The sequence below is a fragment of the Canis lupus genome, chromosome 13 (assembly GCF_048164855.1).
Source record: "Canis lupus baileyi chromosome 13, mCanLup2.hap1, whole genome shotgun sequence".
In the NCBI taxonomy this organism is placed as follows: domain Eukaryota; kingdom Metazoa; phylum Chordata; class Mammalia; order Carnivora; family Canidae; genus Canis; species Canis lupus.
In genome coordinates, this window is record NC_132850.1 from 5,121,338 (window position 1) to 5,264,141 (window position 142,804).

Consider the following 142,804-nt stretch of genomic DNA (forward strand, 5'->3'; position numbering starts at 1 on the left):
TATTTGTTTATTTTGAGAGAAAGAGAGAGGGCAGAAGCACAAGTGGAGGGAGGGGCAGAGGCAGAGGGAGAATCTGACCCAGACTCCCTGCTGAGCACAAGCTCAATCTCAGGACCCTGAGATCATGACCTGAGCTGAAGTCAAGAGTTAGATGCTTAACTAACTAAGCCACCCAGGTGCCCCTCATCTTATACATTTAAAAAATTGTGTCGTATAACCTAAATATACAAATTTTTTTTTTGCCAGCCACGTACATCAATAAAACTGAGGAAAAAAAAAAGATATCTTCCCTGGCAAAGTATCTGTATACAGTGCAGATGCTCAAAACATTTTAGTAAAATTTGGATATGTCACATAATTTAAAGAGAAAAACATTTTTTAAAAAGCAACTATTTTAACTTTGCACATATTTTATTTTTGAATTTCTTTTAAAGAGGGAGAAAGAGACAGAGAATCTTAAGCAGGCCCCATGCCCAGCGTGGAGCCCAATGCAGGGGTCAATCTCACCACCCTGAGATCATGACCTGAGCTGAAATCCAGAGTCAGACGCTTAACCAACTGAGCCATGTAGGCACCCCTTTTCTGTATATATTATTTATTTATTTATTTTTATTTTTTATTTTTTAAAGATTTTATTTATTCATGAGAGACACGCAGAGAGAGAGAGAGGCAGAGACACAGGCAGTGGGAGAAGCAGGCTCCATGCAGGGAGCCCAATGTGGGACTCGATCCCAGGTCTCCAGGACCACACCCCGGGCTGAAGACAGCACTAAACCGTTGAGCCACCCAGGTGTCCCTAATGCAAAATGCATTAAAAGAAAGAAAGAAAGAAAATGCAAGAGACCATATGTACAGTCTAGGTATGAGGTAGACCAAGGCAGCAAACTCAGCTGTTAGAAAAGAAAGGTAGGAGATGCCAGGCTGTTTCAGTGTGCAAATCATGCAACACTTGATCTCTGGTCATGAGTTCAAGCCCCATGTTGGGTATAGAGCTTACTTTTAAAAAAAGGTAGTAACTACTTGACTAAATGATGTCTTTTTTTTTTTTTTTTTTTTTTGGTGGGCAGAAAAACAAAGTTTATTGAGCACTAGTAAGTTTTATTGAGTGATAGTACAAAGCTCCCAAAGAAGGAGGGGACCTGAGAGGGTTGCTCCTAAATAAAGTTTTTTTTAAAAAAAATATTATATTTATTTATTCATGAGAGACACAGGCAGAGACATAAGCAGAGGGAGAAGCAGGCTCCTTGCAAAGAGCCTGATGTGGGACTGGATCCCAGGACCCCGGGATCAGGACCTGAGCCAAAGGCAGACATTCAATCACCGAGCCACCCAGGTGTCCCTAAATAAAGCCTTTTATTTTATTTTTAAAAATATTTTATTTATTTATTCATGAGAGACAGAGAGAGAGAGAGAGAGAGGCAGAGACACAGGCAGAGGGAGAAGCAGGCTCCACGCAGAGAGCCTGATGTGGGACTCAATCCTGGGACTCCACGGTCGCACCCTGAGCCAAAGGCAGATGCTCAACCACTGAGCCACCCAGGTGTCCCTAAATAAAGACTTTTAAACGAATAATGAAAAAATTTGGGGTGGGGGACATGCTACAGAGTGAAAAGAGGGTTAACATTTATGTATTTTAAAATAAAGATTTAGGGGATCCCTGGGTGGCTCAGCGGTTTAGTGCCTGCCTTTGGCCCAGGGCACGATCCTGGAGTACCAGGCGCTCCTGGTATAGCCTTATGGAAAGCACTCCAGCAACACCTATTAAAAATAAAAACATGCCTTTTTATCTACAAATCTCACTTCTGGGTAGACATCCTATAAAAGAAAAGCACAGGACTCTATCTACAAGGATGTTTATTGCCTCATTGTTCACAGTGGCCAAACAACTGAGATTAAAGTGCATGTTCATCATTCAAGCAGAGGTTGAAGAAAGCATGGTACCTTTAATGCAGCTATTAAAAAGAATGGATCGGAAGTATGCAAATTTACATGGTAGGATTTTAAGAAGGAAATCAAGATATGGAGAATTTATGTAATTCCTCGAAGATCACACATCTAGTAAAGAATAGGACCAGGATCCAAAAAGTTTGGGTTCAGAGACCATGAACTTAGCCCCTGTATTGGGTTATTTCTGAGGGGAAGTAAATAGAAAGTTGGTAGAGGATGACAAATAACAGGGAGAAAGAAAGAGATACAGCTAAATACCACAAGTGTCAAAGGAGCGTGGAACAAAGGGGGATTAATCATCTGGTAGCAACTGTTTGCTCCCACCCCCCAAGACAGGACAGGACAGCAGAGGCCACCCTTCCTAACTCGCAATGTGACATGAGTAGTGACTTTTCTTAGAGCACCAGAGGACACCCCGGCTTCTTCGCTGAGATGCAGAGCCTGTATCAGCAATGCTTTGGGTCTCCTTGCCATCCCTCTCTAGGATGACCCTGAGTCTCCTCTCTGCTGGGTGGCTCTGCCTACCCCTGCCGCTGGCTGCTGCTTGTAGAGCTGAGATGTAGCAGAGGCCTCTTCTCTCTGGCAAATAGCAGAATGAGGTGGTTAAAACACAGATCTGGGAAAAAAAAAAAAAAAACTAAACTAAACTAAAGAAAAGAAAAAAAAAAAAAAAACCCACACAGATCTGGGGACTGGGGAGACATGGGTTCAAATTCGAGCCCAGTTATTGCCCTCCGTGTGGAAGCCTAGGCCTGTCACTATCTCTGTGAACCCGGCTTGCTCACCTGTGAAATGAACCTAATCACAGGTGAATTACCAGAATTAGCTGAGAGAATGCATATCCAGTGCTAAGTGCAGCTCCTGTTACTAAAGTCAGAAAGTAAAAAAAAAAAAATAAATAAATAAATAAATAAATAAATAAATAAATAAACAAAGTCAGAAAGTATCTTTCGATGGGGGCACTTGTACTCAGCTACCTTGCCTTTATTTTTCAACCCACGAACTTTCTTCCCATCATTTGCTGTGAGACTCCGATAAGGAGCCTGGGCATTGAACCACCATGTTTTGCTTACATATCCTCTAAAACAATTTTGAAAAATTGTGTGTGCTCTTGTGCATAAGATTTAGTTGTTATTTAAATTTTTTCATTCTTGGGTGCCTGGGTGGCTCAGTCAGTTAAGTGTCTGGCTTTGGATTAGGTTGTGATCTCAGGGTTCTGGGATCGAGGCTCTGGACTCAGCGGGGAGTCTGCTTGTCTCTATCCCTCTGCCCCTAACCCTGCTTGTGCTCTCTCTGTCTCTCTCTCAAATAAAGAAATAACATCTTTAAAAAAAATAATAATTTTTTTCATTCTAAGCTAAGTATTGCAAAGGATAGGATTTCCAGCATATTGCAAATATCAACACTTAAAAATTAAAAACCATTACATAATTGTTTTTGAATATATTGAATATTAAGAAGTCAGATGTCAGAAATCAGCTTCACTGGGCCAAAAATCAAGAATCATTATAAATATAGTAAATATATTGAATCATTAAAAAGTGACCTGGAAAGAGCTCTGACCAATAAGGACACTAGATCAGATAGTCCTTGACCAACCTCACCATATCCCTTTTCGAGGCATCTGACTATGCATGAAACGGTAGTTGAGACACAGAAGGAAAAAGCTCTAAGCAGAAGCAATAAGGTAGCAGCAGCATCTAGAATAAAGAAGAAACCAAGCAGGAAACAGGAGAACAGGGACAGGAGCCATCAGTAGAAGCAGCAGGAAGTAGCAGGGGCAAGGACTGAGATGAACTGTGTCCAGAGAATGGAGGAGCAACTCGGGTAGGAAGCAATAGATGGCCTCCTGTGGATGGGGGGGAGGGGGTGACCCCTGGAGTTGGGTCTGTGCACTAGAGCTGGCACAGTATTCTAAATGGCAAAGAGCCAGGGTTCAGTTGCACAAAGCCTGAATATACAGCCCAGGATGCTTTCATGTGCCTTTTTTTTTTTTTTTTTTTTTTTTTTTTTAAGTAGGCTCCATGCCCAGTGTGAAGCCCAACACGGGACTTGAACTCATGACCGTGAAATCAAGACCTGAGCTGATATCAAGAGTTGGACACTCAACTGACTGAGCCACCGGGTGCCCCTGTTCTTGTGCCTCTTATCTGTAGTTCTGAACACCAAATTCCTATTTCCTGTGGTAAGTTGGGGATGCTTTTGTTTCCTTTGGCCTAAAAGATGAAGGCACCAACACCAGGAGGGGGGTGGCAAGGAGCAGACCTCTGGAGTAGTGAAGAAGTGAATGTGGCAACCACAGCAAGGTGGTGACCGGTGAGAACCTTCTTCCTTTTGGTTGCAGGACAGCCTAGCGACTGGGAGTATATGCTGTGGAGCCAGATAGCCTGCATGTGAATTTGTCTTTGTTGCAGGATTTGGGGCAAATTTCTAGGCCTCAAATTTTTTTTTTTAAAGGTTTTACTTAGGGATCCCTGGGTGGCTCAGTGGTTTAGTGCCTGCCTTTGGCCCAGGGCCTGATCCTGGAGACCCAGGATCAAGTCCCACGTCAGGCTCCCTGCATGGAGCCTGCTTCTCCCTCTGCCTGTGTCTCTGCATCTCATGAATAAATAAAATTAAAAAAAAAAGGTTTTATTTATTTATTTGAGAGTGAGCGAGTGAGCAGGAGTAGGGCTGAGAGGGGCAGAGCGAGAGGGAGAAGCAGACCCTACGCTGAACAGGGAGCTCCGGGATCATGACCTGAGCCCAAGGCAGACACCTAACCGACTTAGCCACCCACGTGCCCCACTAGGCCTCGACTCTATCTGTATGTGAGATACATTGGCTTCCTATGGCTGTTGTAACAAATTGCCACAAACTTGGTGGCTTAAGACAACAGGAATTCACTCTCACATAAATCTAGAGCTCAGATGTCTGAAATCAGTTTCACTGGGCCAAAATCCGGAATCAAGATATTGGCCGGGCTCTTCTCTTTCCAAATACCCCAGGATAGAATCTGTTCATCGCCTCGTCCAGCTGCTGGTGTTTGCCAGTATTTCTCAGCTGTGGCTACATCATCCTACTCTCTGCTTCTCTGGCCACGTTCCCTTTCCTTCTTCTGCCTGTGGCAAATCTCCCTCTGCCTCCCTCTTACAAGGATACATGTGATTGAATTTAGGGTTCACCTGGATAATACAGGTGGCTCAGATAACCTTAATTTAGTTACATCTTGTGCCGAATAAGGTGATACTCTGACACCGACTAGTGCACTAGAATAAAACTCTGGGGCTGACCACCAGGAGTTAGCACAAACTCACAGTTAAAAGGCATGATCCCCAACAAAACTGCCTTGACTTCAGAAGCCACCCAAACTTCAGCCATCCCCAGGCCACTCCCACTTATGCCAACTGGCTACAAAGTTGAGGGTTCCCACACCCCCATCTGGTTTGAAATTTTGGTAGAATGACTCACATAATTCAGGAAAGTTCTATACTTACAATTATAGTTTTATCATAGATAATACCAGTCGGGACAAGCCAAAGAGCCACAGAAGTTGGGAGGGCCTCAAATGCAGAGTTTCCATGCCCTCTACCTGCAAAATCAAGGCATATCAGCTCCTGGCACATCAATGTTTGCTAGCCAGGAAGCTCTACCAAGCTTCAGAGTCCAGAGTTTTTCCTGGAGCTTTGTTATATAAGCACGATTGATTAAATCATGGGCCATTGGTTGACCACCAATCATTGATTGAACTCAATGTCCTTCCCATGTCCTTTCCTCTTTTCCCTCCCTAGAGGTCAGGATAACATCATGTGGGTATGTCATTGTGGTTTTGATTTGTATTTCTCTAATGACCAATGATGCATGATGTTGAACATATTTTCATGTGCTTATCGGTCATTTGTGTATATTCTTGGGAGAAATACCCATTCAAATTCTTTGCTCAACTTTTGATTGAGCTTTATGTCTTTTTATTTTTGTATTTTTTAATGATTTTATTTTATTTATTCATGAGAGACACAGAGCGAGAGAGAGAGGCAGAGACACAGGCAGAGGGAGGAGCAAGCTCCATGCAGGGAGCCCAATGTGGGACTCGATCCCGGGTCTCCAGGATCACACCCTGGGCTGCAGGCAGTGCTAAACTGCTGTGCCACCAGGGCTGCCCGCTTTAAGTCTTTTTAATTATTGAGTTCTAAGAGTTCTTTATGTATTCTGGACAAGTCCCTTATCAGATATGTGATTTTGCAAATATTTTCCTCCCCTTTTATAAGTATTTTCTCTCGGACAGCCTGGGTGGCACAGCGGTTTAGTGTCGCCTTTGGCCCAGGGCGTGATCCTGGGGACTCAGGATTGAGTCCTGTATCAGGCTCCCTGCTTCTCCCTATGCCTGTGTCTCTGCCTCTCTCTCTGTTTCATGAATAAATAAATAAAATCTTAAAAAAAAAGAAAGATTTTCTCTCATTTTGCTTTTTTGGTGGTATTGTGTACAACACAAACACTTAAATTTTGAGGTAGCCCAACTTACCTGTTTTTTTTCTTTCGTCAGTTGTACTTTCGATATCACATCTAGGAAATCACTGCTTACCCCGAGGTCACAAAGATTTTACTCCTATTTTTCTTCAAGGAGTTTTATAATTTTAGTTCTTATACTTAAGTCTATGATCTATTTTGAGTTCATTTTTGTGGATAGTGTGAACTACAGGTCCAACTTCATTTTTTTGCATGTGGGTATCCAGTTGTGTTTGGAGCACTTATTAAAAATTAGTATGTTTTGGGGGTGCCTGGTTGGCTCAGTTGGTTAAGTGTCTGCCTTCAGCTTGAATCTTAATCCCAGGATCCTGGAATTGAGCCCTACAATGTTGCTGGGGCTCCCTGCTCAGCAGGAAGCCTACTTCTCCCATTAGCTGTAGAGCTCCCCCTGCTTGTCCTCTCTCTGTCAAACAAACAAACAAAAATAAATAAATAAAATCTTTTTGAAAAATTAGTATGTTTTTGAACCAGGTGTTGAACAGTTCCAGAGTGCTGGATACAAGCAGAAGGTTTTCCTGCCACGTTTCATGATGATTCTGAATTTTAAAATTTGCTCTGATCTCTTAAAAAAAAAAAAAGTTGGGGGGACGCCTGGGTGGCTCAGCAGTCTGCCTTCGCTCAGAGCGTGATCCCAGACTCCCAGACTGATCCCAGATCCCAGACTGATCCCACATTAGGCTCCCAGCATGGAGCCTGCTTCTCCCTCTGCCTGTGTCTCTGCCTCTCTCCGTGTGTCTCTCATGAATACATAAATAAAATCTTTAGAAAAAAAAATTGCTCTGATCTGGGAAATGTAAACCAAAATTTTCCTTGTCTTGCTGTAGGTAAAATAATCAATGATCTCTTACATTTTTTGACTTCATGAAATTGTTCTAGTCAAATCTTCAGTGTCTCACCTTCACAGGGTGTATTGTCAGGAAGTCTAATAACCGTGGTTAATTGTCACAAACAGCAGAACGCGAGAATTCCACTAGATATTAATCAGGGTTGTCCATTGCAACAGTAGGTGCCAAAAATGGCTAACTCAGGAAGAAAATGAATTTATCAGAAGGATATTATATAGCTTATAGATAAGAAGGGAAAACTGGAGAAGCAGCCTGGGAAAAGGAACAGAAAGCCAATAGTCTAGCTTTAAAAAGGCTGGACAGCATTGACCATTTCTCTCACCACTGGACATTGGTTGCTTCCAGAATCTTGACATCATTGCTGCAGTCTTTAATAATCTCAAATTGAGGGCACCTGGGTGGCTCAGTGGTTGAGTGTCTGCCTTCGGCTCATGTCCTGGTCCTGTGGTCCTGGGATCGAGTCCCATATCAGGCTCCCCACAGGGAGCCTGCTTCTCCCTCCGCCTGTGTCTCTGCCTCTGTGTCTCTCCTGAATAAATAAATAAAATCTTAAAAAAAAAAATCTCAAATTGAGTCTTTACAAGACTCCATTGTCCCAGGCATGAGCATCTATTGGCCAAACCTTGGCTATTGCCCATGACCTATATGGTAGAAGATACGGAAGGTGAATACTTGTCTTCCCTCATATTTTTATAACACAAGTTACTCTTCTCTCTCCCACTGAGACCAACAAATGGAACCACTCCTCAAAATAAGAAGGTATGAGATGGCTAGAAAAACAATAAGGTATATTACAGAAATAAATAATAATAAAAACAACAGTCAATATTAATTGAGAGCTATGTATGTACAAGTTTTATGTGAATTAATGCAGTTAATCCTTACAACACCCCTACAAGGCATGTCCCATTATTAACCTATGTGGTAGGCTAAGTAATGCCCCCCAAAGATACCCATTTCCTAATCCCCAGAACCTTTGAGTATGGAAAAAAAGTGAATATTACTTGTTGTATAATGAATAATTTGACTGGGGTTTCCCAGCTGGTTCAAACAGTAGACCATGTACCTCAGGGCTGTAAGTTTAAGCCTCATGTTGGGCGTAGAGCTTACATTAAAAAAAAAAAAAAAAAAAAAAATTAGGGGATCCCTGGGTGGCGCAGCGGTTTGGCGCCTGCCTTTGGCCCAGGGCGCGATCCTGGAGATCCGGGATCGAATCCCACGTCAGGCTCCCGGGCATGGAGCCTGCTTCTCCCTCTGTCTATGTCTCTGCCTCTCTCTGTGTGTGTGACTATCATAAATAAATAAAAAAATTAAAAAAAAAAATTAGGAGAGCCTGGCTGGTCAGTTGGTTAAGCGGCTGCCTTCAACTCAGGTCACTATCCTAGGGTCCTGGGATAGAGCCCCACATTGTTGTCGGGTCCCTGCTTAGTGGGGAGTCTGCTTCTGCCTCTCCCTCTGCTGCTCCCTCTGCTTGTGCTCTCTCTCTCTCTCTCAAATAAATAAATAAAATATTTAAAAAATGGAGTGGGCTTTCTTATGTCAATTGTATATCAACAAGCTGTCAGAAAATTTTATTAATACATGATAAAATTGCTATGGAAGATAAATCTGACTTCACCATGAAGGTAGTAGATCTGTGGCTGCCAGCCATTCCAGACTCACATGGTCACATTTTTTTTCCTCCAGAAAGGAAAAGAGCATTTTCCTCCCAAATTTGCTTTGAAAAATCTTAGGGAAAACATTGACTAACCTGTCTTGCGTTATACTCTCATCCTGTTTCCCTGGAAGACCACATGTCTATGATCAGGAGAGAGGAGTCTACAGGGAGTCTGAAAACAAGATTATGCTGCCTTAAAGAATATAGGCAGAGTAAATTGCAGAAATTGCTTAGAGAATTTTGGCAGAATCCAAGAGGAAATCTAGGAGCTTGAATTTCAAGAGTCTACCACCAAGAAGCAGCAAGTACACAGTTTGATCAGACTTCTTTGTTTGCTTTGAGGAGTTTCAGTAGAGATACAAGATTTAGGGGATTAATTAAGGCAATAACTGTATGGGCGTCTGGGTGGCTCAATGGGTCAAGCATCTGACTTTTGTTTTCAGCAGAGATCATGATCTCAGGATCCTGGGATGGAGCCCCACCATGGGCTCTGTACTCAGGATGGAGCCTGCTTTACTTTCTCCCTCTGTTCCTCCCTCTCTCCCTTTCTCTGTCTCTCTCTCAAATCAGTCAACCAATGAATCAATCAAATCTTTTTTTAAATGATTTTATTTATTTATTCATAGAGACACACACAGAGAGAGAGAGGCAGAGGCACAGGCAGAGGGAGAAGCAGGCTCCATGCAGAGAGCCCGACGATGTGGGACTCGATCCAGGGTCCCCAGGATCAAACCCTGGGCTGCAGGCGGCACTAAACCGCTGCGCCACCGGGGCTGCCCGAATCAATCAAATCTTAAAAAAAAAAAAAAAAAAAAAAAAAAAAAAAGGAAGGCAGTAACTGTGGACTTAATAGCTAATAGAACTGTGAGGCAAATTCAGACCCAACATGCTGGCCAATGAAGAGCTTGGAAAAACATAGAGGAAGGAATTCAAAGCTATAGACACTATATACATATATGCACACAGGGACAGATAGAGATAGACACATAGATATGCAAACTATTTACATTAATTACTTTTTGGAAATTCCCTCTTTAGGGAGAGACTTTCAGTTTTTACTATTTTTATTTTTGTGGCATTTAAATATTTTGCAATATTTTATAAGAAATAAACAAAAGAAAGATTTTTAAAAAGATTTTATTTATTTATTTATTTATTTATTTATTTTAGAGAGAGAGAATGTTCTAGCAGGGGGAGAGGCAGAGGGAGAGGCAGAGAATCTCAAGCAGACTCCATGCTGAGGTGCCGAGCCTGATGTGGGACTCCACCCTGAGACCCTGAGATCATGACATGAGCAGAAATCAAGAGTTAGATGCTCAACCAACTGAGCCAACCAGGCTCCCCAAAAGAAATATTTTTTAAAAAACAAAATCTGTGTGAAAAAGAAATGGGGTTCTCATTGTCATCAGACTGTCCTTATCTGGTGTTGGGTTCCCCAGGACTTTTTCTCTCTCACCAGCTATTAAAAGTAGACTGGAGGAGAAATAAGTATTAGAAAAAGAAAAAGAAAGCTTCATGCACTGTGGGTGGGAATGCAAACTGGTGCAGGTACTATAGAGAACAGTATGGAGGTTCCTCAAAAAATTAAATATAGAAATACCATACATGGCAGCCCGGTGGGTCAGCGGTTTAGTACTACCTTCGGCCCAGGGTGTTATCCTGGAGACCCGGGATCCAGTCCCACGTCGGGATCCCTGCATGGAGCCTGCTTCTCCCTCTGCCTGTGTCTCTGCCTCTCTCTGTGTGTCTCTCATGAAAAAATAAATAAAATATTTAAAAAAAAGAAGTGCCATATAATCCAGCAACTCGACTATTGGGTATTTACCCAAATCACTAATTCGAAAAGATATATATATCCCTATGTTTATGACAGCATCATTTACAATGGCCCAGATAGGCAAGCAACTCAAGCGTCCATCCACAGATGAATGGGTAAAGAAGATGGGACATATATATAGATACAATGGAATCTTACTCAGCTATAAAAAAAATAATGAAATCTTGCCACTTGTGAGAACACAAATGGCCCTAGAGGGTATGTTGCTAAAGAAAATAAGTCAAAGACAAACACCATATGATTTCACCTACATGTGGAAACTAAAAGAACAAAGCAAATGAACACACACACACACACACACACAAAACAAACAGAAAGAGACTCATAAATACAGAGAAGAAACTGGTGGTTACCAGAGTGGGGGAAGGTTGGGGGAAGTAGATAAAGGGGATAAAGAGGTACAAACTTCCAGGTATGAAATAAGTAAGTCACAGGGATATGAAGTATGGCATAGGGAATGTAATCAAGAACAGTGTAATAGTTGTGCATGGCAACAGGAGGTAACTATACTTATTGTGGTAAACATCCCATAACTATACAAGTTGAATCACTATATTGTACACTTGAAACTAATAAAGCCATTATGTGTCAAGTATGTTTCACTTAAAAAATGAAATTTAAAAAAGTAGACCGGAGAAAAACAGTGTGCACTTTCTGCCCCAAGTATGTGAAACAAAAAGGGAGGGTTATACAGGCACAGACACACGGATTATCATTGGAATGATAAACAGGAAGCTGGTGAAAATCAATGATTCTTGGGAGGAAAAGGAAGGTGAGATTTGGAAGATAAAGGCAGGTAAGAGACTTGCATTTCTCTTTTCTTTCTTTCTTTTTAAAAAGATTTTATTTATTTATTTATGAGAGACACAGACACAGGCAGAGGGAGAAGCAGGCTCCATGCAGGGAGCCCAATGTGAGACTTGATCCTGGGTCTCCAGGATCAGGCCCTGGGCTGAAGGGGGTGCTAAACCACTGAGCCACCCGGGCTGCCCGGGATTTGCTTTTCATTGTCTACCGGTGATGGTGTTTGAATTTTTTTTTTTTACCATGCAAATGAATTACCTATTAAAATTATTTTTTATTTTTTAAAATAAATTTTTAAAAAAGCATTCAGGGACTCCTGGGTGGCTCAGCAGTTGAGTACCTGCCTTTGGCTCAGGACATGATCCCAGGGTCCTGGGATCGAGTCCTGCATTGGGCTCCCTGCCTGCTTCTCCCTCTGCCTATGTCTCTGCCTCTCTCTCTCTGTGTCTCATGAATAAATAAATAAAATCTAAAAAAAAAAAAAAAAAAAGCATTCAGAGTTTGAATAAAAGGGAAGGGGTAGTAATCTGAAGCTAGGGGGGTAGATAGCATGCTCGACATCTGCACCAAGCCCACTATCCAACCTGCCTACACTGCAGAGGCTAGGAAGTTAAAACTACAGTTCCAAGATCTTCTTGGAGCTTAGTCTCCGGATGCGTTTTAAGTTCCCCAGTCAGATACATGGGAGGGGGCTTGAATCTGAAACTGAATTTCTCTCTGGGAGAAATGAGGCAGCATGTGAGCATTTAGGATGTCACGGTTCTGGAACCAACAGCTCTGACACTGGTTTCTTTTCTCCCAGATCGTGTCTAAAGGGGTGCGTTCTTGGAGCCAACAGTTGGGACAGTGGCTTCCTAATTTCCTAATTTTCCCATGAGGAAGAAGTAACAATTTTCTTGGCGATAATATGTACCTGACTTAAATAGACCCTCATTCAATCACTGGCTCTAAGTACAGGTCATGACAATTTGTGAGCTTTGTTGGCAGCAGGCTCTGTGGGGGAACTAGAACCAGTCCAAAGTTAATTTTAATCCTTCGTTTAATTCAGAAGTCTTAATTTCATTAACTTAATTCTTAAATTGATCTTAATTCCCTGACAGGGGTGGTCTTGAAGTGGGTAAATAGTGGACATTTGACATTTCCTTTGGGGACTTGGCATTGGAACTCCTGTCCTGCATTTAGGAAATTAATTCAGGTTATTAATCTGAGATATAGGGCCTATCATCCTCTACAAAAGGTAAAAGTGCTAGGTGTTCCCGTTGCCACATCCCTTGGCACGTGGATAGTGCTGTGCCGGTCACGTACCCCCACCTCGAAGCTAGCTGGAGAAACTGGCTTCAGGAAGATTGTTTCCTGGACACGCAGTGGCCATAGGGGTGGTGGCCAGCCAGTACTTAGCCCAGCTGCGTGTCCAGAGCTCCGCAGCAACAGCAGTGGTGTCCTTACCACCAGATCCGTCCTAGAACTTGATTTTGGCTGCTTTCGTTGCATAACCCAGAATGTGATTCTTCTCCTCAGCCCTCTCTTAATTCTACTAGCTACTGAATCTCCTTCAAATAAATTGCTTTTCTGCTTTAAAAGACCCAGAGTTGGTTTTTGTTGCTTGCAATTTGGAATTCTGATGGTTCTCCAGGCACCTGGGTGGCTCAGTGGTTGAGCGTCTGCCTTTGGCTCAGGTCATGATGCCAGGTTCCAGGATGGCAGGGAGCCTACTTCTCCCTCTGCCTGTGTCTCTACCTCTCTCTCTCTCTGGGTCTCTCATGAATAAATAAATGAAATCTTAAAAAAAAAAAAAAAAAAAAAAGAAGAAGAAGAAGACTAATTCTCTCTCTTGGGTAGGACTTTTGCAGCAAGATTTTCAGTTTAAGGAACTCACTTTGTATTGACAGAAGTATGGCAATAAGTGACAAATGGATACACTTGTGCTATCAGATTAGGACATTTCAAAAAAAAGATTAGGACATTTCAGATGTATACGACACAAAATATGACACATTATTTATTTACTTAAAAAAATTTAAAAATATTTTAAAGTGGAGTTGACACAATGTTATATTAGTTTCTTTTTTATTTTTTATTTATTTTTGTTATATTAGTTTCAATGTTACACTAGTTACATAGTGATTTGACAAGTTTATTGGTTATGCTGTGTTTATTCCTTTTGCTGTGCTCACTACAAGTCTCCTTACCATCTGCTGCCACACGCTATTACAATACCATTGACTATATTCTCTATGCTATATTAGGTTTTACTTTTATAAGATCCTTATAAGGACACCTGGGTGGTTCAGTCGGTTAAGTATCTGCCTTTGGTTCGGGTCATGATCCTGGAGTCCCAGAATCCAGCCTCTGTGAACTGAGCTCCTGGATGGAACCCCTGGACTAAGCCCCTTGTCCTTGCTCAGGAGGGAGTCTGCTTCTCCCTCAACCCCTCCCCCCCACTTATGAGCTCTCTCTCTCTCAAATAAATAAATTTTAAAATCTTTAAAAAAAGAGAGATCCCAATAAAAAAGCTTTTAAAAAATAGATTTATGTATTCATTTGAGGGGGTTGAGAAGGGGCAGAGGGAGAGAATCTTCAAGCAGATTCCTCAGGGAGCTCCGAGCCCATTGCAGGGCCAATCCCACAACCCTGAGATTGTGACCTGAGCTGAAGCCAAGAGTCAGAGGCTTAACCAACTGAGCCACCCAGGTGCCCCTAAAAAATGCCTTTTTTTTTTTTGTAAGATTTTATTTATTTATTCATGAGAGACAGAAAGAGAGAGAGGCAGAGACACAGGCAGAGGGAGAGGCAGGCTCCATGCAGGGACCCCGATGTGGGACTTGATCCTGGGACTCTAGGATCACGCCCTGGGCCGAAGGCAGGTGCTAAACTGCCGAGCCACTCAGGGATCCCCCCAAAATGCTTTTTTGTATGTGTTTCTATGTATGTAGGCATCCATCTATCAATCATACATTTAGAATCATAGTAGATTCCTGGTAAATCAAAGCTCTTTTAAAAAATATATGTAGGGACCCCTGGGTGGCTCAGTGGTTGAGCACCTGCCTTCGGCTTAGGACTTGATCCTAGAGTTCCAGGATCGAGTCCCACATTGGGCTCCCTGCATGGAGCCTGCTTCTCCCTCTGCCTGTGTCTCTGCCTCTCCATCTCTCATGAATAAATAAATAAAATCTTTTAAAAAAGTATATTTTATTATTTTTTTCATTTTATTTTTTTATTTTTATTTTTTTTTTATTTATTTTTATTTTTTTCATTTTAAATAAGCTCCACACCCAGCATAGGACTTGAACTTACAACCCCAAGATCAAGAGTCCTGTGTTCTATCCACTGAGCCAGCCAGCCACCTCAAAGCTCTTTTCAACTCATAGTAACCCTCTTTTATCTCTGATAACTTTGTTAACTTAAATTCTATTTTCTGTGATACTGCTATATCAACTTTCTTTTGCTTAGTTTGACCATGTGTTTTTACACGCTTTAACAAAAATCTTGTGGAGGCGCTGGGCTGGCTCAGTTCGTGGAGCATGTGACTCTTGATCTTGAAGTTGTGATTTCGAGCCCCATGTTGAGTGTAGAATTATGTAAAAACAAAATCTTTAAAAAAACTTAAGAAAAACTTTTATATACTTTAAACTTATATAATATTATATGTCAATTATATTTCAATAATAAAACCCCCCAACCTTTCCTACTTTCTTAATTTGGAGGTATGTCTTCTTTAAATAGATTTGTCCATTTAGCCTTAGTTTCCTCCTGTTTCCTCCTAGGGATCTCTTAGATATCAGCCAAAGTTAGTCATGCACTAAAAATATATATATATATATTTTTACATTTTATCTATTTTTTGGGTTCTGCTGTACTGGGCTTTCTACGAACAGTTACTACGTCTTTTTTCATAAACAGAATACCTTTTCAAAAATTCATATTTTACATATTTTAGACATATAATGCTAAATCCCAGAAGGAAAGCTACTTTATTGGGATACTCACATTTGCAGTTTAGCACATTTCAGGAGAGATTTCAGCATTTGGGAAACATATTCCAGGGAATCGGGAAAAATATAATGAGTAAGTTTATGCAGTCTAGATTATATTGCTTCCTGTTGAGTGGCCTGACACTCCGGTGCCTCGAGCTATGCCACAGACTGCACACCTCTGGGGACTCATCAGTAGTTGTACTACCGACTATGGATCACAATCCAGACAAGAAGCTTGGTGGCCCGAAGCTACAGAGATATGTCCTGACACCTGCTGGTGGCTGAGGGAGCCTTCACCTGCTACAGGTGGGAATTGTTGCTGCTTCTGAGTTCAAAAGTTCAATAAACACTTACTATTTCATACTTCTGTGCAAATTTTGGCATCATTGCAGGGATACAAAGATGACACAGTAGGTTACTGCTCTTGAAGAATTCATAATCTCAGGGCATGCCCTTTAGAGGGGCAAGAGAAAGACACATATGCCGATAATTTAAATACTTTGTGGTAGGTGTTAGGATGTGTGTGAGATAGTAAAAAATATATACTGGGCTCTCCCAAGTTCCTGGCACAGAGCTCCTAAAACCCTTGTAAATTCCTAAGGGATAAGAGCACTAGAATCATCTTTTGTTCTACTGAGGTGGCTCTGGGTGGGCTTCTGGGTGTCTCCTGGGTGGAGCTGGTCATCAGAAAGACCAAGCCTCTATCTGAAGCTTGGAATTTTCAGCCCTGCCCCTTCCCATATTTTCAGAGAGGGGAAGGGATTAGAAATGGAGTTGGTAATTGATCATGCCTATGTGAGGAAGCCTCCATAAAATCCCAATAGTATGGGGTTCAGAGAACATCCAGGTCTGTAAACCATCCATGAATTGGGAGGGTAACGCAACCCTTCTGTTTCCATGGGTACAGAGCTCCTGTGCTCAAGACTCTCCCAGACTTTACCCAATGTATCTCTTCATCTGGGTATTGATTTGTCTCCTTTATCATACCCTTAACTAACCTAGTAATGATATTTCCCTGAGTGAGCCACTCTACTAAATCAATCAAACCAGAGGAGAGGGATGTGGGAACGTCTTAGCCATGGCAGAGAGCTGTTGTGGATAACCTGGGTACTTACTACTGGCGATGGGCATCTCAAGTGGGTGACAGTCTTGTGGGACTGAGCCCTTAATCTGTGGGATCCCATGCTATCTCCACGTAGGCAGCGTCATATTTGAGTTAAGGTGTACGACACCCAGCTGATCATATCACAGAGAATTGCTTGATGGGTAAAAACCTCCACACATTTGGTGACCAGAAGTGTCAGAAGTGAAGAGTTGTATGTGAGGGAAAGACTGCCCCCCCCCCCCCCCATGTGGTAGGCTCACAGTGCAGGAAGGTTAGTTTACTTTGCATCTCCATCCAAGGAACTCTCTGTAGCTCCCAGATTTGCTGCTTTTTATTTCAACTATAGGCCGAGACACAGTAGTCTTTCTGCCCCCAATGCAAATTTTTAGGAAGGGGAAACGAATTGCTTCCTCCTCCCCTTTAGTCAAATGTGTTTTCTGGTCCAATTGCTAGGACCAATGTTGGTCACTGAGTATGTATATATGACAGCCAAAGTTCCAAGGAATGGTGTGGGTACAAGCAGTTCTCAGAGAAATGGTATTGTGATGGGCCGGCAGGCTACTTGGCCCTTGGCCCTTGTCTTTCTGAAACACTCAAACATAAATCAGTCCTGCCACCGTCTTTGAGCAGCTAAAGCTGTTGGAGGAAAAAAAAAACCAAAAAACCCAAAAAACCCCACACAAACATTCGTGGGAATTTCAAATGGAACATCCAAATGGGAAGAAGTCCCCTGGGCTTCCTGAGGGTGGTTGGGCAGGGAGGGATGGTGCTAGGTGGGGTAGCCTTGCAAAGACTGATCAGATGGCCCCAAAGAGTTAACATGAGCTTCGTGAAGTCACCAAGTTCAGGGGCAGGCTCTGAATTTTGCAAGCTGAGAAACGTGCGCTTAATATCTCAGAACTGAGGGGCAACGGGCTGGCTCAGTCCGTAGAGCATAGGACCCTTGATCTCAAGGTTGTGGGTTTGAGCCCCACATCAGGTGCAGAGGTTACTTTAAAATCTTAAAAAAAAAAAAAAAAAAAAAAAAAAGAGATTCTCAGAAGTGCGATTTTGTAGGTACCGATTCACATTAACAAGGGTCACAAGCCACTGGCGTACAAATCCTAAATGCAAATGTATAATGTATAACAATTATTTAAGGGCATGTGGGCCCCTCCGGGGCCTAGTGCAATGGGAATTACTTCCAAAACGCATTGCATGAATAATCAGAAACTGGTAAACCTGTTTCACCAGGGACCAAGGTAGGAGCAGTTTGGTAGAGAGAACCCAGGGGGCTTGTGACGAAATCTGAGGGTCACCAAATCACTCCACTCTGGTGGCCAGTGCCAGGCCTGGCGGGGTGACAGAGAGACCACCCTGCAGGGGGGCGGGGTGGGGGCTATCCCCAGGGGGCTGGGCCCGGAGGGACCTGGCAGGAAGGTAGGACTGGGAGGAGGGGCCACAGAGGACGACCTGCGACTGTCCCAGGTCCCCGGCTCAGACCCAGGCAGGACTCCTTCATCCAGGGCAGCCCCGCACCGGGCCTGGGCCTGCCGGGCGGGGTGCGGGCGGGGTGCGGGGGGAGGGGACTCCAGCAGGCTCCCTCCCCGTGGGCCGGGCGCCGGGACCTGCCGGGACGATTTCAGCCTGGGGAGGGGCCGGAGGAGCGGCGGGAGCGCAGGGCGCCGGCGGCCAGGAAGGCGGGGGCCCGGGCGCGGGGCCTCTGCAGGTGAGCGGGGGACCCGCCGAGGGGCGCCCTGGGGCGGGGGGGCGGGCAGCCGGCCTGCCGAGGGACACTCTTCCGGAACAACCCCCGGGAGGGCGGCTGGGGATCCCGCAACTTTCATTTTACAAGTAGCAGGCGGACGGGACGGGCGTGGGGCCGGCGCAGCCCCAGGGGCACGGGGCTCCTGATCTGGGGGTCCTGAGTTCGAGCCCCAGGGTGGGCATAGAGGTCACTGAAATAAATAGACAATTAAACGGTAAAAATAAATAAAAGTTGCATGTTGAGTCAGGAGTGGGGGGCTATCTGGCTTCTCTCCTCCCCCCACCCCCCAGCTCCCCAGGACAGGGTGTGTGTGTGTGGGGGACGACCAGGTGATGCCATCCTCCTTCCCAGCCCTGGTCAATCACTGGCCTTCTGTCTCTACATCACACTTGCCACAATAACCAACCCCCCTCCCCACCTTTGTCCCCCAACTCCTGTCCCTCCAGCCTGAGCCAGTTCTGCGCCCCTGTGTCGAGGCACCGGCCCTGGAGACCTCAGCCCGGGAAGACAGTCTCTGGGCCCCTCCCCCCGGGGTTTCGTTTCCTCCTTCCTGCTGTGGGTGTCTGAGGGATTTCTATTATTCACTTGCTTATTCATCACTCTCAGAGCATATACCTGCCCTCCCGGGGAGGGGGGCACACAGGCTCCTCCTGGGAATAGGAAAACTGACATTTATTTCACACACATTTAATAATGATAGGCTGGTGGGCAGGGGGGGCCTAGGGTGAGATTATCTTGGAGACACTTGGATTCGGGTCCCATCTCTTTTCTGTTCACTTCCCGAGGCCTGGTAAAGTGGTATTGTTAGGAAGATGCCATGAGCCAAGGCCCCAAGCCCTCCCCCCACCCCCCCCCGGGGTGGGGCCTCAACAAACACCAGGCTCTTCCCTTCTTGGGCCCGCTTCCTGCCATGCCACCTCCCCCTCCCTATGGGCCGGTAAAGATCTATAAGACAGCCCCTGGTCTTGAAAGCATTTAGGCAAGCTTGGAAATCCAGAATGGGTAGTGAAGGGAGAGGTGGAGAAGGGAGAGGGAGGCTCAGTAGGCGTGGGGGTGGCACTGGATGGGGAAGGTGACTCCTGTGGGTCTCAGATAAGAACCTGGGACCAGGGCTGGGACCCCAGTGGAGGGAGATGCAGTTCTCAGCAGGCTCTGAATTTGCACTCACACTGAGCAAGTGATGGCAATTACCAATTTCTAAAACCAAGTCTGCCTGGCCCCAGGCTAAGGGCTTTTAAACCCCTTATCTCCTTGAATCTCAACCTGTTATGGTATTATTGTTAGCCCCAATTTACAGATGAGGAAATGAAGATCCAGACAGGCTAGGGGATTGCCTGAGGTCACTGGGCTAGTAAGTCCTGGATCCAGAGTTCAAGCCTAGATCAGACTCCAGGCTCTATGCTCTCGGTTCAACTTCTTGCTGTCTTTCCAGCTCCTGTTGATCAGAAAGATCAAAAGGACGGCATCATTCTCCCAGCTTCCTAGACACGGGCTTCTCTCTTCTCCTACATCTACTCTGGGCCCCTTCATCCCAGTGGGGAGGAGCACACGCCTTCCCAATTCATTAATCCATTCATTCATTCATCCATCATTTATTCAATCAAGTGCTCTATTGGTCGCAAGAGGGCAGGGGCCATGTCTGTTCACAATTGTGTAACCAGCACCTTGTAGACCCGTGTAGCTGTGGAGGAGATGCTGATCATACAAAGAAGACATGGTACCTTAGGAGCAGAGGCTGCAGAGGGAACTAGGAGAAGCATTTAATTCCACCATGGCTCCTTCGTTCCCTACTGTATGCAGGGCCCAGCCAATGGCAGGCTCATGGTAGATGCTTATAAGGCTTTGCTGAGGAAGTGCTTAGGACAGTCTTGAAGCAGGTATTAGAAGTTCACCGGGAGAGGGGCCCCTGGGTGGCTCGATTGGTGAAGCGTCCAACTCTTGTTTCTGCTCAGGTCATGATCTGAGGGTTGTGGGATCGGGCCCCTCATTGGGCTCTGTGCTCAGTATGGAATCTGCTGGAGAGTCTCTCCCTTTGCTCCTACCTCCAGCTTGCTCTCTCTCTCTCTCAAACAAATTAATAAAATCTTAAAACAAACAAACAAACAAACAAACAAACAGAAGGGGCCCCTGGGTGGCTCAGTCGGTTAAACATTTGCCTTCGGCTCAGGTCGTGAATCCTGGGATCGAGCCCCATGTCAGGCTCCCTGCTCAGTGGAGAGCCTACTTCTCCTTTTCCCTCTGCCCCTCCCCTTGCTTGTGCTTGCTCCTTCTATCTCAAATAAATAAATAAAATCTTAAAAAATAATAATTAGAAAAGAAATTCACCAGGAGAACAAATTGAGGAGGGAAGATATTCTAGCAGAGAGAGATGCTCCTGGAAAGGCCTAGCGGAGGGTGGGAGCTGGAATTGCTAGGGGCTCAATATGGCTTAAGTGTAGAATGTCTATGGAAGAATGATGGATAAATAGGCAGGGCTCAGGCCATGGGCCTTGTTAAGGAACCTAGATTTTACACCAAGGGTATTGGGTAACTATTGAAGGGATTTAGCAAAAGGAGGACTGGTATTTCAGAAGTGTGGCTGATGCATGGGGGTCAGGGAAATGGCACTCAGGTCTCTAGGCCTGACAGGATTCCTCTCTGCTTAAGGAAATGAGCCTTCTTTAGGACCTGGGTTAGGACTTCCTTTTAAGGACATAATAATGGTTCCCAAAGGGCTTCCTAGGTTGTCTTGAGTCCTGATCCACTGTGTTTTGTCCTCAGCTGTGTGCTGGGTTGCAGCCAATCTCTTCTTTCTAGAAGTACTGATATTTACAAATGATTTACATTTGTATAATCTGGGGCAAATTCTGGGGTTTACCGCTTGCTGATCTGTGCTTTGTATGTAAAGGAGAGAGTGGGTGGGGCACCAGGAATTATGTTGGGCTGTGAATGTGTCCTGGGAGTTTGTGTTGAATATGGAACTAGGGGTACGTGGACGTGGATAGCTTTCAGAGAATCAGTTTCCAGACCCTCAGATTCTACAGGTATTCTTTCCTGAAAGGAAACTGCTTTATTGGATTTTTTTTTTTTTTTTTTAGATTTTGGTGTTTTGTTATTATATATATATATATTTTTTAATGATTTTATTTATTTATTCATGAGAAACACAGAGAGAGAGGCAGAGAGAGAAGCAGGCTCCATGCAGGGAGCCCGATGTGGGACTCGATCCCAGATCCTGGGGTCATGCCCTGAGCCAAAGGCAGACGCTCAATCGCTGAGCCACCCAGGCGTCCCGTGTTTTGTTATTATTACTATTTTTTAAGTAGGCTCCATGGCCAACATGGAGCCCAATGTGGGACTTGAACTCACAACCCTGACATCAAGACCTGAGCTGAAATCAAGAGTCAGACACTTAACCTCTTTTTTTTTTTTTTTTTTGACACTTAACCTCTTAAGCCACCCAGGTCCCCCAGGCTGGATTCTTTTAAGCTCTCCTTGTGAACTCTTTCTTTCTTGCTTTCTTACTTTCTGGCTTTCTTGCTTGCTTTTTCCCTTGCTTTCTTTCAGTGGGCTTCATGCCCAATGTGGGGCTTGAACTCAAGACCTTGAGACTGAGGGTTGCATGTTCCACTGCTGAGCCTGCCTGGAGACCCTAACTCGGCTTTGTTTCCCTTCTCGAGCTTTACTAGATTTGTCCTGAATCTTTTTTTTTTTTTTTATAAATTTCAGGATTTATTTATTTATTTAATTTTTTTTTTTTTTAAGATTTTATTTATTTATTCGTAGAGATGCAGAGAGAGAGAGAGAGAGAGAGGCAGAGACACAGGCAGAGGGAGAAGCAGGCTCCACGCAGAGAGCCTGACGCGGGACTCGATCCAGGGTCTCCAGATCACGCCCCGGGCTGCAGGCGGCACTAAACCGCTGCGCCACCGGGGCTGCCCTGTCCTGAATCTTTTTATGGTGCATTGCTCGGGGCTATAAAACCAGAATGACATTTGGAGAATGCTTTGTTCCTTAGGGATTAGATAAAATAAACTGAAAGGGTGGTACCTCAATGTAGGCTCTTAGAATTTACTTTTCATTTTATTTTATTGTTATTTTTAAAGTAAGCTCTACACCCAATGTGGGGCTTGAACTCATGACACTGACATTGAGAGTCACATGCTCCCAACTGAGCCAACTAGGTGCCCCAGTAACCAGAGGTTTAATAGGTTGCCCAAGGCCACAGAGCTATTAAGTGGTAGAATCAGGACTTTAATTCCAGAGCCTCCTTTCTAGAATTTGTACCCTTAACCGTTATGCTACTCTACTTTGAATTGAAGTGCCTTAGCTCTTTTATCTGTGTATTGTAGAATTAATTGGGACTTCAGTTGATTGTTGTGTGGATACAGATAAATTCATTTATAGAAATTTTTTTATTTTTTATTTTATTTATTTATTTTTTTAATAGAAATTTTTAAAAATGAAGATAGATTTTCTTACAGACAGAAAATTATTCTGGTTTGGCTAATTGGTTTGACGGTGAGGATTGGCTTTGACAATTGGATTACATGGCAGACATATTCCAAACACTGAACAAGCTACATCTGGAGCTCCAAGGTTTAGATGAAAACCTATCTGAAAGCATGTTTCTAATAAGACAACACCAGAAAGTTCTGTCTTGGAACCTATTTTAACTTTTGAAAAATTTTAGTCATTATCGTAAAACGTGTGAGAGGGCCATGGCTTTTTCAAAATCTAATGGGGATTTGTGAGCAAAACCATGTGAAGACTTCTGGCATGTGGCTCGTGTACACATCACTGGCCATGTGCCTCAGGTGGGGATGAGCCCCCCCCCTCCCCCCCCCCCCCATCAGGTGAGCTGAAGTGACTTGTCCACGGGTTAGCAGAAGCCCAAGTGAAGCAAGATTAGGCATTTCTGACTGCTGTGATTTCTATCACTCCATACTTCCTTCTTCATTCCTTGATGGTTTATTCGGCAAACATTTCCTGAGCACCTACAGATAGAGTAAAAAAATACACATTTTCTACTTTTGCTGGAATTTATATTCTGGTAGAAAAGACAATGAATAAACACATCCGATTTTTTTTAGATAGTGACAAATGCTGGGAGCAAATGAGCAGGAGAATGTGCTAGAATATAAGGGGCGGGCAGAGGGGTGGGTCAGGGAAGACTTCTCAGGGAGGTACTCTGTTATAAAGGAGCCTTGTGTATATATATGCTAAAGTGTGTGGGAGGGGTGGAGGAGAGATATTTAGGTCAAGGGAACAGCAAATGCAAAGACCCTGAGGCTGGAGAGAGCTTGGGGTGTTCTTGGGATAGAGAGAACTCATGGATAACAACACGGAGATTTCTTTAAAAATTAAAAAATGGAAATAGCGTACAATCCAGTAATTCTACTTCTGGGTATTTACTTGAGAAAACAAAGACACATTCAAAAAGAGGCATGCATCCCTATGTTTATTGTAGCATTATTTACAATAGCCATGATACGGAAGCTACCTAAGTGTCCATCAGCAGATGAATGGGTAAAGATGTGATATATATATATATATATATATATATATATATAATAAATGGACCACTACTCAGCCATAAAAAAGAGAAGGAAATCTTGCCATCTGTAACAACGTGGACGGACCTAGAGGGTATTATGCTAGTGAAATAAGTCAGACAGAAAGACAACTACCATATGACTTCACGTATATGTGGAATCTAAAAAGCAAAGCAAATGCATAAATAAAAATAGAAACAGACTCATAGGTGAAGTGAGTGAAGGGGGATAAGGGGTATCAACTTCCACTTATAAAATAAATAAGTCACAGGGATAAAAAGTACGACATAGGGAATATAGTCAATAGTACTATTATAATGTTGTATGGTGATAGATGGTCCCTACACCTATTATGGTGAGCATTTTGTAATGTAAATAATTGTTGAATCATTATATTGTATGCCTGAAACTAATGTAGTACTGTATGTCAACTATACTTCAACTAAGAAATACATGTATTTGTATATAAAAGCAAGAACAGAGATATTGGGAGGGAGTGGTAAAATTCCACCAAGAAAGCAAGAACTAGGTCATATAGGACCTTACCAGCCCCAGTAAGGATCCTGTGTTCATCTCGAAGACAGTGAGAAACCATTGAGAGGTTTTAAGCTGAGTTGCTATACTCTGATTTATGGTTGTATTTGTTCGTTGTGGAGGGAGACAGGAGTGGAAACCAAGATGGAAAAGATTTCAGGTAGGACACCGGGGGTCTCCTCTATGGAGGGGTACTGAGATGAATAATGTTAATGGGAATGCAGAATGGTGTGGGATGCCGTCTGTCTTCTGGTTCTGATGAGGTATGTTGGTAACTCTTGCTGTATTAACAAATCACTCTAAAATGTGGCAGCTTAAAACAACAATCGTTTTATTTTATAGTGATTCTGTGGGTCTGGCATTTGGGCAGAGTTCAGCTGAGCGGTTCTTCTGCTCTGTGAGCTGTCAGCTGGGGTCAGCGGCTTGGCTGTCTACAGTTAATGGATGAGCTGGGCTGTACAGTCTAAGAAGGCTTCATTTAGGGGCACCTGGGTGGCTCAGTGAGTTGAGCGTTGGACTCTTGGTTTCCTTTTTTTTTTTTTTTTAATTTATTTTTTTTAAATTAATTTATTTATTATAGTCAGAGAGAGAGAGGCAGAGAGAGAAGCAGGCTCCATGCACCGGGAGCCTGATGTGGGATTCGATCCCGGGTCTCCAGGATCGCGCCCTGGGCCAAAGGCAGGCGCTAAACCGCTGCGCCACCCAGGGATCCCATGGACTCTTGGTTTCCACTCAGGTCATGATCTCAGGGTCATGAGAGCCCACCCCGACAGTGGTGGGGTCGGCTTGGAGAGTCTCTTCCTCTCCTTCTGCCCCTCTCCCTACTCACACGTGCACATGTTGGCTCTCGCTCAAATAAATCTTAAAAAAAAAAAAAAGGGAAAAGAAGCCTCCACTTACATACAGGTCTGGCACTTCCGTGCTCCTCTACGTGGCCTCTCTCTCCATATGAATAGATTGGGGCTTCATCATAGCATGCTAGCTTCAGGGTAATAAACTTTCTTTTAAAATTTATTATTTATTTATTTAATTTATTTATTTCACGACTTTTCTTTTTTTTTGTCTTTCACAAGAACTTTATTTTTATTTATTTATTTATTTATTTATTTATTTATTTAAGATTTTATTTATGTATTCATGATACACACATAGAGAGAGAGAGAGAGGCAGAGACACAGGCAGAGGGAGAAGCAGGCTCCATGCCAGGAGTCCGACACAGGACTCGATCCCAGGACTCCAGGATCGCACCCTGGGTCAAAGGCAGGCGCTAAACCGCTGAGCCACCCAGGGATCCCCTATTTTTTATTTAAACTCAATTAATTAGCATATAATATATTATTAGTTTCAGAGATAGAGTTCAGTGATGAATCAGTCTTTTATAATACCTGTGCCCATTACATCACAGGCCCTCCAACTTTCTTATTTATTTATTTAAATTAATTAATCAATCAATCAATTAATTAATTATTTAAAGATTTTATTTATTTATTCATGAGAGACACAGAGAGAGAGGCAGAGACAGGCAGAGAGAGGAGCTGGCTCCCTGCGGGGAGCCCGATGTGGGACTCAATCCCAGGACCCCAGGATCATGACCTGAGCTGAAGGCAGACGCTCAACCGCTGAACCACCCAGGAGTCCCCCCTATTTATTTATTTTAAAAGCAAGCTCTGTGCCCAGGGTGAGGCTTGCACTTATGACCTCAAGATCAAGAGTTGCATGCTCTACTGACTGAGCCAGCGAGGTGCCCCAGTCTTCAACCTTCTTATGGTCTTAGGTGCCCAAGAAGAACAAGAGTGGGGTTGCTAATCTTTCAAGGCCTGGCCTTGGAATGTACTACTTCTGCTAGGTATTATTGGTCAGAACCTGTCACAGGGCTAGCCCAGATCCAAGGGCAGGAGAAACAAACCCCACCTGTTAGTGGGAGGAATGGCAAATAATATACTTATACTCCATCATTAATCTGTCACACTAGGCTTCTGGGAACTGATTAACCACAATCATCCTGATGGTGCTGACTCACTTATAAATCTAAATCGCAATATACCATGTTGGCACTATTTATAGATCTTTATTCCTCACTGGATAGGGAGGACCTGGGAACAGGAGGTGTTTCGGTTTTGTTTTGTTTTTTCCTTATGTTTCCAGAACCCAACATATATAAGGCATTCAGGGAATGCTTTTGCAGCGAATGCACACATCACATAAGAATTCATTGCTTATCAAGCCACAGTATACCTTAAGGGGCCCCCGAGGACTGTCAAAAAGGCATGCAGATTCCTGGGCAAGACCCCAGTCCAGACCCTCTGAATCTAAATCTCCAGGGTAGAGGTTTTTAGTCTAGGCTGCACATTAAAATATACCAGTACTCAGGCCCCAGCTCCAGAGGCTCTGATGCCACTGATGAGCTGGACTCCTAAGCCCAGACAGTCGTATTTGTATACAATCTCAGATAATTCTGACGTGTAGTCCAGGTTAGGAACTACTGCCAGAGGACTAGAATCGGCCATCTTCACCTGACGTCCCCAGATGTTTCTGATGTAGGTGGTCCAGGAGAGGTGACTGTCCTCAGTTTGCCCAGGACTATCCTGATTTTAGCACCCCAAGTCTCACATCCCAGGAAATCCCTACTCCCACACAAATTGGCTCAGTTGGTCACTATCAATGGGCCACTATTCAAGAAACATTGTAGATGAGGCAGTGAAAGCCCTCTTAAAGAATAACTACAGATGTCTAATGAAAGCAATGATTTTCCCTCCTTACTTAAGGGACCCACATGGTCGTACCATGCTATCAAGCAGAGTCAGCTCCTCGAATGAAGGCGGAGATGGCTCAGGGTCAATGTTTTCCTTCAGCCCCGTACCCTGATGTACTTGGTTAACGTGGCTTATTTTATTTTATTTTATTTTATTTTATTTTATTTTTTTTATTTCATTTCATTTCATTTCTTTTTTAAAAAATTTTTTTAATTTATTTATTTATGATAGTCACACAGAGAGAGAGAGAGAGAGGCAGAGACATAGGCAGAGGGAGAGGGAGAAGCAGGCTCCATGCACTGGGAGCCCGACGTGGGATTTGATCCCGGGTCTCCAGGATCGCCCCCTGGGCCAAAGGCAGGCGCTAAACCGCTGCGCCACCCAGGGATCCCTCATTTCATTTCATTTCATTTCATTTCATTTCATTTCATTTCATTTCATTTCATTTCATTTTTTTAACCTGGTTTAATAGGGTGTCCATCCCTGGTGATTTTTCCAGACTGTATTCCTTAGTGTACATGAGGCAGCTTTGAAAGCCTGACCACAATCAGCAAGGATGTTGTGTTGAGGACAGTATGAGATGCAGGATGAAGTTCTTGTGTCTCTACACCAGTGTGTATTATTACTACTGTTACTTAAATTGTAATAAGGTACAAAGACATGTGTCCTATCTTAGCTCTGGGGGAAGCAGTGTGGTTAGTGGAGAGCCCAGGATCTCCAGATGCCTCAGAAAAATGGGTTTGGGTCTCAGCTTCGGTGTGGCTAGGTAGGCACATGAGCACGGGGGCCTCTTTTGCTTTAGTTGTTCATCTGTAAAATGGGCATAGTAATGACATCATTCTTCCCAGGGCAGCCAGGAAGACCCATTGAAATAGTAGAGGTAAAAGTGGCTGTTGACTGAGAAGGGGAGGCATTGTGATTTTGTGGACTGGGGGAGACACAAACAAATTATTCTGCTGAGAGAGGCCTTGCTGAGGACCAAGGCCCTGGCTCCCCCACCCTGAACCACAGCCACAGTTGTGTGGGATTCCAAGGAAGAAGTTTCACACATAGTGGGCATGCACAGACCTCAGGAAGCACAGTGTCTCTACCTTAGTTGCCCTCACAGTGAGTGCAAGTTTGCTTTGCTTTAGGAATAAGAAAAACTTTTGGAAAAGGGGGTTTGTGAGGGCATTTCTGTTTTGTTTTGTGTTTAAATCGCTTGCGTATTTGTTCCTAGTGTATCCTCAGAGAGGTAGCAAAAAGAAAACAACCACAGCCACAAACCCATAATATTGAAAAGCCGGTTCTTAATTTCTGTAGCTAAAAAAGCACTCTTTCAGGCTATAACCGCAGAGATGGCTGCAGGCCTCTGGAACTGGGCATAATGATGGTCTGCAGTGTGATGAAGGAGGCTGTTAATCTCCGTGGCCCAGAAGCCCAATCTGTGGCCTCTCCAATTACCAAGGTTGCCTGGCAACACCACCAAAAGCCTCCCCACCAGGCCCGGCTGGGCAAAAGTTGGGTACACCCAGCCCAGCCTGCCGCCCAGCCTCCTGGGCTCCCAGGCCACATCAAGGCTGGACTCAGCCTTGGCAGGGGCCCCGCCTGGTACCAATGAATGGGTGGGGCCAGCGGTTTAAAGAAACAATTCAGATATTTAAAAACCTACTCATTTGAATGCAAGTAGGAAAGCGGCACAAACTAATGATCAAAAGTCTCTTCTGCCAGAGAGGAGTTGTCCTAAGGTGGGTGGCCTTGCCTGTGCTCTCCTGGGGGAGGTGAAGAAGGTGAAGGTGAGCCGGACTTAGACATTTGGGTTTTCAGAGAGGCAAATCCTTTTCCTTTCCTGGGTGCCTGTTTCTCTCTTGACTCCCGTGGGCAGCAGTGGGAATGGTGGGGATTCCCAGCCCCAGACTCGGGCCCATGACCTGCCCCTTCTACAGCTGTCATTTGGAAACTCCCAGGCTCTGGTCTGGGTCTGTGTGTGGGGGAGTTGGAGGAAGATGAAGGAGATTAGGGGAGAGGGAAGGATGGATGCGAATAGTCAACATGAAGGTGTGCACTTCTTTAACACTTGGTGTGCAGAAACCAGAGGGCAGAGGCTCACACCGTGTCTGGAGTCAGACGCCCGGGGCTCCTGGCCCAGCCCTCCCATCACTGGTGGGATTACCTTGATTAAGGTACTTGGAAGCCTGCGTTTCCTTAACTACCCAATGAGGATGTTATAATCTTTTTTTAATTTAATTTTATTTTTAAAAATATTTTATTCGTGAGAGGCACCCAGAGAGAGGCAGAGACCCAGGCAGAGGGAGAAGCAGGCTCCCCATGGGGAAATCCTGATGCAGGACTCGATCTTGGGACCCCGGTGTCATAACCTGAGCCGAAGTCAGGTGCTCAACCACTGAGCCACCCAGACGCCCCTCTTATTTTATTTTTTTATTTTCATTTCTGGTTATTATCCTATTTTATGAGGTTGTGAAAATTAATGAGGAGATTGCTCCTCAAAGGCTTAGCATAGAATCTGGCAGGTAGGAAGTACTCACCATTACGGTAAATCTTATTATTTCATTTGTTTCTTACAATAATTCTATAGGATACTGAAGGGAGAAGGGGGGGGGGTCTGCTTTATAGCCGAGGAAACTGAGACACAGGGAAATTAAGGGGTGTGCTGGGAGCAGAACTCGGGTCTTCACGGTGCCCAGCAAAAAGGCAGGTGACAAGCCCTGTTGTAACCATTGCAGAGTGATGGCCTTGGGGGTCTCCTCTGAGGGCTCCGTGACAGCAGAGGATGGGGTGGGGAGGGGGGTGCAGAGGAACAGAGCGGTGGAGGGTACTTTTCAACACAAATTGTTATAAGGCTCTTGGTTAATGTGGTCTTCGTAGAATTCCCCTCTCCTTCCTTCCAGTATTCTTTTAAATAAACTCTATTTTGGAATAATTTTAGATTTACAGAAAAGTCGCAGAGAGTTTATTTACCTTTTACCCAGACGCTAGGATTTTCCGAACACCTCCTGTGTGCCAGGAACTTTCTGGGCACAAGGAATCCAGCAATAAAAGTGCCTCTGGTTTCCACTGGAAGATCACAGAGTCTGTGAGAGGAGTGGGCCCCCGGAGCCCCTAGTTTATGGTTCTCCATGTCACTTGTCAGAGACCTGCTACATCTATTAAATTAGTTTTTTCAGGGGTACTCGGGTGGCTCAGCAGTTGAGCGTCTGCCTTCAGCTCAGGTCATGATCCCCGGGTCCTGGGATCGAGTCCCACGTCGGGCTCTCTGCATGGGGCCTGCTTCTCCCTCTGCCTGTGTCTCTGCCTCTCTGTGTCTCTCAGGAATAGATAATTAAATCTTTAAATATTTTATTTATTTATTCATGAGAGAGAGAGGCAGAGACACAGGCAGAGGGAGAAGCAGGCCCCATGCAGGGAGCCCGACGTGGGACTCGATCCCGGGTCTCCAGGATCAGGCCCTGGGCCAAAGGCAGCCTGAAACTGCTGAACCACCGGGGCTGCCCTAAATAAAATCTTAAAAAAAAAAAAAGAGTTTTTTCAGGAGTGGGGCCCAGGAGGCTGTATACAAACATGTCGAAAAACAAATGTTCGAGGGGATTCTAAGGCAGAACTAGTTTGGGGGAACTACTGGTCTAGTGCAGACCATCCATTTGACCCCACAGGTGAGAGCCAGGGCTCAGAGCAGGGGAGCGACTGGCTCCAGCCTGCACAGCCGGGGAGTGGCAGGGTCTAGGCCAGAGAGCAGGTCCCCTGGTTCCATGTCTCTGTGTCTCCCCAACGCAGAACAAGACAGGAGTTTAACTTGCCAACAGGAAGACCCCACATAGAGCTTAGAAGAGTTTCTTGGCTACTCGGGTGTTAGCAGGTTCTTGGTGCCAAGGGACAGAAAACTGATTCTGGCTGATGGACACCAGTGAATGAATCTGATGGAAGGCACATTGGGTAGGAAGAGAAAAACTATTTCTTGACTCGTACTCACATTTCTGACACCAAATATGTGGGTTTTTTCACACGGGGCAATTCTGACACCAGCTACCCCTCCGGGTAAGGACTCAGTGCCCATGACTGCTCCCTGCTTCAGATGCCAGTTGCAAGTCTGGGCTTCCAGTACTTTTGATCAACTGGCTATAAATTGGGGTTCCTATGACCCCCTCCTTGGCTTAATAATTTGCTAGAACAGCTCACAGACCTTAGGAGAGGACTTTACTTATTATTACTGATTTTTTTTTCTTTGAAATATATAAAGGAGACAACTCAAGAACAGCCAAATGGAAGAGATGCGTGGGGCAGGGCGGATGGGAAAGGATGCAGAGCTTCCATGAGATCTCTGGGTGTTTCATTCTCCCGGTGCCTTACTGTGCTTACCAACCTGGAAGCTCTCTGAGTCTTCTGTGTTTTTTTGTTTGTTTGTTTGTTTGTTTGTTTTAAATATTCTATTTATTAATTCATGAGAGACACACAGAGAGAGGCAGAGACACAGGCAGAGGGAGAAGCAGGCTCCCTGCGAGGACCCTGATGGGGGGGATCAAATCATGCCCTGAACCAAAGGCAGATGCTCAACCACTGAGCCACCCAGGCGTCCCCAAATCTTCTGTTTAGAATTTTCATATTAGAGGTTCCATTACATAGGCGTGATTGGCTATAGACCATTGCTGATTCAACTCAATCTCTAGCCCTTCTTCCCTTCCCAGAGGTGGAAAATTCCAACCCTCTAAACACAGGGTTATTTCCTCAGGCAACCAGCCCCCATCCTCCAAGAGTCACTTCATTAGCATGGGCTTATTATGAATAACAGAAGATGCTCCTCCCACCCCTGTCACTCAGGAAATTCCAAGGGTTTTCCAGCTCTGTGGCAGGAACTGGGGATGAAGATCAAATATATGTATCTTTGTACAGCACAATATCACTGGTAGGTTACAAAATCCCTAGAAGGCTGCAGAAACAAGGTTTGGGAAATAAGCTGAGACAAAAGGAGACCAGGCACGTAGAACTACACCCAGATCACATTGCAGGCCCTGGTAGGTGAAGGCGGCCCCCCTGCTACTGCTGCTGCATGCTCATTGCTACCACCTACATCAATGATGCCACTGTGACCCCAAGGGCATGGACACTGGATCCTGCCGCCACTGCTTTTGAGTGCACCAGTGTAAAGAACTTACCCAGTTTTGAAGCTCCAGCCTCAAAAATCCTAAGCAAGTGCGGCTAATGGGTGAAGCTTAAGTCACTACCTGAGCCTAGGGACCTGGCCGAGCAAGGAGGACTGGGAGTTTTTACCCTCTGTAGTTGGAAGTGGTCCCTGCTGCCCATCATTCATGAGATGAAGGATTCCCCAAGAACCCTGACAAGTGACCTTTATCTAAGTGTTATCAAAAGAAGACACTGGGAGCCCTTGACGTGTGCAGATTCAACACTTTCAGTTTTGCATTTCATTATCTACCCTCAAAGGCCCCTTGTAAGTGGATGTGAATTGGATGACTTTGCTGCAGCCAGTCATTCAGGAGCTAGTGATCCAGGCCTACTGTTCCTCTTGGGCTCTCCTGTCTTCACTCTTCTCTACTAGTTACAGCCTTTGGGTAACCTGCATGCAGTGACGAAGATCTTTCTTTTGTGTTGGAGGAGTAGAAGAGACTCCTAAAAATAAATCACATGATAGTGCTAGAAATAGAAATGAGAAGAAAGTGAGGAAGCTTGAGAAAGTGACTTCTTTGTGTATGTGTGTGGCCAAAAATAGAAGTGGAGGATAAAATTGGCATGGAATGTTGGGTTCAGCGGTGCCTAGGATTTCTGGGGGAGCTACTATGTGTGTCACATAGCTACAAGGAAAGGTGCTTTGGGAAATTGTCTTAATGGGTGTTTCAGCCAGTGCAGAAATTGCCCTTCGAGAGACAGGTTAAACTTGGCTTAAAGACGAAGAGGCACAGTGAACTAACCAAGGTTCTATTTTCTTTTCTTCTTTGGGACCTTGGGTCCAAAGGGTTGAACCTGGTCAATTAATACTCCTCACATAACAAACCTTATAAATAACCCTACATCTACATTTATGGAATTATTTAGGGTCTGAAATGCAATTGCTTAAAATTTTCTGGCTATAATTTATGACTTGATCTTGGGAGACACTATGTGGTATATTCAGTTTCCTGAAAGAGCTTTGGAAAAATCTTGTGCCATTGTACAGGATCTCCTGTGTAAATCTCCTTATGGAAATATTTTTCTACGTTTTTTTTTTTTTTTTTTTTTTTTAAGGCAGAAGAGTGTTCTGGGTAAATGAGTAGGACCCCACCCTTTCCAGTCCTTGGCCAAGACAATGGCTCTATGATTCATCACATGAGCAATGCTTATTCCAGATAAAGTCGGGATGTAGGGAAGTTCTTTCCACTTTTCCTCTTAAGAATACTTGCCGGGGCTCCTGGCTGGCTCAGTTGGTAGAGCATGTGACTCTTGATCTCAGGGTTGTGAGTTTGAGTGCCATGCTGGGTGTGGAGCCTACCGAAAAAAATTAGAATACCTGCCAGTCATTAAGGGAAGGTCTTTAGCTTTTGGTGCACAGGGGGACATCTTCGCTTTTAACTCGGAGGCTATGAGTCTTTTCTACTCCTGTAATTTTTTTAAATATTTTATTTATTTATGAGAGACATAGAGAGAGAGGCAGAGACACAGGCAGAGGGAGAATCAGGCTCCATGCAGGGAGCCTGATGTGGGACTCGATCCTGAGACCCCAGGGTCATGCCCTGAGCTGAAGGCAAAGCCACTGGTGAGCCACCCAGGCGTCCCACCTCTAACGTTCTTTTTAACAATCGACCTTTATTGCTCCACACTGGTAGGATGAGAACTTTTCACAGCAGTGCCACCCAGTTTTGATCTCTGTGTGAGTGTGTGTGTGTGAGAGAGAGAGAGATTTCAACAAGAGTTGACAGCCACCTGATAAAGATAAAAGGTAGGAGGTGAGGCATCACATCAAGCCAATATTAAAGAAAGGTCATGAAACTTGGAAGATCTTTGCTTAGTGAGTAAGAAAGCACAGTCAGTGCAATAATAATTCCACTCCATACGCAACACCATGATGAGAGTGACCAAGTGAATAATTTGACAGCTGCAATGCTTTTATATCTCTCCAAGAGTATGATGTGTTATCATCATTGCTGCCTTGTTTTGAGGCTCCTGCTTTATTTAATTGGGCCTTCAAAAATTCTAAATCTAAAGTATATTTCTGGAGACTCTCGCTCCCAACTTTGACCTGTAGAGCCCATGGAGTATCCGGACCACGCCTATGCAAGGACAAAATTAATGGCCTAACTTTAGATTAGCCTAGGGAGGAAAACCTTGGACCTAGGAGCAGAGGTCCTGCTGAGCAGACTTCAGCAGAGTATAAGGAAGAGCTACCTAAGAATTAGAACTGCCAGAAAACTGAAGTTCTTTGTAATTTTTCGCTACGATAAATAGTTCTGCACTGAACATTTTGAAATATAGTTTCTTGCACTTGCTCAGATACATTTGGAGGATAGATTTCTACCAGTAGAGTGCTTCTGTTGAAAGGTATATGCTTTTCATATTTTGTAGCTACTGCCCAATTGCCTTCCCAGAAGGCTGCACCCGTTTCTCATAGCCTCATAAATACGAATAATCTTTTCTTTTCTTTTCTTTTCTTTCCTTTTCTTTTCTTTTCTTTTCTTTTCTTTTCTTTTCTTTTTTCTTTTCTTTTTTTCTTCTTTTTTCTTTTCTTTTCTTTCTTTTTTTCTTTTCCTTTTTCTTTTCTCTCTCTTTTCTTTTCCTTTCCTTTCAGAAATCTTTTTCATTGTTTGATCGGTAATTTCTTCAAGGTGGTGAACTGGGCTCTCAGGAACTTAGGTGTGGGAGCAGAAGATAAACAAGAGTGGGAGGGACAGGGAATGCCAGAGACTGGAAGCACACCTGTGAGCATCCAGCAGCAGATGGTGGAGAGCTGCTTTGCCAGGGGGAGGCCCCTGTCTCCAAGGAACAGGGCACACAAACAGAGCTGGAAGTCAGAGTGTGAGTGTCATTGAGAAGAGAGGTATAAACCAAATTGCTGCAGTTGCTACCAACATGTTCATCTATTGCTGGAGCCAGAAGGAGCTAGAACTGGTTGTCAGATCTCGTTACTGGACGTGCCAAGGAAGAGAGCAGACCCACAGTGAGTCCTGGCCAAGCTGAATGGGTTGTATATCTTTGTAGCACAGGGAATACATTTTTCTAAAATACCTGAAATGCTGGGCTTGACTTTCTAAAATTTCTAGAAATTTTGAAATCGAGAGAAGACAAAATTTTGAGGAAATATGATCCTTAGTTTTTAAAGCTCCTTTTAAGCTTTAAAGTTGTATTAACAATGTAGAATTAAAATTGTTTTTAAAGATTTTATTTACTTGGGAGAGAGAGCGTGAGAGTGAGCATGAGCAAGAGAAAGAGCAGAGGGAGAGGAGAAGCAGACTCCCCGCTGAGCGGGGAGCCTGACCTTGTGGGACTCCATCCAGGACTCTGGGATCATGAGCTGACCCGAAGGCAGACACTTAACCGACTGAGCCACCCAGGCGCCCTTAACAACGTAGAATTTAATTTCCTTATAAAATGATCATGTATTGTATCTGTATTTAGAGTAGAGCTTATTAATACAATGTTAGCCATCCCTAACCAAACTTATTTAATTAGTTAATTTTAAGATTTTACTTTACTTTTTATTTTCTAAAATTTTTTCTAATGATTTTATTAATTTATTCATGAGAGACACAGGGAGAGGCAGAGATACAGACAGAGGGAAGAGAAGCAGGCTCCATGCAGGAGCCCGATGCAGAACTCGATCCTGGAACTCCAGGATGACAACCCGAGCCAAAGACAGATGCTCAACCACTTGAGCCACCCAGGTGTCCCTACTTCACTTTTTAAAGAGTAATCTCTATACCCAACATGGGGCTCAAACCTACAACCTTGACATCAAGAGTCTCATGTTTTACTGACTGAGCTAACCAGGGGTCCTTGAACTTTTATTATTGATTTTTTAATAAGATTATTTATTTATTTATTTGACAGAGAAAGGGAGAGCACAAGCAGGGGGAGTGGCAGGCAGAGGGAGAGGGAGAAGCAGGAGCAAGGAGCCCGATATGATACCGGACTCAATCCCAGGACCTTGGGATCATGACCTGAACTGAAGGCACTCAACCAACTGAGCCACCCAGATGCCCCCCCCTTTTAGGATTTTATTTATTTATTCATGAGAGACAGAGAGAGAGAGAGAGAGGCAGAGACACAGGCAGAGGGAGAAGCAGGCTCCATGCGGGGAGCCCGGTGTGGGACTTGATCCCGGGTCTCCAGGATCATGCCTTGGGCCAAAGGCAGGTGCCCAACTGCTGAGCCACCCAGGCTTCCCCAGATGCCCCATTTTTAAAAGATTTTGCTTATTTATTTTAGAGAGAGTGAGTGGCAGGGGGTGGGAGGAGGAGCAGCTGAGGGAGAAAGACAAGCAGATTCCTTGATGGGTGCAGAGCCTAACATGAGGTTTCATCCCACAACACAGATCATGACCTGAGCCAAAAACAAGAGTCCAACACTCAACCGACTGAGCCACCCAGGTGCCCCGAACTTATTTTTAAAATGCTTTAATATTTGCTGTTAAAAGCTGCAGATCTTAAATCCGCACTGTGTTTTGCCAATTATGAGAAGTTGTGAAACTAGAAACAATCACCAACATTCAAGGAAAATTCATGAAACAGTGAGGTCTATAGACTTAGTGTCTGACCCTGGGGAGGGTGGGTGAGTGGGGAGGGTAGAAGATGTAGAGGAGGGAACTTTCTTCTCAGAAAAGTTGCTGGGGAAAAGTAACATAAAAGGGGAATTCTCTTCTTCTCTAAATTTACTGAATATAATCTATTGTAATGTGGAAACTGCCTAATGAACTATTTTAAACAATAAATTCAGTATGAGTTGATTCCAGTAACTTGCAGTCTGAAAATAGGCCCTAGACTCAGCCCTATCCCTTTCATCTTTCCATCCATCCATCCATCCATCCATCCATCCATCCACACACCCACTCATCTATACATAGCTAATAATAACTAATAATTGTGGAGTGTTTATGTGCCAGATACTATTCCAAGTGCTTTACATGCATTACCTTGAATGATCTTTCCAACAATGCTACAAGGTAAGGGCTATCATTATCCCCACTTTATTTTTATTTTTTTGAATTATCTCCACTTTAAAGTGTAATCTGAGAGTTTTCCAGTAAGTTTTTTTTTTTTTTTTTTAAGATTTTATTTATTCATGACAGACACAGACAGAGAGAGAGGCAGAGACACAGGAGGAGGGAGTAGCAGGCTCCACGCAGGGAGCCCGATGTGGGACTCGATCCTGGGACTCCAGGATCACACCCCAGGCCAAAGGCAGTGGTAAACCGCTGAGCCACCAGGGCTGCCCTCCAGTAAGTTAAATATAGAATTACTATACAGCTTAGCAAGTCCACTCCTAGGTGTATACCTCAAATAACTGAAAGCAGTTATTCAAACAATGCACAGGGATGTTCATAGCAACTCTATTCACAATATCCAAAGACAGAAACAATCTAAAATGTCCTTCAACAATCCAACAGATAAACAAAATATGTTTATATATCTGTACAATGCAGTGTTATTCAGCCATAAAAAGGAATGAAGTACTGGGTTGCCTGGCTGGCTCAGTCAGTAGAGCACGTGACTCCGTTTTGTTTTGTTTTGTTTTTAAGTTTTTATTAAATTCCAGTTAGTAAACATACAGGGTAGTATTAGTTTCAGGTGTAGGTTTAGTGATTCATCACTTACATGCAACACCCAGTGGTCATCACAACAAGTGACCTCCTTAATCCCCATCACCTATTTCATACATCCCTCCACCCTCCCACGTCCTCTTTCTCCCACCTGTGACTATTGATCTCAGGGTTGTGAGTTCAAGCCCCACACTGGGTGTGGCACCTACTTAAAAAAAAAAAAGGAACAAAGTACTGGTACAGGGCACACAACCTGGATCAACCTTGCAAACTTACTACTGAGAGAAGCCAGACTCAAAAGGCCTCATGTTGTATGATTCCATTTTCTTTTCTTTTAAAGATGTTATTTTTTTATTTATTTGACAGAGAGTGAGAGGGAGAGAGAGGGAGAGAGGCGCAAGCAGGGGGGAGTGGCAGAGGGAGAGGAAGAAGCAGGCTCCCTGCTTCTTAAAAACATCTTAAAAATAAAATAAAATAAAATGGCTAAAGTGGTACACTTTAGGTTATGTGTATTTTACCACAATTTAAAAAAATGCAATCTGAGGCTCAGAGAATTTAAGTGATGTACCTAAGTTTACAGTTGACATGTAGTAGAGCTGTGTCCTAATCCCAGTCTTCCGGCTCCATGGATCATGTTTTTTTAAAAAAGTTACTGTGAAAAACCTTATTTGGGGTCATTTAGGAAATTTAGATGCATGAACCTAAGCTGAAAATATCAGTATTATAACATTGGTGAAGCACATATTGGTGACACAAACACTGTATCTAATCTTCACAAGGACTTTGAAAGTTTCACATTATTTGTGTGTGTGTGTATGTGTGTGTGTGTGAAATATACATAACTTAAAATTTGCCTTTTTAACCATTTTTTAAATGCTTTTTTTAAAAAAAGATTTTATTTATTCATGAGAGACACACACAGAGAGAGAGGTAGAGACACAGGCAGAGGGAGAAGCAGGCTCCATGCAGGGAGCCCGATGTGGGACTCGATCCCGGGTCTCCAGGAGCACGCCCTGGGCTGAAGGTGGCACTAAACCGCTGAGCCACCCGGGCTGCTCCCATTTTAACCATTTTTAATTTTAACCATTTTTAAGTGTACAATTCAGTGGCATTAACTATCTTAAATTGTTGTGCAAGTCTCATTACCATCCATCTCCAGGACTTTTTTGTCTTCCCAAACTGAATCTTTTTACTCATAAAACATACAGCCCCCTATCACCCACCCCCCCACCCCACAACTACTAATCTTTTTTTTTTTTTTCCAACTACTATTCTATTGTTTATGGTATCAGGCCCTAGGCCATTGTCTATGGTTGCTAAGAAAAATAAGACAAGGTCATTTCTCTGGTCTGTCTGGTGTTAGAACCCCATCCTCTAGGGACCTTGCCACTAGCTCCTCTTCAGCGGGTTAGAGAGGTCCAGTTGCAGGATGAGCATGTTGCTGAAGCCCCCAGAGGGGATGCCCATGGCTGGAGAGGAGGAGAAGGCAGTCAGTGGAGGCAGTGAATGAATTATGGTTGAGATGAAAGACGGAGGGAGAGATTTCAATGGGAAAATCTGTTAGGAAGGTTGAAGACGAAGAGAATTGGGAACAGAATCATTGCCTTTTTACTTCAGGTAATTCTGAGGAGTACGTGAGATTTTGCAGTGAGGCTGTGCTTTGAAATGCCAAGGGGGCTCTGCATACGTGGTTGGGACTCACATCACTCTGGAAGTGGATTTGTTTGAAGGGCATAACTCAGGAGATTAATTTCAGTGGGGCATGCAGATGACCAGCTGGTTAGGGTATAGATTCCTCCTTCAAGACACTGGGCCCCAAAGGGAAGGGGAGAAATAGTATAGGAGTTGAGACTCTAGGATCAGGTAAAGTTGTCTTAGATATGTCTTTCTTAGTTTTTTTTTTTATTTTTTTATTAAAATAGTAATACATGGATAGCCCGGGTGGCTCAGCGGTTTAGCACCGCCTTCAGCCCAGGGCGTGATCCTGGGGTCCCAGGATCGAGTCCTGCATCGGGCTCCCTGCATGGAGCCTGCTTCTCCCTCTGCCTGTCTCTGCCTCTCTCTCTGTGTGTGCCTCTCATGAATAAATAAAATCATAAAAACAAATAGTGAGACATACTTTAAAAAATCAAATAGGGGCACCTGGCTGGCTCAGTCGGTAGAGTGTGCGACTCTCGATCTCGGGGTTGTGAGTTCAAGGCCTATGTTGGATGTAGAGATTACTTAAAAATAAAATTTAAAAAACTCTTCAAATATAAACAGAGGTGGATTTTCTCTGAGACTAATAGAGCTTAAATGTCAGGTCTCTCATTTGCATGGGCTCCTTCAAAGGCCGTGTATCCACTTTTGCAATTTTTATATTTTGTAATTTTTTAAAATAAATTTTAATTAATTAATTAATTTATTTATTTATTTATGATAGTCAGAGAGAGAGAGGCAGAGACATAGGCAGAGGGAGAAGCAGGCTCCATGCACCAGGAGCCTGATGTGGGACTCGATCCTGGGTCTCCAGGATCGCGCCCTGGGCCAAAGGCAGGCGCTAAACCGCTGCGCCACCCAGGGATCCCCTATATTTTGTAATTTTAATTTTATATTATTTTTTCCAAGATGAAACTCAGAAGGGAAAGGAGATCGTTTAGCTGGTCAAGACTTGGTTCAGTTATGCAGTGTGCATGGTTTAAGCTCTGAGATGCATCACCTCACAACAAACACCTCATCTCTTACGCTGAAGGTTGACTTGACAGTCCGTGGCAGAGGGGAATGAAGGGGTATACAAGGTAGAGTTTCTATTCCAAGGCCCTAGTCCATCCTTTTAGGTGGCGGCAATAGAGGAAACCAGAAGCGATCCCTGGGAGTTCTTTCCCTCATCTGGGGAGACCCAACTGAATACTGATGATGAGGGTATGGATATTATAAGTATTTGGAAACCAGATCTTTAATTGCCTTCTAGTAATATACAGGAAAGCCTTGGAAACCAATAGTTATGCTAGAGAGCCCAGGAAAGAGTCATGGCCCAAGGACTATGGGGTCATCTGTTTTTCACTGACATTCATGGCCCTTTCAGGTGGAGGGAGGACTCAGGACAATGGCTGCTGATGGTGATTTGGAGATGGAGGATGTGAATCTGAATATGGGTAGAGACACAAAAGGAGAGCTGGAAGAGGAGAAGGAAATGCAAGAGGACTGGAGAAGCAAAGATCGCTTCAAGAATAAAAAGGTCCACAGGGTTGTCTCAAAATGGATGCTTCCTGAAAAGGTCCGAAGAACATACTTGGAGAGAGCCAACTGCTTCCCACCCCCTATATTCATCATCTCCATCAGCCTTGCCGAGGTGAGCATGTTGGGGGGGGGGGGTGCTAGAGCAAGTAGCACTGGGTGGGGGAGGGAGGAGGAGGAGGCTTTGACCTCATCTGGTCAAAGTGGATAACACGTGGGAAAAGAGCTTGGTAGTGGCCAGTACAGCACACATGGAGCTCAACAGCACCCTCTCTGGAGCCCCCTTAGGTCCGTCTTCCCTATGATTGCAGCCACTTTCAGCCAAGGGTTGAGGTTTATTTTTCAAGCAACTGCCCCACCCAGCAGTGACTATGATTTTCAGTGGCTTCGTTTCATTTTAGTTGTTGGGGCTTTAGAAGCCAAATCATCTTGGAGTCGCAAATTGGTCTCATGAACCGACTTGGATTGGTAAGGTCTTTCTGTGGAGCTATTATAGGAGCCTCACCAGAAGAGCTGTGGGCTGCCTCCAGATTTCAGTAGGGGGAAAAAATGGGATCCCCTACAGATGTCTACTGTGGGCAGCCTGTAGTGTGTTTTGACTCTGATCTAGTCAGCCCTTTGGTTTTCCAGAAAAGAGTACAACACCCAGAGAAGTGGAATGACTTGCCCAAGGTCACATACTTAGTGACTGGGCCAGGACTGGGCTTCTCCAGAGCCTCATTGTGCCTACCTTTTCCTCCTTCACCACGATGCCTCATAAAGGAATTGGCAGGGCATGGATGTGTGTGGGGTGTGACTTTGGGTCATTAGGAAGTCTCTAACGTAATCCTCTTAATTCCCATCGATGTCATCCCTGGTGACATGAGGCTTCATCACTTGGTTAAGGCTTCTGTTCTGTAAGGTTATTACTGTTCCCTTTCCCCTCATCTACTCCTTGCAAGCCAGCAGCGACTTAATTTCACATTAACTTGTAAGTGAAAGACTAAATGGTGGGAAGGGGCAGTGAGAGCAGAGGGTATTTAAGGGGGTCGAGGGGTTCTTTATATTTGGTCTCGGGCTGCTCCTAATCACTGGAGGAAGTAGGATGTGACTGCAGTTACATTGTCAGATATATGGCAAGGGGGTTTCATTCCTGTCATCCTCTGAGCACACGCTGTGGAGAGGCCCACTTGAGAGCTAATTGTTTGGAAGCAAGGTAGGGCCCACGGGGCTTATGTAATAGGACCACTCTGGCAGAGAAAGTGGTTGACATTCGTGTCTGCCCCTCCCTGGCAGCTGGCAGTGTTTATTTACTATGCTGTGTGGAAGCCTCAGGAACAGTGGATCACCCTGGACACAGGCATCCTGGAGAGCCCCTTTATCTACAGCCCTGAGAAGAGGGAGCAAGCCTGGAGGTTTATCTCATACATGCTGGTACATGCTGGGTAAGGAATGACAGTAAGTCGTGGATGTCGGAGGTGACTGCAAGTACTCGTAACCCCCAGCATTTGGTTGGCGCTCTTATTGATAAGGCAATCACATGGCCATAATCTTTGATCCTCAGCGACCCTAGGAGGCAGGTACTAGTCCTGCCCTACTGTGTCCGAGGCTTGGGGGATGTTACTCGCTCCACGTCACTTGGCTAAGTTGCAGAGCTGGAACCTCAACCCATTAGTGCTAACTCCGTGTCCAGTGTACTTTCTATTGCATGATCATTGCCCAATATTGGTATTTATATAGGAATATTCATGAGAAGAGACCAAATCATTCTAAACGATATGTATGTTCCCCTAATTGCTTTGATGTTGTTAAAATGTTCCCTTTAGGATATGAATCATCAATCCCTCCCTCCCTACGCCTGCCACACACTTAAAAAAAAGAATTCGTGAGCACTTTGTTGAGTGTGTAACACGGACTAACACAAGCCATGGGCAATGCCCTGCCTGCCATTTGGCTTCTTATATGCTCATCATCTTTTGTGACCTTGCTCAGAACCCATGATTCACTGTGCCCATGGCAGGCAGTGAGCAAGTCGCCTGCTGCTGGGTTCCCCCTCCAGTGGACGCCTCGGGGTTCAGATGGGGCCAACTTCATTTTTGTGACCTACCCAGCCCTGGACCTTGAAGGAAGATGCTGGCCAGCATCCACGGCAGGACACAGGGCTCAGAGGCTTGACAAATCAAGGACAAAATTGCTTATTGCCCAGTTTCTTTCTTTTTTTTTTTTAATTTTTATTTATTTATGATAGTCACAGAGAGAGAGAGAGAGAGGCAGAGGCAGAGACACAGGCAGAGGGAGAAGCAGGCTCCATGCACTGGGAGCCCGATGTGGGATTCGATCCCGGGTCTCCAGGATCGCGCCCTGGGCCAAAGGCAGGCGCCAAACCGCTGCGCCACCCAGGGATCCCTTATTGCCCAGTTTCTACGGATCCTTTCGGTTTGGTTTTTCATTTAACATGTTCTGAACAAAGGTGGCTCCTGCACTCAAGGGATTTATATGGGCGAGCAGTCGGTTAGATAGTAACTCAGGGCCATATGGCATTATAGTCATAGTAGTGACTTGGTAAAATGGGGCAATAGTATCTGTCCCATGAAGATGCTGTGATTAAATGACACCGTGGTTATCATGTAATTTCTGCAGTGTCCGACACATAGCAAGGCACTCAAAAAGAGGTCTCAAGGCTGTGTAGGACAGGTCATAGATGGGGCTGTAGAGGTTTGGAATGCTTTCGAATGAAAGTAACCAAAAGAATCTAATGGGGGCCTAAATAAATGGAGGTAATTCTTTAACATACAAGAAGCCCAGAGGTTTGTGGTTAGTTCATGAGTCTTTTTTTTTTTTTTTTTTTTTTTTCTTAATTCATGAGTCTAATGAAGCCAAGACTCCTGGTTCTGTGCTGGTGTCTCTGGTTTTCCCTTGACCTTTCTCTCATGGCTGCAAGTCGGCAGCTATAGCTGGGCGTTAAAAGCAGGAAGGGGAAGTGTAGGACCGGGTACTGGTGAAATCCATCCCGTTTGCCTGGAAAGCAGCTCTCTTACTAGTCTCATCAGCCCATCAGTGCTGCGCTGACCTGTATTTTGTTGGCCAGAACCATGGACACGACTACCCCTAGCTGAGAGAGGCTGGCCAAATGATAAGGAGATGGATGTGGGCTTAGCTATTGTAGATATAAACAGAAAGAAAGGAAGGTCAGAATGGGGGTGGTTTCACAGATGACATGGGTTCCAGCTGGACTTGGAAGGGTAGATAAAATTTGGATGAAAAAGTTAGTATTTCTGTTCCGAAGTTATGATAGGATCTCATCCTTATGCCATTTCTACTCATGTTATTGAGTAGCAGAAAGAACACCGAGGGTGATTCCTTGGGGTTTTTGTGCTACTGGTCACTTTGTCCTCAAGCTGTTGCCAGAGGACAGGCGGGTGGCTTCCTTTGACTTTGTTCAAATTCACTAAGGACACAGATTTCCAAATACTCTTTATGTCTGATGTCTCTCTGTAAGGCCAGTGTCACTGTCCTTGCTGGACTATTGTGTGCTGAATTACATGTTACTTCTTGTATGTCTTTGAAGATGACTTGGGCAGTGATAGTTGTGGCTGGGTGCACACATGGCCATGAAGGTAAGTAATCCGTTCTGCAGTCTATGCCCGGAGAACCTCTGCTGGGTATTTGTTGAGCAATTTATAATGCAAAAACACAATCCTAAAGCTAGTATGAAAGCCGCTACACTTTGTGGAAGATCCAACGCCTATTTTGTTTTTTAACTTTTTCGTTTAACTTTGAAATCTCTTACGTAATAACTAAATTGAGGATTACTGTAATGTGGGAATGTACCAAGATACATCCAGAAATCCTCCAGAGATAACCTGTGGGGTTTGGCAGGCAACATAATGTGAATTTTATTTAAAAATATTTTTACCTCTGTAAAAACTAGAATAAAAGCAATGGGTGCTCAAATATGTCATATGCCAATACTACAGTTTGGCAGATGCTAACTTTAGCTGGTGTTACTGGGTAAACTTTCTTTTTCATCCTGGTAAACTGTTTTTTCAGCTTTTTAAGGTAGAACCGGGGATGAGGTTTCTCTTGCCGTCTCTGTTTTATTAAAGAATATCCTAAGACGGCAAAAGCAGTTGTTTAAAAACCTATTGAAACTTGGGGGCATCTAGCTGGCTCAGTCGGTAGCGTGTGCGACTCTTGATCTTGGTGTCTCCACATTGGGTGTGGAGATTACTTTAAAAAAACAAAACAAAACTATTGAAACTTAAACTCTCAGTCCTAAAATTAGGACTTTCTCAATACCATGCGAACAAAACAAAATCAGATGCCAGGGGCTGATGTAAGATGGTAATTGTCATCTAAACCTAATATCAAGTTTCTGTTCCTTAAGCCATCCTTATTGCTCCCTGATATTGTCAGTCACTGTTTTTTGTTTGTTTGTTTGGTTTTTTAAGATTCTATTTATTTATTCATGAGAGACACAGGCAGAGGGAGAAGCAGGCTCCCCACTGGGAGCCTGATGCGGGACTCGATCCCAGGATCGCGTTGTCAGTCACTGTTATAAAACAGAACTTATAATACGAATGTACACTTCCAAAATGTCCTTTGTCTGTTTTACATACTGAGATTTTATTTAAAAGAAAAAAAAGTCACCTAAAAATACTAGAAAATGACATTTGAGTGAAGCAAGTCTGTCGTCAGGAACAAGACACCAACGCCTGTTAATGTCCCAAAGAAATAATTATGTGCGTTGGTCATAATTTTTGACTACTGTGTTTGTCTCTGCAGAGTTCAGCACATCTTGGGGAATCTTGTTATGCAGCTCGTTTTGGGTATTCCCTTGGAAATGGTCCACAAAGGTCTCCGAGTAGGGCTGGTGTACCTGGCAGGAGTGATCGCAGGTTAGTGTCCTCAGGGTCAACACAGAATCGATGCCTCTGCACTCTGAGGAGGCAATGCACAAAGCAAAAGTAATCTACGTTTTAAAAAAATATTTTATTTATTTGTTCATGAGAGACACAGAGAGAGGCAGAGACACAGGCAGAGGGAGAAGCAGGCTCCCTACAGGGATCCCGATGCGGGACTTGATCCCGGGACCCTGGGATCAAGACCTGAGCTGAAGGCAGACACTCAACCGCTGAGCCACCCAGGTGCCCTCAAAATCCAGGTTTTGAATTAGATCCGCTGAGCCACCCAGGTTTCCCAGTAATCAACATTTAAGTCAAGATTTACTGCACTCCTAATATGGGCTGGGGAACCTGATGAGCATTAGAAATTAATTAGGGGCAGCTGGCTGGCTCTGTCAGAAAAGCATGTGACTCTTGATCTCGGGGTCATGAGTTTGAGCCCCATGTCAAGTATAGAGATTTCTTAAATAAAGCTTAAACAAAAAAGAAGTTAGAAGGGTGCCTGGATGGCTCAGTTGGAAGAGCATGCTACTCTTTATTTTAGGATGGCGAGTTTGAGCCCCACATTGGGTGTGGAGATTACTAAACGAAAAATAAACAAAAAAAAAGTTAAAAATATCTGAGAGAAGATAAGCAGATGGGGAGAGGTCATGGTGCCTGTCCTCAGATATCTCAGAGTCGGACTGGGTTTTGCACAATTGGGAGTTGTGTGTAGTCTGGTGTCCAGGTGCACAGATTGGGTAGAGACTTAATAGCTAGATCACGAAGGCCGATGTCTCAGACTGGTGATCTTGGGAAGTAACACGAATTTGTGTTTAAGAAAACACAAATTTGCGTTTAAGAAAGACAGTTTGAAGAGAATGCAGAGAAGAGCTAGAGGGTCCCCGAAAGCTCAAGAGAGACTAGCAGCATGCCAGTGATCTCTGAAGTTGGGTGTGCCTTAAGATGATCCACTTTGGTCAGAGCAGAAAAATCTTAGAATTCCCATCTACCCTTTTATTGGAGACTTTTATTTTTTTATTTATTTTTTATTTTTTTTATTTTTATTTTTTATTTATTTATTTTTTAATTAAAATTTTTTACATTGCAGTTGTATGAAATCAATACGTAGTGGTCCCATGTGTCCTTTAACCAGTTACCCCCAATGGTAACAGCTTGCAAAATGACAGTACACGGTATCACAACCAGGATATCCACCTGGATACTGTCAAGGTGCAAAACAAGGATCCCTCACGTTGTATTTTTACAGTCACACCCGCTTCTTCTTCCCCCCACACCCTCCTTCACCTTGACAACCACTAATCTGTTCTCTATTTCTATAATTTTCTCACTTCAAGAATGTCATATAAATGGAATAACACAGCATATCACTTTTGGGATTGGCGGTCTTCGCACGGCATAATTCTTTGGAGATCAGTGTAGGTTGTTGCATGTATCAACACTTCTTCATTTTTATCGCTGAGTAGTATTCCAATGGCTAGACCACTGTTTGTTTAACTCTTTTTGTTTGTTTGTTTGTTTTTTTGTTTAACTCTTGACTCATTGGAGACTCTCTGGGTTGTTTCCAGTTTGGGGCTATCACAAATAAAGCCGTTATAGTGTGTACAGGTTTTTGTGAACAAAAGTACAGAGTTTTGTGAACATACATTTTCATTTCTCTGGGATAAATGTCCACGAGCACAGTTCTTTGGTTGTATAGTAGTTGCATATTTCGTTTTTTAAGAATCAGACAAAAGGTTTTCCAGAATGGCTGTTCCATTTTACATTCCCTCCAATATTGTATAAGTGATTCCATTTTCCACATCCTCACCACCATTTTTTTTTTCCTCACCACCATTTGTGTTGTCACCATTATTTCAGCTGTGCTCATAAGTGTGCAGTGATATCTCATCATGGCCTTAACCTGCTTTACTCAAATGGCTAATGATGCTGAACACCTTTTTTTTTTCCTAAGATTTATTTATTTATTCATGATAGACAGAGAGAGAGAGAGAGAGAGAGAGAGGCAGAGACACAGGCAGAGGGAGAAGCAGGCTCCATGCTGGGAGCCCGATGCGGGATTCTTTTTTTTTTTTTTTTTTAATTTTTTATTTATTTATGATAGTCACAGAGAGAGAGAGAGGCAGAGACACAGGCAGAGGGAGAAGCAGGCTCCATGCACTGGGAAACCGATGTGGGATTCAATCCCGGGTCTCCAGGATCATGCCCTGGGTCAAAGGCAGACGCCAAACCACTGCGCCACCCAGGGATCCCCCGATGCGGGATTCGATCCCAGGACCCCAGGATCGCACCCTGGGCCAAAGGCAGATGCTCAACCACGGAGCCACCCAGGGATCCCCATGAACACCTTTTGATGTGCATAACCTCTTTTGTGAAATACCTGCTCATGTCTTTTGCTTACTTCCTAATTAGATTTTTTCATTAAGTTTTTATAAACCATTAAATTTTGAGAGTTCTTTTCGTTCTTCTTTTCTTTTCTAGTCATTTATCGAATATGTAGTTGACAGGTATATTTTTCTCAGTGTGTAGTTGTCTTTGTGTCGCTTTAATCGAGTCTTTCACAGAGCAAAAGTTTTTAATTTCGATGAAGTCTGATTTATTAATTTTTCCATTATAAATCGTGCTCTTGGTCATGTCTCAACTCTTCACTGCACTCCGGGTCCTAAAGATTTTTTCTGATGTTATCTTCTAAAGTTATAGTTTTATGCTTTATGTTGAAATATGATCTATTTTCAGTTGGCTCATTTTTGTGTAAGGTATGAGGTTTAGACTGAGGTTCTTTTTGGGGTTTTTTTGGATATCCAATGATTTTGCAACAATCTATTAGAAATTCTATCTCCTTCATTGAAAAAAAATTTTTTTTGCACCTTTGTCAAAAATCACTTGGCTTATTTGTAGGGCACTATTTCTGGGTTCTCCTGTTTGTTTTGTTGACCGATGTGTTACCCCTCCACCAATACCATGTAGTCAATACCACTGTAGCTATACAATAAAAGTCTTGAAATCAGTTAGAGAGATTCAGTTAGAGAGTTAGAGATTTTGCTCATTTTAAAGACTAAGCATTTTTCTTTTACAAAAAGATGAGTGTCTAATTTGCTGACTTTTCCCCCTGTGGTAAACACAAGGCTTTCAGTAGGATGCTACCTAACAGATGTTGAAAAAGCAAATGCAAAATATGTTTCTTTGGTGACATAAGCCTTTTTCATACAAGGAGAAAGAACATTACTGCTCTTCCAAAAACACTAATGCTCTGAAAGGGCATTTTAAAAACTAATAATTGGAAATCGTTCTCTTGTTCTTTGATTTTGCTGCTGGGAATGATGCAATGAGTCTTAGAAATTCACACTTAAAATGTGGGGAGACAATTTCCTTTTTTTTTTTTTGGAAACAATTTCTTAATCGGTTTTAAGATTTCTCAGTTAAGAGTTTTAGTGGGTTCAGGGATCCCTGAGTGGCGCAGCGGTTTGGCGCCTGCCTTTGGCCCAGGGCGCGATCCTGGAGACCCGGGATCGAATCCCACGTCGGGCTCCCTGCATGGAGCCTGCTTCTCCCTCTGCCTGTGTCTCTGCCTCTCTTCCTCTCTCTGTGACTATCATAAATAAATAAAAATAAAAAAAAAAGAGTTTTAGTGGGTTTTAAACATATTTTATAATACTTTCTGATTAAGAACAAGTGACTGATGCTAAGAAAGGTGGGGATTAACAGTTAAATTACAACACATTTTTTTTTTTCATAATTGAAGCACAGTCAATGATATAATTGTCCCATTGGAAACTACATGTCCTTTTTATTTTTATTTTTATTTTTATTTTTTTTACATGTCGTTTTTAAGTTGTACATTTTGGCTATGATAGTAAGAGAAAATTTCTATAGAAAATAACCAAATTTAGAAGTATATATTTATAATTTCAGGGTTATGATTTTCAATGAGGGTTTTTAAAAAGCAATGAAGCTTATTTTATAAATCTGCTCATTGAAAACATTTTTTAAAATTAAAGACTATTTTTTTTAGAGGAGTTTTAGGTTTACAGGAAAATGAAGAGGAAGGCACAGAGATTTCCCATAAACTCCCTGCTCCCCCCATATAATATGTCCCCCCCCCCCCCCCCCGCCCCGAACAGATGGGCCTTTGTTAGAATTGATGAATCCTCCACTGGCACATCATAATCACCCAATAGAGAAGTTCACTCTTGGCATTGTATCTCCTGCAGTTTGGGACAAATGCGTGATGACATGTATCCATCATTAGAGTAGCATGCGGAGTATTTTCACTGTCCTAAAATCCCTCTATTCATCCCTACAGCACCCCCCCCCGCACCCCCTCCCCCAGCAACCATTGATCCTTTTACCATCTCTGTAATTTGGCCTTTTCCATTATGTCATATAGTTGGAATCATACATCATGTAGCCTCTTCAGATTGGCTTCTTTCACTTAGTAACATGCATTTAAATGTCTCCCTTGTCTTTTCATGGTTTGATAAACATTTTTTGTACCAGGGGTGCCTGGGTGCTCAGTCAGTTATACGGCTAACTCTTGATTTCCACTCAGGTCATGATCTCATTTCACGGTTGTGAGATCTGGCCCCAGGTTAGGTTCCACACTTAGCAGCGAGTCTGCTTGAGGATTCTCTCTCTCCCTGCTCACTCTCTCTTTCTCTAAATCTTTAAGAAAAAACATTTTTTGTACCATTAATAAAGTAAAAATGATTTAAAAATATTGTGTAATCAATGTTTCATCCTTTGAAAATTCTATTTTTATACTTAAAAAAATATTAGTATATGAAAGAAAACCAGTAAATGTACCTGCCATCAAAAACCCTACATTAGTACAGTGGTACTTCTATACGCAACCTACAAATAAGTTCATATGCCTATATTGCAGTGGGTGGTTGTATCGGTTTCCTGGGGCTCTTATAACAAAGAACCACAAATTGGGTGGTTTAAACAATAGCACTGTACTATCTCACAGTTCTGGAGGCTGCAAGTCTGAAGTCAAAGTGTCAATAGGGCCATGCTCCCTCCTCTGCTCCTGTTGTCCGGGAGAGTCTGGGGTGGCCATCAGTCCTTGGCATTCCCTGGCTTGTAGCTGCAGCCTCTCGAGCTCTGCCTCCATCATCGTGTGGAGTTCGGCTCTCATATGTCCCCTTCTCCTCTAAAAAGGACACAGTCATATTGGTTAGAGCCCCACTATACTCCACTGTGACCTCATCTTAATGAATCATATCTGCAACAACCCTATTCCCACATAATATCACATTCTGCAGTGCTAGGGGGTTAGAACGTCAATATGTCTTTTTGGGGGGACACAATCCAAACTTTTGCAGTGCTCAGATTTTTTTTTTAACTGATGAAAACCTTACTGGCCTCCTGGGGCAGTGGGGCCAGAGAACAGGAAGCACTCCTGAGACATGTTAAAGGGATAGAATTGGCAATGCTCAGTGACATAGCTCCCCATTCTGCTTGCCTTCTACTTTTGTAGAACCTGTTCTTCTGCCTTCTACCTTCGTTCCTGCACACACCTGTATTTCCTGCCCTTGAAAGCCTTTGCACTGATGAGGCCCTTCCTGGCTCTGGCATTTGCACGGGGGTTTCCCCCGCAGCTTGATTTCAACCTATGGAATCAGCCCTGCCCCAGTTTCAGAGGAGAGAGGGGAGGGAATGTGATTAACCTGTTCACATCCCCTGCTAATTTTTGCAATAGCTTCTTGGCAGGTGTCTCTTTGCTATTCCAGTCCTCACACTGTTGCCTGGGTCACCTTCCTCAAGCACAGATTAGATCATATTATAATATCCTTCCTAGAACATTGACAATGCCCAGAAGAAAGTCAAAACATCCAAGATTGCTCATTACCCTCCACTGCGTGGCCCCATTGCCTTTCTTTTCTTTCCTTACCTTGGAAGAATAATCTTTACTAATGTTCAAAAAAGAAAATTATACATAAGAGGTTAAGGGGATCTTGATGTAAAATGTTTTTTAATAACTTGGGACGCCTGGGTGGCTCAGTGGTTGAACATCTGCCTTCAGCTCAGGGAGTGATCCTGGATCATTAATCCATTCCGGGATCAAATCCTGCATCGGGCTCCCCACAGGGAACCTGCTTCTCCCTCTGCCTATGTCTCTGCTTCTCTCTCTGTGTCTCTCATGAATAAATAAATAAAATCTTTTAAAAAATAACTTTTTTGAGGTCTTATTGACAGACACAAATCTGTATATATTTAATGTATGTGCCTTGATGGGCTTGGAGATAAGTATACACCTGTGAAATTGTCCCTATGTCATAAACATATCCATCACCTCTAAAAGTTTCTGCTTGCCTGCTGTCTTCTTGCTTTGCTTTTTTTCCAGATTCCTTAATACATCAAATAACTTTAGTGTCCCCATCCTTGCTCCTGGCAAAGCAGGAGCTTCGGATTAACAGCATTAGTATCACTCGTCATAAAGGCATAATAGTGCCCCCCCACCAGACCTACTTATCAGAATCTGCATTTGAATGAACCCAGAAGTGATTTGCATGCACATTAAAGACTGAAGAGTGCTGGTGTGCAATCCCACCCGGGCTCCCCAAGGTTGACTGATCATCATAGTCACCTGGAAAGTTTGTCATAGCTACAGCTATCCAGAGCCTATCCAGATCTACTGGATCAGAATCTCAGAGGATATGGCCCTGGCATCTGGTTTTGTTTTCTTCTCTGTTTGGTGAGGTATGATTGACATATAATAGGCTGCACGTATTTAAAATGTATAATATGAGAATTTTGCTATGTGTATACAATCATGAAACTATCACCACCGTCAAGGCAATAAACATATCCATCGCTCCCCAAAAAAGTATCTTTGTGACTCTTGAAAATTGCTCTCTACTGTCCCTCCCTGTCTTTTCCCTGCCAACTACTGATCATTATAGATTAATTTGTATTTTCTAGAATTTTATAGAAGTGCAATCATAGAGTATGTACTCTATCTTTGGTTCTGTCGGTCAGCATAATTATTTTGAGATTTATTCATGCTCTATGTCTATCAATGGTTGATTCTTTTTTATTGCAAGTGGTATTTGATTGCAGGGGCATACCACAAATTGTCCATTCTCTTGTTGATGGACATTTGAGTTGTTTGCAGTTTGGGGTTATTGCAAATGAAGCTTCTATGAACACTTGAGTGTAAGTACTTGTGTAATCAAATGTTTTCAGCTTTCTCGGGTCAATACCTAGGAATGGAATGGCCAGATCCTATCAGAGGGTACGTTTAACTTTTTAAGAAACTGCCAACTGCTTTCCTGAGATATAAGCTATATAATATACAACTCACTCATTTAAGTATTTAATTCAATTTTTTTTTCTTTTTTTGTTTTTGTTTTTTACTTAATTCACAGATTGTATACTCATCATCACAACTGAATTTTATGTTTTTGTTCCCCCAAAGAAACCCTGGACCCCTCTCCACTCCTCACCCCATTCTCCCTTTTCCAGCCTTAGGCAACCACTACTACTACTGTCTTTTTAGATTTGCCCATTTTGGACATTTCATACAAATGGAATCATATAATATATGATCTTTTGTGATTGGCATTTTTCACTTAGCATAATGTTTCTATTCTTCATTGATGTTGTAGCATATATCAGTGCTTAACTCCTTTTTATTTTTTAGACTATAGTCCATTGTGTATAGTCCATACATGTTTTCTCTACACATTCATCAATTGATGGATATTTGGGTTATTTTCACTTTTTGGATATTATGAATAACACTACTATGAATATCTGTGTAGAACTTTTTGTATTGATCTCTTGGATTTATATCTATAAATGGGATTGTTAGGTTATATAGAAGAAAGTACAGCTTACCCTTAGGGGGTTCTGAGCCCCCTCACACAGTTGAAAATTTGCATGTAATGTTTGACTCTCCCAAAATTTAATAGCCTACTGTTGACCCAAAACCTTACTGATAACATAGTCAATTATCATATATTTTGTATATATTATTATGTACTGTGTTCTTATAATAAAATAAACTAGGGGAAACAGTTAAGAAAACCATAAGGGGGTGCCTGGCTGGCTCAGTCAGAAGAAAGAGCCTATAGGGCAGCCCCGGTGGCCCAGCAGTTTAGTGTCTCCTTTAGCCGGGGGTGTGATCCTGGAGACCCGGGATCGAGTCCCACGTTGGGCACCCTGTATGGAGCCTGCTTCTCCCTCTGCCTATGTCTCTGCCTCTCTCTCTCTCTCTCTGTCTGTCATGAATAAATAAATAAAATCTTAAAAAAAAAAAAAGAAGAAAGAGCATGTAGTCACATGATCTTGAGGTCATGAGTTTGAGCCCCATGTTGGGTATGGAGATTACTAAAGGCAAAAAACAACAACAAAACTTAAAGAAAATCATAGGGAAGATAAAATACATTTACAATACTGTGCTGTATTTATTGGGAAAAAATCTGCATAAGGATGGACCTGAGCAATTCAAACCTGTGTTGTTCAAGGGTCATCTGTAGTACCATTTTACACCTTCACCAGAAGTTCCAGCTCTTCCACAATTCTCAACACTTGCTAACATCGGTTTTTTAAATTTTATTTATTTATTTATTTATTTATTTATTTATTTATTTATTTATTTATTTATTTATTTATTATAGTCACAGAGAGAGAGAGAGAGAGAGAGGCAGAGACACAGGCAGAGGGAGAAGCAGGCTCCATGCACCGGGAGCCCAACGTGGGATTCGATCCCGGGTCTCCAGGATCGCGCCCTGGGCCAAAGGCAGGCGCTAAACCGCTGCACCACCCAGGGATCCCTTAATTTTAGTCAGTCTATTGGGTGTATGAAGGTATCTCACTGGGATGGATGGATTTATTATTTTTTTATATTTAAAAAAAATATTTTGGGAGCATCCAGGTGGCTCAGTTGGTTAAGTACCAACTCTTTATCTCAGTTCAGGTCTTGATCTCAGGGTTATGAGTTCAAGCCCTGCATTGGGCTCTATGCTGGGTGTGGGGCCTACTTGAAAAATTAATAATTAAAAAAATAAAAGACATTTTATTTTTGAGTAATCTCTCTACCCAATGCAGGGCTTGAACTCACAACCCTGAGATCCAAAGTCAAATGCTCCACTGACTGAGTCAGCCATGTGTCCCTCTCACTGGGTTTTAATTTGCATTTCCTAACAATTAATGATGGTGAATATATTTTCATGTGCTCATTTGCTATCCACATATCTTCTTTTGGGGTAAGGTATCTGTTAAATCTTTGCCCATTTAAAATTGGATTATATTCTTTATTATATATAATAATGTATATTCTGATTATAAGTCTCTTATCAGATATATGACTTGCAAATATTTTCTCCTAGTCTGTTGCTTGTCTTTTCATGTTCTTAATATTATCTTTTGAAGAATAGGAGTTTTAAAGTTTTGGTGTATAACTTATCACTCTGTAAATTTTAGGAATTATGCTTTCAGAGTCAACTCTTGCACATTTGTGTGTATGTGTGTGTGGGGGTCAGATTTATCTCCATATTTTATATTTTTGATGTACTGTAAAGTACTATTTAAAAATTTACTATTTCCAATTCTTCACTGCTATGACATGGAAATAAAGTTGATTTCTTTGATCTATCCTCCAATTTAATTCACTTATTATTTCTAGTAAACAGTATCTTCCCTAGGAATTTAAGTAATTAGGCAAAATCTTGTGGGTTTGTTCATGTTCTCACCATTTCCAATGCCCTCCATTCCTTTGTATAATTTCATATTTTCATTTGATATTTTTTCCTTCTGCCTGAGGATTTCCTTTAACATTTTTTTAAATTAAATATTTATTTATTTGAAAGAGTGTGTGAGCAAGTGGGGGGAGGGGCAGAAGGAGAGAGAATCTTGAAGCAGACTCCCTGCTGATCACAGAGCCCAAAGTGGGGCTCAATCCCAGGACCCTGACATCATGACCTGAGCCAAAAACAAGAGTTGGCCACTTAACGGATTGAGCCACCCAGGTGCCCCTCCTTTAACATTTCTTGTATGAGTCTGCTGTTTATCTATTCTTTCAGCCTTTGTATGTCTGAAAAAAGAATCCTTATTTTGCCTTCCTTTGTTATTAGGCACAGAATTCTAGCTTGACTGTATTTTTTTGTTCAATGGCTTAAAGACGGTGTGCTCTACTGTTTATTCATTTGCATCATTTCCAATGAGAAATCAGCTACCATCCCTATCTTTGTTCCTTAGTAGGAAACATGTCTTTTTACTCTGGTTGCTTTTAAGATTTTCACTGCTTTTGAACAATTTGATTTTGTTGTGACTTGGTATAGTTTTATCCATGTTTCCAGTGCTTGGGGTTTGTTGAAATTCTTGGATTGGTGGATTTATAGTTTTCATAAAACTTTGGAAAAAAATTGGCCATAATTTCTTCAATTATTTTTTCTGTACCTGACTTCTCTCCTCTTCTTTGGGGACTCCAATTATGTATGTATTAGGTTGCTTGAAATCGACTCACAGCTCTTTGATGCTGTATTTATTAAAAAAAAAAATCTTCTCTATGTGTTTCATGTTGGATACTTTTAGTACTATGTCTTCATGTTCACTATCTTTTCATCAGTACTGTCTAATGTGTCATTAAATGCTACTGATGTATTTTTTCATCTTAGACATTGTAGTTTTTGTCTTTAGAAATTTTTTTTGTCTTTAGAAATTTGAGTGTTTTGTATCTTGTATGTCTCACTTAATTTTTGAACATACAGTATTACAGTCATAGTAATTATTTATTCCCATTATCGGCTAAAACTTACACTTGTGTTAGTTTGGGAACGTTTTAATTGATTGCTTTTTCTTTTTCTTATGGGTCATATTTTCCTGTTTCTTTGCATATCTGACCATTTTTGTTTGGATGCTAGACATTTAATCTTTGGATGGTGGATATTATTGTATTCCTATAATTATTCCTTAAATTTGTTCTGGAACACAGTTACTTGGAAGTAGTTTGAAACTTTTTGGTAAGATTTGCTAGATGAAACTGTGTTTTTGAGTCATGTTTAGTGTGATTATTACCCATTACTAGTGTAGGATCCTTCTGTGTACTTTACCCAATGCCCCATGAATTATGAAGTTTTCTAGTTTGGAAAGTTACTTAGCCTCTCTGGTGCTGTGTGAGCAAAGCTATTCGTTCTTTCCTTTACTCCTTTCTTTCTTTTTTTTTTTTTTTGGAAGATTTTATTTATTTATTCATTCATGAGAGACACAGAAAGAGAGAGGCAGAGACACAGGCAGAGGGAGAAACAGGCTCCATGCAGGGAGCCTGATGTGGGACTTGATCCTGGAACTCCAGGATCACACCCTGAGCTAAAGGCAGACACCAACCACTGAGCCACTTAGACATTCTCCCTTTACTCCTTTCTAGTGGTTCTTTCCCTGGCTCAGGTAATTTCCTCACGTGCTCCCCTCTGGGGTTCCCTCTGTGGTGCTCCTTCCTCTCTGGTGCACTGTCTTGCAAACTCCAGTTGCCTGGGACTATCTGGACTTCAAACTCTATCTCATCAAATTAAAGTTTACTGAGATCTACCTGGGTTTCCCCTTCATGTGTTGTAGCCTGTAATCTCTCTCAAGGCAGTAAAGCTGGGCAATCAGACAACTCACCTCATATATTTCTTATATGTCAGGATTCACTGTCCTTTGCTATCTGGTGTCCAGTATTTTGGAGACCACTGTTTCACATAGTTTGTCCAGTGCTTTTGGCTGTTCCAAGCGGGAGAGATAATCTTATCTTTATTACTCCATCGTGGCCAGAAGTGGACATTTGTATCTGTTTTAAAAATAAATTACTCATATGATTAAGATGCAACCACCCCAGCCCTAGTCTGAAGGTTGATATTTGAGGACCATTGCCCTAAGCCTATTGGACTACTCCTAATTTTTAGTCACCCATATACTTTTGTTTCTATGTTTTTGCTTTTCCAGTTCCCTAAGTCCTGAATACTTTCTCCTTATCTTTTATTTTATTTATTTTTGTTTTTATTTTTTTACTTTCTCCTTATCTTAAAAATATTTTAGAGTTTAATCAAAATGCTACATCCTCTTTCTCAGAGCAGCAAGGCTTCCACCTCTCTGCTGAAAAAGAAATCATTCCTTCCTAAGTGCTTCCATAGTAAATTCACTACTTTTAAGAAATCATAGTAGTTATTTTATTCTGCATCTTATAATTGTTTACTCATCTGTAAGATTCCTAAGGCCACTTTGTCTTTCTTGCACAAAGCAGGTATTACATTGTATCCTAAGGAATGAAGGCGAGCCTTAAGAGCAAAAAACTAAGTAGTAGAACAAAGTAGTAGAACAAAGTAAGAGAGCAACTTAGAGTTTGACTTTAGGTGATTTGAAAGTCTTCTTTTGGCTCAGGAAATCTAAGATCCGGTTGGCAAATAGGTTTTCTGTTGTTTGGCGAATCTGATTAATACTATGTTGAAAAGGGTTCTAAGGCCACATCTTGACTCCATGAGAAAGCCAGCCATCAGATAATGAAATGCTGGAATGTCTCAGGTATTTGGATAGTTTTGACTAAATGCTTGCAATATTTTGAAACAATAGCTAACAAGTACATAATGCGTGTCAGGCAGCGATGCACATATCAATTCATTTACTTCCCCTGACAATGCATTCAGGTAATTTCTATTAATATTCTCTTTATGTAGGGAAACTGGGGCACAGAAAGATTAAGAGACTTGCTCAAGTCACACAGGTGGTAATTTTAGCACTAGAGTTTGTGCTTTTGTCCCTGTTACACTGCCCTCATGCTGAACATTTATTATTTCAGAAAAATTAAGGTAGTTAGCTCACATAGCTATACCTTTATAGGATGGAAGAGACAAACAAAATTACTTTGTTGCTTGTTAATATGATAATGGTCCAAACTTCCCAACTTCCACCTCGTATTAGAAAGATTTATCTTTCATGATTCTTACAATTATGTGTCATCCTTTGTTTTTTATTTCTTTAGGGTCCCTTGCCAGCTCCATTTTTGACCCGCTCAGATATCTTGTGGGTGCTTCAGGAGGAGTCTATGCTCTGATGGGAGGCTATTTTATGAATGTTCTGGTGGTAAGAACTTTGGGAATGGAATCTTTGGATTTTTTTGTTCTTTTAAAGAGTAACTAGTATTTGGTTCAGGGAATCTTCATCATATTTACTGAGCACTCATCTTCCTTCTGGGCACCAGAATTTTCCTTTTATATTTTAATCTCTTTTTTTTTTCTGATCTCAAAGTTATGAATACTAAAAAAAAAATTAAGTTGAAAAATAGTCAAAATCTCAAATATTGTATCTGTTAACAGTTCACTGTACATCCTTTTAAACCTTTTTCTATATGTATTCAAAATCCTGCCAAAATTAAGGCTACAAAAATGGACCCACCCTTAAAGATACCATTCTACATCTTAACATAGTTACCTTGATCCCATCTACCCATATCAGTACACAGAAATCACTTCAATCTCTTCAAGTGCTCCACAGCGCACTAGCTAGGCTGCATCCTGATTTAATCCATCAATGAAAAGAAATTGGGGTGACTCCACCTATTCACACTTGTAGGTAATGCTGTAAGGATGTTCTCTTACATTTATCTTTTTGCATTTGTGTGTGTGTGTGTGTGTGTGTGTGTGTGTGTGTCTGTGTTTTGGTAGGATAAATTCCTAGATATGGATTTACTGGGTGAAGGGTTTAAGTTTTCATAGATTAATGCCAAATTTCCCACCAAAGCTGGCATACCATGATATAGTATGTAAGAATGCCAACCACTTTCTAAAACAGCCTATAGTGTAATACCTAACTAGTTCTTAAATCCTTTAAGCATGTAGGTATGTATACTTTATAAAAATACTCTAGGAGGAAAATAGGAAGCAATTATAAAACTATTCCAAAAATAGAAGTTATTTAGAAAAATGTTTTTCAAAATTTGGATTGCAACCCATTAGTGGTTGAGCAGTTTAAGAATTGTGACCAAAAATTAATCAAAAAGAGGGGCACCTGGCTGGCTCAGTGGGTACAGCACATGACTCTTAATCTTGAGGTCATGAAGTCAAGCCCCATGTTGGGCATTGAGCCTTAAAGTAATAAAAAAATTAAGAAAATTAAAAAGAAAAAATTACAAAAATTTCAACATATATCACACATAATACTGGCTCTGTATGTACTGGATTGTTATGTAAATTGTTTCTGTAGGCTTTGATCATGGCAGTTTAAAAATAATTGATTTAGAATAAACTTGGGTATTTCAGTGTCTACTCTTTGGGAAGAGAGTCAATAAATTGAAGGGGAAAGGAGAAGTAACTCAATAAATTAAAGTGGAGAAGTCTCTCTGATTCAATAGTTATTTTTTAGATTTTTTTAAAAGATTTTATTTATTTATTCAGAGACACAGAGATTGAGATGCAGAGACACAGGCAGAGAGAGAAGCAAGCCCCATGCCGGGAGCTTGACGTGGGACTCAATCCCAGGTCTCCAGGATCATACCCTGGGCCAAAGGCGGCGCTAAACCACTGAGCCACCAGGGCTGCCCATCAGTAGTTCTTTTTTTTTAAAACATAATTTATTTTTTTTGGGGGGGGGCATGAGTGGGGTGAGGGGCAGGGGGAGTGGGAGAAGCAGGCTCCCCACTGGGCAGGGTGCCCAATGGGAGCCTTGATCCTGGAACCCCAAGATCACAATCTGAGCTGAAGGCAGATGCTTAACCAACTGAGCCACCCAGGTGCCCTGACTCAGTTGTTTTTTAGTAACACAGAAGGGTACTATAAACTGGACTGAGATTTTTTTTTTTAAGTTTATGTATTTATTTTGAAAAGAGAGGGGGAGAATAGGCAGAGAGGCAGAGGGAGAGAGAATCTCAAGCCGACTCCCCTTGGCTGAGCACAGAGCCCCACACAGAACTTGATCTCATGGCCCTGAGATCATACATGACCTGAGATGAAATCAAGAGTCAGATACCCAAGTGACTGAGCCACTCAGGTGCCCCCCTGGACTGAGATTTTTCAACTAAAATCAAACTTGATCTTTTTTTTTTTTTTTTTTTTCAAACTTGATCTTTTTAACCAATATTTTAAATTCTTTTAAATTATCGAAAAGAATTAAGGTAATACTCAAATTTTAACTAACTCCATTGGGAAAGAGGATAAAGTATTGAATGAATATTAACCAATAAAACCTTAAAAATATTTCATCAGTTAGTTTGACAGCATCTATCTATCTATCTATCTATCTATCTATCTATCTATCTATCATATCTCTGACATGTGAAGTATTGATTTCATATTACTTATATTTATATTTTTTTCCTGCTAATGTAATTATGTCTATTTCATATCATGGAGTTAAATATTCATTTTGTTCTCCAAAGTGCACCAGCATTGTACTTCCCAAATACATTTGAAAACTGGCTGCAACAGCATTGCTTTATTTTGTAAATATTTGACACTCAAACTTCAAATGAAAAAGCAGATGGAGAGAGAGTACAGTTGAAGTTTCATTGGCCAATAGATAGCTTATATTATTTTTATTTATCTCTTTACAAGAATTTTCGAGAAATGATTCCTGCCTTTGGAATTGTCAGACTACTGATCATCATCCTTATAAGTAAGTTTGTCTTGTGAACACTTCGCACCTATAGTGTTATTGGTTTGACCTCCAGAGGGCCTCACTTTTCCTAAACACTAGCATGGAGTGACAAAGAACTGTGGCTCCATAGCCCTAAGCAGAAAGGTCCATGGAGGAGTTTTCACAGATGCCCATGGGTGGTTTTTAGAGGTGCCTCAGTAATGAGTTTTTGCTTTTTGTTTCTTTCTGGAGTGGGGGAAGTCAAGAGAGCAGAGCTTTAGGTACTCTGTCTACTTTAGCCACAACAGTTTCATTTATGTTTCTTTTTCTTTTTTCATTTATGTTTTATATATTGGATTTTTCTCATTCATACATTGGACCCTGTATATGATTTTGTCTGAAATGGGAAAGCTTGAAAACCACTGACATAATCTGTTTTCTTCCTCAATTTATACATTGTCAGATTAAAAAAAAAAAAAAAAAAAACAGAACAAAACACCGATCTAGGATCTGAGCACAGAGTGGGTGGCTTAGGGTTGAAGACAGAGGCAGAGGGTCCAGGAACAAGCAGAATGGCGAATGTGGCTTTTGAAATATCTAAGAATTATAGCAGAGAATTACATGCTGAGGGAATTTAGGAAGGGTGCTCAATCTGGAGAGGAGGTGGAATTTTAGCTGAGTCGGAATGTCAGGGCAGATTCTGGGTGGGGGCAGGCCACCCAGGGTAGAAGAAGGAGGAGCCAGGGCAGGGCTAGTAACTCGTGTTTCTGCACCTGCTCTGGCTGAAGCTGTAGCCGCACAGGGGAAGACAGACCCTGGGTCAGACCATAGGGTCACGCTTGAAGGCCAAGATGAAGGTGATGCTTGATAAAACTCGAGATTTGGGCTGTCCACATGAAAGGAAGAAATGAAAAAAAAAAAAAAAAAAGAAAAGAAAAGAAAAAGAAAGGAAGAAATGGTTCTGCTAATGGGTATCAAGAGTTCAATTATCCACATTGCTGGGAACAGGGCCAACTACCTCCGAGCAAAGACACTAAATCCAGCTTATGGGCACTTCAGCTGTAAACACAAGACTCATCCTGAGAGAAGATAAGTGACTTGTTTATAGGTCACATATACTCTATGTAATATTTTTTGTCCCTGAGAAATTGAAAATGGGAGGGAAAGTTGTGAGCACAGAAGGGAGAGCAAGTGTCTGGGCTTGGTGAGGAGAATCGCTGTGCAGCAGAGCTGCCACCTGGGCTGTTAAGCGTCACAACCAGGACCAAGGGACAAATCCTGTGACCAAAAAATGTTGCCACACACAAGTTACCCGGTTTTCAATCTGTTTCTTTTAGGTAATTATGAATGACTTTTAAAGGGAGCCTCAGACCCTTGATGGGGAAATGGTTTTAATACTCTTCAATGTTGGAGTAAAAACCCTTTCCTTATGCACAGGGAGGCTCCAAAAATAGTTTATGTAACATTATGTCATTCCTGAGGTAAGTAATAAAGTCACTTCATTTTACAAAGTAGCTAAGACCCCTTAGAGTTACCCTTCCCTTCTCCTTGGCACGGGCCACTTCTGAAAGTTCTTTGGCCTGGTTTACCTGCTACTGAAGATGAGGAAAGTTGCAACACACGTTAGAGTAACAAAATATTAGTATTTTAAAAATTTTAAACACATTTCCTTGGGAAAATGTATAGTTTTTAAAAAAGGGCAAAAAAAAAGGTAAATTATTATTAATTATGAAGGCCAGTTGGCCTTAAGTACCTTCCTTCATGAAGCCTTATTTTTGGATGTGTCTTCTAGTAAGGCAACTGGGCTTCCCTTTTTTTTTTTTTTTTTTTTTAAGATTTTATTTATTTATTCATGATAGTCACACAGAGAGAGACAGAGAGGCAGAGACACAGGCAGAGGGAGAAGCAGGCTCCATGCACCGGGAGCCCGACGTGGGATTCGATCCCGGGTCTCCAGGATCGCGCCCTGGGCCAAAGGCAGGCGCCAAACCTCTGCGCCACCCAGAGATCCCCTGGGCTTCCCTTTTGAAAAAGGAAATCCTGCATTTTCACCTTTCAAAAAAAAAATCCATATAAAGGCAACTTCTCTTAAAATCAGTGTCAGATTTTTAGTGAGGACAATGAGTTGGTTTATTGGAACAGAAGCTTCTTTTCAGGTGGGAAGACATGTCCTAGTGTAGATATTGCAGTGGATGTAGAAGCAAGCTCCCCTGGGAAGCAGAAGGACCTGGGCAGAGATATGGAGGAAGGGCCTGAGCCGAGAGAAAGAGATTGGAGAAACTGACAGTTGAGGGTCACAAAAACTTTCTGAAAGGAGGCCTCCTCCTGTGGATGACAACGAGGCCAGAGTAACTGCTTCCAGTAAGTCAGCCCTGTCCCATGGGGTGGTTTTCTTAGACATTCCTAGTTCTGTCTCTGTGGTGTGCCTTTACACTGAATTAGGAGATTCACATGAGGATCGAAAATACAACACAGCCGAGTTTAATCCGGTGTGTTGTGTAATAGTCATTTACAGTTAAATTACTATTGAGTTCTTCCTCGACCTCCATTCCGGTCTAGTCACTTGAACATCATCAATACTGTCCTGAAAAGGGAAACGAGCCACAACACGGGGTCGTGATGCTATTTTCCCAAAGGCAAGGACTAGGCCTTTCCATCTGCGAGGACACGATGGCTCACTAAGTGGAGCACAGGGTGGGGTGGGGACAGTGGGTGTGGAATGTGACAGCGGCACGAGAGGTTTCCAAGTGCAGGGCACACGGAGGGTGGAGTTCTTCTAGGCCAAGAGACCCCCAGGATCTGGCTTCTTTGAAGGAGATCCAAGTTCTGGCTTTCACTGTCCCATTGGAGATGTGGACGCAGGTCATTCCTTGGTCCGTCTTCAGTGCTCCTGGTGGGGGAGAGAGGTGCCTCCACAGCCAGACTGCTTATGGTTCGGATCCTGCCCCCGCCTCTGAGCTGCGTGGCCTTGGATGAGTACTTACCCTGGGTATTTTGGTTTCCCTATGGATAAGATGCCACCGTCATTTCTCACTTGGACTGGTGCAGTATCAGTTGTCTCCTGCTCCGTCCTTGCTCCCTTCCAGTCCTCCCTGTAGGGCAGCGAGAACAATCTTGTGAAAACATGAGTTGAATCATATCACTCCTGTGCTCAGACACCTTTCTAGGTTTCCTGCCACTTGGAGTCAAAGCCCTTACAGTGGCCCATAAAGCCCCTACAGGATTTGTCCCCTGTTCCACGCCTATCATTTTATCCCTACTTATAGTCCAGAGTCACCTGGAGGTCTTGTTAAAACACAGACTTTGGAGCCTCATCTTCAGAGTTTTCTGGTTCAATAAGGCTGGGGTGGGCCTGAGAATTTTAATTTAATTTAATTTATTTTATTTTATTTTATTTATTTATTTATTTTATTTTATTTTAATTTATTTGAGAATTTAAATTTCTACTAAGTTCCCAGGTGAATGTTATTGCTGCTCTTGGAGGGGCAGGGAATCACTCTGAAAATTAGCCAGCCAGCCAGCTCAGCTCCAGCACATCAGGCACAGTCCTGCCTCAGGGACTTTGCACTTGCTCTTCCCTCTGCCTGGAAGACTCTTACTTCAGATGTCAGCATGGCTTGCTCTCTGATCTCTGTCAAATGGCATAGTCTCAGTGAGACTGTCCCTGACTCTCCTACTAAACATCACACCCTACTCCCAGCTTTCCTAATCCTCCTTCCTCTCTTTGCATTTTGTCCATTTGATGGAGCACTTAGCGTCATTTGATGTAGTGTATGTTTTACTGGTGTGCCCCAACCTCTCCGCCCCAACTAGACCATCCGCTCTATGAGGCAGGGCTGTTTGGTCTGTTCCCTGCAGTATCTCCACCACCTAGAAGAGTGCCTGGTGCAAAGAAGATAACCAGTAGATACAGGTGGGATGAACGCATCTGTAAAATGGGATAATGATATACTTATTTCCTAGGGTCCTTGTGAGGATTAGGGAATTAATACCCATAAAGCTCTTACAGCAGCACCTGGCACAGAGTAAATCTCAATAAATGTTAGCTGCCACCATTATCAGAAGAGAACCCAAAACATCTGGTGCATTGTTGTGGCGCTCCTGGGGGCTTCATCAGGCTGTTTTTCTTTCTAGTTATGTCGGATATGGGATTTGCTCTCTACAGAAGGTTCTTTGTCCCTGCAGACGGGTCACCGGTGAGTTCAGTTTATTATGTTTTTCAATGAAAGCTTGTTTACCTATCCTATCCATAGCTAAAAAGGCCCAGCAAAAAGGGGCACCCATTTAGGGCAGCCAAACTTCCATTAGGAAGGCAAGCAAATTCCTGAGGAAATCAGACTTTTGGATTGTCCTTTTCACTTAACTCTCTCACAGCCCTGATCCCCACCAGCTCTTTCTCTGCACCTGCCCTACTGGGAGCAAAACAGGGGAGAAGGGATTTCACTGTCCACAGGGTTATAAAAAGCTGATTGGAAAATAGCAATGAAAATTTGGGTCCAGATGACTTGGCAGTAAAAAAAACAAAAACAACAACAACAAAAAAACCCCATAAAAACATAAAAAAACACCTGGCAGAGATTTTCAGTTTTAAGTGGTCTTTGAATTGGATAGTTTGTTTGCATATCTGTGTGTATCCATCATCTGGGTTCTCATTCTGACATTCCATTTATGTGGGGTCAGACACGGCTCCTACTGAGATCCCTTGTGGTCATGCAACACATTCTCTTGACATATAGAACCATCCCGAACGTGATGGTGACAGAGAATGAGAAACAGTGGCTCGGTCCTGTGCACTCAGAGAGCTGATGAAATGACATTTTTTGGCTCTGCACGTTCTCAGAACATCTCCTCTCTGTGCACATGGGAGTTTTATGTCTCTTTTGCCCCATTCTCCTTGTTCTGTGAGCTTTTGGGACTCTTGTTTGATGGCATTTGTGTTTTAGGAAGAGGGTGATGCAGCTCGAATATGAAAACAGCATTTTCTTCACTTATTTTCATTGCTCCTCTCTCCCTCCCCAGGTGTCTTTTGCAGCCCACATTGCAGGCGGATTCGCTGGAATGTCCATAGGTTACACTGTGTTTAGCTGCTTTGATAAGGCACTGCTGAAGGATCCACGATTTTGGATGGCAATTGCAGCTTATTTTGCTTGTGTCTTATTTGCCGTGTTCTTCAACATTTTCCTATCCCCGGCAAACTGACCTGCCTCTCATAGGAAGCAAGTAATGAAAAGAGCCATCTGGGAAAAGAACTGAAGTCTAGGAAGAGACAGAGAAGTCCTTGCAAATGCTGACAGTTTTATAAAGAGGTCAGAACACAACTGAAGTTCTCAGTTGCAAAGACTGTTTACAAAAGGGGTTAGGGTTTAGGGATGGGGATTCTGAAAGCAGGAGGAGGGAGAAGAGAGAGAGGGAGCAGGGGAGGGACGGTAAAAAGCAGGCATTGGCTCTTTCCAGACATGTGGTCTCTAAGAGACTTGCTCTCCTTGGATGATATATTATAGAGACTGTTTGATAGAACCCACATATATTGTACTGTGCTGATAATAAAAACTTTTCATACTTGTGTCAGACTATTGATAATCACCTTCAATCACTGTTGGGGTGGACATATCACTGTTTGAGGTGGTTTATATGTGGTTTCAGTGACCCAGAAAGGTGGCTATTACTCTGTATCTGGGGGGAGGACATGGAAACTCATTAAGAAAAATCAAGTACCTTGTCTAAGAGGGCGCAGGATTTAAAGGTTGGTAATGACTCAAAAGCCCATCCTCTTCTCCCCTACTGGTCTAATGATGCTCTTTCCCCCAAATCCTGCAAGTTGCGGGTATCATGGGAGTATAGGAACAAACATTTCTGTGAGTGTGCCATAAGTGGTAGAAATATTTGTAAAAGAAGACTGAAAATTTTCTGGACTGCCAGTTTTAAATTCTAGAAGTGTGTCTAGGACCCCAAGGAACCTAGAAGTAGCTTTCTGGTGCATACGAGGCACCTGGACTCTGGATTCTCTCTCTCTCTTTTTTTTTTTTTTTTTTTTAAGATTTTATTTATTTATTTATGAGAGACATAGAGAAAGGAAGAGAGAGAGGCAGAGACTCAAGCAGGCTCCATGCAGGGAGCCCGACGTGGGACTCGATCCCAGGACTCCAGGATCACTTCCCGGGCTGAAGGCGGTGCTAAACCTCTGAGCCACCCAGGGATCCCTGGATTCTCTTCCTTTACATGAGTGGCTCTCCTGGGAGTGGGTAGGATTTATTTACAAAAGGTAAAATGTCAGATCTGAAGGCTGAGAAGCCTGTCTCCTTTCTTATTATAGAACCCAGATTGTTGGCTATTTATTTTTTTTTTAAGTTGGCTTCATGTTGGGACGCCTGGGTGGCTTAGTTGGTTAAGCATCTGACTCTTGATTTTGGCTCAGATCATGATTTCAGGGTCATGGGATGGAGGCCCCCTCCCTCTCTCCCCCCTCATTGGGCTCTGAGCTCAGCCTGGAGCCTGCTTGGGATTCACTCTCTCTGTCCCTCTGCCCCTCCCTCCCACCCCCCTCCTCTGCTCAAAAAAAAAAAAAAAAAAAAAAGTAGGCTCCATGGAGCCCAACACAGGGCTTGAACTCATGAACTCACAACCTTGAGATCAAGACCTGAGCTGAGACCACGAATTAGATGCTTAACCAACTAAGCCACCCAGGCACCTTGGGCAGTCTTTTCCAAAAATAGTAGTTTGGGGCCATGTGAACACAGGAAATACAATTTTTTCTTTCATCATTGGTGTGTTTTATTTATAAACACCTATCTAAACATGTTGATAAATAAATAAACAAACATGTTGCTGTATCCTGAAAGGAGCATACCTACTTACATAGATATATTGAGAAATGTATTATTTCAACATATTGAGAAAAATGGATCAGAGATTTGTTAAAAAAAAATGTTTTTCAATTTGAGTATGAGAATATGCATGGGAGTTTTGTGTCTCTGTTGCCTCACCTCCTTGTTCTGCAGGCTTTGGGGCTATGTTTTTGGTTAAACAAAGATGTGAACAAGAAGTTAAAAGAGTCCTTCTTACCTTCCCACCCCGAACCTTCTCTTTTCCCTGGTGATGCCTGCTGTCGACAGCTGGGTGTGTTCTCACAGACCTTTTTCCATCCATCATGCACAAAAAGGAAAATGGATTTGAGTTGAGGCCTGGCTCACTCACTGCAGTGAACGGCACTGAATCTGCTCTGCACCCCCAAAGAGGCAAGTTCAGAGATCATGTTGAAGATACTGTGGGATAATTTCTAAGAATGATTTGCTTCTCAAGAAAGATCTGGGTTAATCTCTGTTCCAGGTAATTAAATATACATATGAAATGCAGGTTTTAACAAGGTAAGTGAGATTTTACTACATGTATTGCTCTGTAACTTAGTTTATAATGGGACATAGAGACCTTCATTCTCTGAGTTGCTGAAGGATAAAGACGTACTGTGATTATTTAACCACGCCTCTATTGGACACTCAGGCTACTGATTTTGTACTATTATCAACCCTACTATGTGAACTTCCTAGTACATGCAGTGTGCCTTTGAGCATGATTGCTGAATGAATCTTTTAAGCACCCAGAAGCAGAAATGTTAATTTTCAGATTTAAACTGCCTTTTAAGTAGCTGCATCCATTTATATTCTTTTTTTTCCATTTATATTCTTATTGAAAGTAGATGATAGTAATTTTCCTCACACTTTTGCAAAAGCAGGTATTGTAAATCATTGAAAAATTTGCATTTTGATAGTTAAAAATAAATAATTCACTGAGATTTGTATTTGTTTTCCAAGTTTATTAATAATTTATAGATTACATATTATATGTAATTTATACAATATACAAATATGAATAAATATTTATACTTTTTTTGCTGTGAAATAGTTGCATTTAATCTGAAAAGTATCTATTAATTGGCAAAGAAGCCCAGAGAAGGGGTGCCTAGCTTGTTCAGTTGGTAGAGCATGCTCTCAAGGTTGTAAGTTTGAGCTCCAGGCTGGGGAGTAGAGATAACTTAAAAATAAAAAATCTTTGGGGCATCTGGGTGGCTCGGTGGGTTGAGTGTCTGCTTTTGGTTCAGGTTGTGATCCCAGGGCCCTGGGATCGAGTCCCACATTGGGCTCCCCGCAGGGAACCTGCTTCTCCCTCTGCCTATATCTCTGCCCCATTCTGGTCTCATGAATAAATAAATAAAATCTAAAAAACCACCACCAAACAAACAAACAACCTTAAAAAAAAAAAAAAAAAAAAAAGCCCAGAGGAGAGATACTCATCTGTCATGGTTAACCCATCAGGTCACTAGCTCTGAAGACTTGAGACCTTTAATGACCTAAACGGAAGTCTAACTGTTCATAACAGAAAACTAGACAGAGAAACAATTCATCGAACGATGAAACCATTTTTAGTCAGGGACTTTTTGGTACTAGAAATATGGTTCACGTTATCCCAACCAGTACTATTTAATTGGGTTCCCCAGGGGGCAAAATTACTGTTAAAAAAAAAAAAAAGCATGCAAACATCTGGTATTTTAAATTTGACATCTCTGAATTATAGAGGAACCATCTGAACAGCTTAATTTGGGGCTTATCACTTCAGTCTTCTAAGCTGCTGTGTTATTAGAAATAGTGGAAATATTCTTCATCTGTCCTGTCCAATAAAGTAGCCACAAGGCACATGCAAGCCCTTACGTTTTAATTAAAATTAAGTAAGATTAAAAAACTCAGTTCCTGTGTTACACAAATCATGATGTTAGCACCCAATGGCTGTCTGTAGCTAGTGGCTACCTTATTGGTCAGTCCAGAGAGAGTTTATTACAACCCAGGGAGGGTTGTAGAAGCAAGAACAATGAGTCCAAATGATTTGAGCTGACGCTGACTCACTGCTCAGACTGAACTTTTCTACACTTGCAAAGGGACACTTTCAGAGAACAAACATGACTTGCTTCTCCGATTTATCTAAACAGGTTTGTGTTAATCTCTGTTTTTGCAAATTAAGAGTTGTTTGAAATGTTCTTATTTTTTCCTTTTGAATTCTATGGGATTGAATCTGTGTATACTAGTATTCATGTCATTGGATATGAAAGCTTCAGAACCTAAGATTTGTAGCTAAATGATTTACTGCTCCTTCTTTCAGTAAATTCTATGCTTTTGTACTTTAAGGTGAAAAGCAACAACAGCATTTTTTGGGGATTATAGAGGTGCTCATGGTAAAAACAAATTAAAATACATATAATTATAACAAATTAAGTCGATTGTAATCACACACCCAGAGATTATCATAGTATCTTTTTTTTTTCTTTTTTAAGGTTTTATTCAGTTAAGGCACACCACTTAACTGACGGGGCCTCTCAGACACCCCCATAGTTAATACCTTGATGAGTATCCTTCTAGGCTTTTTTGTATGCATCAGTACATATAAACAAATATAAAATTATGGGGTCATACTGTTCTATTTTGTAAACTGAAATGATATATCAAATATCTTTTTTTTTTTAAAGATTTTATTATTTATTCATTAGAGACAGAGAGAGAGAGAGAGAGAGAGAGAGAGAGAGAGAGAGAGAGAGGCAGAGACACAGGCAGAGGGAGAAGCAGGCTCCATGCAGGGAGCCTGACGTGGGACTCGATCCTGGGACTCCAGGATCACGCCCTGAGCTGAAGGCAGATGCTCAACCGCTGAGCCACCCAGGCATCCCTCAAATATCTTTTTATATTAGTAGTATTTATCATTTTTACTGGTTGCATAGTACCATACTATAGATGCACTATTATTGATTATGGATGATACTGTCTTTCTTGTATTGATAATTATTTTGGACATTTTCATTTTGTGATTATTATAAACAATATGAATAATAACATTGTTTACACTTTTAAAGTGTTTTGGATTGTGGATCAAAGAATATACTATCATTAACATTATAAAAGGTAAATAGAGATTTTCTCTAACTTAGGAATACAACTAAATTTAGAAGGTTGATGCTTTTGCAAACCTTTTAAACTGTACTAAGTTTTAGAAAAAGAACTGAAGACTTTAGAACCAGTTATTTAAAAAGCCCAAATGATCACTATTTGACATACCTAATTTAAATAAACTTTTAAGAGAAAACAGATGATTTCTTAATGTTTTTTTCATGCAAATCTCAGTGCACCCAAATAGGAAAAATAACAGTTTAGTAGAATAGGATCTGACTTTAATCTGATTTTTTTTCCCCACACTGATTTTTTTTTTTTTTAAAGATTTTATTTATTTGTTCATGACAGTCACACAGAGAGAGAGAGAGAGAGGCAGAGACATAGGCAGAGGGAGAAGCAGGCTCCATGCAGGGAGCCCGACATGGGATTCGATCCCGGGTCTCCAGGATCGCGCCCTGGGCCAAAGGCAGGCGCCAAACCGCTGCGCCACCCAGGGATCCCAGCCCACACTGATTTTTAATGCCAGTTCCAGCTGTGTGACCTTGGGTAATTTAAAGATTTTTATTTTTTGTGGGGAGGGGCAGAGGGAGAAGGAGAGAATCCCAAGCTGACTCTGTGCTTAGTGCAGAGCCTGATATGGAGCTTGATCTCACAACCCTGAGATCATGACCTGAGCCAAAATCAAGAGTTGGATGTTTCGGGGATCCCTGGGTGGCTCAGCGGTTTAGCACCTGCCTTTGGCCCAGGGTGTGTGTGATTCCTGGAGACCCGGGATCAAGTCCCATGTCGGGTTCCCTGCATGGAGGCTGCTTCTCCCTCTGCCTGTGTCTCTGCCTCTCTTTCCCTGTGTCTATCATAAATAAATAAAAAATCTTAAAAAAAGAAAAAAGAAAAAAGAAGGGGATCCCTGGGTGGCGCAGCGGTTTGGCGCCTGCCTTTGGCCCAGGGCGCAATCCTGGAGACCCGGGATCGAATCCCACATCGGGCTCCCAGTGCATGGAGCCTACTTCTCCCTCTGCCTGTGTCTCTGCCTCCCTCTCTCTCTCTCTCTCTCTCTCTCTCTGTGACTATCATAAATAAATAAAAATTAAAAAAAATTAAAAAAAAAAGAAAGAAAGAAAAAAGAAGAGTTGGATGTTTGGTCGACTGAGCCACCCAGGTGCCCTGACCTTGGGTATAATGTAAGGTGTGTCTCAGTTTCTCTATCTGTAAACTGAGGAAACAACATCTAAGATTTTTGTGATGAACATATCATTTAGCTATAGCATCCCAGTCTTTATTTTTTATATTTTTTATAAATTTATTTTTTATTGGTGTTCAATTTGCCAACATATAGAATAACACCCAGTGCTCATCCCATCAAGTGCCCCCCCTCAGTGCCCGTCACCCAGTCACCCCCACCCCCGCCCACCTCCCCTTCCACCACCCCTAGTTCATTTCCCAGAGTTAGGAATCTCTCATGTTCTGTCTCCCTTTCTGATATTTCCCACTCATTTTTTCTCCTTTCCCCTTTATTCCCTTTCACTATTTTTTATATTCCCCAAATGAATGAGACCGGTACCCTACACTTTCAGAGAAACTTCTCTAGTAACAAACTATAGAAATGATCTCTGAAAGTATAGTCCTAGCATCCCAGTCTTTTATTTAATTGTGTAACATTCCCTTTACATATAGGATATAGGATACACATTGATATTTTAAATTAAAGTTACGAAAACATTCCTCTTTGTATCTTTCCTGTGGGATGTAACTTCCTCTTAGAACTAGGATATCTATCTTAATATGGAATGTACTGCTTGATAATCCAAGCATGTAAATTATAATTTGCCCACTGTTCCTTCCACAAAAGCAAGCTAAAGTGTCTGAAATAGATCAAATATTGTTACAATGAAAAAATATCACCACCACAACAGCCATCAGTTTATTTCAAGAACTATCTAATATCATTCTGGTAGCACAAAAATAGTTGAACATTTTTGGAGTTCTTTCTTTTTTTGCATTAATCTTTAAATTCTATTTTTTTAATTTAAATTTTACTTAGTTAACTGGAGTTCATTTTAAGATGATAAAAATGTATACAATTATTCATTAATGATTTTACAGATATTCATAAATATTACTGAAATTTCTGTTTCGAAAATGTTCAACAACTGCCAGAAAGCCACCAGAAATTTGACACTTATATGTGGATTAAAAAACAAATCTTATTTATTTATGATAGTCACACAGAGAGAGAGAGAGAGGCAGAGACACAACACAGGCAGAGGGAGAAGCAGGCTCCATGTACCGGGAGCCCGACGTTGGATTCGATCCCGGGTCTCCAGGATTGCGCCCTGGGCCAAAGGCAGGCGCCAAACCGCTGCGCCACCCAGGGTTCCCAAATCTAAATTCTTTAGCAAAAACCAGATCTGTTTCCTCTGGTTTCATTAAGTGCTGTATCTTACTGACTTATCAAAAGAAACCCATTCATTTTCCCTTGAGTGTATAAATGAGGTTTTTAAAAGCACCGACTTTGGTTATAATTTTTATATAATCTTAATAAAGAGGTTTATAAAATCATGTCAGTAGTCTTAGAAACCTCTCCAAAAGTTCTCCGTTAAAGAAAGTAAAACAGTAATAAACTTCAGCTAACAATAACAAGATTCCTTTCTTGTAGGGAATCCTACGATTGTTGTTTTTAAGTTTTATTTACTTATTTTAAAATAATCTCTATACCCAACATGGGACTTGAACTCACAACCCTAAGATCAAGAGTCACATGCTTTTCTGAGTCAGCCAAATACCCATCTACATTCTATTCTTCATAGAGAATATATACAACCCCCTCCCTCCAGGTATCTTTTTTTTTCTTCATTGCATTATGACGTCTAAACATAAGTGATTTTCAATTCCTGATATCTTACATATATTCTTGATAAAATGATCAGTTCTCTAGGGAAAAAGTAGAGCAACCAGTACACTTAAGAGAGTGATGCTTTGTTCATGTTTTGGCCATAGGGTTGCTTTACGAAACAGCACGCCCTTCAGAATAGAAGAATTTATCTGTCTCCTATCTGATGGGGTTCAGAGTGAAGATGGCTGAGTAAATAAGCATGGGGAACTGGAATTTCCTTGGAGGCATCCTGGAGGAAGTTCACATCCACTCCACCATAATTGGAAAGATCTGGCTCACTGTCCTGTTCATATTTCGAATGCTTGTTCTGGGTGTAGCAGCTGAAGATGTCTGGAATGATGAGCAGTCTGGCTTCATCTGTAATACAGAACAACCTGGCTGCAGAAATGTGTGCTATGACCAGGCCTTTCCTATCTCCCTCGTTAGATATTGGGTTTTGCAGGTGATATTTGTGTCTTCACCGTCCCTGGTCTACATGGGCCATGCTTTGTACCGACTGCGGGTTCTGGAGAAAGAGAGGCAGAGGAGGAAAGCTCAACTGAGAGGAGCACTGGGGGGGGTGGGGTTTGAAGTGCCTGGGGATCGGAGAAGACTGGAGCAAGAACTCTGTCAGCTGGAACAAAGGAAACTAAATAAAGCTCCACTCAGAGGAACCCTGCTTTGCACTTATGTGGTACACATTTTCACTCGCTCTATGGTTGAGGTTGGGTTCATGATTGGACAGTATCTTTTATACGGATTTCATTTACAGCCTTTATTTAAATGCCATGGCCACCCATGTCCAAATGTAATTGACTGCTTTGTCTCAAGACCAACAGAAAAGACAATATTCCTATTATTTATGCAATCTATAGCCACTGTTTCACTTTTCTTAAATGTTCTAGAAATTTTCCACCTCGGTTTTAAAAAGATTAAAAGAGGGCTTTGGGGACAATATAAGTTGAAGGATGAGCATAATGAATTCTTTGCAAACAAGTCAAAACAAAATCTTGCCAAATATCAGAGCACATCTGCAAACTCACTGAAGGGATTCTCTTCTGCACCTGATTATTATCTGTTAATGGAAAAGCAAAAACACCCAGCAGCGTGTCCTAGTTTAAGTTCACCTGCATTTCAGGCAGATCCTGACAACCACAGTGGAAATGATGAGAAATGCATTTTGGATGAACAAGAAACCGTACTTTCTGATGAGATGTGTACACTTAGTGCTACGTGTAGTCATCTTCAACACATCAGCTCGTGTAATAATGAAGACACTCATAAAATATTTAGAAGAGAAGTGGGTACCCCATTAAAGGAAAAGAGAGAAATGGCCTGCAAAGACGGCAAAAGGAACCACTGCTCTAGAGGTCATTGTTCTATTCCAGGTGTTGCTATAGAACTGGATAATCACATGGGGCAGTCATCCCAAACAGCGTTCCCTCCGCCTGCTCAGGGTGCTTGGGAACAGTCGTGGCTTAGCACGACATGGGGTCCCTCTCCAGAAGAGGAAAATCAGGGGTCACCCCCTAAAGGAAACCTCAAGGGTCAGTGCAGAGAGGGCACGATTAGAACCCTTCCCCCTTCGCAGGGAGACTGCCAAGCACCTGACATTTCAGACACTCCTGATTCTTTGGGACAGTTGACCTTCGATTCTGATTTGGTCAGAGGCTGCAATAATCCTACTGCTTGTCCTCCAAATCATTTAGTGTTGCTGACAAACCACCTCACTGGCAGGCGGGCTCCCACAGACCTTCAGATCTGAGCAGCTGTGGGCTCCTAGACTTTCTGCATATTGTTATCACAGAGGTAGCCTAGTGGTGGTGGAGCACAGGTAAGGGCAGCTCTAAAGACCAGCTGTTCCGACAGACCATTGCAAACCCATCTCAAAAAGAAAAACACACGCATCCATTCTGAATGGCGAAGGGGCAGTTTTAAATTCAAAGCCATAGTTACCAACTCGGGGTTACTGCTTTACAGGCTCCCTTCAGAATCCATGAAAACTGATTCTTGCCAAGTCACAAATTCAGAACTGAGGCTTCACGGTTTGGAACCAGGTTTTTCCTTGAAGGAAGTTTTTCCCTGAAGGAACCTTGGGAGATGGTTCTGGATCTACATCATCCTCCCTTTTGGTTGCGAATCTTTTGTTTCTGGACGATGGTTAAATTGTTTGTCAATGGGACTTAATTTAGTTTCCTTATAGACTGCAACTTGCTGCCTCTTGAGTGTAACGATGACGTTGCTATCTAGTAAATAAAATCTTAAAAAAGATCGGTGGCTTCAGAGCATCGTGATTCATTGCCCAGGTTGGCGGGCGTAGCTCCACACTCCCTGGTTCCTCTAACCACTTCACTCACCAGCGCCTACCTTGCAGGAGAATGAAAAGAAGAAACCTGTTTAACACCGGCACCCAGTACGACGTCACTGCTCACCCTCCAGGGGCCCTTCTCAATCACGCCGGCCACAAAACAAACTCTGAAAGTAAACAGCTGGAGCTGAAACATAACGATTCCAAGCGCTCGGTCGACCGGCGGCGGGTCGCGCGCCCCTTTCCGGGAGGAGCGCCAGGAAGCCGGCGCGTCCAGGTGGGCTAGCGCCGCTACCGAGGTCCCGGGGGAGGCAGGTGCGCCCAGCCCCGCGCCCGCGCATCCCGCCGCGCTCCGGCCCCCGCAGGCCCCGCCCCCGGGCGCCCCGCCCCCTCCGGCCCCACCTGGACGCCCGTCCCGAGTCCCCTCGACCTCGCCTCTCGCTGAGCAACCGAACCGCCGCAGGGACCGGAAGAGGAAGGCGAGGCGCGGCCCCGGGAGCAGGAGGCAGGCGCGCGCAGCCTCCCTCGGCCCGGCCTGCCGCGGGGCCCTCGCAGCGTCCCCGTCGTCATGAAAACAGGCCACGCCCCCGCGCTCGCCGACCGCGGTTCGCAAGTGCGCAGGCGCGCGCGCCCTGCGGCGCATGAGCAGTGCGGCTCGGAGCCCGCCAGCCACGGTCTCGGGCGCCAGCTACGCCGCTGCCGCTGTCACTATGGCCCATTACAAAGTGAGGGGGGCGCGGCGTGGCTGGGGGCGTGCGGGCGGGAGCCAGCCGCTGGTCGGCTCCGGGAGGGCGTGGGGGCGCGCGCGCAGGTTTGGGGGGCCCGAGTAGCGAGGCGGAGGCGGAGGCGGGGCTGCCGGACTCCCAGCGCCTTCTTCCTGCTCCGGCCCCTGCGCTTCGGCCGCTGACCCGCCGTGTCTCCTCAGGCCGCCGACTCGAAGCGCGAGCAGTTCCGGAGGTACTTGGAGAAGTCGGGGGTGCTGGACACGCTGACCAAGGGTGAGCATGCGCCGGGAGGGGGCTCCTCGTGTCCACGTCGTGCTCCTCGGCGCTGCGCCCCTGCCGGGCCGAGGCGCGGGGCGGGGGCGGGGGCGGGAGGGGCAGCAGGTGGGGCCTGCCAGGTGGGCCCTGCCAGGTGGGCCCGGGGCTCGGCGGGGACGCCGCCCGCGCCGGGCTGCCGCGCTCTCCGGGCGGGGAGTGGAACTCTTGCAGCTGTTGCAAAGTCCCTCCAACTTCCGTTGCTTTGCCTCCAGCGGCCGCAGAAGGCATGTTTGCTAAAGACCCTGAGATCCCAATCCCTCCCTCCTGACACTTTTTGCGGAGTCAAAATTAGGTAAAGCAGCATGTTTCCCCCCGGACAAAGGGCAAGGGGGAAAATGACCGGATTTCCAAAGTTGGCGGATAAAAATAACCAAGTGAACCGAATCCCCCAAATAGGCGATTAAGAATCAGTTTGACTGTGGTTTTACAGCCCCGCTTTCGTAGGCGATGCCAGTTCCTGCCCTGTGCAGATTTCCGAAGTAGAATTAGAGTTTAAAGAGCTTGAGGGCACATGAAAATGGTTATATTGTTTACACTTAAGATGGAAGCTGTGACACTGTATCTCTTTCTGGGGAGGGGGGGGTGTCTGTGTGTGCGTGTGTTCGAGACCTGAGATGAGGAAGGAGCTTGAAACTGCAGCGTTCCAGGAGACAGTTGGGCTACTGCTTATTAGCTCAGCAATAATGTGAATGCCTGCTATGTATCGTTCAACTCACTGGCTAGAACTTTCAAGGGTATAGAACAGAAAAGCTGTCCAGGATGATGACTGGGTCCACACGAGAAGCGTCTGGGAGATGATTTGGTAACTGCTCTTTGGCCAGAAGCAAAGCCTATTAGGAGAAAATTCTGGGAGAGTAACAACTGGACCTTAGCACAAAGCAGGGCTTTTAATTCCCATACCTGGGCTGATAATTTTGAATTGCTACCTACCTTAGGTTTGGGTACTAGTTTCCTTCTATCTGCAATTAAATTAAATACAATTAAATTAATACAATTAAATTTCAGCAAACATTACAGGAGTACTCTATGAAAGTGCTGTGCTCTGTCCTCTCTTGAAATGTCACAGAAACTTGGAATTTCAATACCGACCCCCCAACCCCCAACCTTAAAAAAACTCCATGAGTTCTTTTCTTTCATTTATTAAACCGTTTTATTCAGGTCTCTGTTCTAGGCACTGGGGATACATCAGTGGGGAAAGAAAAAAGAAAGACCCTGCTCCAAATAAGCTTCTTCTAGTTGGTGGAGACAGATAAATAAGTAGTGCCAGCCAGTGGGAATTGTTATGAATGAAAATACAGCAAAGGGGGATAAAGAGCAAGAGGTGGTGGGGGAAGGTTTCTTTTAAGTAACATTTGAGCAGAGATCTGAATGAAATGTGATGTCAAGAGTTCCAGGAAGTGCAAGGAGGCCAGGGTGACTGCATGAAATTAAAGACAGAAAGTTAGAAGGCAGAGAAGTGACCTTGGCAGGGGGTAACAGCCTTGTGGCCATACATGGATCTTCCCTCATGAGATTGGAAACCACTGAAGGCTTCTTTTCTCTTGGTCACATCTATTGGCATCTAACTCCTCCACCTCTGTAGACTTCCAGTCTCCTCAATATCAGATAACATAGTGTCTACTGATGTGACCTATTTAAAATTTGATTTTTCAGCTCCAAACGTGGGTACTTTCCACAAATTTAATTTATGATTTTAATAAAGCTTATTTCTAAGAGGATCTGAAACTGCTTCTAACATTAAAACACTATAAGGATGGCTAAAGATAAAGAGAAGTCATTTGGAAAAAGGCATTTGAGTTGAGTACCATACTAACCTCTAAAAAATCCCACCTCTAAGGCAAAAAGGGAAACACCAGCTATCAAGTTCTTGTCTGATTAAAAGGAAGTATATTTCATCTATAGAAAAGCACAGGAAGCTTGACATTTACATTGTGTTCTGTAACTATCAACCTCATGGTAGCACTGACAGAAATTTAGAAGCTGAAAGAAATGGGGTGCGGAAGAGGTAGAAAGGCTTAGAGTTATTCATGTCTTATAGAGTTAGTTGGCAGAGATTAGTAGAAATTAGTGGAAGAAGAAACAGGCTTGAGTATGTAATTTAAAGAAAAACATATTGAAGGGAGAGGGGGCTGGTGATGTAAACATACCAGATTCTTAAAAAACCAGGTTGTAATACATTTAGAAGAGTAACTATCAGAACTCAGTCCAGGTTGTTAAAAGTCATTGATTGTCATTTGACTTTTTCATACTGTGTATTATTTTGATGAATTATTAAAACTAAAAAAATAAAAAAGGAAACGTGTAAGTTTTACAGCAGTTCTTGGAGTCTAGAGATGCACATTTTTTTGTGTGTGTAGTTAAATTTTTGGCTTTTGTCATTTTTCAAAGGGTTCCATGCACAAAAAATTTAACCACTGGTTTAGAGAGATTTTTGTCTGAGTAGTAAATCCTAGGAGGAATTTGTTCAATAGAAGATGAGAAAGGTAGTGCTGACATAAGCTTTTGGGTACAAACTAAAACATCTATTTTAATGTTGATCTGAGCATGTCGATTACTGGTAAAGTTTTTGGTTGGTGGTTATTTAGCATATTGTATATGAAACTATTCTTGAAGCACACTTTGAATTCAAAGCTTCTTCCAGTAATTACCATAAGCCCTGTTGATTCTCCAAAATTTTTCTCAAATTAATCTACTTTGTTTTCACCCCTCCATCACGCTAGCGCAGGTTACTATCTTTTTCAGCTGGATTAGGACACCTGCCTCTTAACTGCTCTTCCTGCCTTCATCCTTGTCCCACTCTGGATCTTTCACACAGCAGTCAAGAGCGATCCTGTCACTGTCCTGCTTAAACTGTTTAATTATATGCCTCCTGTTTTGAGCATCAAAGTCCAACCAAACTTGCCGGATCCTCCGTGGTCTGCCTCCTGACCACCTTGCCAGCTTCCTTCCCTGCCACATAGTTCATAGCTCCATCTAGCCATATTTGAATTTTCAGTTCCTCAATATGTTGTTCTCTTGTCCTCCCCACCCCCTCACCTTCCCATTTTATCTGAAACCCTCAGAGCCAAGTCTCACATCTTATTTCCCTTCATTGGGGAGCCTTCCCTGGTGCTTTGGGCTGAGTTAGGTGTTCTTCCAATGTGCTCCCATAATCCATCATCCTGTATTGCCGCTTGATGCTCTTTTTTTTGTCTAGTTCCTTGCTTTTGCACTAGACTGTAAATTTGTTGAGAGCAGGGACCTTATCTGCCTTGTTTACCATGGTATGGCAGCCCTAGCAATGTGCTTGGCATATAATGGGCACTTAATATTTACTGAGCTATGGAATATAATTTCAGTCAAATTTAAGACTTTAATTGTTGCTTTTTTCTGCTTTTTGATTTGCAGTATTGGTAGCCTTATATGAAGAACCAGAGAAACCTAATAGTGCTTTGGAGTATCCTTTTCATCTTTCAAGTCAGAAAAAGGACTTATTTTTGGAACTCTTATTTTTTCACATAAATAATATTTGAAATATTTTTGATGATTGAAAAAGTTACTTCAAGTTTTGTGGTGATGATCTCTGGGTAAATGGTGGTGGTAAGATGGGGTGACTGTGATCAGAGATATTGATACTACTCTGAGATATTTCATTAGTTTCATTCAGCTCAAGTAAATTCTTAACTTTGATATTAGTTTCTTAAAGCATCACTTAGGAGCTGCTACCCCAGAAAATCCAGAAATAGAGCTGCTTCGCCTAGAATTGGCAGAAATGAAAGAAAAATATGAAGCTATTGTAGAAGAAAATAAAAAACTGAAAACAAAGGTAAATGTTTTAAAAGAATTCATGTTAAAAATAATTTCATCTTTAATGATTATAAGATCAAAGCCTCACTAAAACGGATAGCAGGGAAGGGAGGGGGATTAATAATCTCAATTAACTGCAAGGCTGAACTGATGCCCTATCTAGAAAACCACAGACAGATAGTAAATAGGACAAGCTACGTGTGGTCAAGAAGAGGTTCTTAGGAACCCACATCAAGAAAAAGATGAGAGGGATGCCTGGGTGGCTCATTCGGTCTTGACTCTTGATCTTAGCTCAGGTCTTGATCTTAGTAGGGGGTGTGAGGTCAAGCCCTGCACTAGGCTCCATGCAGAGCATGGTGCCTACTTAAAAAAAGATGAGAGTACTGGTTAATGCTGCTTATGAGTAAATGGAGGTTTCTGGGAGTCATGAACAGTTGATTTAAGTAGGTCAATGTAGGGTCATTGCTTTGTGAATAGCACCTCTTAGAGTTGTGCAGTACATAATCTGCACAGTTGTATGTGCTGGCCTATCTTTATAAATTTGTTTGCACCTGATTTTGTCTATTTGCTAAAGTTTTTTCTTTGTTGAAACTCCTGTGAGAATTTTCATAAACTTCAAATTAGTCAACTCCAAGTCTTTGAGGTTTTTCCACATTTGAATCACATAACGCATTTTATATTAGGCATTTCTCATAATGTGATTTATCTTCTCAACAACCTTGCGAGATAAGTGAAACAGGTACACAGACCATCTTATATTTAGGAACTGAAAGCACCTTGAAGTCTAATTATCTTCTCAAATCTGACAGCTAATTGGAACAACCTAAATCTTAGCCTAGTGTTCTTTCAGGGAACCACAGCTTAGCATAACAGAAAATGCAGCATCTTAAATTATCCAGGATTCCACAACACAAATACCAGTTAACTTTTTGGCACTTTTTAAGTCAAAGACATGAGCTGCTCTTCATTGACTGGCTAGATTATTCTTTTTCCTGCTTTTTAAGAGAAAGTTCAGTCAACGTTTGGTAAAGAGAAAGATTAAGTACCTTGCCAGAAGCCACAACATCTTTGGGAAGATACAGATTATTGCATATCAAGTATTTGAGTAGTGTAGTCTCGAATTGGAATTCAGTTTTGGTTTCCCAGTAATTTTAAAGGCTTATATGAAAAGAGTTTTCATTAGACTTGATTATATTAAATCTTAAATTGTATTAATCTTAAATGGTTTAAAAAGGGATATGATATTCATATAATAAGTTACTGATTCAGTAATTAAACTGGACATAATAGTTAACTACTCGTTTTGTTACTATTAAGTTTTTTTTTTTTTACCCAACTTAGAATAAAATTCACCTAAACTCCTCTGTCTTTGCCCTATAGCTTGCTCAGTATGAACCACCTCAGGAGGAGAAGCGTGCTGAATAGGATTCTTCTCAGTTGAAAAGACACTGAAAAAATGGTTTTGTATGACTTGAATAGTTTGTATAGTATATAATCTTTTCTGAACAGATGCTCTAGAACTCTTTTAATATGTTGAATTCACCTATCACACTTTAACTGTTATAAACACATATACTTAGAATCACCAATAAAAACTCAATATAACTTTCTTTGGGTCTTAAAAGCAGGAGAATCCAAAGTGAATCCTGAAAAAAAATCTAAACACAGCCATCTAATTCATTACCTTAAAGGACATTGTTTATTAGTCTGACTAGGAATGATGGTACTGGTTGTATGTAGGCCAAGAAGTTCAGCATGGAGCTGTTCCTTGGTTTAGTGCAGGATGTGAGCACAGGTACAGCCATTCTTTAAAATGAAGAGGACACTGTTGTTTATATCCTCTGTAGGCAGCTCGAGAGATCTGTGTGACAGAAGATGCTTTTGCACGGGTTCCCATGAATATTGTACTCTTGTTTATATAATGTGGAACAAATAACTCTTCTTTGCCACCACTTTGCCTTAGATAACCGTGTGTGTGCCAGTTTGAACTCTGACACCACGTTTCCTTCTATGCAATCATGCCCTATCTGATAATGTTGCCTTGCTTTGCTCTGTGCTTCAGTGGGTTCCAGCTGCACATTGGCCTATGTTGTTTTTCAATTTGCTATACTAGCAGTTGCCCTGATTGTAATTTATATACCTTCAAACAGGACCACAACTGTTCCCCTGTCTTACTTAGTTGCTTAATTGATTGAGCACAGAACTGAGGCAATATAAATTTCTGGGTTCACGCACAAGCTGGGATAAGAAGGGGAATGAGCCATATATCGTGGAGAATTATAGTTTGCGGGTATAATTATATAGTGCTTTTTTTCCCTCAGTATTTTTCTAGCCTTGAATTCATTTTATCTTCATTATCCCTGTGAAGTAGGTAGGGCAGGTATGAGGGGAGGTTGGGTGCTGAATTTTTAGGCCAAAGACTGATATTAATACAAATTCTTCACTAACTATAGAACCTTGGGCACTTCAGTTAACTGCTCTGAGAGTCACTTTCCTCATCTGTTAAATGAGAAGAATAATATCAGTGCTGCCTACCTCACAGGGTTGTTGTGAGGGTCAAATGGAATGTATGTGAAAGATCTGTCAATGGTAAAGCACTATATTCTTGTTTGTTAGTCCTTTTCCTTTCTTTTGGAAGACCTATAGTCAGATGTTTCATTTTAGTGGTCATTTATTTTCCTTACTGATTGACTGACATTATTAAGAGTCATCCTGTTTTGTGTATTCTAACCCTAATGTTAGAGAACCTGTCTTTACTGTGGTCACCACACACATAGAATGCAGAATGCTCCAATGAAAGCTGATTTAACTAGCAAAAGCCTCAGCACAGCTAGGAACTGTGACCAAACTAATTGTAAAGGCATTTTAGTCAGTCATGTTGGCAAGAATGTGGCAATGGTCTGTGTCTCTTCTAGTCACAAGTTCATTTTTGGAGGGGGGCCAGATACTGTTGGAAGAACATTCACTTGAATCAGTTTATCTTTTACCAATTTGAGTGCCTCCTACATGCTCAGCGGTAGGCTGAGTGCTGGGTGTTATAGAGATGAATGACTTGAAGTTAGTTATAGACATGTACATAAGCAATTACAATGAGGGATAGGAAGTGCTAAGAACCGTAAGAACAATAAAACATGGCCCCATGGGGATTTTGAGAGAGAGAGAGAGAGAGAGAGACAGACAGACAGACAGACACTTGGCTTCTTTAAGCAGTTGGTATGACAGTCCCTTTGTGGAATAGAGACAAGCAGAATTTTTTCTGGCAGCCAACCCTCATTTGCTTTTCTCCCATGGGACTAGTATTAGCGTATATATAAGTCAGGTTGCTGTCTCTTGTACCATCCTTTTGGACAGAACGGCAACCTGTGAGTTGGATAATCACACTTTGAAGGGGGAACCAACCTGTTTTAAACTGCTGTACCAGTCAGTGCTATTTAAGAATTCAGAGTCAAAAAAAAAAAATCAAAAAAAAAAAAAAAAAAAAAAAAAGAATTCAGAGTCAGCCTGGCCTCTGGAGGTCCTCTTCATTTCTATCCAGGATATGGATGAAGAGAATGTACAAGAAGATGCTCAATGAAGTGGAAAAAAGGATGTCATCCATTCAGCTCCTGCTATGCTTCAGCAGCCTTACCTTTAAAATGTAGATTTCATATCTTGCCTACCTCACTGGGTTGTTGTAAAGATCAAATTAAATATAATGGATGAAAAGTGCCTGGTAAACTGTAAAGGACTACATATGGGTCACATGGTATAAAGGCAAATCTGTAAATGCTACAAAGTTGGCTGGTTGGTAAACTATAATTGAGACAAGCTGGAAAATGAGTAACTCAGGGTACCCTAACTTCTGGGCCTAAACCAAAAAGCTGAAATGTCGTTAAAAAATGCAGTGGTACAAGTTTAGGCACTAGGGTTGCTGACAAAATACTAGTCCCAGTGATTATCAGTGTGAACCACGTATACTCTGGATATTAAAAGAAAAAAAAATTCCATTCTGGAAAGCATTAATAGTAATACTGTCCAGGTGCTAAACAGGCATCCTGAAGGCTGTATTGGTCAGTATCGCATTGCAGCTGCCAGACATTTGGTAGATGTTGACAAACTCAGATGCGTGTAAAAAAGAGTGATCAATAGGGAGAAGGCATCTGAAAATACAAGGTTGTGCTGTCCAGTATGGTAGCCACTAGCCACATCTGGCAACTTAAAAGGTTTAAAAAAAAACTCAGTTCCTCAATCATAGTAGCAACATTTCAAATGCTCAATCCTCACTGGCTGCTATATTGAACATTATGGTTGCGGAACAGTTCTATCATCACAGAAAGTTCTACTGGACATCACCAGAGAAGGGATGGTCAAAGGAACGGAGTATATTTAACGTGAACAGAAAGACTTAGTGGGTAATGAAGACTGCAATCTAATATTTGAAGGGCTGTCATGAAAAGAGATGAAGACTGCTCCTGTGTTCCATTTTAAGCTCCAGGGAGTGCGATTTTTGGTCTGAAGAGAGGACTTTCAAACAACGTTCTACTTCGGTGGAAGTAGCTGCCTTTTTAGATAATACGCTCTCTTCCTTTACAACATTGAAGTGTATGCTGATTTATCAGCTAGAGGTGCTATAAAGTGGATTCCCTTTAGGTGAGACATCGGACTAGATGACCGCTAAGGGATGTAGCCTACCTTTAACTTACAGCTTCACAAATAACGAAGTCCCAGACCTTCAAGAACATGCTTTCCGTTCATAATCAAGAAATTCGTCTCTTTGGAAAAAATCAGTGCCAACGCCATCACCTCCATTTTAAGAGGAGGCTCTTTAGTCAGATTTTCATTTCTAAAACCTGACTGTCCAGAGCGAACATTCCTGTAGCTTTCTGAAACGTATTTGGTGAAAGCATTTCAGTTTGCTTTCATTTTTCATCCCTTTGGTCTGTGATCCGAAAGTCCTAGAAGATGTAATGTTCTGTTGGGGCGGGGGGGGGGTTAAGTTACATGAAAAGCAGATTTGGTGGGAAGGAGGGAGAAACAGACCTTTTGAGTCTGAAGTGGTAGTAGTAAATAACCACCGCCTGATCGGCTGGAGGAGAAGCTGCTCTAGCTTGGCTGCTGTGGCTTTCCTCTCCGGGTCCTGCGACTTGCTAGATCCAGCTGTGCATCACACCCACGACTCTGCCTTTGGTCGAGGCTTCGCCCTCCCTCGGGCTGGCTCCTCCCCCATCCCCTTGCACATCCCGACCGCATCCATCCGTCTAGACCCACCCAGACGTCACCTCCGTACAGACTTTTCTCACCCAAGTCCCGAGCATTTTTATCTATATATATACACCCCCTTGACCTTTCCAGTTCGTATCTCGTACCGGAGCTACTTACGCGGAGATCCCGAGCTCTGTTACTCTCCGAGCAACTGGAGGGAGGGCGGGCGGGGTCCGGGTCCGTGTCCGTTGCAGGCTTGTGTCCCTTGTCCCCCGCAGGGCGTCGCGGGCATCAGCCAGTATGGGTCGGGCGCGTGCCGCTGTAGGAGCGCCATCGGTTCTCCCCCCGCCTCCCACGCCCGGGGGGCACCTCCCGCTGCGGCGGCCTCGGCAGCCCCCGGGAAGGCAGGGGCGCGGCGGGAGCGAGGCGCTCGCTAGGGCGGAGGGCAGAGGGCTCGGCCGGCCGGGCCGCCCTCCTCGTGACTCCTCCTCCCCCCTCCACGGCTCCGGGTCAGGTGATTCCGGGCACGTGACGGGCACCACCTACCCTGCTGCCCCCGAGTGGCAGCTCGGGCGGCCAATGAGGGGCCGGGCCTCGGCGCGGAGCCAATGGGAGCCGGGCTCGGGGGGGCGGGCCGCACGGCGGCGGCGGCTGCCGGGGGCGGCGGCGGCGGCGGACTGGGGAGGCGGCGGCCTGGCTCGGCCTGGCCTGGCCTGTCAGGGCGCGGGCGGCGGCGGCTCCGGCACCATGTCCCTGCAGTACGGGGCGGAGGAGACGCCCCTGGCCGGCAGTTACGGCGCGGCCGACTCGTTCCCCAAGGACTTCGGCTACGGCGTGGAGGAGGAGGAAGAGGAGGCGGCGGCGGCGGGCGGCGGGGTCGGGGCGGGGGCCGGCGGCGGCTGTGGCCCGGGGGGCGCTGACAGCTCCAAGCCCAGGATCCTGCTCATGGGGCTGCGGCGCAGCGGCAAGTCCTCCATCCAGAAGGTGAGCGGCGCCGCGCCGGCCCCTCCTCTCGTTCCCCTCCCCCCTCCCGGGGGCTCGGGCGGCCGCCGGGCACGGACTGGGGGGGGCGGGCTGCCCCGCGCGCTGGGTTGGTCCGCGGAGCCCAGGCCGAGGCCGCCGAGGCCGAGCGGTCCCCGCCGGCGGGACCGGCTGGAGCGAGGCAGGTGCCGGCGGCGCCGCCCGGGACCCAGCCCCGCGGTCCTTTCGGAACCCGAGACGTACCCTGCAGTTGCAACTTGGAGAACTTGTCCGACTCCCTCCCCTGCCCTGCCCTGCCCTGCCCGGGTTTTGCGTGTTTTCTCCCACTTCTGGTGACCTGGGTTTGCAGGGCTTCCCAGGTGAGCCCCAGGGAGCAGCGCCGGGAAGAGCCGTGACCAAGCCACTCCTACTACGGGGGAGGCTTCACACCCCCGGGCCTGGAGGGCAGGGGCTGCTGCCGGGCCACCAGCTCTCGCACTTGGGGCCCGGCGACTGCCATCGCTGGTGACAGTCCCTCCCGTTCCGGGTGCGGATACGGACGTCTGAGACCTCGAGAAATATTTGCAGACCTCTGTCAGCCCGTGTGCTTTCACTTCGGGCGTGTCAGGAGCAAATGGAGGGCCAGATCCTTTAGAGTAGGGGGTAAACTGAGGCAGGACTCCATTGCCCATCCTCTGACACACAACTGAGCGGGTAATGAAACGCCAGAAGCCTGGTCCGTTGCCCTTTCCACTCCGTTGCAAAGGTCTATCCAAAACAAATGTGTGTGATATTTTGTAAACATGACGGTTTTTAAAAAAGAGTGGCCTTCTTCTGAGATTACTGGATAACTGTGTTTTATTTACTTCCGAATTTACTAGGTTGCTGCGTTTTGTTTATTTATTTTTTCACCTCTACAAGCAGGTTTTGGTAAATTCGGGGTAGGATTTTTTTTTTTTTTTTTTTAGCAAGCTGAATTTAATTCTTCTCACTTGTTACTCATTGACTAAACTCTGATAGTAACCACCCGTTTTTCTCTTCTACAAAGTAACAGCGAGACACAAATTTAGGTTTATGTTAGAGTTGTATGGATTGTGATTATCCTGATTCTTCTTTTTTTTCTTTTTAAAGACTGTATTTATTTATTCATGAGAGACACACACAGAGAGAGAGAGAGAGAGAGGGGCAGAGACACAGGCAGAGGGAGAAGCAGGCTCCATGCAGGAAGCCCAACGTGGGACTTGATATCCCAGGTCTCCAGGATCAGGCCCTGGGCTGAAGGCAGCGCTAAACCGCTGAGCCACCCAGGGATCCCCCGATTATCCTGATTCTTAACAATTACTTTTACCACTTCTTTTTTCATGGGAGCTGTCTTTTCCCTGTCAACTCAACTCCCCCCCCCCCCCCCATATAATTTTCTGTTTGGTATAATTGCTGTCCATTTGATTTCTTCCACAAGACTGCAGACTCGGTGAAGGCAGAGTCTAATCAGTCACCTTTCTGATTCTCAGAGCCTGATTTAGGCATTCCGATAAGTTTTCAGTGAACAAAAATTCTTAAACTTCAGCTATAAGCTTTTATAATCTTAAAGCAGATTATGGTTGAATTAATACATTTTTAATAGAAAAAATCGATTGACATGAGTAGAGGCATTCTACTCCTACTACTAGGATTGAATGAATGGTGCAGAGAAAATAGACAAGTTTCAGCTCCAGAATAGGCTTGTTGGAGAATAATTTGGTGTCTTCTCATCTCTTAGAAGTTAAAGGAGAGTGAGTACTGAGGATACACCGTTCACTTTATATCTCTTTTAAAATTTTTACTATAGGTTGAAATTCTCTATATGTTAATTCAGAGTGGAATTTTGAACTTTGAATACAAAGTTGAATAGTTATAAAATGACCTTTTTTCTTTGAACAGGTGGTGTTTCATAAAATGTCACCCAACGAGACTCTCTTCTTGGAAAGTACCAACAAGATTTATAAAGATGACATTTCCAATAGCTCCTTTGTGAATTTCCAGATCTGGGATTTTCCTGGGCAAATGGACTTTTTTGACCCTACTTTTGACTACGAGATGATCTTCAGGGGAACAGGAGCACTGATATATGTCATTGATGCACAGGTAGTAGGAATAATGACGCTTATTTCTTTTTTCTGGTGTCAAAAGATGTAGACACAAAGGAAAGGTGTTTATCATCTTTATCATGTGCTTCTTGCAGCTTATTTCTTTGCTGGTAGATTCCTAGCAGTATGAGAGATGCAACCGCAGAGGTGTGTTTGGGAGCAGGCTGCCATCCTGCAAATTCAAAATATGCGATGATTAGGAGATAGTGGCTTATTATCTTTGAGTTCTAGTTAATGAGTAGTTCTCCACTTTTATTTGTCCAATAGTGGATATTGCTGTACTTCATTAACTATTATAATAGTGATGTCACTCACTGGAAAGATCTCCTCGGTGCTCATATCTAAAGAGGAATAGTAAATATTAAAGTGAATAGTTTTCTTGGTTGCCCAAATTGGGTTTGGCTTAACAAACATGTATTGAGGGCCTAGCAGGTGACAGGCCCTGAGATGAATGGGACATGTCCCTGACATTAAGAAGCTTACTTTTGTAAGCTTAAACATTAGTTAAGAATGCTTTCTGAGTGACAGGCTCTGTAATCAATGCTTTCACATACATGATCCAACTTAATTTATTCTTCATGATACTGTGAGCTGGGTACGGTAATTCCAATTTTATGGATGAGTAAACTGAGATCTCAAATTTAAGTGACCTGCTTAAAGTCACACATCTAGTAAATGGCAGAGCTGGGATTACTTTTAAAAAATTCTATTGGGAAGACATGTCCATTTCCTTTTTCTTTTTCTTATATTATAGATATTAAAAATTACGAGCATTAACTTGGTAATTGATTTTTTTTGTCTGGAGAGATTAAAGATTTAGAGAGATAAAGGAGGTTAATGTATTGGAATGTTTGGAATATTTGTGAATAGTTAGGGTAATATATTTTCTGTGGTTGGGGAAAGAGGTGGTTTGAGGCTTTCTTAACTCGTTACTGACTTTTACAAGATTTCTTTTTAAAAAATATTTTGTTCTGACTTACAGGATGACTACATGGAGGCTTTAACAAGACTTCACATTACTGTTTCTAAAGCCTACAAAGTTAACCCAGACATGAATTTTGAGGTTTTTATTCACAAAGTTGATGGTCTGTCTGATGATCACAAAATAGAAACACAGAGGGACATTCATCAGAGGGCCAATGATGACCTTGCAGATGCTGGGCTAGAAAAACTCCACCTTAGGTAACAACATGTGTGTTTGATATGAGAGCCCTGAAAAATGTGTAAATGTATTCCCATCTCTGTCATTACAAACACGTAGCTTTCTGTTACTGATAAACCCTTCCCGAATCTGTAATGTTCTTGATCACTTCTTTGTTGAATTCAGTTTTGGGAGTCTGATGTGATTTGAGAAGTTACTTTCCCAGTGTTTTGCATTTTCCTGGAGATTGAAGTTATATGAAGTGTTCTCATTGGTGCTTTTAGAAATTCATCTCAGGAGACTGGAATCAGCCTGTTTCCTCGTGGCATAAATCTGCTTTGGGACTCCCTTCTTTTGATTCCATCATTTATTTATTTATTTATTTATGCCTCATTTCAAGGACTGTCAGATTTGCTGTAGAACTGTTGCTTGAGTCTTCACAGTATTTTCTTTTCAGTAGGAAAAGCCTTTTAAAGAGGGTACATTTTCAAGCCTGGATTCTTTTTTTTTTTTAAATTTATTTATTTATTTATTTATTTATTTATTTATTTATTTATTTATTTATTTATTTATGAGAGAGAGAGAGAGAGAGAGAGAGAGAGAGAGAGGCAGAGACACAGGCAGAGGGAGAAGCCGGCTCCATGCACCGGGAGCCCGACGTGGGATTCGATCCCGGGTCTCCAGGATCGCACCCTGGGCCAAAGGCAGGCACCTAAACCACTGCGCCACCCAGGGATCCCTCAAGCCTGGATTCTAATGTATCTTGTATATGTTTTTAAAAACAGTTTATGCTTTTATGACTCTCTATTGTTTAGGTTAGGGACTTTATTCTATCAATCTGTTTAGGGTTCCTGTTAAGCTTAAAGAACTGATTCATAATTAACTGTCTTTAAGAATTATTATTATTAAAGAACAACTACTAGAAAGGATTGATGATTTATTTATCTGCTTGTATTCTGAAAGCGTATGAGGAATATTTTCTATATTTTGCATTTTCTTGGTGGTATAGGTAGATATGAGTAATAAAAAGTGCCCAAGAAAATATTCTCTTGATGATATAAACAACTTAAAGGGGAAGCAAGGGAGAGACACATGTGTAGCTATTTCCTTAACCCTGGTCTCTTACGGTGACTTCCTCATAGCCTCAAGCCAACCCCTGTCCCTACCCCTAATAGTCCTTAGGGCCTCAGGCTCCAAGGTCTTTCAGTTACTCTTCTAGGAAATCATGTAGAAAAAGTCTTTATTGATCTGTAGTTTGGATTGAAATTTTAAAATACTTTCCAGTAATTCATGCTTAAAAAAATTCAATATTTGTAAGATAAAATTGCCTCCCTATGAAATTCCTCAATCTTACTTTTTGGAAATCTATTAACAATGGATTTTAGGCTGCGATTGTCCTGTGTCCCCTAGTGTACATGAGGATTCTCTTAATCCTCTTTACACCACTTCTGTGTCCCTTTTTGGGGCTTCCCACCCCAGTGGTACACACCATCCCTTTCTCTAGTTCCTTATAGGGCCTGAGGCCTTGTTAACCTCTCTAGAATCTTTGCGCTGAGCTTTTATTAATTACTAGCATGCCTCTGGATTAGGCTCTATTTGATTTGCGGAAACTCAGCATACTAAAATGCCCTGTATGCTGTAGTTCTCCATGTCCCTATCTATTTCCAAGCCTCACAGTTCCTCAAGGACCTTTCCACATTGCTAACCTTTTTGCCTAAGGGAAACAATAAAATATTCCTTTGTCCCTAGTGTGTGTATGGGGTCATTTTGGCTTCATTTGTTTTGTTGCTCTAACTTCTGGAGTCAAGCTCCATCTTGCATAGGGTTAGGTTCCTAGGTCAGCGTCTTTGAAGTATTTTTAAATTGCTTGTAAAGTGTGATATCCACAGTTCTGTATTTTCTGACTTCGTAATATATACTTATAAATAAACAGAACAACTATTAACGAGGAATGTACTCCCTGAGCTAAAAAGCAGGTAAAATTGTCTCTATTGTTTAAAATGTTCAGGGTCTCTCTCATATATATTTTGTTAAATCTGTGGATGTTACTTCTCCACCATATGTCATTTTAAGGCCACCAGATTCCTGTTCCTTTCCTGTTCTCTTTAGGGCTCCAGCTCCTATCCTTCTAATCTAAATTCGAAGCTTCAATTGTGTGCATTTGTTTATTGAACAAATATTTATGAGCACTGTTCAGGACAGGGGGGTTATAGCTATGAGCAAAGCCGTCAATGTCTCTGTCCTCATGGACCTTACGTTCTAATGAATGAGACAACTCAAAAGCACTTATAAAATAAATGTGTAATATAGTTTGAGGTACTTAATAGTACTATGCAGAAAAATTCAGGGAAAGGATTGCTGTTTTAGGTAGAGAGGTCAGGAAAGAGCTTTGTGAAGAAATGACATTTTAGTAGAAACCTGAATTATATTCTTGCTAAATAAATGTAACCCCTCTTTCTGTGCTCTCCCTTGGTTTTTGTCTTAGTTTTTATCAGTACGGGCTTAGGGATCCAGGTTTTTTGGAGCAGGTTGCAAAGACTTAGGTGACTCTTCAGGTTTCTGCATCTGGAAATGCTTGCCTGGGTACTAGGAAATTGCCCTCTTTTATAAATGGTGTAAAGCAATGGATAGTTACAAGCCAGGTGGTAAAGCTCTGTGGGTCTTTTTGAACAGTGGGGACAACAGGCAAGATAAAAAGGCTTTATTTGAACTTAGTGACATCACATGTTAGGAAACTTAAAATTTTGTATTTTATGATAATTGTCATGGAACTTAAGATATTTTTCAAATTAATTAAACTGTGTTGTGTTTTTCAGCTTTTATCTGACTAGTATCTATGACCATTCGATATTTGAAGCCTTTAGTAAGGTGGTGCAGAAACTCATCCCACAACTGCCGACCTTGGAAAACCTATTAAATATCTTTATATCAGTAAGTGAGCTAATTCACTATAATTTCCAATTCCATTTTCTTGAATATATTTGTGTATTCAAATTCTCCAAAAAATGGTTTGAATTAGTCTGAATTAGGCTGAAGACTAATGACACACATAACATGCAAAATAAATCATAAGAACGTTAAAAAAAAATGGCTTGAGTTATTTTCTGAGTTCTTTCCTTACAGCTTACCCTTTTGATCTTAAAATGAGATGAAACATTTTTTCAGACTTTCTTAATTAATAAAAGTTTTCATGATAAAAATCTTCATAATATCTGTTTCCTGAATGAAGAGTAGTAACTGGAAAAGACTGGGTTTTGGGAATTTGACTCTGCTTAATCTCTGCTTTATAGGAGGTCACATTGAAAAATTGATCTTTTCCTTTCCTTGCTAACTGTAATCTTAGTGTCATATTTCTTCTTATTTTGAGGATTCAGCTTAATAAAAAGGATGTTCCTCAATAAATATAAGACTCAACTATTATATTTTTCTAGGCATTACTTTGAAGGACTCAGGGTGTAGCGATCCCCAGTTCTTTTGGGCTTTTGGGTTATGCTAGATGTTGACATCAAACTAATTCTTTATGTTTTGTTAATTGCCATGGAAAGCCTTTCTGGTAGCAAGCTCATTCAAATCAGGGATTATTGTAACAAAAAGGATTATTGAAAATGTAGCACAACTTGATTTTTGGAGGATTTTTTTTGTTAATGTTTTTTGGTGTAGTGTCTTAGCAAACCATTCATTTAAGTAGAGGAGGAAGAAAAAACAAATTTAGTGCAGTTCAGTCAGTAAATCAGATAAATAATTACACTTTCATTCTTTGGATAACAGAAGGGTCTCTCAGCCAAATACTATTTGCTTGTTTGGTACGGGGTTATACCATTAAAAATATCTTTGTGTATTAATCAGTAATTTCAGGATCTTAGGTAAATTACAAATTTGACTCTTAAAACTGAATACTTCCCCAATTTTGTTTTTCCAAGAATTCAGGTATTGAAAAAGCTTTTCTCTTCGATGTTGTCAGCAAAATCTACATTGCAACAGACAGTTCTCCTGTGGATATGCAGTCTTATGAACTTTGCTGTGACATGATTGATGTTGTAATTGATGTGTCTTGTATATATGGGTAAGTTATGTATATACTTTTGCAAGATCTCAGACTGGTGGAAAACTACCTGTTTGGTTTGTCAGGGATTAATTTTTGAGGCCTCTAGCAGGTACCATATGGAATGGAATTGTTCTGACCATTGCTTAAACTTGGAGCTTGATTTCCCTGTAGATAGATGGCTAGGTCTTACTGCTTTAGAGAGGATGGGTAAGAGCAGTTGAAAAAGTGTGCTTGAGCCAGATTTAATTGTTACTGAAAGTTTCTCCTGCCATTTTTTTTTAAAAAGATTTTATTTATTCATGAGAGACACAGAGAGAGAGGCAGAGACACAGGCAGAGGGAGGAGAAGCAGGCTCTATGCAAGGAACCCGATATGGGACTTGATCCTGGGACTCCAGAATCAGGCTCTGAGCCAAAGGTAGATACTCAACTGCTGAGCCACCCAGGCGTCCCATCTCCTGCCATTTTTTGAGGGGTTTGCACTGCGTCTTCTCCCTTAGGGGCTTTGCTAGATCAAAAAAGTAGATTGATTAACTTAAAACATTTTGAAAAACAGAATTAAGTACTGCTTTCTTTTTTTTTTTTTTTTTTTTTAAAGATTTTATTTATTTATTCATGAGAGACACAGAGAGAAAGAGAGGCAGAGACACAGGCAGAGGGAGAAGCAGGCTCCATGCAGGGAACCCGACGTGGGACTTGATCCCGGGTCCCCAGGATCAGGCCCTGGACCAAAGGCAGGCACTAAACCACCGAACTACCTGGGCTGCCCTAAGTACTGCTTTCTGATTTAACTTCAGACGTTATGGAAATGAGGGATCCTGATCTTTCAGACAGCTAAGAAACCAGGAAATCAGAATTTTGGATGTCAGGAGGACTTACACATAGAAAAATTTGACCCAAACATCTGAGTATCCAAAATAAATGTCTAAAATGTAAACTCTTTCTTTATATGTAAATTCATCAAACTCCATACAGAGATTTATAAATGCCAGCAAAGGTGTGATTTTGTGGAATAGTCCAGAGGACGATTGAAAACTTTGGAGAATTACTGGTATTTCGAAAGCCAACAACCTTGTTCCTAACAACCCTGATCCCCCTCCCATATGAACATCAGCACTCCCAAGACACTTTCCGATGCTCTAACATAATCTCTGCTTTCTGTGTCCTTTATCTGTTCCCTTCTCCACCTGGTCTGAGGTCTTCTCTCTCTGTCCCTGTCCTTCACCTTGGTCTCTCAGCCTAATTTGTTGGTGTCTTTCTCCAGCTGACTGAGTAAGAGAATGCATTTCTCTCACATGTTCTTTACTTGTCTATTGCGGTCTTCTATTTATTTTTTCCTTTTGTGGTTACGTGCTCTCCTTTGCTCTTTTTCCATAATGAAACTGTGATTTTTATCTTTGTTGTATTATTCAGTAAAGTTTCATGTTCCCATTCCTGAGTTAAAAAATGGATGAATAGAACACTTGTTTTTTCTTTAAAAGAAGTGAAAATTTCATAACTTTTTTTTTATAATTTAAAAATCAAATTTAATTGCAAAGGTTTTTTTTTGTATAAGGTACATTGTAAAATCCATTATATGTTATGAAGCACATGAAACTTTTTTTTTAAGATTTTATTTATTTATTTGAAAGTGAGTGAGGGAACACAAGCAGGAGAGAGGGGCAGAGGGAGAAGCAGGCTCCCCACTGAGTAGGGAACTCGATGTGGTGGTCCATCCCAGGACCTCAGGATCAAGACCTAAGTCGAAGGTAGACACTTAACCAACTGAGCCACCCAGGTGCCCCTTTAAGGCACATTATAAAAGGGAAGAAAAAATCCAATATCTCATTTTTAAAAAAATTTATGATAGGCACACACAGAGAGAGAGAGAGAGAGAGGCAGGCAGAGACACAGGGAGAGGGAGAAGCAGGCTCGATGCACCAGGAGCCCGACGTGGGATTCGATCCCAGGTCTCCAGGATCGCGCCCTGGGCCAAAGGCAGGCACCAAACCGCTGCACCACCCAGGGATCCCTCATTTTTTTTTTTTTTTTTAAAGATTTTATTTATTCATGAGAGAGAGAGAGGGAAAGGGAGAGGGGGAGGGAGAGGCAGAGGGAGAAGCAGGCTCCATGCAGGGAGACTGATGTAGGACTTGGTCCCGGGACTCCAGAATTATGCCCTGGGCTGAAGGCAGGGGCTAAACTGAGCCACCCAGGGATCCCTCATTATTTCATTCTTAACACAATCCATGCATGCAGTTTGGTGTGCTTTATTATGTTTGCTTCTTCCTTTAGTCTTGATTACATTTTTTGAAGGAGAACTGCATATAATTTTGAGAGTTCTAGTAAAAATAATAGCTTTCAGACCCTGATGGCTCACTTTGTAAGCATTAGGATTCCACAGTATCTTTGATAGACTATATTCATTTTAGTTTTTAATACTTTTTTTTCTACAAAATGGGAATTTTCTTATGTTAGGTCCTTTTTTATTTGTATACTGCATCAGTACAGATTAGTGTGAGGGGAGATTTGAAATCTATATTCCTTGCATCCTAGGTAACCAAGGTGAAGGTGTGCACACATGGGATACTGCATCCTAGTCTGGGAACCCTATTTCTTTTCTCTTCTCTTTTTCTTTTTCCTTTTTCTTTTTCTTTTCTTTCTTTTCCTTCTTTTTTTTCTTCTTCTTTTCTTGTAGACTCTATGCCCAGCATGGACCCCAATGTGGGACTTGAACTCCCGACCTGAGATCAAGACCTGAGCTGAGATCAAGAGTTGCACTCCTAACCAATTGAGCTACATTGGCACCCTTGGGAACCCTATTTCTTAAACGAGAACTTCTGTTGCTGTATATTTAAGCCAGTATTTTTTCTTAAAAGACACTTGGGAAACGGTGGAAAGACTTGTCATTGTGCAAATTAAATGTGACAAAATACGTCGTTGGGAAACCCATAATGAATACTTTCTTTTAAAACAGGTTAAAGGAAGATGGAAGTGGAAGTGCTTATGACAAAGAATCTATGGCAATTATCAAGCTGAATAATACAACTGTCCTTTATTTAAAGGAAGTGACTAAATTTTTGGCACTGGTCTGCATTCTTAGGGAAGAAAGTTTTGAACGAAAAGGTAATGGCATTTTAAAAGGCATTTTTTATGTTACATTCTTTGTAATAATTTATTAGGTTTTTGAAAAATCAGAGAAAACGATATTTCAGTGTTAGGTAATTTTCAGCTCAAACTACTTCTGTCTCTTCCTTTCCAGATCTAGTCCAGACTTTATCCTCCATTTGATCTTTTATGTTAAATCAAGTATTTAATTCCAGCCTTTCTGATTTTGGGGACTTTTAATACATGTCTAAATGCCGGCAGTTGGGCTACCACCTGTACCTGTTTACTGAGATGATTCTTTGGCAGGTTCCCAGGTTACCTTCTTGCTTTATGCAGAGATGGTCCCTCATTCTGTAGCCCTTCAGCCTTCTGAAGCATGTGGTCTTGCCAGTCCCTCCTTTCTTGAAGTTTCCCTCTCACTTTGCTTCTCTAAAGCTAAGCTCTCCACGTTATTTTATGTATTTGTTTCTCTGACCTCCACTTCTGTTTCTTCTGACCTTTTTTCTCAGCTCTGAGCCTTCTTCAGAGCCAATCCTTTTGCTTGCCTCTTCCGTTATTCTCCTGGTCAGCTCATTCAAGCCATGGTTTCAGTTAATTTTCTCTATGTGGTTGATTGAAAAATTCACCTTTCCAGCTCTGACTTGGGCCCATATTCCAGTCCCATATTTGGAGCTGTTAGTAAGACGTTTTCACTTAAATATTTTATTGTCTTGTACATGGTGTCAGAAGTGATGAAAAATTTCCCCTCTGTTTTATGACCCTCTCGGCTACCCTAGTGCTGTTACCAGTTACGACATTTTCTGGTACCCAAGCTCAGATATATCGTAGTCAGGTGATTGTGTGGTGGTACCACGAAAGGGCCCCTGTGGGGCATTTCATAGAGGGCCTTCTGTGTTCTCCATTTTCGATTCTTTTCGTGTATTGTTTACATTGAATTTTCACCAAATTTTATTTGTTTCTCTGGTTTCCTTTCTACCCCCACTGTCTGCGCCCCCAGTGCAGGTCCTCATCCCTGCAGGCCCATGGCGCTGCAGTCATGTCCTCCTTGAGGTTATGCGCTCAGCCTGTGTTTCGAGGGGCTAGGATGTGTTGTCTTTTATTCCAAAGGCAGATTGACTTTCAGGAAGTTACTTTCAACATGTTATTTCATTACTCAAGGATGTATCCTCGCTCTCTGTTCACTGTAACAAGTACCTGCTCTATGGTCTGCATTTTTAATATTAATTTATATGGGGTGAATTAATATTCCACTAATGTTAATATTAATGAACTCTGTCAGATACACACAAACAATTTTTGGATAAACAAAAATGTGTGTATTCACCTTTGAGCTCCAGAACTGAAACATGGCAGAGACATAGTTGTCTTATACATTGTATGTCTCATTTGGAAGTCTCTTCCTGTGCTATGTGGAATGTAGTAGTTAATTTTCCCATTTATGATGTATTCTTTTACTTTGTATCTTCCTTAACCAATACAGAGTTTTGTATTGTGTATCTCTGTGTAAATGATGCAGAAGACTACTTACATTTTTACAGCTTGCTCACTCTTTTCACTCATTATCTTGAGGTTTATTTGTGTTGGTAAATGTAGCTTTAGTTCATTCTTTCATTTTCACTCCACATCATAATATGCAGGCTAAATATACCACAATTTATTTTCTTCTTGCTGGACACATAGATTGTTTTTAAAATCACAAATAGCGGGGTGCCTGGGTGGCTCAGTTGGTTAAGTATCTGCCTTGGGGCAGATCTCGGGGTCCTGGGATTGGGCTTCCTGCTCAGCGGGGAGTCTGCTTCTCCCTCTTCCTCTGTGCCTCCCAACCACTCATGCTCTCTCTCTCATTTGCTTTCTGAAATAAATGGATAAAATCTTAATAAAATAAAATCACAAATAACTTTGCGAAAAATACTCAAATGCAACACATGAATATGTTTCCCTTTGTATGTGTGGAGAGTTTCTCTTAGAACATATTTTTTTTAAAATTTTTATTTATTTATGATAGTCACACAGAGAGAGAGAGAGAGAGAGAGAGGCAGAGACATGGGCAGAAGAGACATGGGCAGAGGGAGAAGCAGGCTCCATGCACCGGGAACCCGACGTGGGATTCGATCCCGGGTCTCCAGGATCGCGCCCTGGGCCAAAGGCAGGCGCTAAACCGCTGCGCCACCCAGGGATCCCCTCTTAGAACATATTTAGTAGTGGAATTTAGGGAGATGTATTCATATGTCTTCAACTTTATTAAACATTGCTCTCCCAAGTGGCTTTCCCATTTTTGCCCCTGGCAGTACTGTGTGGTGGTTCTTGTCACTTCATGTCCTTGATAATGCTTGCAATCTGGTAAATGCAAAATGGTATTTCATTTTGAGGTTCTAATTTTTACTTCTTTTTTTAAAAAATATTTATTTATTCATGGGAGACACAGAGAAAGTAGCAGAGACATAGGCAGAGGGAGAGGGAACAGCAGGCTTCCTGCAGGGAGCCCGATAGGGAACCCGATCCCAGGATCCCGGGATCATGACCTGAGCCAAAGGTAGACGTTCAACCACTGAGCCACCCAGGAGCCCTAATTTTTACTTCTTTATTTTAGAGATTTTATTTATTTATCTGACATAGAGAAAACGCACAAGCAGGGGGAGTGGGAAAGGGAGAAGCAGCCTCCCTGCCAAGCAAGGAGCCCAATGTGGGGCTCAATTCTGGGACCCTGGGATCACGACTTGAGCTGAAGGCAGACGTTTAATGGACTGAGCTACCCAAGCACCCCCAATTTTTATACTTCTTTAATTACTACTTAGGGCAGGCATTTTCTTCTTGACAGGTACCTTTTATACCAGTTCAGGTTTCTTCTTTGGTAATTTACCTGTTTCATATTACCTTTATCCTTTTTATACTTCTTAGGAGTTCTTTATTTTTCTGCATTCTAATCTGAGAAATTAAAACAAAAAGGTTTTGGTTATGGAAATTTTCAAATATATCCAAAAGTAGAGCAACACAGTGAGTGTCCATGTGCCCATCCTCCTGCTTCTGCAGTCACAAGCATATGATCAGTCTTGTTTCCTGTTTATCCTATCAGCTTAATTATTATTTTTTACCCTTTTGTTGTAGAAACTGTCAAACATAAAACAGAGGGAAGATAACAGAATGAACCCCTTTTGTCTATCACCCAGATTGGATAACTATCAAAATCATAGCCAATCTTACTTCATTTCTGTACCTCTTTCCCTACTGGATTATTCTGAAACAAATCTTTGACTTGATCAAATAATTTTGTCTCTACAGATTTCAGTAGGTATCTGTAACAGTACCATTTTTTTTTAAAAGATTTTTTATTTACTTATTCATAGAGACACAGAGAGAGAATGAGAGGCAGAGACACAGGCACAGGGAGGAGCATGCTCCATGCAGAGAGCCTGACATGGGACTTGATCCAGGGTCTCCAGGATCATGCCCTGAGCTGCAGGCGGCGCTAAACTGCTGCGCCACCGGGGCTGCCCTGTAACAGTACCATTAATAAAACATTAAACCTAACGGTACCATTGATAAACATAAAAAAATGAACAGTGCTTTCATAATATCACATTGCTGGCGAGAGTTCAGACTTCCCTGATTGTTAGTTTTATTTTACCATTTTCCTAGAAGTCATTTTTAATGTAAACTTATCAGAACTTTTATAGTTTATTTTTTCTGAGTCTGAAGGACCTCCTGGACTTGGCTCTAATCCACTTATTCAGACTTGATTCTCAGTACTTCCCAGTGAGAATTCTCTGCTCCTTTCCCCAGTCATACCAGTTTCTTTCCTGTCTCCCACCTGTGCCATGTTCTCATTGCCAGCTCCCTGCTGGTTTTTTTTTTTTTTTTTTTTAAATATTGTCTTTCCTGCCTAATTAAATCTTGCCTGTATCCCCAAAGTTCTGCCTCATTCCTGAGGCTTTCATTGGCTGCTTTTGCCCTGTCCTGGGCTCTTCTTCCTGTAGTCATTTTGACACCATGTTGTTTTGATTTGTGTCTTGTGTGGTCATCTTCATGTCCTAGTATCCTCAAGGGCATTGATGTTTCTCTTTCTGATCTGTAATTCTTCTGACTAGCTTCCTTTAAAAAAAAAAAAAAAGATTTTATTTTTTCAAGAGAGATATGGAGGCAGAGACACAGGCAGAGGGAGAAGCAGGCTTCATGCAGGGAGCCCAATGCAGGACTCGATCCCAGGACCCTGGGATCACTACCTGAGCCGAAGGCAGATGCTTAACCACTGAGCCACCCAGGTGCCCCCTCACTGGCTTCTATTCTTAAGGTCACCTCATAGTCCACAATGGCTCCTAGATCTCTGTATTCTAGTCAAGGAGGAGGAACAAGGCTGGGGATGAAATACATCCTTTTCCTTTTAAGGAGATTTCACAGAGGTTCGGTGTGCTTGCACTTATCTCAGTGGCCAGAATTGGTCGTGTGGCCCTACATAACTGCAAGGGAGGCTGAGAAGTGTAATGTGTTAGCTGAGCACCATTATTGTGCTCATCCAAAATTGGGTTTAGGAAGGGGGAACATGGTTTTTTGATAGGCAGCTAGCCATTTGTGTTACAAAGTAGAACTGTTTGACCAAAGTCTTACTTGGAAGCCAGTTCTTGAAACCGACGAAGAAGGAGCCGTGTTGCCTGGAGAGCAGTCTAGGCTGCCTGAGGCTCTGGCTGGTGGGCCTCTCGGGGACCTCTGGGACCCCTGGGCTCCTCTGAGCAGTCTGCCAAACTACTGCTCCAGCCCTTCCCTTCAGCTCCTCGCTGGCTGCCCGAAAGACTTGTGAAAGGAAAAGCTTGATACTTTGAAGAGTATTTTACTTTCACTTTAGGTTTTATTGTAGATTTTCATAGCAAATTTACCTTCCTAATTGTTTTATTTATTTACCCAGCTCATTCCCAGGCCCCAGAGGTAGCCAGTGTTAACAGTGTGGGTATACGCTTTATCATGTTTCTAACAGAGCACATTCCTCAGTGGGATGTGTATTTAAAAATACATACCAGTTTTTTTCTTTTGTTACCAAATATTTTGTAACAGATAACTTCACAGTTGACATTCAGGGGCCTGATCTTCCTTTACTCTCTTGCAGGTTTAATAGACTACAACTTCCACTGTTTCCGGAAAGCTATTCATGAGGTTTTTGAGGTGGGTGTGACCTCTCACAGGAGCTGTGGTCACCAGACAAGTGCCCCCAGCCTGAAATCGCTGACACACAATGGCACGCCGCGAAATGCCATCTAGCCTGAATTCCAGCTGTCGGGGCTCTGTGCCAGCTTACTCTTCACTCCAGGGTCAGATGCCACGTGCTACAGGACAGGGGAGCTGCCGCTTGTGGGAATCCTGGTGCCTGTCCCACTAGAGACAAGGGGTAGAGTTTCTCATTTGGATGAAGACCCCTTCAACCAGTGGTGTGCAACTGAAGCTACTATTTCTTTTTTTAAAAAAAAAAAAAAAGGCAAAAAAGAATTCTAGAGACCACAGAACTCAGTGTGTCTTTCTCCTCTTTGGGGTCCTATTTTGAGTAGTTGGGATATTTTGGACCTGGCAATAACACCACTTACCCATCCTTACCAGAGAATGTTGCTGTCAATTACCAGTTGGAAATAATAGAAAGAACTGAATTTTTATATGCTTCACTTAGGTTTTCATTTGAGTAGTCTCTAAAAATCCTGCCTTGCTTAAGTTCTAACACTGCCTCTCCGATTTCAATTTTGGACATTACACACCTAAGACGTTTTAAATGCATTTGCTTGCTAACTCAGAAGACATATGATCTGACCGCAGCAAAGGACATTCCTTGTATTTGTTACTGAAGAAACGAGAAAGTTTTATGCTGCATCAGTTCGAGAGCAAGGCTCAACAGTGGCTGCTGCATTAGTTCTCTTGAAGTGTTGAAGAAACTTTAAAACAGAAGAAGTTTGCACCTGTGTTTTGGGTACCAGATATCTGGGTTCCTTCTCCTCCATTAGATAAGTGATCATGATCAGTGTAACGATGGGAATTTTAAAAATTTGTTTTCCCCACAATTTCCTCCTCCTAGGGGAGATACTCATTATGTCATTGAAATACTTGGCTCACATCTCTTTAAACTTGGTACCAGCCGCTACATACCTTTTATTCTAAGCTATCTAGATTCTCTAAGAATTGCTGTTTTGTTGGCCATGAATGACCCTAATAAGGCACTGGTGGACTGCCCACTGGGAGTTGGAGAGAGCACATGGCACCACAACATGTGTCATTAAACATACTTTGTCTCCAGTATTCTGACACCGAGTGTCAACTGTGGTACTTTCTTCACCTAGGATATTAATTCATAATTATTTCTTTTTGTTGATGGTTGATACCCTGTCCATTGATTTAAAGTGACACATTATTTTTACTCGACATGCCCGCGTAGTCCTGTATTCCAAAGCCACTGGACCACTTGAGTACATAAGTGCCGCTGTTTAATGAAATGTGTATATTCAGGTCTGTAAACCTAACAGTGTGACTTGCAGCGCTTCCTGCAGATGATTCTGACTGTTGAGTATTTACATGGACCATGGGGATATCCAAAAGAAAATGCTTTTATATTTATAGATTATTTCACTGAACTATATAAAATGGGTATCAATAAATGTATTTACTCCAAAATCAGTTTTTTATTTGCCTGAAATAGGAGGAGGGTGGGGTGATGGGACTTTGGGTTGTTTCACTTTATCATTCTAGCATCCATTTCTTTTGCTGCTTCAGATGGTTAGCATGCTATATGTTTTAGGACTTCAAGCTCTGTCCCAGTGCTGCAGGAATTTCATGCTTTGTGTCCAAACACTTCTGGCCTATTCCTGCTTAGTGTAGGAGGTCCAGGCCTAGGTGAAAATGGTTTTTTGGTTGTAGTGTTTCATACCAATAAATCTCTTGTGAGGAATAACTGATGTGTTATAGCCAAGCCAGGGTGCAGGGGTAAAGAGATGAATTAGGTGAAACACCATCTAAAAATTCTGTAGCAATTCCAGCTTGTTCATTTCTTCCAGTTCTTGGGATACTCATTACTGAACCTTAAGTGTCAGGTGAGATCTACGCTGATTGGCATAGAGTATACGTTAGTTTATAGAAGGGAGGAAGGTGGATAGAGATCGAAAGATCTTTTGATTTTCATGATTGGATTACTTTAGAATTCAATTTTAAAACTTTGAAACGGAAATCACAAAAACATTAAAAAAAAAAAACCCACACAAACCTCTTAAAATACTATCTAATCCTGTATCTTTTTCCAAATTATGGAAACAGAAGTGCAGAGGAGTAGAGAAGCTTGTCTAGGATGACCATATAAATTAAACTCCAAACCAGGATACTATTGAGATAGAAGGGATGCTGTTAATCATGATGCCAGAGCGACAGGTGTAGACTGGCACTGTCTTGGAAAGCCCAGGTTGGCGGCCTATTCCTAGTCGGAGATCGTGTGCTGTGGGGCCTGCGCTCCAGATGCACCCGCCCCATGGGGCCTGCCTGTGTCTTCACCTCACACACTCGTTGGCTCAGTGGAGATCATGCCTCAAGGTGAGCATACCATGGCACAGAGGTGCCCGAGAATTATTTTTTCCCCCTGCTACTATGGAAAATGACAAATTCAGGGAGGATGGAGGAGAAAACTTGAAAAATGGTGAAATAGAGAAAATGAACGAAGGAGATAACTCGGAATTAAAGGAAATGGAGGAAGCCTATAAAACTATTAAGGGAATTTGCCCGTGTATCTGTTCCAGGCTACCTCTGAGAGCACTGCAACAGATGGCTGAATAAAACCTTTACAGTCTTCAGCAGGGAGCACTCCCTCTCCCGTTCACTCACCCGGTCTCATATACACAGATGTGTGCGCGCACACATACACACACACTGAAGTCCCCCATATAGGATGCTGGAGGTGTTTGTGAATTAATTGGCCTTCTACGTCTTGAGTTCTGTGCTTTTACAGAGAAATGATTTTAAAGATCATCACAACCTTTGTAGTTGGGGAAAGCAATTGTGTATAATTTGTGGTTTTGTTTTGCAAATACTGAAAGCTTTTCGAGTTCTATCCAAGAGAGATTATTAGTGAATATCCTCATTATTTTCCATCTAAGCTAGTAGAGTAACTTAAAACCCTCTCCTATTTCCCCCAGAGATCCAAAGGAACATAGTTTCTCAAGGGAATGTGGGCAGCAGTTAGGCCTGGCTGGAGTGTGTTTCTTGTTAACAGCATTTTCCCTGAACTCCCACAGAGCCGGAAGCCAGTGGGTCTAAAGAGCAGCCAGGAGAGACAAAGTGGCAGCAACTACTAGCAATTATTTTAGGTGGTTTATATGTATGACCTCACACAATCTTCACAGTATCTTGTGAAGCAGGTACCATATTCCTATTTTGAGGAAGGGAAAACGAGACACAGGGAGGGACTCAATTGTGAGTGGTGGAGGTGGGACTGGAATCCACACAGCCTGAGTCTAGAACTTGCATCCTTAAACCACCACTTGACCTTGCTTCCCTAAGTAGGGAGGGAGGGTTTGCTTATGGGATGTTTTGCAGAAAATTCTATAGTCAAATTTTGGAAATTGAGTTCTATAGTCTGTGGGGACTTACGGTTTTCAGCCAAATATTAAAGGTTCTGAGAAGACTGCAATAGAGAAGGCTTTTTGCCACAGTTTATAAAACCCCATGTTCTTAAGTCCATGTGACACTAAGAAATGCCTATTCAATCTGTATAATGAATACACTGAAGGGCACTTCACTGAAATGTTTTCTGTGGGATTGGAAGTAGGATTCCATTTTCCAAGTATCTTTTTTTTTTTTTAAAGATTAGAGTGTGCATGAGCAGAAGGAGGGGCCGAGGGAGAGAGAATCCTCCACGCGGAGTGTGGAGCCCTCCGTGGGGCTCGATCCCAAGACCCTCATATCATGACCTGAGCTGAAATCCGGTGTCAGTGGCTTAACCAACTGAGCCACCCAGGGGCCTCCCTTTTCCAAGTGTGTTAATACAGCATTCAGGGACCTGGTTGTGTAATAAAACCTGTGTATTTTCACAATATAGGCACTGGCACTGTCTTGGAAAACCCAGGTTTTCCTAAACCAGGCTATGAGCTAGCCTCGTAGCTCATGCTTTTCTTCCGACCTGGAATTGGCTTCCCTTGCCCTGTAGAAATTCTCTTCCTCCTGCTAAGCTCAGCTTAAATGGCAGATCCTCCCTCAAAGCCCTCTACTCACTGCCTTTTCCTTCACCTACACCCCACCCCCCGCACCTTGACACGCGTGGGGCTGTTCTCTGCCTCTTTCTTGCTCACTTGGTCAGCCTCCATCCTTGCTGGGCGCCGTGCGGGGGGCACACCTTGATGCCCTGCAGCACTTCCTCGCTGTTCCATCTGCTGTGGAAAGCCCGGGCTCACTTAAATCGCCTTTCTTGGCGGGTTTGACGCGAAGGGGGGGATGCACCCCCCTGTTCTGGGCAGCCCCTTGCCAGGCTTTTCACCTGGTTTGGCTGCAGAGTCCGAGGCCCTGGTGTGTGACCTCTAGGTGGCGGTGTTGTACTGTTCAAACAGCCTTTGGCTTTCAGGGCTCCTGCCTATTTGCTCTGAAAGTTCAAATTATTATCACCCAAGTGTACACCCCACTTAGAGATCCAAGGGATTGCTGGAGTTATTTCCCCTGAAATGATATTCAGGGCTGATCTGAGACAGTTTAGGAGGGGAGCCGTTCGTGATTTTTCACGTTTTGTATCTGTTATCAGCTTTTTAACAAGGGGTGGGATAGGACGAGGGTCATAACATCATTTGCTTCGTGGATTGTGGGTTACAAAGGGGCCTTAAGGAGACAGCTCTCTCCACATTCCTGTTAACAGGACTATTCACCCCCCTGAACCATCTGTTGGGGATGCGTGTGCTCTTAAAGGCTCCCCTGGAAGGAGAAGCCACATCTTTGAATTGAAATATCTGCTTTCATCAGTTTCCTTGGCCTCAGATGAGGTCTGTTGTGATTATTCCACTCTGGAGAACTAAAACACTGCAAAGGAAAAGGCTGGGCTGCATTAGCCTTCCGCGGGCACTTGCTTTTCTTTCTTCTGGGGCCACAGCAACTCTCCACAATCCCCAGCTGTGACTCCGTTCTGCAAAGACAGATTTTAATGTGAAAAGAACTAGATGCCTCTGTACACCTTCAGGACTGTTTAAAATATAACTGAGAATATTGCAGAAGGGCAGTTATAATGAGGAACTGAGTGGAAGGAAGCGAGCTGGTGCCCCCCAGCCCCCACTTCAAACCGCCCGTTACTCCCCATGGGTTGTGAAAGTGTTACAACTTCCACTTTAAGACCCTCACACTGTGAAAAGCATCTCTTGAGCTAAAGTGAGCAAACATCAGAAGGCACGTGGCAGGTGAGTAGTTTGGTTTAATACAACATAACCTGCAGAACAAAAGCCTGGGCCACAAAAATGGAATATTAATCTTATACACTTTCCTCCCTCCCTCCCTTCTTTCCTTTTTTTATTTTTTTAAATATTTTATTTATTTATTCATGAGAGACACACAGAGAGAGGCAGAGACACAGGCAGAGGGAGAAGCAGGCTCCATGCAGGGAGCCCGACGCGGGACTCGATCCCAGGTCTCCAGGATCAGGCCCTGGGCTGAAGGCAGCGCTAAACCACTGAGCCACCCAGGCTGCCCCATTCCTTCCTTTTTTAAAAAGAGAGGTGCTGGGCATACTCATTTTTGGGTCCTCTCTATTCAAATAGGCATGTGAACTTTGTGCTCCACGTAATGAGTCCGCTGAGAAGGGAGTGTTCATGTATTTGAGCAGAATGGACCAATCTTATTCTGAAAAAGCAGTGCTGGAACTCTCTGTATTGGGGCTTCGTCCCAGAAAAGGCATTGGCTTTCCAGCTTTGGAAGATGGGCCGAGAAGTCAGCTTATATTATAGTTCTATTGGCTGTTTCCCTGACACTTGTCTTGACTTGGAACTGCCTGCCATTTCCATGCTGGAAGGATGCTTTTGTGCTGCACGGTTGCTCCTCCTAGTTAGATGTCTAAGACCGAAGGTTCTGTGGGCTCTGTTTCCTCACTATATGACCCTTGGTGGCTGTCTACAGAGGGAAATAGGATCATTAAGAAAGGTAGGCTGTTTGGTAAAAAGGAGCTCATTTAGGTGTTGGGGGGCCTGGGATCTCAGAGGAGAGGGATGCAGGGGAAGAAAGCTGAGCGGAATAAAGACCAAGCTGGTGCACGGACAGGGCTGGGACAGGACTTGGGGAAGGCCATGGCCAGTCAGCAGGGGGAAGGTGGCAGGGAAAGAGGTCAGAATGATCCTCGCAGCAAGAACACCAGGTAGACTGTGAGGTACAAAGTGCAGCACAGATGGAGGGTGAGGACGGAGAAGAGACCTTAATTTTGCTTAGGAGTATTGGTAGCTTTGAAAACCCCCCAAACTGGAGATCTGGGCCACTTTTTGCTTCTTTAGGCCCTCGACTCTCTTCTCACAGTGTATTTATTAGAACCTGAAATTATTTATTCTTGATTTCTCTCAGATTCGAGAGAATGGTCATAAAAGTGCTTTTTTTCAATTGGTATTCTTTTTTATTTTCCCCCAGGCCAGGCCCTTGCCACATTCTATCTCCATTCTTACAGGAATCTCACTTTGTCTCTCAAAATTTTTTCTTTGTTTTTCAAAGTCTGGACTAGCCTATAATAATAGTAGTATTGTTTTTGTTATAATTATTAGCAGTGGCATTGGTACTATAATATGTGCGTGCTTACAACTCCCTCGACATCGTACTGTGAGCTTTGCGTATGCCTTCCCATGAACCTACCCAGTGTCATGAGGTTAGAGCCATTGCGGTGGTCCATTTTGGAGATGGGTAAACTGAGACACAGAGAGGCTAAGGAACTTGCAGGAGCATATTGCTAGTTATTGGCAGAGCTTGGCCTCAAAGTCCCATCTGTCTGATGCCAGAACGAAGGTCGGCCTTCTTGGTAGTAGCAGAGCACCTTAGAGGCGGAGCCAACAAAAGGAGGAAGGGGAATGGCTCCATGGGGACTCTGAGCAGCTTTCCCCAGAGCTCCTAGTAGCTGTAGACACCCACCATGGCGGAGGCCTGATACCTGTTCAACAAAGAAGCTTTCTCTTCTCAGGCTCAGGGATAGTATTTCCAGCCTCCCTTGAAATTCATTTAGGGTTGGTTATGTGACTGAGCTCTGGCTGATGGAAAGCCATGGAAGCAACGCACGCCACTTCGCCCATAAAACCTGCTCATGCGTGATCCTCTACACATGATCCTTTCCCTTTCCACCAGATAGCTGCCGATGAGTGTGACAACACCGCCAAAAATACAGAGTTTCGACGTGCAAGGGGCCTGGACTCCTGGATGACCTTGTTGGAGGGGTCATCGGATGACCAGAACCACTTGCACTGGACTGTTACATAACAGCGAATAAGCACCTCTGCTGTGAGGTCTTTGAGATCATGAGCCTTATTTGTTACAGCAGTTGGTGTTGTCCTAACTTACACATCTACACACCTAACTCATGCACCTGCACACCATGTCCTAACTTATGCACCTACACACCATGTCCTAACTTATGGACCTACACACCATGTCCTAACATATGCACCTACACACAATATCCTAACTTATGCTCTACACACCATGTCCTAACATATGCACCTACACACAATATCCTAACTTATGCTCTACACATCATGTCCTAACTTATGCACCTACACACCTAACTTATGCGCCACACACCATGTCTTAACTTATGAACCTACACACCTAACTCATGCACCTACACACCATGTCCTAACTTATGCACCTACACACCTAACTTACGCTCCTGCACACCATGTCCTAACTTATGCACCTACACACCATGTCCTAACTTATGGACCTATAAACTTAACGTATGCACCTACACATAATGATTCTTTTTTTTTTAAAGATTTTATTTATTTATTCATGAGAGACAGACAGAGAGAGAGAGAGAGAGAGAGAGAGGCAGAGACACAGGCAGAGGGAGAGACAGGTCCATGCAGGGAGCCCGATGTGGGACTCGATCCCCGGTCTCCAGGATCATACCCCGGGCTGAAGGTGACACCAAACCGCTGGGCCATTGGGGCTGCCCTACACATAATGATTCTTGACTAGGAGCTCAATCAGGTAGTGAGTGAGGAGGCAACCTATCCCTGGAAGGAAGTGAACTAAAAAGATCAATTTTTTGTTCCCAGTTGTAAAATGTTAAAAAATGATATTTTTCAGGCCAAGGAGATTATACTGATTACAGAATTTGAAGTCTGGGTTTTGCTGGATCTTCTTCTAATGCAAACTTCTAAAGCAAGAAACTCACTGTATGAACCTAGGAGTCAGTGGGAAGATTTGGAGAGTCCTGAATTTGCGTGCAAAATCACGGAGACCAACTGGACAAAGGGGACCTGGCTTTTCCTGACATTCCCCAAGGGGTCTGCACTCAAAAAAGCGAAGAACCAGATGTGAAGCACAAAGCACTTAGGAGGCTTCTTTAGAACAGAAATGAAAAACCCGATTTGGCTGAATGTTCTGGATTTCACATTTTTTCTTGGGATCTCCATTTCCCCCCACTTCTATATGTAAAACTATAAATGCAGAGCTTTTCTTAAACCCAATACATTTGCATATGGTACAAGTGTCAATGAGCAAGTGAAATAATCTGGGTGAGGGAAATCATGAACATAAAACATAATTATCTTGTGGTCAAGTAGCACGTTAGTAGACTATTGAGTCTTAGGACTAAAAGTAAGCCTAGAACATGGTTTACCATCTGGCCTAGCCACTTGCTTTCCTCCGTACCAGTAGTCCCCCTTACCACAGGGGATATGCTCCAAGACTCCCAGTGGAGGCCTGAAACTGTAGGTAATACCCAACCCTATACATACAATGTTTTTTCCTATACATAAGTACCTATGATAAAGTTTAATTGCAGCTGAAGGGCCAGGGCTGTGCATCAGCCCACTTTTGGAACCACCAGGAGTTCTCGGGAGAGGCCTGGTCTCACACCGCACACTCCGGCCGTGCTGTCCCGTGGTGGGGCGTAACATGGAAAACACAAGCAGCAGGACTGGGAAATACAGCTTCTGATCCTTAAAGACCTCTTAGGACCAGGGTAGCCTGGGATGGCTGCTGGTGGCGACATTTACCGATCGCCTGTTCTGGGCGAGGGTCCAAGCCAGATACTTACTCATTCAATCGACAAATATTTATTAAGTGCCTGCAGGGTGCAAGACTCCATTCTAGGTGCTGGGGATATACCAGTGAATAAGATAGCAAAGTTGTCCCCATTAGAGTGGTGACTGAATTTCATCCTGACCAACGTTAGGACGCAGATGGGGGAAAGTAGAGGCTCAGGGAAGTGAAGGGTGTGCCCTAAATCACACAGCTGCTGAGTGTTGGTCTTCTGACGCCGGGTCTCAGGGCCTTGTCAACACATAAGGGTGGGGAGGAGAGAAATGAAAGGTAACAGAGGCAATCTAATAAAGAGTTATGTTTACTGTTCCTTTTTTTTTAACATACGAATGAAAGACTTCTTGATGTCAAAATATGCTACTATACACAAGACAGGAGAAACTAGGAAAACATATTTGCTAATGTGTAACACACAAAGTTAACATTCTTTATCTGAAAAAGATTTTTAAAAAATTTATTTGCAAGAGAGAGCATACATACCTATGATAAAGTTTAATTTACAAAGTAGGCACAGCAGGAGATTGATAATAAAATAGAACAAGTATACCAATATAGTGTAATAAAAGGAATGTGAATGTGGTCTCTATCTCAACATATCTTACTGTCCTGGGGTGCCTGGTGGCTCAGGGGGTTAAGCGTCTGACTCTTGATTTCGGCTCAGGTCATGAGTGGAGGAGGAGGGGCAGAGTGAGAGGGAGAAGCAAGCTCCCCACTGAGCAGAGGGTCATTGGGGCGGGCCTCAATCCCAGGACCCCAGGATCACGACCTGATTGCAAGGCCTGATGCTCAACCTACTGAGCCACCCAGGCACCCCGGGTGTAGAGATTACTTAAAGAAATACATAAACAAGTAAACAAACTTAGAAAGAAGAATGTTGGGGTGCTGGGTGGCCTCAGTTGGTTAAGTGTGGCCTTCAGCTCAAGTCATGATTCTGGGGTCCTGGCATGGAGCCTTGAGTCTGGCTCTTTGCTCAGCAGAGAGCCTGCTTCTCCTCCCTCTGCCTGCTGCTGGGCCTATCTGTGCTCTCTCTCTCTTAAATAATAAATAAATAAATAAATAAATAAATAAATAAACAAACAAACAAACAAACAAACAGGTAAGTAAGTAAATAAATAATAGTTTAAAAAAATAGTAACTTCTACATCCATCATGGAGCTCGATCTCATGACCCTGAGATCAAGAGTCATGTGCTCTTTCTTTTTTCTTTTCTTTTCTTTCTTTTTTTTAAAGATTTTAGTTATTTCTTCATGACAGACAGAGACACAGGCAGAGGGAGAAGCAGGCTCCATGCAGGGAGCCCAATGCGGGACTCGATCTCGGGTCTCCAGAATTACACCCTGGGCTGAAGGCAGGCGCTAAACCGCTGAGCCACCCAGGGATCCCATCATGTGCTCTTTCAACTGAGCCAGCCAGTCGCCCTCAAAGTTAACATTCTTTTTTTTTTTTAATTGTATTTTTTTATTTGAGATACAGAGAGAGAGGGAGGGAGAGCACACAAGCATTGGAGAGGGGCAGGGGGAGAGGGAGAAGCGGGCTCCCCAGTGAGCCGGGAGTCCCATGTGGGGGCTCAATCCCAGGACCTGGGATCATGACCCAAGCCAAAAGCTTAACTGACTGAGTCACCCAGGTGCCCCCACAAAGTTAATATTCTTTTTTTTCAAAGTTAATATTCTTTTTTTTTAAAATTTATTTTTTATTGGTGTTCAATTCAAAGTTAATATTCTTAATATAGTTTTATAAATCAGTAAGAAACACATTCCAAAAGAAAGTGAGGAACAGATATTAGTATGTGACATGTACACACAAAGAAGCCAGAAAAATGAAAAACGACCAAACCTCACAAGGAAGAGAAGAAATACATATTAAAATAGCAATGGGTTTCCCTTTCTCTTTATCAAATGGGCATTTTTTTAAGGGATGATACTCAGTGTTGATGGGGGTACAGGAACAGGGTCTTTCATTCCTGCTTTAGCAATCAATTTTAAGATGTTTTCAGATGGATTGATTCTTGTACCTCTTTAAAATAACAGGGATTTGAAAAGCCTCTTTTTTCCCCTACCTTTTAAACAGTGTTTTCCAATTTTTTTCTACAATGAATATGTATCCTTTTCTATAATTAACAATATACATAAATGCATTTTAAAAAATTCTATAAATATTGAAGAGAAGATGAGGAGGAGATTTTATCGGCTTTTTACATGCAGTAGAGCATGGTCCTAAGCCTCAGAGTAGGGAAGCAAGTTCATTGTCTGCACTTTGCAACGCGTCCGATTGCCCTTCTTTTACGGGTTCACCTGGCCCATCTGTGGTTCTCCTTTAGGCTCCTGGGCAGAGCCTGGTCTCCAAGTCCTCCAATTTCCTGAGCGTGGTCTGTGCAGTTTCTACTGCTACTGTGCCGGGTGCCTTTGAGGCGATTCTCAATCCCAGTTGCCCTCTGATACTACTTGGAATAATTTTGAAAAATAGTGATACCAGGTCCACCCCAAACCGTTAAATAAAGACTGTGATTCAATGTTAGTTAGTGCTGTTGAGAACCAGGGGCCTACAGACTGGATTCAACTGCGCACGTCTAGTTATTTTGTGTGCCTGGGCCTAGTCATGTGATAGAATATAGGCTTGTTGAGTTGAGTTAAATAGGTTTGGTTTCCCAGGCTTTCCAGCATAAAGAATTCTGATTTTGCTTCTTCTGGGCTTTTTTTTTTGGGGGGGGGGGGTGGTAACCCAAGATGTCAAACAGAGACACATGAGAGGTGTCAGATGTCTATGGGCGTCAGTACACTGTTCTTCTTAAATCTAAATTCCTGGGTTGTAATAGCTCAAAGCACTTGCTGTTAGTTCCAGGTTTATTGTGTGAATTTCAAAGCAAGGTGAATTTTGATTCATTTGGTTAAACAAAGAATATGTTGCATTGCACTATTTGACAGAAGCAATAGTTAGCCACCAAAGGGTGGTCGCTGTATTTACCCATCTCTGGCACTTGGTAGGTGCCCGATAAATGCAAAATGAATGAATGAATGAGTGAATGGTTAAATGAATGAATAAATGACAAAAAAAACCAGGGCAGTACCGTGTCTCTAACTTCCTACTCATCTCTTTGAAGGGTTTCTAGCTCCTCCAACTACTACCTATGCTACTTTTCACCACTAAATTTGTATTTGGGGGTCACCTGGGTGGCTCAGTCAGTGAAGCATCTGCTTTTGGCTCAGGTCACGATGCCAGGGTCCTGGGATCGAGCCCCCCACCCCACATCAGGCTCCCTGGGGAGTCTGCTTCTCCCTCTCCTTCGGCCCTTTCCTCTGCTCATTCATTCTCTCTCTCTCAAAAATAAATAAAATCTTAAAAAAAAAACAAATTTGTATTTGGAACTTAAGTTGGATTTCCCTGTTTTGGTGAGTGGCTGCTCAAAACAACTCGCGAGCCCTAGATCTTCTTCAAAGTAAACCAACTTAGGGGCCAGGGCAGCACGCAAGAGAGTTCCCTGCAGAACCTGGGCACCCGTAGACGGTCTATCGGTTTCTCAAACGCCAGCATTTGCTCTCATGCAAAGTTCCCCCTTCCTCTCTGCTCTGATTAAAGCCTCTTGAAACACAGGTATGAGCCTCACCAAATTTCTCCCGTGGCATCTGCTCTGTCGACAGGCATGGTACCGTGAAAGCAAATGTCACTGCAGCAGCCATAATTTAAGACGTCCTTTTAAAAAATTTCAATTTCATCATTTCACAGAAGAATAGATCAATATTTCTACAGTTAAGAGTTTAGTTAAAAACCCTGCTGTGCAATGAAATAATGCATCTGCTATTGGCGTAGAGCGACTGGGATGTTAATTCCCTGGTTTTGTGTCAGTTAAGGGCAAATTAGCCTTCCAGCACCAGTCATGACTCATTATGTCATTATGTGGAAGGCACTTACTGTACCTCTACTACTATGCAATTTAGATCCAATAAAAATTGTGACAGCGTTTTTATCCACTTCATTAAGCTACTAATTTCTTGTAAAAAAATGTACATTAATCTTTTTATAGCTTCATGCAGAGTGGCATATTTTTAGACTCTAACATTGATTAGGTCCTGGTTAAGAATAATTTTCACAGTACTTTTAAGAAATGTAAATAAAGTTACAATAATTTAATTTTTCAACATAGTTATGACAGTATTGATCTTAAAATGAACATGTTGGCTGAATTAAATGTGTAGCCCAAATGAAATACAGACTGAATATTTAAACATGCAACAAATTACAAAGCATGGCTTAACAATACCCTGCAAACAGAATGAAGAGAGGGAGCGTGAACCTCCATGGAAAATATTAATTGCTCACATTTTAAAAGATGTAAATGGGGACTTTTTTTTGACATCTGACTTTTCTTACCCAAATGTTTAAAAAATACAGTAAAAAATTGTCTTCCTCTTTTGATTTTTCATTCTTTGTTAAGTATTCATGGTCCTTCTGCCTGAATGCATTAGGGAAAAGTAGAAAAGGGAAAAGTTCCCTCTGCCGAGGTTGTGATGTTAGTAGAGCAGAGTCAGGGAAGATGTGTCCGAAGATTCCAGAGGCTTCTGTGGTGGGCAGTCTGGGGTGCTTGGCGGCCAGAACTCCTCCTACCTCGTCACTCCAAGCACCCACTCTCCCCAGGCCAGTTTTGAACAGGGTGGACCGAGCCATGAGTCAGGTCCTCACTGGCCATAAAGGTGATGCTCTAAATGCTGGCTGGCATTTGATGCAATTGAGCGGACGTCCCATTAGATCCCATCCCATTAGATCCCTGCCTGCTGGACCTTGTCTCCCCGCCGTGGACTCTGTACGCTACATTCTGACTTAGCCCCCCTCTGACAGCGGTGCCTTCTGCTTTCCCACACCGGGGTGCCCCAGCTCTGTCCTGGTCTCTCTCGCTCTCTTTTTTTAAAAAAAGACTTTATTTATTTATTCATGAAAGACACAGAGAGAGAGGCAGAGACACAGGCAGGGGGAGAAGCAGGCTCCCCGCAGGGACCCCGACATGGGACTCGATCCTGGGTCTCCAGGATCACACCCTGGGCTGAAGGCAGATGCTCAATCACTGAGCCACCGGGTGTCCCTGTCCTGGTCCATGAACCCACTATGTTCTAGCCCCTTGGCGACGGTCCACCGCATCAGGCCTGGGGGGCACTCAGGGAGTGACGGGGGTGCGGGACCCATGCCGCCCTGTCACAGGGGACGCAGCATGGACGGCACTGCACTGGAGTCAGACTTCTGTCCTCCCAGAGGACAGCGGTGTCCCCTCTGCAAGTATGTCCCTGGCTCCCGTAAGGAGGCTTTGTGCTGCGGGGGTACAGAGGCCGCTCTAGAACCCCAGGCCGAGGACAGAAGGGCTTCCCTCTCCACATGGGAATTCCTCCCGGGACATCCTGGGCGGCTGGCATGGATGCTTCTGATGCTGGGGAGAATGACTTGAGCGTATCGAGTCCGGCATCGTGCCTGGAAGGGTTTCAAGCGGGGGTAGAGTTTCCTGCCTCATGATATCCTCGTGGGCACCGAGGCAGCGCACGTCGGAGCGGCTCTGAGTGCTGCTGGCAGCTGGTCATATCTCAGGACAAAAGATGCTGCAGCTGCTATGAAGGGTGATGACGATCCTGCTACCACTGCCCGGCCCGGCTCTGATTGTCCCTGGCTAGGCCTGCGTGGGGCCGGGGCCTGTCCTTAGCCGGTGGCCATGCAGCATCTCTCTGGTCCTTGGTCACTCTCCGACGGGCCTGGGGATGGATGGCCAGGCTGCTGCGTGGGGCCAGGGCCTGTCCTTAGCCGGTGGCCAAGCGGCATCTCTCTGGTCCTCGGTCACTCTCCAGTGGGCCTGGGGATGGATGTCCAGGCTGCGGCCTGGCTGCCCCAGGCCCTGAGCTCACACGGAGCCTCCTTCCGTGGCGTTTCTCTAAGGCCACTCCTCATTGCTGCTGCCCCTTCCTTTCATCCGAGCAGGACTCTACCCTTCAGCCCATTAGGAAGCGCCGTGGGCCTCAGGCTCCTGCTCACAAGAGCATCACCGCCTCCCTGTGGGGCAGCCCGAGAAACGGAGACCCAGAGAGACAAAGTGACTAACCCACGGCCACACAGCTGGAAGGCGGTGGGGCCAGGACTCCAAGAACCCTGGCCTTTTAGCACCAGAGCCCATGCTCAGTCCATCAGAGCTCACGAAATGGTCAAGGGCTTGGGCACCCAAAGGGGGTAGATTTAGGCTCAAACTCCAGCTCCCACTTCCTAGCTTACTTGGCTCGCGGAGGTTACCTGACACCTCTGAGCCTCTGTTTCATCCTGTATAAACACTTTTTCGCTTCACATGGTTGTGGCAAGGCCTGCATGAGATAAAATGTGCAACACTCAGGCTCCTGCCTGGCACATACTGAACTCAATAAATGGGGGCCATTATTATTAGTAGTAGTAGTATTAGTATTATTACTATTACTTCATTGGAACCTCACTATAACGGCATGTGGCAGGTATTTATTTATAGATATTTATGATCATCACAGCTGAAACTGGCAGAGGGGAGGAGGAGGCTGGGCATGGGTTTGTTAGGATCTCCTGGGAGACTGCTCCTGCATCTCTGTGCCTGGGGCCCAGCACCACTTTGTCAAACCCCAATCCTATAAGGCTCCTGTCTCCTTTCTTCCTTTCACATGCCCCGGCTCAGGGCCGCTGGGCCCCGCGGCTGGGTGGCCCCTGGTTCTCAGGAGGCCACCTCGGTGGCCCGGGAGGCAGTGGCTGGGGCAGCAGGCCCCGGCCCCGAGGAGGAGCCGAGCAGTGCCCCATGCACCCAGCTTCTCTCTCCAGGAAGAACCAGTGTCCTGGGGTCAGGTAATTACTCCTGGAGAAATCTCTTTCAACTTAAGTATAGGGTCGCACAGGGACGCTGCCTGCAAGGCAGGCCTGAGCACTGGCGGGAGGTGAAGTCCCGCTTCTCCTCAGGACAGGGATCCCTCCGAGGATTTATATAAATCCCCCATCAGTTTCCTATGATGACGCCGCCAAGGAGCGCTTGGTTGCATCTTCATAATTAAGACTTGAAGAAAAGTCAATGACAGGGAATAAATGATAAGGACTTGGAGGTTTTGTCGCCCTCCCCGTCCTGTCTTTCGGGGTGCACCTTGGGACCCTGCGGGGACAGGCCCGCACCCCGGCCCCAGGCAGGAGCTGAGTGGCCCACGCCGTCCTCTCCCCACCGGCTGCCAAGTCCCCGAGTGGGACACGCTTGGGTTTGCGAGCTCTCCTGCCAGATGGCATTTGATACGAATATTGATGTTAATGGCGTTTGGATAATGATGCTGTCTGTGGCAGGGGCTTTATCACTGTTAGGAACCGCGCGGTCCTGGAGGGAACCATTCCGTTTAGTTACCTTTGTGTGTGAGTTGCAAATGTTTAACAGACAATTACCGGGAGACGGTGTTGGAGGGGATTCGGGTGATTCCTGGGTCCCCCCCGCAGGGCCTGCGATCAGCGCGGGCGGAGCTCCGGCGCCTGGAGGAGCGGTCGGGCGCCTGAGATCATTTCCTTTCTGCAGCCACCGGTCACCCTAGTCTTTCCCGTTGGTCCTGCCACAAGGCTTTCTCATTCTCCGGGGAGGGGGCGGGGTGGGGGTGGGGTTCTGCTTTGTTGCAACCTCTCCATCCCAGATACATCAAAACCCTACCTTTTACACTTCCTGGGGGAGTTTGAGCTTCTTCCTATTAAAAATGAATAATAAAATCCTCCGCTTTCATCCTAATGGGGTTAGTAGGAGGTGTTTAGCTTTTTATAGCTACCTCGATGATCGAAGGAGGCAGATGAAGCCATCACAAAATTAAGGAAGAGGTCATCATTAGGAGGCCAGGGACCGAAGTCTTTTAAAAGCATTTCTGGTCTTAATTCAAAGCGCCTCTCCAGAGAGCTTCAGCGAGCACAGGGGCTCCACAGAGGTTTCCTCTGTTGGAACCGAAGCTGTGGCGAGGTGGGGATCGTGGGGCAGGCTGCTCTTCGGGGCCTGGGAAGGGCCAGTCTCCTTAGAGCAAGTATGACACCTGCATGATGGATAATCGGGGGGACAGTTGGGCCTGTTCCCCTACATCCGGCAGCAGCCTCCTTTCCTGGTGAGAATTGGAGGAAGGAATGAGCGGGACCTCAGGTGTTTTCGGAGTCCTGGACAATGGCTCCAGAGGCTGGGCTGGCGGATGCTTCTGCCCAAATGCTCCTGGGATCTAAGACATCAGGCAAAATGGGAAATCAGGAGGCTGAGCTGAACTTCTGGAAACAGCATAAAAATGGATTGTTGTGTGTGCTCCCAGCGCAGCTCTGAATCTGAATACAAAATAGAGAAGATGCTCTTTTGCTCCTTTCAGACTAATGATTTTGTCCTTTTTCCCTCTCCTCCTCGTTTTATTTCTTCATCTATAATATCTGCAAGAGGGCAGCCAGACTAATAAAAGTGCGCTAAGCTCGCCTAATGCCAGCCATTGATCCAAGGGTGGGACCCGATTAATCAATGGGATTTTAGCCGAGCTCATGTCCCCAAGGGACATCAGGCCCAAAGACAGCTCTTGCCTCTACAGAGAGGAGGAATCTGAGAACTGATGGAGCTGATTCTGTGTGCGGGTTCTGGGAGGTGGGGAGAGGCGGGGTGCTCACCCCCCTGGAACAGCCCTTGTGGCAGTTGGATGTGGGTGTTTGATGGCCTGGCTTTGGGGATGTTTGCTTGCTCTGCAGTGTGATCTCACTGCAGGATTTGCTGGGCTCCACGGGTGGGTCCTGCAGGAGATGGGAAGAGGTTTCTAGAACGGAGAAAACCTTGCCCAACCTACTAGTCACCTCCCACATAACGACAGGTGTGAGGGGGGGAATCATCTCTAACCCCCTTATTGTGTGGTAGAAGAAGGGGGCCCGGGGAGGGAAGGGACTTGCCCAAGGTCGCACAGTGAATTGGAAATGCCATTGAACTTGAATTTGGGTCTCCTGGGCCAAGCTCTCTGCCTTCCCTGTGTCTGTAAGGCTGAGTCAGGAATCTGTTGCAGCTGCATGACTCAAAAGGTTGATACACTTGGCTATAGAGCATTCAGGCAGGATATAGATCCCCAAATTGAAGAATTAAATTTGAAAAAATTATATTTAAAAAATAGCCTGGAAAATCCTTCTCTTCCTTTTTCCTTGAACACATTTTTAGGGTAAGCTATCACGCATACATAGAGAAGTTCATAAAACCCAGATACGATCTCATAAATAATTAATAAAGGAAATACCTTTGCAAACACCATGTGGATCAACAAATAAGACCAGCCCCCCAAAAGGCCCACTGTGTGCCCCTCTCTATCTCAAGCCCCTTCCTCCTAGAAGCAATCGCTATCTCCACTGTTGTGATGACCACTTACTAGCTTTCCTTCATAAATTTTCAACCTAAACAGTTTCTTGCTGCCTGCTTTTAGACTTTGTATCAGTGGAACCATCCTTTATGCATGTGCTCTTTGGGTCTTGTTTCTTTGATTCAACATTGTGAGATTCACCAGTGTTGTTGCCCATAGCTGAATTTTATTCGTCTTTAGCACTAGTAATTTTTAAATTATTTTAAAGATAATTAGATAATAATTTTTATTATTTTAAAGAAACCACTGGAGCTTCGCCTTGTGAAATAAAGTGTGATTTTTGATATAGTTCAGTCTAGGGTTGGGTTTTGGGACAAGAGTGCCCCAAAGAGGGTTTTTTTTTTTTTTTTAATTTAAAAAAATTTAAAAATTTTGTTCTGGTTGCCCTGACCAAATACCAATCTCTTTTTATACCCTTTAGGGACTTGTTTCGTGAATTCCCTCAAAGCATAAACTAATTCAAGGGATGCAGGATGGTGGTGGGGTCCAGATTTCCACATTGCTGGGAAGGGGAGGGAACCCCAGAATTCCTTGCTTGCAAATGAGGTGCTTAACCTTCACTGGGAGCCCCCTGGGGGTAGGAGCTGTTTTATGGGTCTTATATCCCCAAGGCCCTGTAAAGAATCAGTCCCTAGAAGGAGATCAATAAATATTTGTCCAATGAACGAAAAAAATGAAGGTCATTCAGAACAGCCCTCTGCAGGAAGTCTGGATTTCCTCAACGATATGATCAATCTTCGATCTTCGGTGACCAGTGATAGAGGAACTACTTCACTGGTCTTAGGGAGATTCCCTCTAATGCAAAAAACCCCAGCTTAATGGTGGAGGCAGGAATCTTGATCATCCTTAGTACATTTGTGACTTAGATTCAAAAGGACCTTAGAAAGCTCAACGTTGACCAGAGATTCACCATTTCTCAGGAAATCAGGTAAGGGGATGTGGGAAGAGATACCCATTAAAAACAAAGTATGCCACAAGCATCTGCGGGTTGCTGCTGGGGGTGGGGATGGGGGCTTGATGGGGCTGCTCCAGGTCTCCTGCTCTGAGGTGTAGGATTTGTGGCCACTGTGAAGCTTCTCGAGGAGGCTCTTGAGCACCTCCTGCTGGGAGGGGAGAGGAAGCTGAAAGTGAGGCCAAATCCGCTGCTTCAGTGGGTTGGGCCTGATGGAGGGCAGTCTGAGGATCCTCTGTGATCCACACCTCCACCTGCTGGTGTTCAGTGACCCTCACCTGACCCGGCCAGGTCAGACATCAGGTCAGCTACCCTGGCAGCTGCAGAAGCCTATAGACATTGCTTGAATTATTTTTAAGTTTCTAAAAAGCTCATTATTTACATAAATGTCTTAAAATATTTAGGACACTAAAGGCTTATTGCAGGATCACTTCTCTGCCATCCTTAAGGGCCTGTGGAAGCTCTTAGAACTTTCGCGGTATCCATACTAGAAGAGTAAAAAAAAAACAATTATGTTTTTTTTTTTTTTTTTTAAAGCATTCGCTGTAATTTGCATGTATTTATTTGTGAGATTGTTCGCTAAATCAACCTTCCCCACCAGATGTGAATCCCAGGTCTGTTTTGATCACCAGCATTCAGCTAAGGACTTAATAGGTAGTTGGTGATGGGTAAATATTTGTTGAATGAATGGTGGGTGAATGCTGAGGGGTCTGGCTCCGTGGCGGATTGAATTCGGGAAAAGGATCGGTCCTCCTCTGACCCCATTCAGGCCTCAGTGAAGGAAGGTTCGGAGCCCTCAGCCGAGAACCCCCCCCCCCCCCCCCCACCGTGAGCCCCCGGAGAGCCCTGCAAGGCGCCGCGGGGAGGCCCGCCTTCCTGGAAAGCCTGGCTTGGAATTGTCTTCAAAAGCTGCGACGCAGCCCCCGGAGTTTGAGCACGAATAAATCATTAGCATTTTATTTACAATTCTGGGTTTACAATTCCTAGAAAAGGATCCTGCTGTTCAGTGCGGAATCCTGCTCTGCTGCCTTTCCGCAGCGCCCCCTTCCTCTCCCGTCCTTGGGGGAAGGGGTGAGCCCGAGGTCCCGCGGCGGGAGCGCGGGGTGCGGGGCCCACGCCCCGCAGGGGTGGCCTCGAGGAACGAGGTGCGCCCCTCCCGGGGTCTCGCCTCTCCCGACGACCCTGGGCGGAGAAGCCGTCCCCGCCCCCTTTCCCCGGGAAGGGAGGTTCGAGTGCGGCAGGGCCGGGGCTGGTCCACGGTCACGGCCCGCGCTGCGCTCCCCGGGCCTCGGCCTCCAAGCCTGCGGCCGCACCCCCGCGCCCCGGCCGCCCGCCCCGGGCCCCCGCGCCCCCGCGCCCCCGCGCCCGCTAGATGGCAGCCTTGGTCTCCGCCGCGCGGCCGCGGGCTGCAGGCGGCGCGGGCGGCTCCGCGGGAGGCGCTGCACTTGGCACCGAGCCCCAGCCCCGGGGCTGCCGGGTCCACGCGGCCGGTGGAGGAGAGTTGTTGGACGCCCACCAGGCTCGCGTGCTCGGGGTGGGGGGGCCCTTCCGGCCTGGGCAACCCCCTGGGCAACGCAGGACGCGCACCCAGGGCCGGGGCGGGAGGTGGGGGGGTGGGGGGATGGGGGCGCTGGCGAGGCCAAGCGGGGTGGAATCCGCGGCGGGAGATCCGGCCCCCTTAGACGCGGCTTACGGTTCATGAAGCCTTCCCCAGACTCGCTTGCGAGGAGCCTCGTAGTAGCAGCGCAGCGATCTGGGGTCGGTTTCCGCGGGGCCCTTGGCCGCAGCGACGGCCCACCCACTCAAGACCCCCAGTGGCAGGTGGGGTCACCCCCGCCCCTCCCCACGGTCCAGCCATGGGAGAGGGAAGGCTGTTGGTGTAGAGGAGGTGGCCTGGGGTGTGTGTGTCTGCCTTTCCCAGTGCAGAGAGAAGGTGGGACCCCCGGCGGGGGTGGGGGGGCTGGGGTCAGTCCTATTGTCTCTGGGGTGTATGATATAAAGTATGGGTTGATTTTATTGCCCTCTTTCTTTCAGGCTCCAATGTTCAGGGCTCTGCCTTCACCGGCCCGCATCACCCTGCTGAGAGCTGCCTGCTGGGCAGAGGAGCTCTGCAAACACCTCGCACCTCCCCTCTGCAGTGGGGTTCCTTCGCTGCTTTTTAGGAGGAAGGGGGCCTCAGTCTGAATTCGTCTTGGCCTAGGGGCTGTTTCTAGGCACTGGTCAGTCACAGACTTGCACCGCTTCAGGGTCTGAGAAGCTGGGCCTTGCCTTGGTACCTGGAGACGGGAACCCCGAGGCTCAGAGGAGACAGACCTTTGTCAAGGTCACTCCGGGGCACCCGGGTCTTCCACTTTAGGGTTCCTGCTGCCATCAGGCTTGCTCAGGAGACTTTTTTTGTTTAGTCCTTGCCGAGTTCTGCAGTTTGCGTTGCTCTTGAGAAGCATCCGAGGCTTTGTCCCCCCAGCGCACGGACCCCTGGGGTCGCAGGAGTGGGGTCAGGCGTTGAAGGGGTGCTGCTCCCCAGCCTGTGGGTCTCCAGGCCTGCAGGTCAGGTCTGATGAGCGCGCCCCAGAGTGAGGGGGCGGCGGTGTGAGCATCCGGGGCTCCCGTGCCCCTGGGGAGGCGGCCCGCCTGGCAGTGGGGCGACGTGCAAGTGTCCAGCACGTACCGCTCTGCTTAGAGGGCAGCTTCCCTGAAAGAGGCGCCGGGTTAGGGGAGCCCAGGGCACGGCCGCGCAGAGGCCCCCGACGGCGGCGGGTTTGGGGCGGCCCGGGGCGGGGGTGCACCTGTCAGGCGGCCGTCGCGCTCCCCGCTCAGTATTCCGCAGGGCCGTGCGGTCCGCTGGGTGGCGGCGGGCGTCCCCAGGCCCCGGGGGGGGCTCGGGCGGGGGGTGTGTGTGTGCAGCTCCGACCCCCCTGGGCAGCCCCCCCCACCCCCCGCGGGCGCTGGAGGCTGTTGCGGGAAACGGCGAGACCTGCGGCGGCGGCGGCGTCTGTGCAGCAAAGCGGCAGCCGAGCAGTTTGCAGCGCGTTCCGCTCCGCGCGGCCGCCACCGCCTCGGCTCCGCAGCGCCTGCGGGGGGGGGGGGGGGGGGGGTGACCGAGTTCACGTCCCCGCCGCCGCCTCTCGGGGGTGATGGATGGCTGTCTACTCAGGCGGGGGAGCCCCCGCTCAGCTCGCCCTGCAGGGAGCCGCTCAGCTCCCGCCCCCCGCGCCGCGGCTGCAGCAGACGCCGGGCCGGGTGCTGGGGTGGGGGTGGGGGTGGGGGTGGGGGTGGGTGGGGTGCGGGCTCCGCTCCCTTAACCCGGCCGGCTGATTGGCGTTAATGAGGCCGTCGTCCTCGTCCTCGCTGTCACCCGGACCCCTGGCGACCTTGCACAAACCTCCATCCGACTCCCGACCTCCCCGCCCAGCCCCCCTGGGGGTCTTCCTTGCTCGGGTCCCGGCGGCCGCGGAGGTGCCAGCACTCGCCAGAGTTTTCCTTGGGTGGCCTTTGGTGCCCGGGTCAGGGAGCCCCGTACCTCGGGGAAGACAGATCACCGAGGCTGGCTATTTGTCCCTCTCCTCGTTACAAGATAGGACATTAGAAATTCCATTAATGGAAGGCTATGGTTAATCAGTTAATTATAGGAATTAGATTCTATTTTGTCTTTCTTCCCCCCCCCGCCCCCACCCCCCAGGTTCTTCGTGTATCTTTTGTAGTCGGGAATCCTGAAAACCTGGCGGTGGGAGGGGAGGGGTGGGCTGGGGAGAAACCTCGCCTCAGGGAAGGCCCTTTATTTTGCAGTTTGCCTCATTTGGGGGCTCCTGGAGTCCAGCTCACGATGGGGAACCAAACCCAAGCTGTTGCTTTGGGGCAGGATGTGCGGATGTTACTGCATCTGGGGGCCAAAGTGCTTTAAACATCGACCCCACCAACAATAAGGATGATGAAAATAATAATAATGTGGGGCAGCTGATATTTCTTGGGCACCAAGTATGTGTCAGGTACTGTGTATTTAATCCCCATTATCTTACTTAATCTTCAGAGCAGACCCTATAAGGTAAGTGCTATTATTATTCCCCTTTGGCAGAGGGAGAACCCGAAGCTCAGAGAGGTTAATTGACTTGCCTAAGGTGACAGAGCTGGAAGGGGACGGAGGCAGGACTCAGCTTAAGTTCTGATTTCAAAGCCTTGGACTTAATTGCTCCTCTCTGTTATTACGGAACCGTGCAGCTAACTTGCTGCAAAGCACATTCGTAGGCTGAGAAATACCCTTTAAAATACTTTTACAAAAATAAACAAATAAAATACTTTTACAGTTTTGCAACGAGTGAATATTTGGCTCTGCTGCTTCTCTCTCCCTCTTTTCAAAACGGACTGAAAACAGGGAATCCCTGGGTGGCTCAGAGGTTGAGCGTCTGCCTTCAGCCCAGGGAGTGATCCCGGGTCCGAGATCAAGTCCCGCATCGGGCTCCCTGCATGAAGCCTGCATCTCCCTTTGCCTGCATCTCCCTTTGCCTGTGTCTCTGCCTCTCTCTCTGTGTCTTTCATAAATAAATAAAATCTGAAAAAAAAAAAAAAAAAACCCAGACTGAAAAACAGAAACCAAAACACTCTGTCACTTTCCAGTGGGTCAGCGAGATCAGAGGAAGAAACCTCCGCGTTCCACTGCTGGCTTATGTAAAGGTGAGGTTACCTTAGAATTATTTGCCTTAAAGAAAAAGATCCATCAATGTAACTAATATTCGGTGCACTTACTGAGAAGCCATCTGGAGCGGCTTCCTTTTGCCCCTGTACCCTCTCCCCATGCTCCAGAGTCCAGCTGGAGCCAGCCAGGTCTGTCCTCCCTTGGTGCCCCTGGGTCCTTGCCTTTCACCTCCCATGAGGGTGCAGAGGGCCACCTAGGGAGAAAGCTCTGCACAGGCCAGTCGGCAAAGTTGGCCCAGAGCCATGGAGAGTGAGAAACTTTCAAATTTCAAAACTGCCCTGGGCCAATTTAATAAATTTCTGCCACTTCCGTTCTCTCCACATTTTTGAATTCTCAAAAATTCACTCCCATCTAAGATGCGTACAGAGTGGAAGGATTTGGGAATGTTAATAATGCAGAGTTCTACAGCACAGCAAGGTGAATTCTCAAGGAGTAGCAGTTACCGTCTGCTTTCTCCCTGCCAGGTAACAGTGGGGGAAACCTGCGCTCATGCACACACACACCAAGCCAGGACTGCGAGAGTTGAGTTTCTCACTCGGCAAAGAGGTAAATTGTCCCCAGATCCAATGTCAGGAACAATAATGAGAAAACCTGGATGTGGCAAGAGTGACAGTGATAGCACAAAAAAAAAAAAAAAAAAAACCAACCAAAGCCAAATCTCTCAGGGGGCGCATTCTGGGCTGTGAACAAGGCCCTTTCTTCCAGGGGGCAGATGGCAGATGGCAAAAAAGCTCTGCTTTCTCCGAGCGGGGCGATTCTTGGCCATCGTATCAGAGCTGTGGTCCTGACATGTCCCCTGGGAAGCAGTAGGATGCTTTGTACCAGAGGGAGACAAACGGAGAGAGCTCAGTCTCTGTTCTAGATACAGGCTCTGGCGCATTTGGGGAAGGGGTCTTGTGCTTGTCCTCTGGGCTTTCTGTGCTCTTGCCACCACATCTGTCCTCCACCCTAAAGGGTAGTGACCACCAGTGGGCTCTGGAAACAGAGGACCCTGGGACCCAGTTCCATACCTGCCCATTTGTACTCTCTGGGCCTCATGGTCTTCTCAGTGTAGAATGGAGAGCTAGCCATCCTGGCCCTGTGGGTTTGGGGCTGCTTAGCCTAGAGTCTAGCTCAATACATGGTAACTATTTAAAAAAACCACAGGTACATACAGTCCATGCTTGTTTTCTAACCCATTTCACACCCTTTGAGCTGCCCATTTTAGGGAAGAAAATGTTCTGTGAATTGGAACCAGGTGACCCAGAATATAATTTCTGATCTAGCCTCGCCCTATAGATTCACTCAGATGGCTCTATGGAAATGATCCAGATTCAAATCTAGGAGCAGCACAGACACGCTTTTTGAGGGAATCTCTTGGTTAGTTCTATTGGTAAGAAAAAAGATGACCCAGAAGTTATTTTTAAAAATGAAGGATGCCAACCTTTTGCTCGCAGCTACCTGGGGATTTTTCATCACGGGATTTTGGAGCTGAAACAAATGTTCCTGTATGTTGCGACAATATCTTGGAGCTGGCGGAGAGGCGAGGAGGTGGCCCGGTCTCATTGTGCAGATGCCATTTTAACCGAATATTGGAAGCCCTGAGCTGTGCACGCGCTTCTCTGTGTCGCTTGCATAATGCAATTTAAATCCCTTGTTAATTTCCAGGTCGAGTTTCATTCATGAGGATAATCTTTAATTGATGTTAAATATAGGGATCAAGTTAAGTGCATTATTTCTTTTTTACAAAGTGCTAATTGTTCATGTTCTCATAAATTATTTTCTCTTCTCGTGTAGCAGGTTTTATGAAAGAACTTTTCAGCCAGTGCTTTTAACCTCATTGTATGAATATTATCCTGTAATCAGCAGACCGTTCAGGTCCCTCCTGGGCTGATGATCGCTATGTCACCCTTCAGAGCAGAAAGGAGAAGAAAAATGAGCTCGTTTTGAGCGTATTTACATATGGGTGGTTCGCAGACATTAAAAAAATATATTTATACTCAAACATTTTAAACCTAAATGCTTCTGTTCAGCTACTCTGTTCCAACTGGGACCTTTAAGGGATTCAGCCTAAATCTACTTTTTTTTTTTTTTTTAAGGTCTGAAGAAGTTACTGACTTTATTTTAGTTTTTGCTGAGTTTTAATGGTGGTAAAATATACATAACATAAAATTTCCCATGTTACTCATTTTGAAGGGTACAGGTCAGTAGTGTTAAGTACATTTACGATGTGTAGCCAGAATGCTTTTCATCTTGTAAAACTGAAACTCTGTATTCATTAAACATCTCCACGGTCCTCCCTCCCCCAGTTCCTGGAAACCCCCTTTCCACCTTCGGCATCTATGAATTGGCTCCTCTAGGTGCCTGATGTTAGTGGAATCATACAGTGTTGTTGTTGTCATTGTGACTGGCTCATTTCATTTAGCATCACGTCCTCAGGGGTCCTCCATCCGTTTGTCAGAATTTCCTTCCTTTTATTTTTTTATTTTTATTTTTTTAAAAGATTTTATTTATTTATTCATGAGAGACACACAGAGAGAGGCAGAGACATAGACAGAGGGAGAAGCAGGCTCCATGCAGGGAGCCTGATGCGGGACTCGATCCCAGGACTCCAGGATCATACCCTGGGCTGAAGGCAGGCACTAAACTGCTGAGCCACCAGGGATCCCCCAATTTCCTTCCTTTTAAAGGCAGAGTAATACTTTATTTCGTGATTGCACCACATTTTGTTTATCCATTTATCCACTGATGCGCAGTTGGGTTGCTTCCACCTCTTGTCTGCTGTGAATAATGTTGCTAGGGACATAGATGTGCAGCCTAAAGCAACTTCTCATTGTTTCATTTATTCCAAAAATGTTTAGCCATGTTCAGGAAGGACTGTGCTGAGCTTCTGTGAGGAGAGGAGAAAGGCGGGATGTCTGCCCACAAGGAGCTTGCATAAAAAGAAAGCCAGTAGTAATGCTACCCACTACTTACTGAGTTCTTACATGCATTGGTTTGATCTTCTCCAGGACCCTCTGAAGGAAGTGCTGTTTTATTCCTATTTTACACTTAAGGAAAGTGAAGTTCAGGACCATTAAGTCACTTGTCCAAGATCATCACAGTTAAGGGACCTGGGATGTGAACCCAGCCTTGTTTGACTCAAAACCTTGCCCTTATCAGTACGGTGCCTCTTCACGGGGGGCATAAAACTGCATACAAAGGAGGTGAGGGACCTGTGTCTCTTGGGAGAGTGGCAGACATTGTGCTGGGGGTGGGGGTTCAGAGGGGATGAGATGGCTCCTCTTGGGATCGGGGCAGCCTTCCAGGAGGAAGTGATGTTTGGACTGGAGCTGGGAGGACAAGGAGGATTGGGGTGGGCAGAGACAGGAGGGGAGAGGCTTTATGGGAAGGGACAACGAGAACAAAGGGGAGAGAGAAGGCAGGAGGGATCCAGGGCAGGGCAAGCGCTTTGGGTGGAGTATGAAGGCACCAGCTGGGAGGTGAGGCCGCAGAGTGGCCATGGAGTCAGGCCACCTGAGTGGCAAATGCTGAGAGATGCGACTGTCATTTCACCAATGGGAAGCCAAGGGCCCGGAAGGAACACAGAGCCAGGACTTCAGACTCCAGGCCGGTGCTTGTTTCACAGCAGTGGGGAAAGGTGAGGTTCTGGTTATGGGGGTGATGGGAAAGCAGTGAAGGTATTTTGACCTTGTATTCTGAGCCCCGGAACCACAGGGCAGTCTAGACGTGAGGGTGGTGTCAAGCGCAGTAACGCACCCACACCAGGCGCTACTGGCTTTGCCTGTGAGTGGAGGGGACAGCTCCTTCCTCCAAACTGCTAGCAGCCACTCATCGCCTCCCTGCAAAGCTGCTGGGGGTGCTTCTTCCATCATGGGTACATTTCCAGACACCCCCCCCACCACCCCCTTTTTAAAACAACTGAAGGCAGTAGGTGCAAGGGTGGTTAGGAACACAGGCTCTGAAATCTGACAGATGTGGGTTGGAACCCGTCCCTCTGTGCTACACATTTCTCAGTGTGAAAAGAAGAATTCGGTAGGACTCCAGTGCAGATTAAGGGGAGACCGGTGCAGAAGCAAGGAAGGAGGGTGCTTGGCATTAGGAATCACTGGTTCCACGATAGGGCTATTGTGGGTGTTCCCAAGATGGTTCCACAAGAGGTTTTCTTTCCAGTAGCAGCAGCCCCGTGGTGGGTGGTCCCCACTGACCTTGAGGCTGCAGGTCCTGCCCTTGATCTAGCACAACTGAGAAACCAAAGAGGGCCAAGGTTCTGAGGTCAGGTGTTAAGCATCTAATTTTGGATTTTGACCGCCCCGCTTAAGTCAGGAAAGCTTGCTGCTTGGGACTGAAGAAGTCAGACCTTTCTGCTCCTTCATCGTTCCACAGATCAGTACTTGTTGATGGCCCGCCCTGGCAGGCATTTCCCAAACGGTGTCTGCACGGAGAGGTAACTGAAGCACCGCACCTGCGGGGCCTGGCGCTGTGGGACCCCCACCCAAGGCGTGGCCCTTCACAATCTATTCAGGCTTTTTGGTGCATGCTCTTGGCAGGATCTATTTCAGACGTGTGAATTCATTTGGCTTATTTTTTCTGTTCCCCCGCCTGAATGCTCCAGCCAATAGCCTGGCCCTCGGAATTTCTCTGCCTCGCGGATCCTTGCACGGGACAAAGCCAAAGTTGTTCTGTAAAAGCCAGGGCTCCTTGAATGAACGGTGTCTTAGAGAGTGGGGAGTTCCTTGGAAAGCATTGAGAAAGAGAAGACTGAGCCATCGGGGAACTGGAAAGGGAGAGGGCACTGGGTCTCTCCAAGGGATGGCAGGGGCCCATTTCCAGGAGAGAACGTGACCCCGGAAGGCTGGCCATGGCAGTGGGGCTGTGAGGTTGGGTCTCCCGGGCATGTCCTTGGGAACCAGCAGGGCAGGGTGCCTCTCTGAGGCTGGTGCTGCCTGAGACTCCAGGATCCTGGGGGCAACCCCGGAGCAAGGGAGAACCCCAATAATGAGTGATAAAATTGCCCATGGTTTAGAGGATTGGGTCTTCAGAACTGGGCTTGAACTTTTTTTTATAATTTTTTATTTTTTTTAAATTTTTATTTATTTATGATAGTCACACACACACACACAGAGAGAGAGAGAGAGGCAGAGACACAGGCAGAGGGAGAAGCAGGCTCCATGCACCGGGAGCCTGACGTGGGATTCGATCCTGGGTCTCCAGGATCGCGCCCTGGGCCAAAGGCAGGCGCCAAACCACTGCGCCACCCAGGGATCCCTTATAATTTTTTAAAAAAGATTTTATTCATTTGTTCATGAGAGAGACAGAGAGAGAGAGAGGCAGAGACATAGGCAGAGGGAGAAGCAGGCTCCCTGCAGGAAGCCTGATGCGGAACTCGATCCTGGGACCCCAGGATCACGCCCTGAGCCCAAGACAGACGCTCAACCGCTGAGCCAACCAGGTGTGCCAAGCCCGTTCTCTTTTTAAAAGCAGTTTTATTTAGATATAATTCACGTATCATAAAACTCACTCTTTTAAAGTGTACAATTTAGTGGTTTTTATATATTTACAGAGTTGTGGAACTGTCACGTCTCTCCAATTCCAGAACACGTTCATCACCTTCCCCCAAAGAAACTTTGTACCTATTAGCAGTTACTTCCTGTTACCTGTTCTTGTCCCCATGTGAGCATAACCCCCCTGAACTCCTGACAATCTGTCTTTATGGATTTGTCTATTCTAAACATTTCATATAAATGGAGTCATACAATACGTTGTCTTTCCTGACTGGCTTCTTCTACTTAGCATTATGTGTTCAAAATTCTCCCCTGTTGTAGCACAGATCAGCACCTCATTCCTTATTGTGGCCCAATAATGTTCTACTGTACAGACATTCCATATTTCACTTATCCATTCATCAGCTGATGGGCATTTGTTTTCTTTTCTTTTTCTTTTTTTTTTTTTTTGCATTTTGGCTATTATGACTAATGCTGCGGCGAGCATTCATACACAAGTTTTTGTGTGGACATATGCCTTCCATTCTCTTGGGTAGATACCTAGGAGTAGAGAAGCTGGGTGGGCGATAACTCTGTTTAACTGTTTTCCAGTGGCTGCACCATTTCGTGTTCCTCCTGGCAGCGAGGAGGGCTAGAATTTCTGCACGCGCTGTGGGTCTGTTTGGTTATTGCCACCCTAGTGGGTGTGAAGTGGTATCTCACTGTGGTTTTGATTTGCATTTCCCTCATGGCTAATGATGTTCAGTTTCTTTTCTTGTGCTTATTGGCCATTTGTAAGATCCTTTTTTTTTTTTTGGAGAAATGTGTGTTCAAATTCTTTTCCCATTTAAAAAATTCAGCTATTTGTCTTTTCATTATTGAGTCATAAGAGTTCTTTACATATTCTAGATACAAGTTCTTTACTGGATATATGATTTGCAAACAGTTCCCCCTTTTGGGGGGATTGTTTTTTCTTTCTTTCTTTCTTTCTTTCTTTCTTTCTTTCTTTCTTTCTTTCTTTCTTTCTTTCTTTCTTTTCTTCTTTCTTTCCTTTCTCTTCTTTCTTTCTTTCCTTCCTTCCTTCCTTCCTTCCTTCCTTCCTTCCTTCCTTCCTTCCTTCCTTCCTTATTCCTTTGCAGCATGGAAGTTTTTTAGTTTTGGTATAATTCAACTTCTCTTTTTGGTGTATATGTGCTTTTGGTGTCATATCTAAGGAAACCATTGCCTAACCCAGGGCCACAAAGATTTACCCCTATGTTTTCCCCTGAGCTCAATAGTTCTAGCTCTTATAATTAGGCCTATGGTCCTTTTTCAGTTAACTTTTACATATGACCCTGTGGCTGTCTGTACCAGCGCCATTTGTTGAGTCTTTCCCCATTGAATTATCTTGACGCTTTTGTCAAAAATCAATTGGCTGCAAATGTCAATGTTTAGTTCTGGACTTCCGATTCTATTCCTTTGATGTAGATGTGTGTCTTTCCCCAGTGTCACACTGTCTTGATTACTGTAGCTTTGTGGTAGGTTTTGCCGCCCCCCCTTCCCCCCCACCCCTTCCCCGTGCCCCGGGGCAAATGCAGGTGCTCAGCACCTAGCTGGTGCATGAATGGGAGAAAGAGGCAGCCACTTCCTTTGATGCTGGGGCATCAGGTGCACATGCACACAGCCACCTGAACCTTGGAGCTTCCTAGCTCCTTCTTAAAAGGTGCCACCCCAAGCACAGGCTTCTTCTCCAGCCTCCTCTTTTGAATTCATTTGTTCTTGAGAACCTTCCTGGGCCAGAGAACTTTAGTTCAAAACAAAGTGCGCCCCTCACTCTACCCGACTCTACAGAGACTTCTGCTCTTGGCTGCTTCCCCCAGCAGTGCAGGAGCTTCCTAGCTGTCAAGACCTCTGCCACTTTACCCCCCTGAGCCCCATTTACTGTGACAGTATTAATACCCACCTCTCAGGATTGTTGAAGAATAAATTAGATAATGTGTCAAGCACTAAGATAAGTGCTTCTACAAGCATTTACTCCTAGGAGATGCGTACTCGGCTTCATTTATAAAGGTGGGGAAACTGAGGCACGCATAGCCGAGGCTGGAGACCAGGCTTGGAGATCCTTCCACCCAAGCCCACGCCAGTCCGGCTCCAGAGGCTGCGGCCCGACGGGAGCTGCAGGGACCGAGGGCAGGGGCTTCCCGGGGGGAAGACCCGGTCAGGCAGAAGGGGGTGGGGGCGCGGGGAGGCGCCTCCCGAAGGGGGTGCGTGGTGGTGGGGAGAGTGGCCGGCGCAGGGCAGGAGGCAGGGGTCCCCCGGGATCCCCCTCCTTGTCTCCTCCCCCAGGCAGCCGCGCCACCGCCTTCCGCATCGGTGGCCCGGGGGCTCGGTCCCTGGCCTGGGATGCGCCGCGCGCTCGGGCTGGAAAAGGACACAAAAGAACACACAGGAAGGCCTCTCGCAGGCTAATGCGGCGCCGCGCGGCTGGCGGTCCCGGCGCCCCGGCTCCTGATCGCCGCCGGGTTGTGGCCGGAGCAGCGGGGACACGGGGGCGCGGGGCTGCGGGGACACGGGGACATGGGGGCACGGGGCTGCGGGGACATGGGGACATGGGGGCACGGGGCTGCGGGGACATGGGGCTGCGGGGACACGGGGGCGCGGGGCTTCGGGGACACGGGGACATGGGGGCACGGGGCTGCGGGGACATGGGGGCACGGGGCTGCGGGGACATGGGGACATGGGGCTGCGGGGACACGGGGGCGCGGGGCTGCGGGGACATGGGGACATGGGGCTGCGGGGACACGGGGGCGCGGGGCTGCGGGGACATGGGGACATGGGGCTGCGGGGACACGGGGACATGGGGGCACGGGGCTGCGGGGACATGGGGACATGGGGGCACGGGGCTGCGGGGACATGGGGCTGCGGGGACACGGGGGCGCGGGGCTTCGGGGACACGGGGACATGGGGGCACGGGGCTGCGGGGACATGGGGGCACGGGGCTGCGGGGACATGGGGACATGGGGCTGCGGGGACATGGGGGCGCGGGGCTGCGGGGACATGGGGACATGGGGCTGCGGGGACACGGGGACATGGGGGCGCGGGGCTGTGGGGACATGGGGACATGGGGCTGCGGGGACACGGGGGCGCGGGGCTGCGGGGACATGGGGACATGGGGCTGCGGGGACACGGGGACATGGGGGCGCGGGGCTGCGGGGACATGGGGACATGGGGCTGCGGGGACACGGGGGCGCGGGGCTGCGGGGACATGGGGACATGGGGCTGCGGGGACACGGGGACATGGGGGCACGGGGCTGCGGGGACATGGGGACATGGGGCTGCGGGGACACGGGGGCTGACCGGCTGCGGGGACTCTGGGACACCGGGCTTGCGAGCTCCGGGGCACCGTGGTGGGTGCGTGCGCCCGGCCCCGGTTCCCCCACGTCTTCTGATGAAAAACTCTCATCAGCTTCCTTGAAAGTCCGCCGGCGCGGGAGGCCCGCGGGGAGGGCGCAGGACAGGAGGCAGGACGCGGCGCAGAGAGAAGGCCCACGGCCCTCCCACACGCGTTCGGGACCTGCCAGGGGACCAGCCCTTACCCCAGGGCGGAGCTCGGCCCACTTCCTAATACTCACAACACTTTGATTCAGAAAACCCCCCAAACATGCAAAGGGGATAATAGTTGATCGCCCTCACCCTAAACACCGGCCTGGTGATCACCTGGCCTCTCGCCTGCTTCTTGGGCGCAGGGTCGTGGCCGGAGGTCTTGCCGGTCCGAGGCCCAGCTCCAGCGGATTCTCTCCCACAGCCCGTCAGATTTCAGGGTATCGGGGTGCGATGGTCCATTTAACCTTCCTTCTGTTGCTACTAATTAAATGCCTGCTGCAGGCCAGGCCTTCCCAGGCGCTGTACCAGGACTGTCATTTCAGGGCCACAGGGGCAGGTGTGATGAAGGCTTCCCTTCGGGTGAAGCAACAGGCACAGAGACCTGAAGGTTTTGCCTGGGGCCACACAGCTAGTAGAATAGTAAAGGCAGGATTTAAGCCCAGGTGGACTTGACCTGAGGTCTTGAATATCGGTAGGGGGCCCTTCCTGGGTTCTGATGGTTCCTTTTCCCACAAACTCTGCATCAGTGTTTCTGTGGGATTCTGCTGATTTCTGTGGGTGATTCGAGCCCAATTATTTTATTCTAGGGATTAAAAAGAATGAACATACTATTTACTTGGTTATAAACAAGTACTAGTGGATATGAAGTGAAAACTAGAAAACTAGTTCTCCCACTCCAGATGTCCAGTTTTCTTCGGGAGAAAACCCTTGTTGCAGGTGTTTTTTTTTTTTTAATTTTTTAATTAAAAAAAATTTTTTTTATGTGTCTTCCTAGACATTTTCTTTTTTTTTTTTTTTCCCCTAGACCTTTTCAATGCATATACTTTCCCATATAAATGATAGCACAGCACACCAGATAGGCTTCTGCACCTGGCTTTTCCCACTTAACATTATATTTGCAGATCATTTTGTATTGGCATGTACAGATCGATCTCATTCTTTTTCTTGGTTGTTTTAAAATTCAGTTTTGTTTTTGGAATAGGTAATACATTCAAAGGATTCAAAAATCAAAATAGCAGAAACCAGAATACATTGAGAAGTCGATTCCAGTCCCTATCTCCCCTGTGGGTGTCCCTCCCTACCTTGGGCATCTGCTTTTTTTTTTTTTTTTTAGTGTCTCCTTACACACAACATTCACTATACTTCTTGCGAATGTTTAGGGTTTTTGGTTTTTTTCTTTTTCTTTTTTTTTGGAGATCGCATAAAGCCTCAGCGAACATTCTTGTGCATGCTTTCTGCACACGTGTGTGAGTATATCTATAGGAAACATTCTTAGAGGTAAAATCCCTGGGTCAAAGGACTTGCAGGTTGAAAATTTGAACCTCATTGCCCATTTGTCCTCAAAGAACTTCATAAATTTATACTCCTGTTGACAGTACATGAGCATGTTGGCATTTCCCTGTCTTCACCCACACTAGGTATTATTAAAATTTTTTTGCCAATCTGATAGGTGAAAAACAATAATCTTGCATTATTTCATGATGACTGAAGCAGAATATCTTTTCGAGTGTTTAAAGTGACTTGTATTCCTTTTTTTGTCTGCCACCATTTTTCTATTGGGTTGTTGGCCTTTTTCTTCTGAGTTTCTGAAAGTTCTTACATAATGTGGGAATTAACCTTTCCTCAGGCTGCCAGGTTTTTGTTTTGTTTTGTTTTTGTTTTATCTGGCAGACATTTTCAATTTTTTGTGTAGTTATATTTGTTAGTTTTAAAACATTCATGAGATACGTATCTTACTTTGACCTTAAAATACTTCTCAAAAATTTCAATTTTTTCCATGTTTTCTTTTGTATTTTTATAGTTTATTTAATATTTAGATCTTTTATCTATCCAGAATATGTTTTGGTATAAGAAATAAGGTCAGGATTTGACTTTTCCCCTCAAAAGTGCCTAGCCAGTTGTTCCAACACTTTATAAAATAATAAAAAAATTCCTTACTGTTTAGAAATGCCAGGTTTATTATATGCAGAATCCCAATACGTATTTCATATCTATTTCTAGACCCTCTATTCTTTCCATTGATAGGTTTGTCTATTTATGTCTCAGTACCAAATTGTTTCAATTATTAATGCTTTGTAATATGTTTTCATGTGTAGTAGGGCGAGTCCCCATACCCTTTACTTTTTTTTGCCAGAATTTTCCTGGCTATACTTACATGTTACATACTTACAACTTAAGATATACTGATCTTGTTCCAAGAAATATCCTGTTGGTAATTTATCAATTAATTAATTAACTCATTCATTCTAAGTCACTTCTACACCCAACATGGGGCTTGAACTCACAACCCTGAGATCAAGTGTCTCATGCTCCACCAACTGAGCCAGCCAGGCACCCCTCCTGTTGGTACTTTAATCGGGAATTATATTACATTTATAGCATAACTGAGGGAGAATTGATATCTTTTGTGAGTCTTTCAAAATTCAGATCACCTTATGACTTTCATTTACTCTGGGGCGGATGCAGTATTTAATTTAATACTTGGTGAGTATCAATTCTCACCAAGTATTTAATTCATTCTCCTACATTTTGCAGCCTCTTGCACATGGCAGGGCTACATACCTGGTTCTGGCTGGTGAAGTATGAGCAAAAGTGACATGTGACACTTTGGGGCCAAGGCAGTGACAAGCCCAAGTGTGGTTCTCTGTGTTCTCTTCCCTCGCTCTGGTGATCATGGAAGCATGAGGTATCACAGGATGAAAGCAAGCTTCTTGCTGAGCCACACACAGAGGGCAGCCGTCTTGAACACTTACCCAGATACACGACTCACTTCAGTAAAGAAAAATAAGTGTTGTGTTAAGCCACTGAGATTTTGGTGCTGATTCTTTCTTTCTTTCTTTCTTTCTTTCTTTCTTTCTTTCTTTCTTTCTTTCTTTCTTTCTTCTTTCTCTCTTTCTCTCTTTCTTTCTCTCTTTAAGATTTAATTTATTTATTCATGAGAGACACAGAGAGAGAGAGAGACAGAGGAGAAGCAGGCTCCATGAAGGAAGCCTGATATGGGACTCGATCCCGGGACTCCAGGATCATGCCCTGGGCCAAAGGCAGGTGCCAAACCGCTGAGCCACCCAGGGATCCCCAAGTGCTGATTGTTTCTGCAACATCATTTGGCCTTTTTCTTTCTTTCTTTCTTTCTTTCTTTCTTTCTTTCTTTCTTTCTTTCTTTCTTTCTTTCTTTTCTTCTTTCTTTTCTTTCTTTTTCTTCTTTCTTCTTTCTTTCCTCTTTCTTCTTTCTTTCCTCTCCTTTCCTTCTTTCCCCCTTCCTCCCTCCCTATTCCCCCTTTCTTTCTTTCTTTTTATTTTTTCTTTTTTCCCTCCCTTCCTTTCAATCTCTACACCCAATGTAGGGCTTGAAGTCACAACCCTGAGATCAAGAGTCAGAGGCTCCACTGACTGAACCAGCCAGGTGCCTCTAGCCCATACTTTCTTTTCTTTTCTTTTCTTTCTTTTTTTCTTCTTTTTATTTTTCTTTTCTTTTTTTTTTTTAGCCCATACTTTTTAATACACCCTCGGTAGAGTTTTAAAGTTTTATCTTTAAAAGATTTATTTCTTTATTTGAGGGTGGAGGGGAACAGGGCAGAGGGAGAGGGAGAGAGAGAATCCCAAGCAGACTCCCTGCTGAGCACAGAGATCTTACAACCCTGAGATCAAGCCCTGAGTTGAAATCAAGAGTCGGATGCTTAATGGAGTGAGCCACCCAGGCATCCTGAGTTTTACTCATGGATCCTATACATTTCTTATTAGGTTTATTTCCCGTTTTTGCTATTATTAACAGGATTTCCCCTCTTCCTGTATATTTTCTAATGGCTTGTGATTTATGTATAGAGATGCTGTCAATTTTTATGTATTATATCTGCAATCAGTCACGTTACTGAAGCTCTTAGATTTAAAAAAATTAAAAAAAAATGTATTTATTTGAGAGAGAGCGAGGGAGCACTAGAGAGACAGAGCAAGCAGAGTAGGGGGCAGAGGGAGAGGGAGAAGCAGGCTCCATGCTGAGCAGGGAGCCTGACGTGGGGCTCCATCCCAGGTCCCTGAGATTGTGACCCGAACAGAAGGCAGACACTTAGCTGACTGAGCCGCCCAGGTGCCCCAAAGCTCTTAGATTTTTGAATAGATTTTCAGTTGATTCCTTTGGTTTCACCTTTCCTTTTTTTCTTTCCCTTCTTATCTATTTGCTAGTATGGAGGTTGAAAACTAACTACTCTAAGACCAGGTCTATTTTATGTATTTGCAAAACAATTCAACTATCTTTAAAAAAAAATCAAGAGTTTTTGCCCCTATATTAAAGCTAGAATTAAAAAAAAATAAAGCTAGAATTCCAGCTTTGCTTGCAATTTTAGGTCATAAGACAATACCGGGCTGGTAGTCCTGCTGCGGAACATACACTGGAGCCCATGAGCCTCTGCCCTCTGGTAGGTGATGATTCTAGAGTTTAACCAGTCTCTATTGTTTAAAACCTAATTATCTTCACTTTTTAAAATTACCTGCATGACCCCTGAAGGCAATTGAGTTTGCAACCTTGCTGGCATTTTCAGAAACAAATGAAATAATATTGGTGATAGAAGGTATCCTTGACTTATTTCTGACTTTAATGGCAGGGCTTCTCTCTTACTGTTAAGTATGAAGCTGGCTCTTTCCTCTAACATTTTATTATGAAAAAATTCAAACACAGAGAAGTTGAAAGAATTGTACAGGAACACTCATATTCTCAGTGCCTGGTTGCTACAATTAACATTTTACTACACTTGTTTTATTATGTATCTATCCACCTATCCTTCCCTTCATCCACCCATCATCCATCTTATTTTTAGTTATTTTTATTTTTATTATTTTTTGACATTTTATGTATTTATGTATGTATGTATGTATGTATTTATTTATTTATTCATGAGAGACACCTAGAGAGAGGCAGAGACATAGGCAGAGGGAGAAGCAGGCTCTCTGCAGGGAGCCTGATGCGGGACTTGATCCTGGGACCCTGGGATCACGACCTGAGCCGAAGGCAGATGCTCAATACTGAACCACGTGCCCCACGTACCAAGTTTATACATGTAAGGGGAAAATGAGCCAGCCACGTGCCCCATTTTATTTTTTTGGATGTATTTTATTTTATTTTAATTTAATTTTATTTTATTTTTGGATGCATTTTAAACTAAATTGAAGATAGCATACACTTTACCTCCAAAAATTTCAGCATGTGTGTCATTAACCAGAGTTCAATGTTTGTTTAGGCTGCTGCTGCTTGTTTTTCTTCTTTTTTTTAGGTAAGATTCACATATCATTTAATCATAATTCTTAAGTATGCCATTCAATGAGTTTTGACAAATTCAGACACTTATGTAAGCCAAACTCCTATTAGGATATAGAATATTGCTATCATTTCGGAAAGTTCTGTTGTTCTCCTTCCCAATTTAGACTCTATCTCCCCACCTCAGGCGACCACAGTTCTGATTTTTTTTCCACCATAGATGAGTTTGACCAATTCTAGAATTGTATAAAAGAAGGTGTGCTCCTAATGTAAGGCTTCTTCCACAAAGCATGATGTTTCTGAGATTCATGCACGTTGCTACAGGTACCAGCAGTTCCTTTTTGTGGCTGAGTATTGTTTCACTGATATGGACTGAATGTTTGTGTCCCCACGAATTCATATGTTGAAATGTCTTTGCATGTCTACAAACACTGTGTAAGAGTTCTGGTTGCTCTGTGTCCTTGGCAACACTCAGTGTTGTTTTGATGCCTAAGGTGTATAAATCATGTTAATGAAATACCCATCTATTCCTAATTTCTTAGGTTTTATTTTCCCCTGTTTTTAAAATCTGGAATGAATGTTGAAATTTATGAATTCTTTTCCAGCATCTAGAAGATGATGCTTATTTTTTGCTTTGTTATTACAGTGAATTATAGTGACAGAATTTCTAAAATTGAACCAGCCTTGCATTCCGGGGATGAACTCCATTTAGTCATGTTACATTAGTCTAACCTGTGGCAGCATTCTGTTTTTTTTTTTTTTTTTTTTTTTTAACCTGTGGCAGCATTCTGGTCGCTAATAATCTATTGAGATGGTTATTCACTATTCATAAATTAGACAAAATGTCTTCATTTTGGGTTTTTCCCTTTTAAGGTTTTAATGTTATACATGTTGTTGCATGAGCGTCAAATGTGTTCAAACTCCAGCTTTGCCCCTTTCTGGCTCCAAGAGACAAGTGTCTGGTTAAGAGCAAAGAGTCAAAGATATCTTTCAAATCCTCAACTGTGAACAGGGGTGATGATAGTAGCAGCTACCTGCCAGGGCAGTTGGGAGATGCAGTGTCGGGTGAGGACACCAGCAGGGAGCCTGGTACATGGTCAGCATTTGGGAGATGTTATGGCCAAGCTCGTTCTGGCCCCTGAGTCAAGCCACATCAGCCAAACTGCTGCAGTCCTCCGCCAATCCACAGCATCA

The 142,804-nt window shown here is 44.0% G+C and overlaps 4 protein-coding genes, 1 long non-coding RNA gene and 1 pseudogene across 15 annotated transcripts; 4 read left to right on the forward strand and 2 right to left on the reverse strand.

Annotated features, from left to right (window-relative positions):
- Positions 1-18,257: 18,257 nt before the first annotated feature.
- RHBDL2 (rhomboid like 2) lies at positions 18,258-67,189 on the forward strand. Of its 4 annotated transcripts, none has more exons than XM_072771867.1 (8): positions 18,258-18,383; positions 41,043-41,309; positions 42,470-42,618; positions 45,959-46,071; positions 59,039-59,139; positions 61,605-61,665; positions 65,761-65,822; positions 66,646-67,189. In XM_072771867.1, the coding sequence occupies exons 2-8, from the start codon at positions 41,064-41,066 to the stop codon at positions 66,823-66,825; spliced, it is 912 nt and encodes a 303-aa protein (XP_072627968.1). In that variant the 5' UTR covers positions 18,258-18,383; positions 41,043-41,063; the 3' UTR covers positions 66,826-67,189. The 4 variants fall into 4 exon arrangements, with proteins under 4 accessions (XP_072627968.1, XP_072627971.1, XP_072627970.1 ...); XM_072771869.1 differs by lacking the exon at positions 18,258-18,383 and adding an exon at positions 28,839-28,970; XM_072771868.1 differs by lacking the exon at positions 18,258-18,383 and adding an exon at positions 35,224-35,380.
- LOC140602396 (uncharacterized) lies at positions 23,243-77,348 on the reverse strand. 7 transcript variants are annotated; one of them, XR_012005334.1, is made up of 6 exons: positions 77,138-77,347; positions 76,795-76,902; positions 64,611-64,718; positions 57,685-57,850; positions 51,045-51,229; positions 23,243-23,398 (listed from the first exon to the last, which is right to left on the reverse strand). It is a non-coding gene; the product is annotated as an uncharacterized lncRNA (long non-coding RNA). The 7 variants fall into 7 exon arrangements; XR_012005336.1 differs by lacking the exon at positions 23,243-23,398 and adding an exon at positions 45,772-46,114 and having other exon boundaries at positions 77,138-77,348; XR_012005335.1 differs by lacking the exon at positions 23,243-23,398 and adding an exon at positions 45,774-46,052.
- LOC140603277 (small nucleolar RNA U3) lies at positions 73,076-73,181 on the reverse strand (annotated as a pseudogene).
- On the forward strand, positions 73,746-76,681 carry GJA9 (gap junction protein alpha 9). The gene has a single exon (XM_072771864.1). It carries the CDS (start codon positions 74,648-74,650, stop codon positions 76,190-76,192), a length of 1,545 nt encoding a protein of 514 aa, XP_072627965.1. The 5' UTR covers positions 73,746-74,647; the 3' UTR covers positions 76,193-76,681.
- MYCBP (MYC binding protein) lies at positions 77,312-84,169 on the forward strand. The gene is made up of 5 exons (XM_072771871.1): positions 77,312-77,460; positions 77,661-77,733; positions 81,163-81,211; positions 81,451-81,580; positions 82,942-84,169. The coding sequence occupies exons 1-5, from the start codon at positions 77,377-77,379 to the stop codon at positions 82,984-82,986; spliced, it is 381 nt and encodes a 126-aa protein (XP_072627972.1). The 5' UTR covers positions 77,312-77,376; the 3' UTR covers positions 82,987-84,169.
- RRAGC (Ras related GTP binding C) lies at positions 82,940-104,739 on the forward strand. 2 transcript variants are annotated; one of them, XM_072771866.1, is made up of 7 exons: positions 82,940-83,020; positions 89,623-89,826; positions 90,811-91,010; positions 93,786-93,900; positions 94,890-95,032; positions 97,970-98,118; positions 103,196-104,739. In XM_072771866.1, exons 1-7 carry the CDS (start codon positions 83,018-83,020, stop codon positions 103,345-103,347), a joined length of 966 nt encoding a protein of 321 aa, XP_072627967.1. In that variant the 5' UTR covers positions 82,940-83,017; the 3' UTR covers positions 103,348-104,739. The 2 variants fall into 2 exon arrangements, with proteins under 2 accessions (XP_072627967.1, XP_072627966.1); XM_072771865.1 differs by lacking the exon at positions 82,940-83,020 and adding an exon at positions 87,407-87,726.
- The last annotated feature ends 38,065 nt before the right edge of the window (positions 104,740-142,804 follow it).

Excerpts from the sequence above, each read along its gene's own strand:
- MYCBP (XM_072771871.1), top strand. The coding sequence starts at position 77,377 with ATGAGCAGTGCGGCTCGGAGCCCGCCAGCCACGGTCTCGGGCGCCAGC. Across the intron at positions 77,461-77,660 it reads TCACTATGGCCCATTACAAA|GCCGCCGACTCGAAGCGCGA; the intron begins GTGAGGGGGGCG and ends GTGTCTCCTCAG. Across the intron at positions 81,581-82,941 it reads ATAAAAAACTGAAAACAAAG|CTTGCTCAGTATGAACCACC; the intron begins GTAAATGTTTTA and ends TTTGCCCTATAG.
- RHBDL2 (XM_072771867.1), top strand. The coding sequence starts at position 41,064 with ATGGCTGCTGATGGTGATTTGGAGATGGAGGATGTGAATCTGAATATG. Across the intron at positions 41,310-42,469 it reads TCTCCATCAGCCTTGCCGAG|CTGGCAGTGTTTATTTACTA; the intron begins GTGAGCATGTTG and ends CCTCCCTGGCAG. Across the intron at positions 61,666-65,760 it reads ACTGATCATCATCCTTATAA|TTATGTCGGATATGGGATTT; the intron begins GTAAGTTTGTCT and ends TTTTCTTTCTAG.
- GJA9 (XM_072771864.1), top strand. The coding sequence starts at position 74,648 with ATGGGGAACTGGAATTTCCTTGGAGGCATCCTGGAGGAAGTTCACATC.
- RRAGC (XM_072771865.1), top strand. The coding sequence starts at position 87,490 with ATGTCCCTGCAGTACGGGGCGGAGGAGACGCCCCTGGCCGGCAGTTAC. Across the intron at positions 87,727-89,622 it reads GCAAGTCCTCCATCCAGAAG|GTGGTGTTTCATAAAATGTC; the intron begins GTGAGCGGCGCC and ends TTCTTTGAACAG. Across the intron at positions 98,119-103,195 it reads AGAAAGTTTTGAACGAAAAG|GTTTAATAGACTACAACTTC; the intron begins GTAATGGCATTT and ends ACTCTCTTGCAG.